Here is a 123,912-nt window from a genome sequence, read left to right on the forward strand (position 1 = left end):
TCGATGGTAGACATGTAGTATCTTGAAGTCTTAAGTCTCTTTTGTCGTTCTTAAGTCTCAACTTTTTAATAAACTTGCAAAGTTGTTTGTTTTAAGATTAATCATTAATAAAAATAATTATAAAAATATTGTTTTTCTAAACTCGATAGTAAGTCTTTTTTTTTCCTATACTTGAATTATCTTTCTACAAAAAAAAAAATCAACTTTGAATTATGTTCTAATTAATCTATTATTCACCAAAAGATTAAACCATAATCTAATTAATAGTTTTGTAAAAAAAATTCAGTTTCTCCTAAAATATATATGCAAAAAAAAACTCTCAACCTATAAATATAAAAGTACCGAAAAACAAATCTAAGCAAAATAAGCACATTTCTAATTCTAATACAAATCCAAAACAGAATAAAAATAACAACAACACAAATAGAAAAAAAAACATACAAATTGCCAGTATTTTTGTTTTTTTTAAGTATTTTTTATGATATTGTTGCCCCAAGCTATGGGCACATGCGAACAAGAACAACATCCATGTGACGCTATATGATATGAAAGTTCAGTATAAGGCAATTAGATATGGCAAATAAACTCGTTCCCGTGGATATTGCCCGAACTCGTCCCTGTTTTGATGGGGAATTCCTGCATTGACTGGGTATGGGTATGGATATAGGGAATCCTCGATTTTTCAATTGGGTATGGAGATGGGGATGGAGATATCCTGTCATAATACTTGTCCCCGTCATATCTCCATCCTCGTTTAAATTATTAAAATATTCACAATTAATTAAGTAATATATATATATATATATACTTTCTATTCTTTATTTCTTTTAATTATTTTGTTTGTTACGAAACCCATTCTCATATCCAATATATTTTTTATCTTATCATAACTTTTATGTAATTATGTTAAAATGATGTATGTTAATTAAAAAAAAATATTTCTAACATTTGAATATTTCTATTATTTTTTAATATTTTTATTTCATGTATATTTTCCTTTCACATGAGAATGTTTAATACTCTCAATTTAAGTGTTTAATAACATAAATATTTCATTTACTAGGTAATATAAAAAAACAATTTTTTACTTATTATTATTAATTTTTGTTTCATTTGAAGAACTCTTTTGTTTCGCTAAGACAATTTTTTTTATTTCTTAACCATTGAGTATATATGTTGATATTTAAAAAGTTTTCTTAGATCTCTAAAATATTTTTCATCTTATCATACCCTTAATTATACATTTGTTTTCCTTTGTATGATTTCTTTCAATACTCTCCAAATTGTTTATAAGACACACATTTGTTAATTTTTTAATATTTTTATTTTTTGTTTATTTTTATTGTGTAGAATACTATTTCGATATATTTTATCTATTTATTTTTTATTTTCTAACTCATCACAATCATACTTTAATTTTTTCACTATAATTGTTTAAATAATTTTTAGTTGCTACAATATAAAAATTTAATTAGTTGCCATGAATATTTTTTTATTACTATCCAACATATATTGGAGTTCAAAAGATACAAGATCTATGTTAAAATTTTATTATTATGTTTATTATTTGTTCTTTGCATCATTTTGATCAAATGATGTATTATAACTTTTCTTAGTGTATAAAAAAGAGATCTATTATAAATTAAAAAATTGAAGTAAACAAACATTTAAAATATATTTTAATTTGAATATTTTTTCCTTTTATATTTTTTTAAAAATATTTTTAAATTTTATCAACTAGGTTTCATTAATGTTTGCAAATTTAATAAATGTTTTGGTTCTCATGAAATTTTATTTAATATTCTAATCTAAAATGTAAACAATTATAATTTATTTCAAAGTATTTGATATTGAAGAAACAACCATCCTTCTAATATTGAATATTTGATAATATTATGGTTTACTTTACCGTAGTTTTTTATTATTTTATAAAAATTAATTAAAATTAATATTAAAGTAGTAAAAAAAAATGGGTACGAGTATGGGTATGAGATTATACCTGTTACCCGGTGGGGATGGGGATGGGGATGAGACAAAAGTTTGATACTCGTTAGGTTTAGGTATGAGGATGAGGATGAATTTTTTTTACGGGGATGAGTATGGGATAACGAAACCTGTCTCCGCCCTGCCCCGTTAGAGATGGCAAATAAACCCATGCCCGTGGGTATCACCCGAACTCGTCCCCGTTTTGACGGGGAATCCCTGCTTTGACTGGGTATGGATATGGGTATGGGTAATACCCGAAATTTTCAACTGGGATGGGGATGGGGATGGGGATATATATATACCCGCCCAAATACCCGTCCCCGCTTAAATTACTAAACTATTTATAATTTATTAAATAATCTAAAAAATATATATAAATAAATAATATATTTACACATAAAATATAATATAATATAATATAATATAATATAATATAATATAGTATAATATAATATAGTATATATACATATAAATAAAATATACTTTTATATATATATATATATATATATATATATATATATATATATATATATATATTTACACATATACATGTAATATAATATAATATAATATAATATAATATAATATACATATAATATATATACATAATAATATAATATAATATATATAATATATACGTATAAAACAAATTAATCATTTAACTAGTGAGATCTTTTATAAACAAATTTATAACATTACAAATTTATAAAAATTTAAAAGAAATATATATATATATATATATATATATATATATATATATATATATATAAAAACATAAAATATCTATGCATATACATATAATATATATACATAATAATATAATATATATTATTATATTTATATTATTATATAATATAATATAATATATACTTAAAATAAATATATATCTATAAAAAAAAAAAATATATATATATATATATATATATATATATATATAAACATAAGATATCCACACATATAATATATATACATAGTAATAATAATATAATATATAATATAATATAATATATATAAATAATTATATATATATATATAAACATAAGATATCCACACATATAATATATATATACATAGTAATATAATATATAATATAATATAATATAATATAATATATATATATATATATATATATATATATATATATGTATATATATATATATATATATAACATATTTCTCATTCTCTTTGTTTTTTGTTATATAACATATTGGCAATTGCTTCAGTTTTAGATCCAAGGTACAAGATGGACATGTTAGAATATTATTTTTATAAATTGTATGGTAATGATTTTGATCTGAAACTTAGTAGGATTCGTCAAATGTGCTATGATTTGGTTTTGGAATATCAATCAAAAAAGAATGAAACTTCTTCTTATAGAGCTACATCATTGGAGTTGGGAAAGGATGTTGATAATGATGCGAATGAATTTTTAGAGTTTATGGCAAAAAAGAAAAAATCTAGAACTACAGTTATGAAAACAGAGTTGGATTATTACTTGGAAGAAGATAATTTGCCGGTTACACAAGAATTTGATATCCTATCATGGTGGAAAACAAATGGGTTAAAGTTTCCAACCCTTCAAGCAATTGCAAGGGATGTTTTAGCTATTCCAATAACAACTGTAGCTTCTGAATCTGTTTTTAGTACTGGTGGTCAGATATTAACTTCTCACCGTAGTCGACTTCATCATATTACTATAGAGGCTTTGATGTGTACAAGAAGTTGGATATGGAACTCAAACCATCTAAGTAAGTTACTCAAATTTATTAATATTTTTTGTTAGTATTTTTTGTGAATTCTCATCTAATATTCTACATTTGGTGTTTGTAGGTGTTAAAAAATTAAAAGGAAAAGATGTTCTCATGAGTGAAAATGAATCTGATGAAGAAGGTACATTATATTCTAGTAATTAAAATTTTCAATTTCAATTATTATATCATATCTAATTTTTCATTTTTTTTCTATGTGTAGGTGGATCGAATGCAAATGAAACCACTGATCATTTGTAAAATTAATAAATATTTTGGTTATTATAAAATTTTAGTAATGTGTAATTTTTTAGCTTTTATATAATTATTTGAATTTTATTTAGTTGTTATTTGATACTTTAATTTGAGATTTATACTATTATAATATTTTTCTTAATATTTGACATCATGAAAATCAAAAAGAGTATGTTATTTTAATATTGAATATTTTGATAGTATCATGATTCCGTTGGTGTGATTTTTAAATTTTTTTTATAAAAAATATTTAATTGATATATGGAACAATAAAAAAATGGGTATGGGTATGGGTATAAGAAAATACCCGTTACCTGGTGGGGATGGGGATGTGTCAAAAGTTGTATACCCGTTGGGTTTGGGGATGGGGATGGGGATGAATTTTTATTATGGGGATGGGGATGGGATCATGATACCCGTACCCGCCCCGCCCCGTTACCATCCCTATGCCCCGTTGTCATCCCTGAAGGCAATGACAACTTTTTTTTTTCCTTTTTTTATCCTAAAATAGTCCATACTTCAACTGATGGAAAAAACAACAACACAAAAAGTATATTAGGAAATATAGCAAATATAATTTCCTTTAATTTGCAAGAATCTACGAGGAACAACTATCAAAGAACAACAATAATAAATCACAACAATCATAAATAAAGACACAAAAAGATTTTAATGTAAAAAACTCCTCAAATCAAGAGTAAAAATCATGAGTCGTCCAGACTAAAGAAATAACTCCATTATGATCCACAAGAGTACAAATGAGTCTTAATCAATTGCATAAATATGTGCTAACACCCAACCAAATAGTAAAGCAACAAAGCTTACAAATAGAGAAGAACAAAGAGAAGAAAAACTATAAAATCATTGTTGTAATGCAAAATTAATTTCTCTCAACTCAGACCTATTATCGACAATTTGATCAATCGGAATGGAGAACAATGTATTTCGAACCTGTTGTAAAATTTTCAGCACGATCCAACGGTTAACGAATCCTCAATACCTAATTTACGGTGAAAGCTTAGTAAAAAATATGAACAATTTTTTTCCTTTATCTCTCACTCTCAATGTGCTAGAGTTTTGAGTGAATTTTGACTCTTCTTTTTTGTCTCTCTTTTTATTTTCCAGTCCCCTCCACTAGGTTAAATCTCTCGTTTTATTTTCTAATCCCCCTCGACTGGGTTAAGTATCTCTTTTTATTTTCTAATCCCCTCCACTTAGTGAGCCCGATACCACCAACCAATCAAGACTATTGAATAAAAAGGGTTAAATTATGGAGCATTTTCTTGCACGAAAGTTAAAGTCTACCTGTTGAGGGTGAATTTCATCATTTAAGGAGAATAAGTGACGACTTTCAAGTGTTAAAACATAAAAAACGATGTGTCCACAATCGCACCCATTATATAATATACAACCACTTTATAGTCGTAGTATATTTTATTTTATTTTATTTTAAAAGACAATAGTTGATCTTAATTTAATATTATAGTATTGAAAAGAGATTATAGTTTAGTTATTTAGGAAAAAAAATATTTAAATATGATTTTTCTAGAATCACGGTTTTTGAAGAGTTAGTTATTCATTATAGGAAATATTTTTTTAAAATATATTAAATCTTAAACTTCAATATATTTTAATCCTCAAATTTTAAGAAATTAAAAATCATATTTTAATCACAATTCCAATATGTTTCAATTCACATTCTTAAAGTTGAGGTTAATAATTAAAGTATGGTACATAATAAAAAAATAACACATTTTGAAACGTACTTTTCTAATAGTATTGTTTAAAAAATGTTGATCTATTTTAATACATTTTTTTAAATCTTCCCACAGGTAAAAGTTCTTGTTATTTTAACCCTATTCGGTATATATATATATAACAATGATATGTTAAAAACCAAATTTTGACAACTTTTTCTTACAACTTGAGGTGTCATCTTTTAATTGGTTTAGAAATATTAAAAAATGAAAAAATGAAGAATGAAAGACCATTTAAAAGATGACACATCAAGTTGTAAGAGAAAGTTATAAAAATTTAATTGTTAAAATCATTTTCCTTTAATTGAACCAGCGTAAACACATGCACGATAGTGCCTGTGTATGCATTTTTTAAATATGCGTGATATCATAGTAGTATGTGATAATATTGTAATGTTATTAAGTAGTTAATATATAAACTAAAATGATATTTATTAAAAATAAAGTAAAATATATCAGAACAAATGAAAGAATAACCATTGATAAATAAAGAAGAAGAGAAGAAGCAGAGATAATCGATTTTATAAAAAACTTGTAAAAGTAACGATCAATTTTAAAAAATTTAAAAAATTATTATATTTAAAGGGTAAAATTGGTATTTTAAAATGTGGACACAAAGGAGAATCATCTTTATATTATTACTAGCTTAAACACAGGAACTATCATGCCTTTGTGTACGCATTTTTTGTATTATATTAATAATTAATGATATTATAATGTTATTAAGTTAATAAACAAAATAAAAGTATATTTATAAAAAATAAAGTGAAATGTATGGAGAAAATATGAAAAAAATAACTGTTGATGAATAGTAGAAGAAAAAAGAAGAAGAAGATAAGTAAATAGTTTTATAAAAACGTGTAAAATGTTTAAAAATTTAATAAATAATTAAATTGTAAAGGGTAAAATTGAAATTATAAAATATGGAAAAAAAGAGAGAATATATATATATATATATATATATATAGTTATATAGTTATAGATTATTTGATATCCAATTTCGTGAATAAGTTATTCCGGTTAGAATGGGTTATGTAAGGAAACATCCTCATCCACATGTCTCCTTATCATCAATTCTTTCAACTCACCCGTTCATCTGTTTTTATTATCATCAATTTGGATCAAGAAAAACATTTCTCCAGCAACGATAAGGCAATTGAATGCACTCAACCAGATGATTCTAAAAGTGATACTTTGAATTATAATTCTATTCAATTTCGTTTTGTCAGTTTCTGTATTCATGATCTGCCATGAAGCCGACGCCATAGCCCCATAATCAGACACACCAACGAAAAAATCTTCAACAACATGGACCACGAAAACCCTCTCTCGAACTACACAGTATCACTTACCTTCTCATTCTTCTGCCTTTTGTTATTTCTCTTCATCCTATCGTCCATTTCTAGAAACCTCAAAAACCATAGTGCAGCAACAAGAAAAGCACCGCCAGAAGCAAGTGGCGCATGGCCTTTGATTGGTCACCTCCACCTCTTAGGGGGATCGGAACCGCCACACGTTACGCTGGGCCACATGGCGGACAAATACGGCCCCATCTTCTCCTTGCGTCTGGGAGCTCACAAAACGCTGGTTGTTAGCGATTGGAAAATGGCCAAAGAGTGTTTTACCGTCAACGACAGAGCGTTCGCTAACCGTCCAAAATCCATGACCTTTGAAGTGTTGGGCTACAACTCCTCCCTCATTGCGTTCATCCCTTACGGTTCTTACTGGCGCCAGGTACGGAAAATCGCCACACTGGAGCTCCTCTCTTCTCGCCGCATAGAGACGCTGAAGCACGTGATGGAAGCCGAAGTGAAAGCATCTATGAGAGAGGCTTATAAATTGTGGTTGAAGGAGAAAAACGGCTGTTACGAAATGAAGACGTGGTTTGGGAACATAGCGTTGAACATTATGTTCCGAACGGTGGTAGGAAAACGTTTTGTTAGTGACGGCGATGTGAGTGAAGAGAACGAAAGGCTCCGAATGGCATTCAGGGAGTTTTTGGATCTCGGCGGTTCATTTGCTATCTCCGACTGTCTGCCTTATTTGAGATGGTTGGATTTGGACGGTAAAGAGAAGAAAATGAAGAGAACGGCGAAAGAGATAGATGGGTTTGTTCAGATTTGGCTTGAAGAACACAAACGCAACAGGGATTGTGGTTCAGGCGAACGGAAACATAGCCATGACCTGATGGACGTGCTTCTTGGACTTGTTGAAGAGGGTGAAGACTTTGATGGTCACGACTTAGACACCACAATCAAAGCTATGTGTCTGGTACGTGTCAACTTTGAGTTTGTTACTACCTCTCCTCTTTATTTGTCAAAAGAAAAATTATAATCAATCTTTGATTCTAACAGAATAGGATGTTTGTTTTGTTTTCCGTTATCCAACATAATACAACATATTTAGATTATTTAAAAATTAATAACAACTATGATAAAAAATAAAATAAAATATGTTCTTAAAATTTTAAATGATTTTTTTTTTATTAAAGTTATGAACACTTTCTTACGTTTTTCATTATTGATAGATAAATGTAAAAGGTTATTTCACTTTTGTATTTTGTAGGCTTTAATTTTGGCAGGTTCAGATACCACAACAGGAACATTGGCATGGGCTCTCTCTTTACTTCTCAATAATCGTGAAATTCTAAAAAAAGTCATTCATGAAATAGATACAGAAATTGGGAGTAAAAAAATGATAGATGTATCAGATTTGAAGAAATTGAAGTATCTTGAATCTATCATCAAGGAAACACTACGTTTATACCCAGCTGCACCGCTTAGTGTACCACACGAGTCCATGGAAGATTGCATAGTGGGTGGATACGATGTAGCATCTGGCACACGTCTTTTGACTAATCTTTCAAAAATTCATAGGGATCCATCTTTATATCCAAACCCCCTTGAATTTTGTCCGGAAAGATTCTTAACAAGTGAGAAGGAGGTGGATGTGAGGGGTCAACATTTTGAGTTGATTCCATTTGGAGCAGGTAGAAGAATGTGTCCTGGGACATCTTTCGGTCTCCAAGTGATGCAACTCACACTTGCTACCTTATTGTATGGGTTTGATATTGCAACCAATGACGGTGGAGCTGTTGATATGGTTGAACAGATTGGCTTTACCAATATCAGAGCATCTCCCCTACAAGTCATTCTTACTCCGCGTCTATCTTCTCATTTTTATGATCAACTCTAAACGCTAAATGATGTTCGAGAGTCATAGAATATAGCATGTCATGTATGAATAATTAGCTTCAGAAGCATATCGGGTTGTGAAAGGAGTTAATTTTAATCATACAAAATAAGTGTACACAATCTCTATTCATAAAAATTCATATGTAAAGTAGGTGTCCTAAAGTTCTTAATTGGGAGATGTACTCTTTTGTCATTAAAGCATTAGACTTACTCTAACTTACATAAATAATTAACATAATTTTCAATTCAAAACTTAATAGTGTGTTTGCTTTGAGAGATTTACCGTTTTAGAAGATGTATAAGGATTGATGAACCTTGTTTGCTACTAAGGATTATAGCTAATTTGTATAGATGAATTTGAGAGAAAATTAAATATTTTTATCCTTACTTGAATGAAAATATTAGAAGAGTAAGATAGTTTAATAAATACGCATTTATTTAAATACTCATTAGCTTCTTCTTTTTTTCATTCTAACTTAACAAATATGTTTTTACTTGATAAAAATAATAATAATAATAACATTGACAATATAATAATAATGATTAAGTCGTCAATTATACATACAACTTCATTTTTTTATATATAAAAAAATTACTTCTCTTATTAATTTAAATAACATGTCATTACTTATAGGATGACAATGCGGGCCAGTCTGGCCTGTTTAAGCCCGGTCCGCATAAGGTTTGCACATCGCGGGCTTGTCTACCCCGCCCGCACAAATTATGTAGGTTGCAATCACTACTTCATCCCGCACATCACTTGACCCGGAGGCCTGCGGACTAGTCTACTTTATATATATATATATATATATATATATATATATATATATATATATATATATATATATATATATATATATATATATATATATATATTTTAAATTCTTATGATAAAACTTTTAATGTTTAAAATTGGAAAACTTTAAGAAATTCACAAAATTAAGTAAAGACTTTGGGAAGTTAGATGATAAATTGATAATTCAACATTTTCATCATATTCATATTATGATATACCCAATGTATTCTTTAAATTTTAGCATATTTTAAAAACATAATACTTGTCTTTTCCAATTATACAAGAGTTTGGAACATTAATGTAAAAGTTCATAAAAAAAGTAACTAATATACACAAGTGCAATTTTTTTTATAGGGGTTTGTGAGCCGGCCGCACGAGTTGCAAGTTTATGTAAGTTGGACTACTTTGGACCTACAAATACATTATCCTAACCCGTCCCGTATAGACCAGCCCGACGAGCCAGACCTATATTATGATCCCTACTTAGTAAAGTCTTCATTGCCATGAATCATTTCTTTCCGTGTTTATCGAATTTGTATTCTAGTGATACAACTTTTTGTTTTTAAGTTGTACGAGACTGGTATGATTTGTCCATATCAATATTTTTTTTTAATTGTTTATTTTTTTTTATTAAAAATGTGTATTACACCATGTAAAAAAAAAAAAACTGATAATTTTTAATTAATAAATTTGTGAAATTAATTCAATAACTCATCACTCCACTTCCATAATTATATTTACCTTACTTATACCAAAACAAGAAAACAAGAACATCCTTTCCCATCATATCCCGGATAATCCACCATAGAAAAGAAGAACATCCTCCATCACCATGGACATGGAAAATCTATTCTCCCTGTCAACAGGGTTATTTACCATCTTCTTCGGCCTCCTCTCACTTCTGTTTCTTCGTTCATCCATGTTGAGAAGGCGCAGAACCGGCACAGGTGAAACTAGAGAAGCACCACCAGAAGTAAGTGGTGCCTGGCCATTGATTGGGCATCTTCACCTTCTAAGTGGGTCAAAAGCACCTCACATCACGTTGGGAAACATGGCAGACAAATATGGCCCCATCTTCACCTTGCGCCTTGGTGTTCACAGAAACCTTATTGTGAGCAATTGCGAAATGGCGAAACAGTGTTTTACCGTCAACGACAAAGCGTTTGCTAATCGTCCTAAAACTTTAGCCTTTGAAGTGTTGGGCTACAACTTTGCCATGGTGGGTTTCAGCCCCTACGGTTCTTATTGGCGTCACATACGTAAGATTCTCACGCAGGAGCTCCTCTCCACGCAAAGGGTCGACGAGCTGAAGCACGTGATGGAATCAGAGGTGAAGGTAACGATGAAAGAGAATTACGATATTTGGCAGAAGAGGAAAAGTAATGGTTCCGAAAAAGCAACAACTGAGATGAAGAAATGGTTTGCGGACATAGCGTTAAACATCGTGTTCAGAGCGATGTTAGGAAAACGTTTTGTTGGTGAAAATGATAGTGAGAACGAACGGATCCGAAAGATACTGAATGACTACATTCATCTGGCTGGGTCATTCACTGTGTCTGATGCACTGCCATATTTGAGATGGTTGGATTTGGATGGAGAAGAAAAGAAAATGAAGAAGACGATTAAAGAGTTAGATGGGTTGGCTCAAGTTTGGCTGGAACAACACAAACGCAACAGGAAAAGTGATTCCGGTAACGAGGATTTCATGGACGCGCTTCTTGGGCTTGTTGAGGACGGTGAAGAGTTTGAAGGTCGTGACGTCGACACCACAATCAAAGCGACAGTCCTGGTATGCATTATCAGCATTCATTTTTTTCCTATGTGGGCCTTCATTTTATCCTAGTACCCACATGCGTCAAAATCATTTTTCTGTCGTTTCGTGCTTTAGCTTTCCCTTCTTTTCTTTTTTTATTTTCAACATTATATATGTGCAGATGATTCTTTTTTAAACAAATATAGAAACATAAACATGATTATTTCTAACTTGAAATAGTTTTTAAAATTTAATAAAAAATGATAGACTAAAAAGATTATTTGGTTAATAAACTATATAGATAAGGGACGGTTGAAAAGAATTTTTTTGGAATAGTTGTTAATAATGAACTTGCACTTAAAATTTCTAAATATAATTTAAAAATAAAGTAAAATATCCAGTATATAAGATTAAAAGTATGTGTCTATAACTCAATGAAGATGAGATAACTCTTAAAACACTTTGTTTAAAAATAATTTTTAAGATATTTTATATCCAAGAAATTTGTAAACACTGAATTGATTTGAGTAACAACGAACTTGATCTTATCAAACAAGTCAGTTCGTATACTCAATAATAGTAATATAGTAAAAAACACACACGCGCACACACACACATATATATATATATATATATATATATATATGAAAAATCAATATTAACGTAGAAGAGAAATATGTGTGAAAGATAGTCATTCTTTCAATCGTCAATTAGCTGTGTTTAACCTTTTTATCACCTAGTTTAATAAGATTTAGTGTTTATTTGGTGATTTAGTGTTTATTGGTGATGCACCATCTAAAAATAATTATTTTTTATTTATCATGCATGTTCTTGAATAAAATATGAAAAATAAATTTTTGACAATTAAATTTTGACAATTTTTTCTCATAACATGACGTGGCATATTTTAAGTGGTTGTTCATCTTTGCATTTACTCATTTCTCTATATTTCAAAACCACTTAAAATATGACACTTCATGTTATAAGATAAAGTTGTCAAGATTTAGTAGTCAAAATATCATTCTTCATAAAATATATAGATACTATCAAGAGAAGTACACTATATATTAGCCACACTCAGTAGTTTGAAATTAGTGAAATAAACACAATTTTTATTGTAATAAGACATATTTTAGAAAATTGGAGCTAGCAAACAAATCATTTAATTTAATGCATCTGATGGTTATTTCACACTAGGTTATCCATGACCATTGCCTTTAACCTTGTTAAAAATAAAAAATCTCATCTAGTTTGGGAAGTGCAAGAATGTCCACATAAAAGAAATCGTAAGTAAAATAACCACTTACATTGTATATATTCATACAATTTAAATTCATGTACATCAATCTTTTTCACCGTCTCAATTATGAGAGAGAAGTATACAAATATGACAAGCATTGAATTAATGTATTTTGTAGGGTACACTATTAGCTGCGACAGACACTACCACGGGAACTTTGACTTGGGCTCTCGCGTTACTTGTCAACAACCCTGAAATCTTAAACAAGGCAATTGAAGAATTGGACAGAGAAATTGGAAAGGGAAAAATGGTAGATATATCAGATTTGAAGAAGTTAGATTACATGCGCTGTATCATAATGGAAACCCTACGCTTGTATCCACCTGCACCGCTTAATTTGATCCACGAGTCCACGGAAGACTGCATTGTGGGTGGATTTCACGTGCCAAAAGGGACACGTCTATTGACTAATATTTCAAAACTTCAACGTGATCCCTTCATATATCCTCAACCATTGGAGTTTCTTCCAGAGAGATTCTTAACAACACACAAGAACGTGGACGTGAAAGGGCAACATTTTGAACTCATTCCATTTGGTGCTGGTAGAAGAATGTGTTCTGGCTTATACTTTGGTTTTCAAGTAATGCAGTTAACACTTGCAACTCTGTTGCATGGATTTCACATCGCAACACCTGATGGAAAACCTGTCGACATGCTCGAACGAGTTGGACTAACCAACATCAAGGCTTCTCCTCTTCAAGTCATTCTTACACCACGTCTTTTGTCCAATATTTATCATCAAATTTAAATGTTATCGTTCAAAGTTCCACGCGTTAATCAGTGATACAATCAATTTAAAATATAAAAATTGATGTAAACATTATCTTATAAAGTTTTGTGCATTGAGTTATATTTAAAGTCGACTTTTTAGTATAATATCAGAGTCTCGAGTTAAAATAGACTGATGCTTTTATACTTTCATCCAGAAGAAGTAAGAGACCGATGAAAGAAAGATTGATCCAAAGAAATAAAAATAAAAAAATCAGTATTTATTTGAATTCATAGTTTCGGTGATATTAGATTAAGTTAGATTTAAAATCTATTTCTTAATATGATATCAGACTTAAGCTTTAAGTCTATCATAATGGAATTTGATGTTTGTTGAAACTATTTTGAAAAATATGTTTAAATGAGAAGAATCGAAGAAAGATTGACACAGAAAAAAACATAAAATCGTGGTTTGATCTGCGTTTATTTGAATTCAAAGTTTTAGTGGTGTGTGGTGGTGTTTTCTCCACCACACCATACGGTATTGGAAAACGGCATATGCAAACAAGAACAGCATCCATGTGATGCCAGATTGAAGGTTCAGCATAAGCCAATAACAGCTTTTGGTTTCTTCTTTTATCCTCAAATGGTCCATACTCCTACCAATCAAAAATGTTGAATATCTCTTTCGTCAAGATCGCCAAATCTACTTGTCTGAGAAAAGTCTATAAAATATTTAATTTTATTTTATCATAATCATTAGACAATGGGTCACTTACGATATTCACCACTTCCGTGTAGAAAAGTCCATTGGTGCGTTTGTACTGAGCTTTGAATCTTCTATAGAGAAAAAAAAACAAACTAGGTTAAATTATGGAGCATTTTCTTGAGCGGAAGTTAAAATCTACTTGTTGAGGTTACATGAAAACGATATCTTGACAATCATGCCCACTACATACGACCACTTTATATAGTGATAAATATATTTTAGGATTAAATATATTATTGGTTTTTTAACTTTGAGTGAAAATTAAAATTAGTTTTTCATCCAAACTTTGACACAATTTGATCCCTCAACTTTAAAACTGCGTGAATTTAGTTCTTTTAACAAACTTTTGTTAAGTTTATTTGACGTTTCAAACGCATTTCATGATAGTTTCTTAGCTAATGTTGAAGTCAAAATATGTTAAACTGTATAGACAACTCAAATGTTATCATGCGTATAAAATATTAAATAAACTTAACAAAATTTGTTTAAAATGACTAAATTCACACAATTCTAAAGTTAGAGAACTAAACTGGATCAAAGTTTTGAAGATAGACGAATTTTAATTCTCACCGAAAGTTGAGGGACTTAAAACATATTTATTCCTATATTTTATTTCATTATTAGAAAGATATTATAATTTAATTATTTAGAAAAAAAAATATGAAGTTATCATTTTTCTAAAAGCACTTGTAGAATATTTAGTTCTTCATGAAATAATTTTCTTAGTATATTCGAACTGCGAACAGGCCAATAAATAAGCCTGATGAGTGTGCACAACGTCCGAATACTGTCACAAGATGTTTTGTTTCTTTTGAAATTGGAAATACTTATAGGAAGATATTAAAAACCAAATTGTCAAACAAAGTTCGAAAGATGTTAGGATATACAACTCTGAACCACAAAATGCATACTCTCATTCATTTCTTTCTGACAAATATATAATTTTTCGGGTTTTTATTTTTATATGTCATTTTTCCCATGGAGTGATAAAAAATGATAGAATAAATAATTCTAATAAAATTAGGATATACAAGTCTGAACCAAAAAATACATACTCTAAATTTATTTCTTTTCTGACAAATATTTATTTTTTCGGGTTTTTAACTTATATGTCATTTTTTCCATGGAGTGATAGAAAATGATAGAATAAATAATTATAACAAAATAATAATAGTCATAATTGTTTTTATCTGGTAGTGTTTTTGAAATAAAAGAAAAAAAGGTTGTTCATTAGATAATACTAAAATACAATCATATGAAAATGAGTAAGAACAATAGTAAATATTGAAATGAATTTGTATTTTAAATCTTTTTTAATATTAAATATATTAAGATATTATTGTTAGAGATAATCATCATATTTAACATATTTAACGTATTATTTAAAAAATATCTGAAAAGGTAAAGAGAGAAAATTATAATAAAAATGCTAAGGGAACACAAATTTATATCCGACATTCCAAGTGTATATAAATTGTCTTATATTTTTACTTTTAAACATGAGATTTTATATATATATATATATATATATATATATATATATATATATATATATATATATAAAATATTAATCAAGTTTTAAGAGGGAATTTATGTTTGAAATGATAAATAATAATATTAATATTAATATTGTTTTTTAATAGATAAAAAGATAATAAAGAAAAGAAAAATTATGTTTTAACAAAGTTTGTTTGACAAACTTTTGACTATAAGAACACCTTAATAGAAGAGATAAAGGTTTGATGTAAATTTGAAATAGAAAAAAAAAATGTTTTGTATATTAAAAAGTAAACTTTGTAAAAAAGAATTTCAAAGTATCATAATTCTAAAAGAAACCTTCAATTCACATTTTTAAAAGTTAACTTAAATAATTAGAATATGGTTTTTATGAAAATAAAACCACATTGTGAAATGCACTTTTTTAACAGTGTTGTTTAAAAAAATTGACTAATTTTATTGGAAGTTTCATATTAAATAAAAATAAGACAATTTCATTATATATAAATAAAATAAGATAATTTCATTATATTATATATAACTAGAATACAAACTTTATTTTACAAAATAATTTTGTAAAAAATTAAGTTAGATTTTAAAAAATCTCATTCTTAACCTAATATAAGGACTAGATTTAGATAAAAAAAAAAAAAATCAAAAGTACTGTTACTTTTAATATGGTGCCATAAACTTAAATCGGTCTACAACAGAGTTTGTATTATATATTAGGTTTGCGAAGGATTATAACAAAAAAAATAGCTGCATATTTTGATAACTATTTTTTTATATAGTCCTCTTAAACTTATTTTATTATTTTTTTCTTGAATAATATAATTTATATTTTAATTAAGGTTTAAATACCTTTTTGGTCCTCATTTTCGTAGTGTTTGTTGCGGATGGTCCTTATTTTGACAGCCTCTTCTCAGCAACCTTCAATGACTTCTCCAAATCATTAATCTGCCTCATTTATGTCATGATGATGACATCCTTTTCATCAACACCACCATTTGAAAAAGTTGCAGCCACATTATTGGAACCACCACTCTGTAAATTAATAAACCAAAAATTAAAACCAATTTATTATTAACACGAAAATAAAAACAGATTGTACCCAAATTTCTACCAATATTCTTTGGAGTTCTTGCCATCCTCAAAGCTACCATCTCTTCACAGCTACAACTCGGGGTTAATCCATTTCTCGTTGAACCACCAACAGTGCATGAAGATTGGGACCGTAACATACCTATATAATGAGATTGCAGGAAAAAGAAAATTGCAGCAACACCAATTGGGAATGGAGGAACAAGATTGTCAAAACTCACCAACTGCCCAAACATTCCTTACCAAAACCCTAACTACCACACTTGTACAGTACACGTAACACACCCTAATACAAACCGTGTCACATGTACAATGTTCCGTTAATGATTTAAACGGCGTTACAAAAAAGAACCAAATAAAACACAAATTGCGAAAATAAGGACCATTTTAAACATTCAGTAAAAATGATGACCATTTTAAACATTCTGTCAGAATAAGGACCATCCGCAACAAACACTACAAAAAATGAGGACCAAAAAGATATTTAAGCCTTTAATTAAATATTCAAATTTCGTAATTAATGTATTTTGGAAAAAATGGGTTGTGTAAAGAAGCATCCTAATCCACATGTGTCGTTATCAACAATTGTTTCAACTATCTGTTTTTATCATCATCAATTTGGATCAAGAAAAATATTTCCACACATAAATAAGACAATTGAATGCACTCAACCAGATGATTATAAAAGTGATACTTTGAGTTGTAATTTTATTCAAGTTCCTCTTTTTAGTTTCAGTACATACACTGCCATGAAGCCAACACCATAACCCCATAATCAAACACCTACGAAAAACTCTTCAACAACATGTACCACGAAAACCCTCTCTCGAAGTACACAGTGCCACTTACCATCTCATTCTTCTGCCTGTTCTTATTTCTTTTCATTGTTTCGTCCATTTCCAGAAAGCTCAAAAACCACAGTGCAGCAACAAGAAAAGCACCGCCAGAAGCAAGTGGCGCATGGCCTTTGATTGGTCACCTCCACCTCTTAGGGGGCTCGGAACCGCCACACGTTACGTTGGGCCACATGGCGGACAGATACGGCCCCGTCTTCTCCTTGCGTCTGGGAGCTTACAAAACGCTGGTTGTGAGCGATTGGGAAATGGCCAAAGAGTGCTTTACCGTCAACGACAAAGCGTTCGCTAACCGTCCAAAATCCATGAGTTTTGAAGTGTTGGGCTACAACTGTTCCATGATGGGGTTCAGCCCCTACGGTTCTTACTGGCGCCAGATGCGCAAAATCGCCACACTGGAGCTCCTCTCTTCTCGCCGCATAGAGACACTGAAGCACGTGATGGTAGCCGAAGTGAAAGCATCTATGAGAGAGACTTGTAAATTGTGGCTGAAGGAGGAAAACAGTTGTTCCGAAATGAAGAAGTGGTTTGGGAACATAGCGTTGAACATTATGTTCCGAACGGTGGTAGGAATACGTTTTGTTAGTGACGGCGGCGCCAATGAAGAGAACGAACGGCTCCGAAAGGCATTCAGGGAGTTTATTGATCTGGGCGGTTCATTCGCGGTGTCTGACTCTCTGCCCTATTTGAGATGGTTGGATTTGGATGGTAAAGAGAAGAAAATGAAGAGAACGGCGAAAGAGTTAGATGGGTTTGTTCAGAGTACGCTTGAAGAACACAAACGCAACCGGGATTGTGGTTCAGGTGAACGGAAACATGGCCAGGACCTGATGGATGTGCTTCTTGGGCTTGTTGAAGAGGGTGAAGAGTTTGAAGGTCATGACCCTGACACCACGATCAAAGCTACGTGCCTGGTACGTGTCAACTTTTAGTTTGGTACTGCCTCTCTTCCTTATTCTATGGTTCTGTACTTTTCCGTTTTCTTTATCCAACATAATACGTACATATTCAGATTATTTAAAAACAAACAACGTATACAAGTACAATAAAAAAAAAATAGCATTATCCAACAATATTTTTTTCTTTTCTCATTATTAATTAGTAGTAGATAAAGGTAAGAGATTTTTCTGACTTTTGTATTTTGTAGGCTTTAATTTTGGCTGGTTCAGATACCACAACAGGAACATTGACATGGGCACTATCTTTACTTCTCAATAATCGTGAAATTCTAAAAAAAATCATCCATGAATTAGATTCAGAAGTTGGGAGCGAAAGGAAAGTAGAGATGTCAGATTTGAAGAAGCTAAAGTATCTTGATGCTATCATCAAAGAAACGCTACGTTTATACCCAGCTGCGCCACTTAATTTGCCACACGAGTCCATGGAAGATTGCACAGTGGGTGGATATGATGTAGCATCTGGAACACGTCTTTTGACTAATCTTTCAAAACTTCAAAGAGATCCATGTTTATATCGAAATCCACATGAATTTTATCCGGAAAGATTCTTAACAAGTGAGAAGGAGGTGGATGTGAGGGGTCAACATTTTGAGCTGATTCCATTTGGTGCAGGTAGAAGAATGTGTCCTGGGATATCTTTCGGTCTCCAAGTGATGCAACTCACACTTGCTACCTTATTGCATGGGTTTGATATTGCAACCAATGACGGTGGACCTGTCGATATGGTTGAACAGATTGGCTTTACCAATATCAGAGCTTCTCCCCTCCAAGTCATTCTTAGTCCGCGTTTGTCTTCTCATATTTATGATCAAATTTAAACGCTAAATGGCGTTAGAGATATGTAGAATATAGCATGTCATATAAGAATAAGCTTTACAACTATATCGGGCTGGTAAAAGTATGTAAAGAGTTAATTTTAATTGTACAATACATGTATAAATAATCTCAATTAATAATAACAAATTGATCATATGTAAAGTAAGTATGCTAAAGTTATTATCAGGTGATACTTCTTTTGTTATTAGAGCATTAGTCCTACTCTAACTTATATAAGAGAGTGATACCATTTCCAACCCAATATGATAAAGTTATATATCATATATTGGATAGTTAGATCCATCAATTGATGCATATTTTCTTAGGTTTGATTAACAAAATTATCCCAATAGTGTAGGCACGAGATTATTCATAACCATGACTAAATTAGGATTTCAACTAAAATAAATTTAATTAAGAATGGTGTACCTATATTTAAATAGGACTAATTAGTTAGATGGTTCCAGTTTGATGGAAATATGTTAATTTGGTCCCCTCTTTTAAAAACATTTTAATTGGGTCTCAAATTTTGAAAATATTTCAATTAGATCCTTTTTAAAAAAAATTACTAACGACATTAACGACGTGACACATTTCAATATGTGGTTTTTTTAGTTTTTTGTAGTGTGACTAGTGACATATGTATGGACTAAATTAAAACAAAAAGATATATATGGAGATTAAATTAAAATCAAGACAATAATATTTGATAGTAACACTAACATATAATTTTGTTTTGTCATGTGATAGTAATAAAATCACGTATCACCAAAAACCTAACATGTGACAATCTTTTTCAAAAAAACAAATTAGAAATAAAAAATAAAAAATCACATATCAACGGTAACCATTATTAACATCTTTAATAACTTTTTAAAAAAACTTAATTGGAACACTTTTTAAAAATTAGCACATAATTAAAATGTTTTTAAGGTCGGAAGCCAATTGACATATTCCAATAACTAGTTAAGCCAAATAATTTTCATCTTAAAATGAATTTCAAAATTGAAAAGAGAGTAATGAAATTTACTTTGACTTCAGGTCCAAAATATATTCTTAATCTATGTCAAAATTAACTTCAAGTCCAAAAAATAAACATAGAACAATTATGAAAAGTAATCTTTCTATTTTATAATGATATAAGAAATGAAACACCATTATGTTCTTGCTCACTTTTTTTTTTCTTTTTCATAAAAAATTGAATTAAAAAAAGAAAAATATGTGATCTTGTTAAATATAAAATAGACAATAAAATAAAATATAAAATTGTTAAAAAAGAAGTTAAATAAAATAAAATGCAGAAAGAAAAAAGTAAGGAAAATAGTTTATGTCGTAAATAAATTTTAAATTGGTAGGTAGGGATAATAACACTCACAAAAGTCTAAGAATTGTGTAAAGAAACTTTATTAATAACTACGTAGATTATTCTTGACGGATAAGACTCAGCCACTAGATACCTGAGAATAAATGAGAAAGTGTGTGGAATCTGATTCCTATGATGCGTGTATGTGTACAAAAACTTAGTACAGTGGAAAACACCGCAAGAAGGCCAAGAAAACCGACCAACCGCCATAGCACCAGCCACTGAATACAGAATATTACTAATGTCTGATTCTCCATCGTTGTCGGTGTCAACCACACCTCGAATATCGCACCCACCGTCTTTTTTCTGTGTCAGTAATAAAATCATAAATAAAGGAATGGTGTCTAAAACGAGATATTCTGTCATGCCATCACCTCTCATATTATATACTCCATTCCAACTCCACCACAACACTACACTCGGAAGCACTTTTCACCATCGTAACCATTTGATCAAAATATGTCTTCCACCTCCACGACGCAGAAACGGCAAAAGCCAATGTCAAACGGCAAGGAAATGGAAACTGTGAGCCACGAGAGGGGCACCGAGGAAGACGAGTTATTGGGAGAGTTGGAGAAGAAAGAGTCTTTGTCTGTGACGAGACAGTTGTGCATAAAACCGACTCACAACTCCGAGAAACTCGATAAGGAAGTGGTTCTGCGGCGGATTCGTCACCGGAAGCGGATGAATAAGATCAGAGCCGCGGTGGGAGGGTTCCTGTTCTCCACCACCACAAGCGATGCAGCTGCTCAGGGAAAGAAGTGGGTGGATGATGCTTTTGCTGCCTTGTAAATTAATCTTAATCTTGTCTTAATTTTCTTAAGTACCAAAATTTCTTAGTTTCACAGCAGGTTAATGTCCCATGGATTCACCAGTTCTTGTTTATTCTTGTGTATTTTACTGGGAAATTGTAACAGAATTAAGCAGCCCCTTCTTAGATTCTGCTACTGTATATATGTATGCACTCTCTTCAGAGTAAATTTGTTAGAAATTTTAGTGAGTATTTTCCATAACACTTTCTTTTCATTTTAGAAATTTGTTTTGGAAACTTTTTTTTTTTCATTTTCATATTAAAAAATATACTTTAAAAAATGTTAAGAGAATAACAATGTGATATTAAAGTATAATTTAGAATGTAAAAGCGAATTTTAAAATTTAGTTTCTTGTTTTAAAGAGAATAACAATGTGATATTTTAAAATTTTATAATACATTTTTTCTTGTTTTAACATTTCTAGAAAGTAACTCCTACGCAGTTTTATGTTTTCAGGGTCGAGTAGTAATATTTAGAACATGAAAAATGAAAAAGCTGTCCCAAAAAGTAATATAGGAAAAGAAGTTGTCTACCCTAAATACATTTTGAATTGTAACAGACTATTGTGGAAAAATACTTTCAAAGTCTTTTTTTTTTTTACATTTTTTAATGTATTTTCAAAAGCATAATTTTGTTTTCCTAGTACTTTGAATAATACTTTTCAAAAGCACGATGATGTTTCATACAGACTGATCATTAATAAACACAAAATTATGTTTGGAAACGTATTTATAAAGAAACGCCTATAAACAAAGATTTATGAAGAAATAAGATATGACTTTGCAAAAACGAAAATTAGGTAGTAATTGAAGAAGAGAAACAAACTTCATTTTAATTCATCTTTATACTAATATAAGCTTTGTCGCAAGAAGAAGGAAAACATAAATGGTAGCATGTGATATGCGCATGAGTTCGTGAAGAGTGTCTTGAAAAGAAAACGAAAACTAAGAATCAGTATGACATTGAGTACATTTATTAAAAAGAGAGTGTAAATAGCAGAAACCAAGAAAAGTAAATAAAAGAACTTGCACGACAGATAATAACGACCAAGATGTACATAAAACTCAAAGCAAAACTTTAGTGGGCTTCTATGATTTAAAGAATAGGTCATTGCTTCCTGCACCTCCATTTTTTTTTCTGCTCTTCTAAAAAATCTATAAACTTCATTTTACATTTTTCTTTTCATCAACAACAAGGGGGAAATTTGGAATAACCTGAAATCGCATGTTGCTGCCATTTCCGATGGCCTTCAGTCGGAGATACATTGTCACCAACGACTAAGTTTATGGAGGTCTCGCTTGCATTTCCGATCTAGTCTTGTTAAACGCCGAATAATAGGAGAGACTTTTTTTTTCGACAAAAGTTACACAATTTTTAGTTAATTTTACTTAATTTTTAACTAAATATTTATCTATTTTTTAAATTTTTAAGTTAATTATTTAACACATAAAAATTAATTAAAGTTATGCAATTTTTTTGGAAAAAAAAAATCACTAAATCCATCCTCATATAACGGCAAAAACCAATCACTTGCGAAAAATAAAATTAAGAAAGAAAGCTTTACTTATACTATTGTTGAGACTGGGAAAATTTTAAATAAAATTAGAAAAATCACATATACTTAGTTGAAATTTTTAACGAAAATAATAATTGTACATTCACAAAATTCATAAAATTATAATCAATAAAATAATATATGATTTGTATTAATAATTTGAAATCCCAATTGAATATCGGATTTGATTGTTCTCCAAAAGAAATTTTCATAACTTAGATTGAATAATATGATTTTTTATTTTTTGAAACTCTTAAAAATCTTAGCTTAATATCATAAAGAAAATAAACGATAAAATAAGCTTTTAAAGTCTGAACTAAATACATCCTTATAGAGTATATAGAGTATAACCTACATAAACCATATAAAATAATTAATAGGAAATTCAGTTGTAGAGTTAGTGTAAGAGGCAATGAACCAATTCTGTGGCGCAATTTATACTAAATCCGTCTTTGGTGTTATTATTTGATCCCTTGTCCCATCTCGAACGTTGACTTGACCACCCGTGAGGAAGCTGCACCAGCAGTTCAGCACCCACCCGTATTATTCAAAGCATGTTGTTGGAAACGGTTCGTTACAATATTTTTGTGTCATTATTGCGCTCCTTCTTTTTCCATCTCTCCCCATTATTTTACGCCTTTCAATAAACAAATATGGCACCTTAGGAATGTGAATAGAAGAAGACACTGCAACAGATACAGAGAAACATAGGCGTGGAAACAACAAACTCCTCTCCCATCCTCTTAAGTCAAGTCTCTTTACCCATTTCTTACCACTTTTTTCAATCAAAATACACCCACTCCTATCTACAAAATCTCATGTACTTTCCCTTCCTCATCATCCACAAAACTCACCACTCACCCATCAAACACAAAACCATGTCAATTTTCAATCTTTCTTCCACTTTTCCCAAATGAAAAATACCCTACCTTCATATCTATTTTGCTATGATCACTACACAAAAATACCCGCTTTTCTTGTTCACCTTAGTAGTGGGTGAATTAATATCTTTCATTCCATTAACCAGTGCCCAATTGCAGCATCACGAGTGCCGCCAAACATGCGGTTCCTCCGATCCGTTTCCTTACCCTTTCGGATTCTCCTCCGGATGCTTAATCCGTTTGAATTGCACCGCCGGCAGAGCCTCCGTCGGAGAATTCCCCATCCAAAAGGTCACCATATACAGCATCATCGTCACCATCGAAGCTCAGTGCAGTCGTCCGTTCGACACGTTTCGCCAACTCTTCAGCCACAAATACGCTCCCACTTCGCGAAACGTGATTCTGTTAGATAACTGTACCGGAACGCCCTTGCCCTGTTCCATTCCGGGGAATCTGATTCGGACCCACTTCGAATCCGTGGGATGCAGCGACCCAGCAGCGGACAATTTAACTTGCTACTTCGAGAACAAAACGAGCGGTTTCTTGAATCGCCGAGAATTGGATCCTACCGGGTGCAAGTACTTTACGTCATCTCTTTCATTCCCAGATGTTACAAGCGTCTCCGGTGAGCCTCTGTCTTTGGAAGTAAATACAATCGAACTTGGATGGTGGGTCCAGGGAGATCGATGTCCGTGTTCTGATCACGCCAATTGTACCACGCTTCAATCCCCGGTTGACGGAAAGCAAGGTTTCCGCTGTGCCTGCCGCGACGGCTTCGTCGGCGACGGGTTTTTGGCCGGAACAGGTTGCCGGAAAGGTTAGTTCCGTTTTCCTTATTTTTGTTTTACATCCATTATTCCCTTTTAGTTTGTTGGTTCAGCTTCTTCTGCTATAGATTAATCCGTTAGATTAGATATTCATGATTCAACCTTGCTCTGTACTCATCCTCTTCGTATAAGATGGCGTCATCATCAAATTCAAAACAAATATAGCGTGGCAATAACCAAATAATAACAACATTCTTTTTCGGACTAGAATAATATTCGTGATTCGTAAGTTAATGCTTCACCTCCAATAAAAAACCAATGCTAGGACAGAGGTTTAATTTAAGCTAACTTTTTCTTCTTGTCCTTTGAATTTTAACTCAAGCTTTAACAATTTAAATTCTTTTCCGCCCTTTACTCTTACGCTGACATAAAGCGATCACGGACTCTCGTTTCTGTTTGCTGGAAATAACTCCGTGATGAAAATGACTTGCTTTATGTATAAAATAAACATGTTTTCAAATAGATTGCTGGTAGTTTTATTGTGTGCTGTGTGTCTCGCTCTCTCTATATCTTACTAATACTTTATTATGAATACTTTAAATGAGGTTTAATAATAGCTTTTTTAAATAAGCACATTTATGGAATTTTATCGAGAATAAAAAATATAGCATCGTATCTTAAAATTACAATTTTTTCGGGGTAAACACATATTTGCAAATTTTGAAATACATATTCTATACTACTTTATTGTATAGAAATACTAAAATAAAACTATGATTGTCACGTTATTTTCTGAGTTGGTATAGTGTCACATGGGTGATAAGGGAAGAATTTGAAGTCCGGTTACGTACAAACACATAACAAACAATACGATTTTTCTTTTAGTAAATACAAAAAGAAAGTGCGAATAAGTATGAAAGGTGACATGAATTAAGACAATAACTGTAAATTGCTAATGACGAGATTACCCCTGGGAAAGATAGACATAAAGGAAGTAGGACCCAATTTTTGATAAAGAAAAAAGGGAAAGAAATAGTGGAGCTCAAACATGCGTGTCACTTAATTTATTGGAGCAGCTATGATTACGGGGCAATTTAAGTCAACTAGACTAATCAATGAGGCCATGGTCAAATTTTATAAGAGTTTTAATAATAAAATAACATTGTTTCATCTAGAAAATAATAAATAATATTATATTATATTAAAAAATATAGAGTTGTAAGTTATTTAGATTTTCTATATTTTTTTATTAAAAATTAATTTTTAATAATAACGTGACACGATAGAAATTATAAATTATATTTTTAATACATAATACAATTTTTGTAAATTACTTTTATTTTATGAGATTATCCTACTTTTTTACATTTCATTTTTGTCTTTATATGAAAATTGGAAGAGTCCTGTGGCGCAAGAAAAGGAAATTTCACCTAAAAATCTGTCTTTTCGGATAGATTATTTGTTCTTTTCAATTATTAGCTTAAATAGTAGTAGTGTATTTTAATAAAGGATAATAGTTTCTTTGAATGTTCTCCGTTCAATTAATATTATTCAATGCATTAAATTCATATGATCTAATGAATATTTTAAAATTATGAATATAGAATTTTATGCCACTATCTTATCGCGGACTAATATTCTTTCTTCTAGAATGAAAGAGGCTTAATTTTATAGTAAAACTAAATTTCCTGTATATTTTATACATAATGCATAAAAGGGTAAACATATTTAATTTATTGCATTAAATAGTAAAAGTATTTTATATTTTAATGTAATAAGTAAAGAAGTAAACAGAAAATATAGCAGGAAATGGAAAATATTGAGTGATTTCTTCGTAGACAAAAATTAATCATTTTTAAATATTTTGAAATCATCCTTAAATAATTATACCAACAAAACTAAAAATAAAAAAAAATATTAAACTATTCATAAATTTAAGATATTATACTTATTTTGCAATTCCTCCCTCGTTTATCTGACAATAAGTAATAAAAATGTATCTATAACAATAAGTTAAAAGTTAATAGGTATTTCTAAAGTTATTATACCTATTTTTAAATTTTATCATAATTTTAGTTAATATATATATATATATATATATATATATATATATATATATATATATATATATATATATATATATATATATATATATATATACCTTTCACTCCACGGCACCAATCGTTCCAACTATGATTGTTAAAATTTTCCGATAATCTCGCCGCGTGACCGTAGTCCGACAAGTCATGAACAAATGATAACAATAAAATATTGTTGTCAAAAAAAGTAATAAAATAAGCAGCAAGAAATGACTTGCAAACAATTAAACTTTTTTAACTTTTTATTACTCCAACGTTTCTTTTTTCAAAAATTATATAAATAGAAAATAAAGAGGAAGTTTGAAGTTTGAAGTTTGACATTAATACGCCAGACATAGACTTGTCCATTATTGAGCCGAAAATTCAGATATTACGCCATCAAGATCAATTTATGGATGCAGATCCTAATAATTCACACTTTCCTTTGCATTCTCTTTGAATGACATTTATTTTATTGTATTTTCTTATTAGATTGTTGGTTTGTTTTTTCTTTCTATCTCTTCTTTTATTGTATATATCCCCTTAATTGGTTTGAAGCCTCTCATTCAAGTATCCATTTTTTTTCTACTAGAAGATGTTCATCAATTTTTTTTTACTGCGATAAAACCTGTAGATACTTGTTCTAATATTTTTGTAATTAAAAAGTTAATGACATATTTCTTGTATACTGTACGACACATTCTTGACGGGGAAAAATCCCTTTATACTAGTTGGTGTTAAACGAAATTAACTAAAGAACAAAGGTTGAGCAGTTAGAGGATTTTGGGTGAATCCTTATCTGATCTTTCATTTGAATTTGGGTATTTAAACAGCCTCGTCATGCAACCCAGCGAAGTATTTATCTGGCCGATGTGGAGGAACAACCAGATTCATTGTCTTAATCGGAGGTAACCTCTCCTTATTCCATGTTTCCAAAATGCTTAGGATCAGGAACTGTGATCAACCACGCACGTATTAGCTTCAGACCAAATTAACTTATACTTAATCATCGACCGAAACATGCAGGATTTGTCGTAGGCGTTTCACTGATTATTACTGCGTGTTCACTGTGCTGTTTCTTCCGCCGGCGCACCAAATTGAGAGTCACAAAGAGCACAAAAAGACGATTAACCGAAGCCACCGGAAACAATGGTGTTCCTATCTATCCCTACAAAGACATTGAGAGAGCCACGAATAGTTTCTCAGAGAAACAACGGTTGGGAACTGGGGCGTACGGCACGGTTTATGCAGGGAAATTGTACAGCGACGAATGGGTTGCCATCAAAAGAATAAAACACAGAGACACTGACAGTATTGAACAGGTAATGAACGAGATCAAGCTCCTGTCCTCTGTGAGCCACACCAACTTGGTTCGCTTGTTGGGTTGCTCCATTGAATACGGAGAACAAATCCTTGTGTACGAGTTCATGCCCAACGGAACACTGAGTCAGCATTTGCAGAAGGAGAGAGGCCAAGGTCTTCCTTGGTCTGTTCGACTCACCATTGCCACTGAAACCGCACAAGCCATCGCACATCTTCATTCTGCCATTAATCCCCCCATTTACCACCGAGACATCAAATCCAGCAACATACTTTTGGACCACAATTTCAGGTACTAACTAGCACCTTCACATGAACGTTTGTTACATCCTAAGTAATCGATGCATACAATGATGTGGTGTTATTCATTTTCCTTCATAAATTAAAACGTTTGATTTCACTGATTTTTTTGTCTCAGGTCAAAAGTGGCAGACTTTGGTCTTTCTAGACTTGGAATGACCGAAATATCGCACATTTCAACTGCCCCACAGGGAACTCCTGGGTATGTGGATCCACAATACCATCAAGATTTTCACCTCTCTGACAAGAGCGATGTTTATAGTTTTGGTGTTGTTCTTGTTGAGATCATATCTGGGCTAAAAGTGGTAGACTTTTCACGTCCTCCTAATGAAGTGAACTTGGCTTCTCTTGCAGCAGATAGGATTGGAAAAGGGCTTTTGGATGAGATTATAGACCCATTCCTTGAACCCGAAGCAAGAAGTGACGCTCGAACCCTTTCCGCCATACACAAGGTGGCTGAGTTGGCATTTAGATGCCTAGCGTTCCATAGGGACATGAGACCTTCGATGACGGAAGTGGCTTGTGAGTTGGAGCAACTCAGGTTGAGTCAATGGACAACATTGGGAGACAACAATGGTGCAACCTCAACGGAGTTGTCCTCTTGCTCTTCCTCCTCCAATGAAAGTGAGAAACCACTGAGTACCACAGCGAAGAACGTTGGAGAAAAGGGTAAAGGGTACCTTAAGATTCAAACTAGGCCTATTACTTTAAAATCATTACAAAGGCCTAATAGTAATTCACCAGTCTCAGTGCAAGACCAAGAGTTATGGCTTAGTGAACAGAGTTCTCCTTCATCAAATAGTTTTCCAAGCAAGTCATTTGATTGAGACAAGATATATAGTTCTTTATTTCATCCAATAGTTTGCTTGTATATCATTTTAGAATTACCTCAAAGGAGGGAAACAAAGTTAAACAATCATGAATTCGTGTCTCACTAAAGTGGGAAGGACATGTTTTTTTCACAGGGATAAAATCCTTTGGGTTATGAAACGATGTTTTAGGATAAGTGGAGTTTATGCAAGAAATTAGCCAAATCCTATTTTTTATGCCTCCAATCTCTACTTGATTCCCTACTTGGAAGTAGCACAACCTATAACCCAAAATCTAGCCTAGTCGAATTTAGATTTCTATCTAGACCTCAATATCATTGATCAGTCTTCGGCAGGAGATACAGGCCTTCTCTTTAGAAAGCATTTGGTGGTGACCCTTTAATTGTGAGTGATCAACTGTTTTTTTTTAAATAAAAAATCGAATAAAATAAAATAAAAAAAGTTATGGAAACTATACAATTGGAGAGTGATGCAAAAGAGGATAGCTTTAAAGAATAATTTGTATCATGGAATGATAGATGTAAGAAGTATGACTTGTTATATGTGAAATAAGTGAGAAAATATAGTTCATAGAATGTAAATTAAATGGGTTGAAATTTGTATTGTATAAAACTTTAATTTGGATTACAACAACCGAAAAACAAAGAAAATATAATGTGTACATGTGTTTCGGTAGTTATGGTTTGAAATAGATGGAGAAAAAAAAATCATTTTCAGGTCAAACGAGATAAATAAAGAGAGATTTTTTGTTTCGCTCAATTAAATATTTAAACATGAATAACAAATAAAATTTCCGAAGCAAAATTAGTATATTATATTATGATGGTGTTTTTAAATCCAATCCAAAAAAGTCGTATATTAATCTAGAGATGAGAACTTTTGTTTGTGGTTAATATATACAAGTATAGTCAGGACAAAAGCTAGAAAAAAAAAGATAGAACCTTGTAAGCCATACTAAATGATTTAAGAACAAATAATAACTCTCATGATGTCTTTAGAAATCAAAGATCATGTTTTGTAAGACATCTTTCAATAACAATTGAAATTGGAAGACACTAAAACTAAAACTGAATAGATCTATGTTTGTAAGATTATAGAGACAATTACCCTTTTCTATTTATGTCTTATATGTATTAAGCAACCTCTATGTTTTTATTTTGAATTATTGTTTTGTTTGTAAAAAAGTTGGAATACTCTATGTACTCCTTTTAATCAATCAATTATTTATTGAATAAATAAAAAAATTATCTTTTCATAGTTTGTAAAAAAGGCCTTATTGGCAAGAAACTCAAGCTAACAAGTAAAAATTAATTTTTAGTTTCTTACTGCAAAATTTAAATTTTTAAGAATAGGAAATAACTTATTTCAAATTGTTAGTTTAACTTGCATACTATCTTGAAGAATGGGAAGCAACATAAAATAAGGTTAGGAATGATCAAAATCTCTCTATTCTGTAGTTAAAAGGTAGTTGAAAATTAAATTCAGAATAGAAACTTCAAAAATAAATTAAAACTGGTTGATAATTTTCAGTTAGTTTTAAATTCCTTCTAGTTAAGTCAAAAGTTGTTGGTAAACAAGTTTTAAAAATTTAAATTTATTTAAAACTCATGGCCTCACGGAAGACAGGAATATATTCGTGGAAATAAAAAAAAAAATAGCATGTAAAATGGATTTAATCAACAGAATTTTTTAATGTGTAATGAAATACATAAAAGTGCTAAATACATTAAAAAAAGTAGTATTATATAGTATTGAATAAAAGTATTCATAAATTTATTATTTTAAAATTTTAGTTTTAAATTTATATTATAATTATTTAAATAAAGTTATTTATATTTATTATGCGAGGGTATAAAAATATTTAGCTATAAAGTGGTAACAGATATGTTTTGTAAGTTGCGTAACCTGAACTAATTATTGTCGAAAAAATAAAGTTTTTGACGAGGTCCAACCAGATATATCCCAAGAATATTATCTGTTGTAGAATAAGAATATTTTGTCAAATAACATTTTTTTTTTCTTGAAGAGATATTGATGCATGAATTAGTTTTGTTAGTGAGTTTAATATAAAAGTTTTACAAAATTAATAGTCAGGTCATCATAAGTATCAATATCCGTTTTTTAATCTCAGTTTTTTCTCATGAAGCTATTTTTACCCTTCTTGAATATCCTTTAATAATGAGACAAATATTTTATTTTGATGAAGCGACATATATAGGGAGAGATAAATACAAGATTGAATGAAATATGAGTGATGGGAATTGAAGGTGAATATAATAGAAAAGATATCGTTACTTGGTGGAAGAATGAAAATTTTATTTCCAATTACTTGCAAAATGGATAATAAAATAAATAAATTATATAAAATTAAATAAATTTTACTTTGACATTCCTAAATATATATAAAGGAAAATCATATAACAATGATTATAGTAAATCTTAAAAAAAAAGTCAATAGTACTGTGTTCTTTTTTGAGAATTTACTGAATGGGAAGAGAGATTAAAAAAAACCGTTTAAACAAAAAACATAGATATTTATAATATTGAAAAATAACAATGATAGTTTATAAAAGAAAAATATTATTAAAAGAAATAAATAAGTAACATGCAAATAGTTTTGTTTAAAAAATATATTCCACGATAAAATCACATTATATAAATACTATATTTTTGTAAAAATGTAAAAAAGGTTATTATTTAAAAATAAACGATACTATATAAGCTAATTGCAAGCTATTTTGATGTTAACTGATTTCATGCTAATGAATTGAAAATTTTAACCTCTAAACTTTCAGCAAATTAGCTTTTTTATTCATTCTTTCGTTTAACTTTTTATTTTATTTTTAATTACGTAATAAAATCATAACATTAATATATTTAATTAAAAAAATGCTGTGAAAATATTTTCATAAACATACCATTACCAGTCAGATAATTATAATCACCTCCAATAGTGAAATAAATTAAAAAAAGAAATTGAATAAAGATAACCTGTGATGGAGAGAAATTTTTATATTATTAAATATAAAATTAATTTGCTAAAAAATTATTTAATGATTTCTATATTATTTAATATGAATACTGTATTAGTCATTTTCATTATAAATAATATTGTATAGAGTTCTAAATTTAATTTGAATCTTATTGCATTATATTCTTTTAAATCGAAATAGTGATATAATATTCATATTTTTAATATAATTTAAAATAACTACATTAATATTATTTTATTATTTAATTATGTTTATGTATGCGCTAACATTACCTTTAACTTTCTTTATAAAAATATGATTTTGGTTATATACACTTTTAAAGTATTAAGTAAAATTTAAAATAATTTAAGATCGAAAAAATTGTATATGTTTTGTTTATATACACTTTTAAAAATATTTTTTTTATCTTTATTTTGTCAATATCGTTAAAAAAAATGGTGACAAATAATATGTTACATGTTATTTAATTTTATATAAAATAAAATAATTACATCGACCAAAATCCACATTATTCTTAATTAATTAAGAAATAATAATAAAATAAAAGATCTAACATATGGAGGTGTGTACAGTAAATATGTATATGTATGAAATAAATGGTTTCATTCCAAAAAAACAATATAATAAAATAAGACTGTATTAATAATAATTAAGTTAAAATTTCATTTAATATTATATTTAAGTATGAACTTTATATTTATATTTATTAATTATATCTTAAACCACTTTCTTAAAGACAGTGATTAACATTTTTCTTTAACTTTTTGCATATTATCAACGGGTTATTCTCGATGAATTTGATATCGATGAATTTTCTTATTATCGACTTATAGTAACCATCAGGTAATATGCAAAAGATACAAAGAATTTCTCCATTATTTAGTTTGAGATATTTTGTTTTGTGGCAAATAATGAGATAAGATATTATACACTAAGGCCCACTTTCCTCAACATTTTGAACTGCCGACACCTTCTACAACTCTTTTCCTTACAATCTAGACTTTCAAACCTCAGCATTACAATGTACTAAAGATATATAAAAAGAACTTTCAACCATAAACTTTCTCTAATCAAATAAGATAATTTGTGAAAGAAAGAAAGTACCTGTATAAATGGTATTCGTAAATATTTTATTATTATTGAAGTTTATAAGATCGGTACATAAACATTACTAGTAATTTCTAGTAACTATATTATCAGTATTTTATTAATATATGTTGATAATTTTTAATATTATAACAAAATAATGAATTAAAGTAAAAACATTAAAAATTAAATAAATTGGTTGGTATTTTATTTGTATTCACTTTTACATTATAGAAATAAATAATTGAAATAAAAATATTTGATAGAATCAAATAATTTAATATTTTATTAATAGTAACGCTTTATACGATGATAAGAAAAACAATTAAAATAAAAGAAAATGAAATAATAAATCAAACTAATTAATTTAATTTTTTTATATTTTGTTAGTTAATTTATTTTAACTTTTTATTTTGAAATATAGGTTTTTTATTTGTTATATTTTAGAATATTTATTTTATTTTAACTTATAATTCATTTTAAATTTAATTAATATTTTAAAAACCATATTCATATCAAATTATTTTTACAAATTTATTTTAAAAAATATTTTTATATGTATTAATATATAAAATATTATTTGTCTACTTCAATCAAGTACAAAGTTTTCATTAGGTGTTTTTTTTTTTTCATTAATCTCTCTACCTGAAATAAAATAATTATATTTTTCAACTTCTTTATCTTTTTTGTCCTTTTCCATTTTCCATTGTTTCCTCAATCTAAGATAAACGAGTTTTAGATTATTTCTAGATTAAAAAAATCTTCTTGCCAGCAATATCGGGTTTATTAATTTTAGGATTAAATATGTTTTTGTCCTTTAACCTTCAGTTAATTTTAAAATTAGTACATTTCAAAATTTTGAACCAATTTAATCCTTCATTTTTCAAAATATATGGATTTAATCTTTTTAATCAAATTTTATTAAGTTTATTTGACATTTCAAGCACTTTTCATAATAATATTTGACTTAACATTAAAGTAAAAATGTGTCAAACAATATAAACAACTCAAATACAATCCTAAAATGCGTGCGAAACCTCAAATAAACATAACAAAATTTGATTAAAATGACTAAATCCAAGTTTTTCGAAAGATTAAGGACTAAATTGATCCAAAGTTTTGAAATAGACTAATTCCAAAATTCACCGAAAGTTAAGGGACAAAAAACATATTTAATCCTTAATTTTATAACTATAACATATTTCCAATGCTGATATTTGAATCTTGTTTTTAAAAGCTTTTAAATTACGTTAGAATGTCCTTATTTTTCTTTTTTATTTCCAACCAAAATAAATGGGTGTTAATATTTTAACATAAAAAACATTGTTATTATATTAAAATAATAATATTTTAATTTTGAATTTAAAACTTTAATACTTATAATATTATTAGTTTAGGTTGTTGGTTTTGTCTCGTAGCATCGAATTCGGTGGCGGATTTTCATATCAAATTTAGGAGTCAAAATAAAATGTTAAATATATTTTTAGTTTATGAATTTTGAAATAAAATTAAAATATATTATTGTTTAAAATTTTGATATATTTTAATTTAAACTCTAAAAATGAATGGATATAATCCTTTTACTTAATTATGTTAATTTTTTTTTATGTGTCAAACATATTTTTTTATCATATATTAAAATTTGTAAGATAGTATAAACAACTTAAATATATACTTTAAAATAATTGGATTTAAAAAACTATATTCATTTATTTTTAACATTTAGAGACCAAACTATATTAACATTTCAAATACAGACGAATTTTAATTCCACCTCAAACTTAAAAATTAAAAATTTATTAACACAAAAAATATATTAAAACTTTTAAAAATATTAAATACTTTATATATATATATATATATATATATATATATATATATATATATATATATATATATATTACATGCATTAAAAAAAAGGAAAATGATATTTTAACTCATTTTTTTTTTCACTACTTCAATTATTATTAGATATTTTTTTAGTGATGTAATATAATGATCTAATGATGATTGAAAAAATGAATTAAAAATGAATAAAAAAGTGAGTTAAAATATGATTGTGAAAAAAAAATTAGGATGGACCATGGTCCCTAAACCTATACTGAGATTCGCCTCGGTCGAATAAATAGTTAAGTACACTTGTGCTTCTTTTACGTAGCGAAATATCAGTGCCCCGTGAATAAATAGTGGCACGGCTTGTTACTTGAGATTCTCTCTACTCTACCCCACTTTTTATGGTTTAAAACGTTATCTAAACCTTATGAAAACTTAACTTTCAGACACGTGTCACCAGCTTATGGACCCCTCCTCCTCCTTCCCTGCATTTTCATTGGTGTCTAACCCTTCTTATAGATATTTTGACAATATTTAAAAAAATATTTAATCATTTCAATAATACTTTCTCGATCATTCAATAATAAAGAAATATTATTTTTATACCCCACTATCAAACTTTAAAATCCTACTTACATGTCAAATCTTCACACCTCGTATCAATAACGGCCTCCAAACATCATCCGTATAACGAAATATTCAAAGATAATAAAATAGATTCATATTCAGTAACATTCTACATTATTTAAAAAAATTACTCTAGAATATAATTTTGATATTTTTTAGCTTTATTTCCTAAGAAATAAATTCATATACTTACAAGTATCGAAGTACTTAACTCTTCTTGGAACTGTAGGTTTCTCTCGTTTAAAATTATATATATTGTATCAAAGTTAAATCCAAGTGAGGATTATCTTAAAAAATAGGGAAATCATTATAATTATTCCGATAACCACACATTTGATGACAAAATTATGTAAATAAACTTAATTTATATAACAAAATTTGATTAAAATGACTAAATTCACGTAGTTCGAAAAATGAAGGACTAAATTTGTCTAAAATTTCGAAATGACCTAATTTCAAATTTCACTAATGATTAAGGGACAAAAAGATATTTAACTTTAAATTTTATAATGATATTTTTATTAAACATTTTAATAATATTAAGTTTGTTTAAATTTATATTTTATATTGAATTTTGCTTATATTTTGTTTTAAAATTTTAAAATATTTATTTTAACTTGTTACAAAATTGTTTTAAATAATTTATGTACAAATTTTAGAGTTGGTTTAAAAATAATAATTTTATAAATTTAAATACAAAATTTTAAAATAATTTTGTAAAAAGTTAAAATAAAAATATTTAAAATTTTAAAATAAATTAAAAGAGTTTAATGTAAAATTTAAATTTAAATAAACTTAATATTATTAAAAATATGTCATAAAAAAATTACTTATAATAAAAATACCATTATGATATTTATATAATAGAAGGATGAAATTGAAAATTAAAAACAAAGGATTGAAATGTAATCAAAATAACAAATATATGGACCAAATTGAAATTCAGATAATGACTTGACACATGTCACCTTACTGACTTGACACGTGACACAATATTGACGTGACATGTGACATGAATTATTAAAAATAAAATAAAATTAAAAAAAAATAAGGAGTTGACATGTGATATATCCTTAACATTGTTAGCACCATACTAACACAATAGACTTAATTGTTATACATTTTAAAAAAATATAAACCTAATTGAGACTAAAAAAATCTTAAAACTTATTTAAAATTAAAAAAAACGTAGAACAATAAAATATTTTAACTAATAAAAAAAAATGAGATTCATAATATTTTGTCCTATGTTTTGGAAATGAGAAAGATAGGTGGACAACTTTCCTATCCAGCTCGAGAGACATGATACCTACCAGGCTAGACAACCTTCTAATCTGAACAAAAACACTGACAAATTGGGCAAAACCGTCTCTATCAGTTGGTAACGTGTAATATCCAATTATAGTTTAACAAAAAATAATAATAAATTTTGACAAATTAACTATTTAGGTGCAAAAATACTAATTGATTATTTTATTTTGATTAAAAAATAAAAAATTAATTTATCTTAATTTTATTTATAAAAAAATTGTCAAATTTATTAAATTTCTTTTTCTCTAAGCATAGTTTTCCAACGAATATGAAAAATCAGGTTCAAAAGGAATTTATTCATTCTCAACTACAATAAAGAAGAGATAAAACCTCGCGTGTGCAGAGAGCGAATAAAAATAAAAGTAAGGATAATAATACTTTCATGCCATAATATTTTTTTTCTTTTTACATTTACTTGAGAGTATCTTTTACTATCCTTAAGTTTTTCTTTAGAAATACTTGAAGATTCTGAAAGTGTGAAATAAGTTTTTTTTTTTCTTGAAAAATATCCAAAGTTACTGTTTTCAGAGAGCTGGAAGTAACCAAAGATAGACAGAAAAATGAAAGCATAATTTGTTAAAACCTGTTACAGTGAGATAGATTAAACGAGAGAGATAACGAAATGAAGAGGAGGAATAGTGTGTATAATGAAGAGCCCTAAGAGGTTGCTTTCTTGAGGGAGGTTATGTTAACGGAAACACCCAACGGCGAGGATCCAATCTCAACTTCAAAAGAATCATAACGAAGAAATAGCTCCACAACCAGAAGCCGAGAAAACAGCACCACAAAATCCTTCCCTGCACACTGTTTGTTCCCAAGGCTCGTGCTCTCCGTCTCAGGACCATTCGACCAAACCACGTATTTCAGCAGCTTCTCTCCCTCCCCCACGAACCTATCACCCACATACTCCTCTGCATTCTCAAATATCTTCGGATCCTTAGTCGCAAACGGCTGAAACCCAAACAGCATCTCCCCTCTCTTCACCGAAAACGAATTCTCGTGACTCTCGATCACCAAGTCCTTCTTCGCCCTACCGTACTGCAGCGGCACCGGCGGTTCAATGCGCAACGCCTCGTACACCGCCGACTTCACCAGCGGCATCGCTTCCAACGCCGCCATCGTCACCTTCCCGCCGTTAGCCTTGACGGCGGCCCTCACCTCCTCCGCCAGCTGAGCTTGAAATTTCAAGCCCGCTCCTGCAATCCACTTCAGTATGGCGGGGAACAGAATTTTCATTCCGCCAAAGGAGTTAAAGCAGGTGGCGAATATGAGGTTGTGGCAGGCTTCTTCTTTGGAGATACCGAGACGCGACGCTTCGTCAAACACATCCCCAGCAGCGGACTCGTAGAAGAAATCGTAGAGCTTCTGGTAGTCGCTCTTTATCAAAAAAGGAGGGAGGGGGATGGTGTGGAGAGTGGGATCTTCAATGAATTTGGGAAGGCCCAATGACAAAAGCGGGCCAAGCTGGAAGAAAACCCATTTTTGTATTATAGAAGGTCCGTCGCTTCCGAGTTTTGTGTCGGGGGGGTTGATGCCAAAAAGCGCGCGAGCCAGGAAGTTAAACGCTGCTTGGTCATTGGGGTCTCCAAAAGCAGCTTTTCCCTTGTCCGCCAGCTCTTTCTCGAGGGTTTCGAACATGGCTGTGTAGGTTGAATGGAACTCGGGAATGACGTGGCTGCTTCGGTGTTTGAGAAGGAAGAAGATGAAGCGTTTCAGTGTTTCGTGTTTGGGTTCGGAGGGGTCGATGTAGGAGAGGATTCGGTAACCGCCGGTTAGTTCGAGGGAAGGCATGTAGGTGCCGGTGAAGAGGTCACGTTTTTCTACTTTTGTCATGTCGAAGAGGACGGGGAAGCTTTTGGCATCGAGCAAAACGATGACTCTTGGGTCGGAGCTGTTGAAGGGGCCGGGTGGCATGTTGACGCGGAAGACGGTGGAGTTGTACTTCTGGGCGCGGGATCGGAAGAAGACGTCGCGGCCTTGGTTGTAGAAATAGTCGAGCCGGTCGCTGATGGGTCCTACGAAAGGGAGACCGTAGTCTCCCGGAATTTCGCGCAGCGGGAGCTTGGCCGTCTCCGACGCCGGCAACGACGTCGTTTCAGAGACTGAAGCTTTGGTTGTAAAAGCACGCATGGAGGAGGAGCTCTTCCACTTGCAGGCTCTTATCTTTGACGAGGATTGCAGGTGCACCAATAGAGAAGATACAGTTAAACTTGATGCCATTTTACACTTCAAAATCACCCTTCTAATGCAGAACAGAAAGCTTGTTAAGAAGGGTTTTAATATGAGAATTGTAGTGCTGGGGATGACTACTATCAACTTTTTGGCCTCCTATTTATGGACTTAAATGATACGTGAGGGACTTGTCTCTTAATATTTCAGACACTTTTTTTCTTTTCTTGGAATCCTTTAAAAACTCGTGTGAAAACGGGTTATTGTCTAATTATATACACTATTATATTATATATGCATTAATTATAATTTAAATAATCCGAAAATGATTTTAATTCTAAAACATTATGATTAAATAATTAATGAATTTTACATCGATAAGTGGCAAAACATGTTTATACAATTATGCAACTATATTAAACGAAATTGAATATATTTTGTATTTAAAGATAAATTGAAGTGTATTTATCCACAGCCGACTGACCTGTGTACAAAACATAAAGGCATGCAAAACGTGGGAAAAAAAGTTTGTGGAGATAAATGATGATTAAAAGAAAAGAGGAAGGTGTGTGTACAAAGAGAGTTATTGTTTGTTATTTATAAAGCTTATTTTCCCATAAAAATGGAGAGATATGCTGGATTTTGAGGACAATGACGGTTTCATAGGCATACTTGTGAAAGCTAGTGATAAAAATCAATAATACTTCTTGTCTAAAATGATTTATTTTGTTAATATATATATATATATATATATATATATGATTTTAAAAAAATTATGAAAAATAAATCTTTAAAATATGAATTTATATAATAAACTCGATTTTAAAGTATAATTTATATCATTTCAATTTTAGATGTCTAAATAAAAAAAGTAAGAATATATGAAATTAATTTACAAAAAATTAATTTATCAATAACCTCATTTTAATAATTTATTTTAAAAAAAATATTCAAATAAAATTTATTAATAATTATTAATCAATATCCATAAATACTCGTATCTTTTTTCACCAGTAAACAAATAATTAAATACTATACTTACTATATTTATTTAATATCTACCACATATTTTACCTACAAAATATAGTAGAATTTTTTTTCACTAGTTAAAGCTTACGCGTAAGGAACAATAATTTTGGTATTCATATGAATATAAGCATATTTATTCGTGTTGCTGGTGCCACAATTCTTGGTGAATAACAATAATGTTGTTGTGTATAATTACAATTTGGAAGGATATGGAAGGGAAGAACAAAAGGATGAGAGAAAAACGTGCTGGAAATTAAAAGTCGTTGGAGTTGGAAAAACGAGTAGAAGTTAAAAGAGAAATGAATAAGAACAATTGACGTGTTATTCTATAAATTAATACATTTAAAAACTAATTAAATTCACATTTTATGTAATGAAATATTTAGAAATATTTAAATATATTCATTATAGTTAATTAATCTCTTTAGTTACAACTCAAATACTTATTATAAAATAATGATTGATTATTTAATATAGGTTCAATTTTTTTTTTTAAATTGTTAGAAGCATAAATTAAAGTTCTTGAATATATTATAAATTAAATTGAAAAAAGAATCACAAAATTTAAAATAAGTTTTTATTTGAATTACGTTTCATTTTTTAAATTATTTATTTATCAATAGAAAACATCAATCAAGAGCAATAAGTCTATTCACCTAAAAAGGACAGTGGGTGGTAAGCACACAATAATAATAAAAGTGACATTTTATTAAAAATTAAATATAACTGAATATTATAAAAGATTTAAATATATATAGCCGGTTTCAATTTTCATAAAGTCATTTTCTTATTAATTAGACACCTAGGTATTAAATGATCATAAATTAAATGATACATGGTACAGTACTTAATAATTGAAAAACAGTATTTTACAAAATTATTAAATTGTAAATTGAAGTTGAACTAATTCGATATAATTTGCAAGAGAAATGGATTGTAGGTTGTCAAAGCACCAAAAATTTTTGGTTTCAATTTTTAATATTATTCTTTTTTTATTGGTTTTAGTCATGATTTCTGTTTTCGTTACAAATATTAAGTTAGTTTTCAGTTTGTTAGTCTCAATCTTGGTCGTAATTTTTTAAAAGTTAATATAATATAATTTTTTTAATTTTTAATTATAAATTAAATATTTTTTATTAAAACTAATATTAAAATTATGTTAATTACGTTAATAAAACAAATTATTTTTATTTAGTATTTTAATTTTGATGAAAAAATATTAATTTGTTTCAAAAAAATTCACTGAAAAAATCAAATTATTTTAATTTTCTATAAATTAGAATAAAGACAAAACAAAGTGAAGGAATAAATTTTGAACAAAAATAGAGTAGTTAATTTTTTTTTTATTAGATATTAAATGTTCCAAAATGTGAATGCGACTGGTGTCTTATTCCAAAATCCTGGTGCCTCAGTCGTAGTCTCATTCATGGAATGCAATCAAGTAAATTTCTTACAATTTCCTTATTTACCGATAGATGTCAAAACCCTAATGCCATGGTTGTTTCTAGATGTGGAAATCATGCAAGCAGATAAATGTAATGAAAGTTAAAAATAGAGACAATAAATTAAGAAAAGGACAAAAAAATTTCATTCAATTTTCCCGTATGTGTGTGAAAAGAAAAGTGTGTTTTTCTCAACTATTATAATAATTTATACTTAAAAATTAATTTCATAATTGATTAAGCAAATAAATCTAATTGATGAAATCGAAATAAAATATAATAAATCAAATAAAAATAATTTAATATCCATAATAATAATAAAATCATTATTATTACTACTATATAAATAATAAATAAATAAATTATTATTATTTTTCTCTTAATTCAAACAATTTTACTTTTATCTTTTTTCCTTAAATCCGTTCATTTTTCACTCATTTAAATTCATTATCTAGTTAAAACAGAAGCTCAATGCAAAAAATAAGAGTTATTTTCCTAGTAAAGGAAATAAAAATAGTTAAGAAAATAGTGAAAGAAAAAAGCAAAAGAAATAATTAAATAATGGAGGTAGTGGTCCCACCTTTAAATAATGCAGGCAATGGTCCAGCCTTGTCAGTTCAATTTTAAATGTTAGTCCAAATTTCAACCTATCGTGGCTTTTATCGTTTTGCTCTGGTTTGGTTGGTATTATAAAAGTAGAGAACAAAAAAATTAAAGAAAAGAAAAATTAAATTAAAATAAATTATGTAATATTAAATCAAATTTCAAAATATATTTATTATTATATAAAAGATATAAGTACTGGTAAATTTTGTATAATGTAATATAAGTATACATAAATATTAATTAAATATTTGTTATATAATCAATTATATAACGTAATACAGTAAAGTATATTTATATATTTTCGATACAGTGTTACCTTTTACATAAAAAAGAAAATTGTAAAAATGTTACTTTTTCTTTTGAATGTAATGTAAAAGTGATACCTTTTACTTTTTTATTTGCATGCTTCTTTCTTTTATTGAATAGCGTTTCTGAAGAGTTTTCATTAATCGAAATGAGATTAGAGATAAGTTATATGGAGGGAATAGTATAATTAGGTGGATTTAAATGCAGTTTTATGAAATAAGATAGAAGAGTTGAAAAGGGTGGAAAGGGGATTTTGAAAAACGAATATATGTATTAATATGGTGGTGTCCGTGAAGTGAAAGAAATTTATGCATAGTTAACTCAAAGTCCTTTGGAACATGTTGGGCCCCGCTAAACAAAGATATTTGTAGAGCACCTGTCGGCATTTCTTTTAACTAGCAAAAAACACATATGCATAGTTTCATAGAAATTTAAATTAAAATTAATAATATTTATTTTAAAAATATATATAAAAAATTTTAAAATAATTTTTAAATAAAATAACGGTTAAAAAAAGAGGTTTTTAGAATTACGTTTAAAATAAAAGAAATCTAGAAAAAACGGTTAAAGATATATTAATTATAAAATAATTAATTTTTTAAATTAATAATTAAGAGTAAAATTGAAAAATGAAAAGTGGACACAAAAGAATAAATCATCTTTATATATTGTTATAGATTAAAGGTGACAGTCCAACAGTTTGGTCCGACCCGCCCATAGTAGATCATTTTCTTTTTATAATTTGTTTTATTTTTTTTTACTTTTAAAATTTATTTATATATAAAAAATAAATATTAAAAATATATCTAATTGTATAAATGTTTTATAAAATTTTAATTAATTAATTAATATTTTTAATTAAATAAATTAAAATAATTATTATATTTTCACGTTAAATTATTTTATTATAATTAGTTAAATTATTTTATTATAATTAGTTAAATTATTCTATTATAATTAATAAAAATAATTTCATTTATAAGTATTAAAGATTTAAATTATATTACTACATTATATTTATACATTTAAAAAATAATAATATAACAACTTTAATCTTTTAAATTACTTTTACTTTTATTTTTAATTTAAATTTAACAAAATAAAACAAAATTGGATTAGTGAAACATGATAAATGACTAGTCTTTGATCTGTCAATTTAACTAACCAAACGACCCGACTTGTTTTTGACCCATCAATTTGTCAGGCTAGGTAGATCGGGCCAAGATGGGCTTGAAGGTTAACTCATGAACCACAGTCCATCTTGACACCCCTAATTTTAATCATGTTTATTTGTGGTTTTGTATTTTCTTTTAATAAACTTGAAAAGATATATATTTTAAAGAATAGTTGAAGATCGGATAAAAGTAAAAGAAAGGTGAAAGAGTATAAGAATATAAGTATTACATAAAAGTTTTATATTAAATAAAAATAAAAAATTTGAATAATATATGAGAAAAATAAAATTTATAAATATAAAGTTTTATGTCAGAAATGATATCATGTTTGTATTTTAAAGGTGATCAATCACTTTAATCTATTTTAGTAAAAAAAATCTCATATTTATCTTTGTGTTCAACTTATACGAAAATAAATATATCTTATAGTAATAAGATTTAATTGTAGTTAGGATAAGCGAAAGTGTATTAAGATAAATAGATGGAATAAATAAATCTTATTATAGTAAAAACTAATAATAAAACCTAAATCATACTTATAGAAGAGATTGTATTATGATAAAAAATCCAAAGTAAAATCAACTCATATTGATAAATATTTATGAGCAGAGGGTTATAGAAATCTAAATATTTTGAAAGTTACACATAAAATAAAAATGAATATATATATATATATATATATATATATATATATATATATATATATATATATATATATATATATAAAGTGAAACCCAAATGACAAATATCTATAATAAACAACTTATATATCAAAGATGATAAATTTCTACAATATTATTTTCACAGAGAAAAATTTTATGCTGAAAGCATGCAAGGAAGTTGAATATGAAAGAAAGGAGATAATTGGTGATGGTGGGACGAATTGCCATAGATAGAGAGGCACCACAACAAATTGGAAGAGGGACAAAGAGACATTATTAGCTGTCTTCAGAAAAAAAAAAAATTATCTGTGTGATAGTAACCAGATTTTTTTTTCTTCTTGAGTCATATCAGAACAGATTTTTGCATGTGATAGTACCACTCAGATTTTTGAGTCATGTATATCAGTTTCATAATGTATATATAATATGATATTAGTTATTTCTATTTATATTGTTAACAAAAATAGTAGGCATCACTCTTCCAATGTCGAAAACATGTGCTTGAAAATTAAATTGTGTTTGACTGGGAAACTAAATTTTGAAATTGAGCTTTCGAAAACATTTCGTGCGAACAAGCATTCAAGTAGTTGAAAATCCATAATTGTTAGACCGTGCAAACTTTTAACCAAAAAAAAAAAAATGTTCAAGACAACTGGCTTTTTAGGCATATATATCCTTACATGAAAGCTTTATTACAAAATAATCCCTCAATAATTAATTTTAGCTATTACATTTGTATTTAGTTTTTTTTCCTTCTAATTTAAATTTTATTTTTTTAATAAATGTGATTAAACAAATATTCGCATAATATCAGATATAACCGAACATCTCTCAAATTTATATAGGAGATTCTCCATCTTAAATAAAGTATGCACTTAAATCAACAATTAAATAAACTATATACTAATTAAATATTAAAATTATCATAAATTATCAAAGATTTAAATATACTCTTATCAAATAAATGTTTTAATTTTGGTTAACCGATTCTTAACTTTAATTCAATAATATTTTGAGTTTTGATTTGTTTTATTGAAGATTTTCAATTAAGATTGTTTGTATATTTATTTTTATCTTTATTCTATTTGTTATTTTAAAAAAACTATCTGGGTTTTTTTATGGGACACGTGTCTAAAGGTCAGATTATGTTATTCAGACACTTCTTAGGATCGTGTCTGCTCTGGCGTATCTGTGGATAGGGTCGTATCAGTCTTAATGAAAGGTGTTAAACACTACGTATGCACTCTGACTACATGCTTGTATATGTACCGAGTCAAAGCGGAGAAATATGGTCACATCATCATGTAGGAGCTTCCTAGCTCCTCATCGATGTTCTCCTCCTTCATTGTTATTGTCAATGTAATCGTTACCTCCTCTTTCTCCCATTTTCTCCCTCTTCTCCTTTTTGTTCTCTTCTTCTTCTTTTGTTTTTATCACCTATTTCCTTTTAATTTATAACAAATATTTAATTAAATTTGACGAAAAAAAATTATGTTCATTTTACCAATAAATTTATTATTGATTTTTTACAAACTTTATTAGCGACGAATTTACCAATAAATTTAGAAATAAGAAGTTATCGACAAATTTTAAGACATGGTAAAAGTTGAAATGGAAACTTTGAAGCCCTTTTACTAACTAAGTTTCTCAATAAAAATATTTGTTAATAAAAAAAATTTTGAATTAAATTTCTATCAAAATATTTTGTTGGTAAAATTACGCTAAATTTTATACTTTGAGCTTTGACCATTTCATAATAAAACCTATTGGTAACCAATTTTTTGAAATACATCGGTGATCTATACTTTTTGATTACTGACATATATTTCAGTCACTAAATATGTCAATAAAATAGGCACCAAAATTTCTACCAAATTTGGCGGAATATAATGATAAATTAATCAATGGTCTGTGAGAAAAGGGAAAGAAGGAAAAGGGGGATAAGGAGAAGGATGCGAGTCGAAGGCAATAAATGACGGAGTAATGATAGTGGTGTGGTGGCGACAACGACAATGGTAGAGGGAGTGGTCAAAACAAAGGATAAAAAGGAAGAATGGGAGGATGAGAAAAATAAAAAGGAGGAGGATTTGACGACAGATTGCAAGAATTGAGCTTGAGGAGGAGGAGAGGAGGAAGAAGAAAAAGAGGAAAAGTTAGACATGGAAGAATAACCAAACCATAATATTTTTGGATGAAAAAAGTTTATTGATAATTATTGACAAATATTTATCGTCAAATTTTTATTTTCAGTAATTACCAACGAATTATTACCGATAGATTTGTGGTTGTCGTTAATTATTGACAAAACTTTTTATCTTTCGAAAAAAATTATCAACGATTTTTTACCATCGATAGGTTGTCAATAATATTGATTTATTAACAAATTTTAGGCATTAGTGACAAATTTTGACCATATCAATTTTTCTAGTAGTGCTTGTAGAACTTAAAAAAAATAAATTATGAGAATTTCAAAACTAACCATAGAATTGTTGAGCCTAAGCTTTAATTACTAAAAGATTAAATATGTTTGTTGATTTTAAGTTTTAATTCGTCTATATGTCAAAATTTGATATATTTTAATTTTAACCTTTAAAATTTAATGAATATACTTTCTTTAACCAAATAATGTTCTTTTTGTTACATGTTGACAAACATTTCAAGTTAACATTTTAGTTTAAATGTGTCAAGGATATAAATAAATTAAGCGACATATGAAATAATGTTTAACATGTCATAAAAATTTAACTCAATAGAATTGTGAGGACTATACTATTCATTTTAAAATTTGGAACAAATAAAATTTTCAATTTCACATAAAAATTTAAGTACTACTAGTATATTTAATCCAATACTAAATGATATAATATTATATATGATCATTCCACAATTTTTATCCCAGGAATAAACAGAAGATATAAAAAAAAAACTTAGAAAAAGCTTCGATTTATCTTGATTATATTTAATCAAGATTGATGAATAGAAGAAAATTACTTTTTTTTTCTCATTGAAAGTTCAAAGACAAAATCTAAATTTTTTAACGAATAATGAGAAAAGAATTCTCATTCAACAAAAATATTTACAACTCGAAATGATTGATTTTGGTGAATTCAAATTTAAAGTTCATTTAACCAATCCATTAAAGCTTAAAGCCTCTGATTACAAAAATTATACAAAAAAATACGATGTCCAATCCAATGAGTTAAAAGAAAAATTATAAAGTCCAATAAAGATTCAAAATAAAAAATTGTAATTTGAAAATAAAATAAAATGGTTTTAATTTAGTTTCTAAAATTAAAATGTGAGTTCTGTTTGGTATATGCAAAAATAATCTGAAGCTGAGGGAATATAATAATAACGGGTTTTTGAAACAAAGGATAGCATGGTTAGGCCACTGCTCTAAAACCCTAAAAATGGAACTTCAAACCCTTTGTTGCGCTCTTCCCTCTCAACCCATTCACTCCAATCATCGAACTCTATCAGTGAGTAAACCTTAACCTATTCATCCCAATCAATTTCTATGTTACCATTCTAACTCTTCTATATGTTACTCGCAGTCACCACCGTTCGCAACCCACGCTTCATTCTCTAATCAAAGGCAAACATTTCGGTTTGGAAACAGTTCAAAATGTACGTTTTTTCTGCCCCCAATCACTGTGTGTGCACTGCGTTCGTGGTTGCGGAATAACACTGAAAATTAGAAAAAAAAAGAGATTGATTTTGGTGGTTGAAGTATATTGGGTCTGTTTTGACACCAAAACAATTCAACACTTCCAAATTTTTATTTCAGGTTTGAAATGGGTGATTAGGGAACCTGCAGCATTGGGATTGAACAAATTCCAGAGACTTCTTGTTCATGCTTCTGATTCCAGTTTAAATGGAGGTTTGGAAGTTCATCCAAACAAAAGTTCCAATGTGCCCGTTAGTACGTTTAACGGGGTAGAACCGTTTCATGGTAAATCAGGTTCTGTCTCTTTTTGTGGGTTGACACACCAATCGGTAGAAGAAGGGAAATTGGAATCTGCCCCCTTTGAAGAAAAGGGTGGCTCTTACTTATGGGTCTTAGCTCCTACGGCGTTCATAGCATCTTTGATTCTGCCACAGTTCTTCGTTGACAATGTGGTCGAGGCTTTTCTTAATGATACGATATTAATAGGTATTGGTAGAACTTTGTGCTTTCTCTCACTGTCTTTGAATTTTGACCTTTTACGGCTTGATTTTTGAAATTGGATGCCATTATGTTGCATTGCTATGGTTTCTTGCTGCATTATGTCCAAACATAAAAATCTCATTAACTTTGTTAAGACCAATGTAAACCTTTTCTTTCAAAAGGTCAACAATCTCAGTTCTAATGCTGTCCTCTGATTCTGCTCAAACATTATTGCCAATGTATCTAGCATTACTCTTCTTATGTATTGGGAAAATGAATTATATTGGTATATAATGGATAACGTGAACCTCATCGACTATCCAACCGATCCCAAACCAAACATGTGGGGGAGAACAATGTCAATGTGAGAAGAAATTCTTAGAGAAAAGCATAAGAGATGTGTTAGGTTTTTAAGGAGGAGTATTACTGGAGAGAACAAATATCAATGAGATCTGAATCCAACCACATAAGGCATTGTATTTATTCTTATATAGTGCTCTACTTTTTTATTTTTAGCCAATGTAGAACTTAGACTCACACTTGGATTTCTAACAATCTCCCTTGAGTCTTTTCAACCACATTGGTACACTCCCCTCCAGCGGAAGCATTTTCAACCACAAGTACTCCTTTTCGGCCCTTTTCTATACCGCCATTCTTCTTAACGGGACACGCTTATCTGGAACCTTTGCCAAGAAGACTTTCGATATTAGGACCATACTGCACTCGTCTGAGCCGGTTTTAACCATCGTCGACTTTGATACCACTTGTTAGGTTTTTAAGGAGGGGTATCAGTGGGGAGAACAAACACCAATGAGATCTGAGCCCAACCACATAAGGCATTGACACCACTTTCAATCCAAAACCTTAAGGCAATGAGTTTATAGGTCTTTATTCTTATATAGTGTTCTATTTTTTCATTTCTAGCTAATGTGAGACTTAGACTCACATCTAGATTTTTAACAAGATGTTAGTTGTTTAGTGTTCACATTGTTATATCTGGAATAATAAACAAATCACAACAACTGTACTGATTTTGAAAATGTCTCATCCTATTTCATTCCCCTTGCATTTTTCTGTATTTCTGCAATTTGTTGGTGGTGGATGACCGTAAAAGTTAATAGTCACTCACCAGTCAATAGAGTTCTCACTAACATCAGAGAAAAATTGAATTCTCTGTTTCTTTTATATAACTTTTAGATGTTTTGGCAAAATCTTCTGTTTCCAGTGTGTTCTTTGGACAGTGTACTGCTGAGCACTATTCTGTACTTCTCATAATATTGTTTGTAAGAACCTTGTAAACGTAGGGGAGATACATCTCTTATCAACATTTCTATAATAAAATGCAGATGCAGTGAGTTTGTTCACTCATGATGCCCTGTTCTACGTTGGACTAGCGACATTCTTGTATGTGACTGATCGTGTCCAGAGGCCTTATTTGCAGTACAGCTCCAAAAGATGGGGTCTTATCACCGGCCTCAGAGGATACTTATTCTCCGCATTTTTAACAATGGGTTTGAAGATTGTTGTTCCTGTTATTCTTTTGTTTGCAACCTGGTCATCATCACTTGGCATGGCAGGAATTGTTGCTGTAACTCCTTTTTTACTTGGCTGTGCTGTACAATTTGCATTTGAGAAAGTTTTGGACAATCGTGGGTCAGCTTGCTGGCCACTAGTCCCTGCTATATTTGAGGTTTGTCTTCTTTCTTTCAGATTATTTAAGAGGATGGTTTGTAACTGAAATATTGCTTTACTTGTAATTAGTTTTATTACATTCTGAATGGTTTTGGCAGGTATACAGACTCCATCAGCTTACAAAAGCTGCTAATTTTGCTGAGAAGTTGTTATTAGCTTTGAAGGATCTTCCTCCGAGCCCAGAATTGGTAGAACGAACTGGAGGATTGTTCGCATTGATGATCTCTTTTCAATTACTGGGGCTTGTGTGCCTTTGGTCATTGATGACGTTTCTTTTGAGGCTATTCCCTTCTAGACCTGTAGCAGATCATTACTGAGTTTGGCGTGGATCATGGAAGAGTGTTGTATATATTTGCCTAATGTATTTGAAAGACGCGGCTACATTATTGTTTGATTAACTTTTAGTGCAGGCTCTTCATTGAGAAAATCTTGTCGTTGGTTTTCACAGGTATTTCATTTTTTATTTTACAGGTTTTCTTATAAATAAGAACTCGAAAATTACCTAATCAATTTTAGCACCTTGTAGCCAAAAAGCCTGAATTGAAAACGCTGAAGAAAGAGTACGAATAAGGATATGAAAAAGAGAAGAGAAAAGATTTTTTTTTTAATATATTAATAAGATAAAAAGTCTAAAGATACAAATATATTTTGCTTTTCTTGTGACAATGTCTTTTAGCCAAAACCGTGGCACGTGAAATAAAATAAGCTTCTCAATGAACTAAAATGGATTTTTATACAATGTAGAAATGATTTCATGTAACTTCATTAAAAATAATTCTTAATTTTATATATAAACAAATTTTATTGTAACTATTTTTTTTTCTGAAATTGTCTATAGAGAAATTTATTTAAATATAAATTTCAAACAAAACGTTTTAACAAAATGTAATAAATGCTATTTTCAACAACTGACCATATAATGAAATTAGATCACTTTTAATATACTATTATGGGTTTTGCTAATCTGTGGGGTCTTGTTTACAAGTATTCGAAAGCCAGAGATGAAAAAAAAAAAACTCAATTTGCACGAGTTGAAATAAAATTGAACGACTCGTAAAATCTAAATTAGTAGAAGAGCATTACAGTGCACCACTGAACTATTTAAACTCAAGAAGACAATGCTATTGTTGGCATCAAAAGGTGGTTTTGGATTTTCATGGCGCCGAATTGATGTGGCAACTTGGAACACATTAATTAAGAAGTACATGTATATTAATTAGCAACTAAATATACATTCTATTAATGCAAAACCAGTCTAATTCATTGAAAAGTTCCACACGCTATATCTTTTATTCAAGCATCTTAACAAATAATAAAATATTGTATTTTTATGCATAAACTATCCTTTTAAATTTCTTAAACAGTGTTTCTAGGTCATTTGTTTACACACTGTCAATTCTCTAAAAGTAATCTTAAACAGTATAATTTTGAAAATGGTTACTGTAAAAGCTTATTATAAACATTTTTAAATTATTCAGTTCACGAGATACCAAACAGTAATAAAAATATTAGAATTAAACATGAGCTAAATATTGACAGCATTCCTTTTAGGATGCATTTATGTTCAAGTAAATCCAATTACGTTGTGGTAAAAGTGATTACAGGCCAAACAAAAAAAAAAAATTGGAAAAATGATAGAATGTGTATAAATAAAGGTTTACATGGAAGCTAAAAGGTCTCGCAACTCCGCCACAGAAGGGACTGACTCAGCAGGGTATATCTTGGCAACAAGTTGGACAAAAGTTTCGTACTTATCAAGAAAATCTTTCTGTAATAGTTTTGGGGGGAAAAACAATAATCAGAATTTGTCCTACGCATTTGCGTTACTACTTCCACCTCCCTTCCACAATAGTTTCGACTCCAAAAAAATAATAATGCAACATACTGTAAATACGAAAAAGTTTGAGTACAGCGTACCTTGCATTTATCCCATAAGGAAGGTAAGAGTTCCTCAGAAGTCAAGTTTTTCTGCAACTTCTTATACATGGCAGCAATGGACTTGTCCACCTATAAACCCAACATATTTCACGACGTTAAGTATGTCGTTTACGAAAAAGTATTCAAAGGAAAAAGAGGCACACCCCCTTACCCCGGATAAACTGGACTTTAACGTCTTCCGTAGATCCGCTTTTGACAGCCCAACTTGGAAAGGAATCTGATAAGAAGATACATTTTTATGACATAAGATTCCAGGAAAAGAATTTTAGACTAGATCTACAGTGTTTAGTTCAACCAATGTTGGAGATATGTTGCAATCAATAGTTCACTAAGTTCAGTAAAATAAATCGAATTATACGAATTTCTGATCGATCAGCAAGAGTGTATGGAGATTAACAAACTTAATTATACCGAAACAGACCTCTTCAGGTGCGACATTATTCAATATCAAGTCTTCGATCTTTCGAGCAAACTGGAAAAGGCGTTCAAATTGCTGTCCAAGGAAGAAAAGCATAATGAGTTAACATCTTATAGGCTATAAATTCAAGTGCGGTTGACAGTAAGACATAAATAGAGAATAAAATACTTACATAGTAGATAATCACACTGATATGGCGTGTACAAGCTTGCTCGTAGGCTTCACTAGCCTGATGATAAAACTTCGCTAAAGTTGGCACAACATTTGCAAGGTCATACAAACTGAGAGAAAAGAACAAAATCATGAGCCGAAATATGCTTTTGTCTCTGTATACAGAATTACCTACCAAAAAATGGACGATTGAAACAGCCTCTATTTAGCCAGGTGATGCATAAATGTTACCTATTCTGAAATGCCGCATAGTTTTCTATAAGAAAAATATCTGCATACTTTGGATCTGCTTGTGCATTTTTTTCTAAAGTTACAAACATTATGCTGACCTGTCAAGCAACAATTCCCCAGTAAACAACATACCAATATTGGTCACATGTTTAAAAAAAGAAAAGAAAAATGAAATACAAAAAAATTATGATTTAATACTACTTGGATAGCAAACAAAAAGGTCTAAAGCAGTATCCATCAATAAAATACTATATGAATTATTTATCAAGAAGCAATGCCTATCCTATTCCTAACTTTCTGGGAAACTTGTTGTGTATGATCGTTTAAATCAGATCATGTGTGAACTCTGTGACTTATGGAGAATCTGGATCAAGACCAGAAAGTTCCACATTGAGAGTTAATTCTACCATAAGTGAAACGAAATGGGAGTGTCTGGGTCATGACCACAAAGTTCCACCTTTAAGAGTTAATCCTACTCGAACTCAAATGAAGCAACATGAAGAAGAGACATTTGAAGGAGAAAGTTGTTACTTGCTACACTCAGCCTTGACAAATGATGTTTTTACAAGTATAATGAATTTGGAGACAGCCAACCAAATATGGGATGAGACATCACAAAACAAAACAGTTCTGAAAAAGAACCACTTACAAATTTTGTGTATGCTTGGTCAACCAAATCCCTCGACTGTCCTGCAACAAACTGCTCCATCCGCGTTGCAAGGGCTGCAAATCTATATGCAAACAAGCGACACATTACTAAACACTAGACATGAAGATAGACACGATATTTTAAACACATTCACCAAATAGAATCGGAGTCACCTTAAAAATTTCAAAAATATTCTTTTGAAATATCATGCAATTTAGAGAACCTTGTTAGAATCTTGAAGACATGTTAGAATTCTATGTATATAGCAGCTTATGATATCAGGATCAATTAGATTGATTCTCCAATTATGTTATTAGTCTAAAATAGGGTAACTGAATATTCTACAATTTTGTTTTCTCCCCTGTATGAATTGAATAGCTACGTTGTGGTCTAAACACACGGAATTCGTCATGTCTTCTCGATTTTTCTCTTTTGAACATGGTATGAAGAGTCTACGAGAAGAAGGAACCCCAATCCATGCTTTTCCGGGTGGACCCACTGCTAATAGGTGTTAATTTTTCAGAAACAGCACTTTTTTCAGTTTATGTTTCTTTTCTCGTCGTCATGTTCACCTCCGATAATACTCTTCATTGTCGATGACTTCTAATGAGCTTTCCAGCAAATCCTTTTTGCAACAAGACTCGCCCTGTTGGTTTGGTTTTGGATTTTTGGTCCTTCTTCCATTCTGACACTGTTTGGCTGGTTGATTTCTGTTTAACTGTTTTCCACACTGTTTGACTGTTTTTCTCTTCGTGGCTAACCCATGACGACCCCTAATAAAGCTGATGTGCCTGCTTTCAGCAACTTTGTCATTGGGCCGCCATATACAGATAAGTTGGACAAAACTACGTAAGATTTTGGACAGTTTCTTCCTGCACCTCCATATGTTACTTCTTGAACTCCTATATAAAAAACTTTTCATTTTGTAAATTTTTGGATTGGGCATTTTAAAAGTAAAAAAAAAATTGAATTATACAAATTCCAAAAATTAGCGAGAATTAAGAAAAAAATAATAACAATTTAATTTTTTTTTATTTTCAAATTGTACGATCCAAAAGTCGTTTTCCAAATAAAATAATGACTACGAAATACACCATTCAAAAGCCATTTTTAACTTTTGGATTACATAATATAAAAAAGGTAAAACGGATTTTTTTTCTTATAAAAAGAAATTTATGGAGTTTATCTTGACCATCTCATTACTGAAGAAAAAATTGCTGGTTGAAAGTAACACCTAAATGGTGTAAAATTGTTCTCAACTTTGTGCAGGCATCAAGTCCTGTTCACCCCTTTGTTAGATAAATTTTTCGGTAACACGACATGTGTGAATGAGGTTGGGCACATGCCAAATCTACTTACACTGATGACATTCATAATCCATATCGAGTATGTAAACACTTCCAGACGTGATTGCAACACAGATACTTGATGGAACCATGCCGACCTATTTGGGTTGTATAAGTGGTCTTTGGACCTCTCTTTTGTTGGCCTCTCTCACTCGAACCCTTGAACCTCGACTTTGTGAACACCGATCATATAGTTCAGTCATTTTTTTTTCTACTTTTGACTATATTTTCACCGTGACAAATAATTCAAAAAAACACAACTTGGTATTGTTCATTATCTTTCTTTTCTTTCTATTCATAAGGTTCTTGTGTCCCTGAAGCTCGTATTAATTAATCTATTGTGCTGCAAAGTCTCTTGATTGTGTAATTTTTTTGTGTGTTTCCTTACAGGATTGGAGGACGAGACAAACAATTGAATGCAGGGGATTCTCCATCCCTTCTCTACCCATCTCCTCCTCCCTTGAAAATTTATCAGCATTCTACTTGTCTTGTACTGCCGCTACCTAGTACCAACAAAACCATACCACAAACTCACCTCCGACACCAACTCCTTCGCCTCATCCTCCAATACTGCCTCTTGACTATGAAATTCCCATTGATCTTCGAATAGGTATACCTTCTATTCGTCATCTTTCTCATCATTATACCTTTTTGAGTTATAGTACTTCTCCTTACTACTATTATCGTTTTTCTTCCCTGTCTTTTACTTTTTCTACTAAGAATGTAGGTGAAGCCTTTAGCCATCAAGGATGGAAACAGCTATGATGGACGAGATGTGTGTATTACGGAGCAGTTAGACTTAGGACCTTGTTCCTCTACCACTAAGGAGGTCCATATGATCAAGGTTGTTTCATAAGGCAAGGTTGACTGGCTTCAATCTCGTCTCATCACGAGAGGCTATGCTCAAATCTTCACATTAAATTATGGGAATATTTTTCTTCAATTGCCCAAATGTCTTTTGTCCGACTATTCATGTCCATTGTTGTCGTTAGTCATTGGTCTCTCTATGTTGGTTGTTGAGGGGTATAAAGTATTAAGGTTGGTCCATACAACAAAGTTGATATGCATAAAGCTCGTATAGTTGCAAAAAGGTTATACTTGATCTTTAAGTTGAATTATGGAGATACTATTTTTTCGATGGCCAAAAGTGTCTTCTGTCTGACTATTTCTGTTCATTGTTGTCATTTGTAATTGAACTCTTTCAGTTGGACATAAAGAATGTCTTCCTACTTATGTGACCTCAAGCAATCACCAAGAACAAGGTTCAATAGGTTTAGTACAATGATGTAACAGTTTTACATGACTCAAGGTAAGGCTGACCACTTTATCTCCTATCATCAGTCATTTACTTGTTACATCTATTGGGTTATTTACGTGCATGACATTGGAGCACTTCTTCAGGAATTTTCAAATGAAAATTTTTGGCAAACAAGAATATTTCTACGGCATACAGGTAGCGACCATAAAAAAATTGGATCATCATATCCCAAAATATTTTGAAAGAAATGTGTTCAATTCCAAGACACTCGACACCTTAATGGATCCCAATGTCCTCCTTGCCAAACTAGGAGAGTCTTTTTCAAATCCTGAAAGCTACAAACAAATGGTAGAGAAGTTGAACTATCTTACTCTTGTTTGAATATCTCATTTCTAGTAGGTGTACTAAGGCAATTTCTTAACTCCATATATAAGGAACATTAGGAAGCAACAACTTTCATTGTTTGATATATCAAAAGAGCTCTGGAAAAGGACCTTTTGTTTGAAGACAAAGGACACACTCGAGCTCCCTTCTATTGTATATTTGTCAAAGATAATCTTGTTACTTGGAAAAGTAATTGTAGTCAGGCCCAATGCAGAACAAGTGAGGAAAAAAAAGTGATAAAGGACCGACTATATATAGGCTTTATTCTAGAAAATGAAAAATCCCAATTGTCTTAAGAGATGAGGGAAAAAGTTAACACCAAAGGTCTCTCACCTAGGAATGTATGGTAGGACACCTGTTTGGCGAGCATTGCGCTCATTTCTTTCAATTTGATGGGAAGCATCGTCCACAAACTGAAAAAAAAAATTCCAGTCGAATGAATAGGGTTAGCATCTCAATCATCTCAATGCAGTGGCAATTCTTTATAAAACTAGTCACATACTCGACCGAACTGAAAGGATATGCGAGCCTCCAAGTCATCAAGCAAAACGCGTACATATCCTGCTGCGTCACCTTTCTGACCTGAGAGATAGCGCTCTGTAGTTCCATGCATTGATATGCAGCACAAAGGATCAATCTTGTATGCCCAATCCACAACAGAACCGAAGTCTTCCTAAAATCAGAGAAATTATAAAGCATCTTTAGAGCAGCAAAATCCATCAATTAATATACCAAAAAAACATCTGGAAACTCTTTACAAATTGTTCAATTATATGGAACCATATATTTATCAGTTATAGACCATAACATGATATATGCTATGTTCAGCTTATAAGAGATAAAATATCAAAGACTGCAACTGAGTAATTGTTTTGGTCCCTGAAAAATTAGCCATCAACCATTTTTGTCCTGAAAGAAATTGCTCCTGAAGTTTAGTTTTCAATCCATGGATTATTTTAGTCCCCATATTAATTGATGTCTCACAAGATGCAGACGCAGCTTCTTTTAGGTCCTTGAAAGATAGTCCTCTTCTTCTATCATCCATTCTCATCCATGCATCTTATGTAGTATTTCTTGTGCCACAATCAACATTTCGATTAGAGCTAACTCATGTCGCTTGACATAAGGACGATTGAATATTCAATAACCTTGAGAACAATTTCTTTCTTTCTTTCAAGACTAAAATGACTAACCCTTGATTAGCATAGGGACTAAAATGTCTACCACTTCATAAAAGCTGCACCCCTTTCTCTTGAATTTGGATCCTCTGACATGAGTTAACAGTTATACTAAGGGAGAAACAAGATACAAAACAAGACAACTAAATTTTCATTACAAATAACAAAGAAAGAATTTCTTTCTATTACATACGTACTTGAAGTCCATCAAGCAAATCCTGAAGTGCTTCATTTAAAGATGCAAGATCCACAGCCATTCTACCTGTAAGGCAGAAGAAATGTCCAAATTATGGAGCAATTGATCACCTCAGTAAAATAAATCATAGTAGTTTAAGGAAAAAAGAAAGGACACTTCTTGAAGGTGAGATATGTACCAGATGCAACACCATCATCATCCTCATTGTTGTGTGTAGTTTTATTACCATTAACAGTTGAAGGAACTTCAAAGCACAGGAAGTGTGCAAAAAACACGCTCTAAAACACAGGCCATGAATATTTATACATCTGAAACATGAAATATTAACAAGTTTGGTGGAAGGGAGAATCCTAAGAACTTTCACCTCATCCACCAAGAGTGGGATAAAAATCGTGAGCATCTTTGCATATGCATCAGAAACTGTTGCAGTGTCAGCAGCATTTACATTTTGACCAGAACCCGTGAAGACATCAAGCCAAACAGAGGGGGTTTTAGAAGTTTTCACACCAGCACGAAGTTCATTAGCAAATTCCCGGGCCTATAGAGGAATCTTAAAACTTCAGACTCCATATGCCCAATATTTTACCAAAGCATAACAAACCAGGATATATAAACCAAAAATCAAATAATAAGTATAACAAAAATTTGTCAATTGTAGCAGGTCATAAACATCCAAAAGAGTCATGATAAAGATGAAGCCAGTTAAAGTTCAAGGATATCCTATTCAAATCATAATTATAACAATTTTATTTGTCAATTGTAGCAAATCATAAACTTCCTTTAAGTGAAGGCCAAAAGAGTCACAACAAAGATGAAGCAACATCAAAATTAAAGATGTTCTGTTCAATTTTTGCAGAATAATTCCAAGACATAACATCTCTGCATTAGGTTAAGTAATGATAAAGGTAAAACCACCATGTCCTCTGCATATGTTTTTGAGACAGTTGCTGAGATGGACCCAAAAAATATAACCATTAATACCTCCAATTGAAGCAATAAAAGTCTTACAATTTTGTGTTAGGACTTTTATTTCAACCTGAAAAACCATTAATAAGTGTTTTATTTCATTAATTTACAGATTTGAATAGTTGTAACATATTAAATGAATATTCATGTATTAGACAGTTTCCTTGTATAGCTATAGGGAAAGCTTCCTAATATTACGTATTAAATGGGTTTCTCTGGATGATGTGAAATATTCAGTCAGATTTGATAGATTTTATTCTCAAGTTTAGGAATAATATGTGATATATTATTTTATGAAATACATCAGATTTATATGTGCAGAACCTGTTGACAATTTTAGAAAATAGGTAAAACTTATTCTACGGGACAAATTCCATTGATTATGTGATTGTTTCTACGTATACAATCCTTGTATTAATATCAAGATAGTGTAAGCATACAGAGCAAAAATATAGCAAGGTTAATATAAAACTTCGTAAAATGCATATCGAACAAGGAGAATGGAATTGAGCCATGAAAGAAAATATGAGGGTACTGCAAAACAACATATAACTTAAAGAGGAAACAGACAAGCCAATTGATAAAACCAGACGCATAAAGATAGACCACTACTTTATCGAGGAGAAACTAAACAATGGTCCTATAACTACAGCCTACAAGGTTCCCTTCTGAATTCAATTGGCTGAAGTATTCATCAAGGAGCTTCCCACATAGTGGTTTTCAGATCTTGAAAAAACAAGACTGATATTCTTTGAGTAAATATACAACCAGCAATATTCCAAAATATAACAATATTTGCAAGGATCCCTTCAATTGTTGAGATACACTTATTTCCAGTATTTTAAAATCAAGATTTTATTAGGCTTAGCCTATATAATGACAGCAGCACTTATATATTTTTATCAAGAAATATATTTTAGTTTTCCCCTTATTTCAACTATAATGACTGTTTCTCAATTCATAAAAACCAGGTCACGGCAAGAATTTTACCACCAAATGACCAAAAAAATAAAATAACACCAATACAGTGTGAATAGGTTGTTATCTCAGACCTCCTTGCGAAGAAGCAAGTTTAGAGAACTGCAATAGGCTTTTCTCAGTGGACCCAAACAATTCTTATCAAGAATCTGCAGGTTTACAGGAAACTAATTAAGGAAGAAACAAAGAAATTAACTTGGTGAATATATACACACAAAACAGAACTTTAAGCAGAAAGTGTAAATCATCCATAATAAAACCTTTAAATGTTTAAGAAGGCGTGCATATGTCCTGCACTTGAACCTCAAGTCAGCATGATCTGGCCTTTTCAACTGCCCTCGCTGATTAGAGTAAGCAAACAAAGTGACAAATGAATGATTCTAATTTCTAATACTTCAAAAGTTTATCATGAATTTACCAGAAAATACCTGAGAGAAGTAATTTTTATCATTCAACATAAAGTCCACAAAAGTAGCGAAGTAATTTCTCATGTACTCAGAAGCTTTCCCAACAAAAGTAGACTTTATTATTTGAAGTTCTCCTCGCTTCTCTTTAACCTGTACAAATAGCAGAAAGAAACAATTCATTAAAACAAATGAGTTTTAGATCCTATACATGTTTTCCAAACAGGCCATGGCAAATATCTATTTGCCACTGAGGCACAAAATTTATATCATTGAAAATAAACAGTTTCCATACCCATAAAAACGGAAGCAACTAATGAATGCAAATAAAAATTGTCACCTTCAATCTATTTTCTTATTTAACATTAACAAAACAATATGCAGACATGGGCCTTGAACTTCCTATTTCTAAATAATTAAAACTTGCTTTAATATTATTAAAAGTAAGGCAAGGAACATACTCCTCTCATTTTTACATAAGTAGGATCTATGTGCTTTTCTAGACCACGCATGGCAGTTGTCAACCACTCACATGCTTCTATGTTTTGCTGCATTTCTGCTTCATCAAATGAATCTCCTGTCAAACATGCTGAATACTACATCCAATGAAACATCATTGATTACCAAGCCATTAAAAGTTCATCAAACTCAAAATATGGGAATTCACCACTGTCAGCCATACCTCTGCAGGGATACTCAATTGCTCAAGAAGCTTATCAAGCTCTTCAATAAGAGATTTGTTATTTACATTTTGCATTTCCAATTTGTTATTGCGGGTTTCAATCTGGGATACCACAAAAGGATTGAGACAAATAAAAAAAGCTCATTGAAATTCTTTAAGTCAAAATGGAGATGCTACTAAAGGTTAGGTGTATAAGAGATCCTTCATACAAACAGAAATATCAATGAAGCAAAGCTGCCCAGTCTCAGCCTATTTCTAAGAGAAACCCTAAAAAAACACAAGGTTTACACCAAATAGAAGCCAAATGCCAAGTCTCTATCCCAAATAAGTTTCACATTCAAAGACATCTTTATAAAGAAGTGAGAATTATGCTCCAACCATATGCACCAATGGCTGGACTTCATTGACTTGAACAGAGAACTGAAATTGTATATTATTTTCTATTTTCTATTAATTTACGCCAGCAGATACAATACGCATCAGAGAGATGAAAAATAAATGCTACCAAAGAGATTTTAGGCTACAAATTTGTACATAATAATAGTAAGAAAGTAATCCTAGTCACACTAATAATTTATAAGCATTAAGCTGGCAAATGATGTATCATGTCCCACTTGCTCGAAATATATTGAAAGCATTATGTGGGAAGTCCCTTTGGTTAGTACATCGCCTACTAGGATTTTGAAGGGGCACGTAGAGTAGTTTTGAGACCACTCTCCAACTTTTCCTCAATAAAGTGGCACTTTTTGTGTGTTTTGTCCTGTCATTGTTGGCAATGCCTTAAGGGCTGTCACAAGTAGCTTCACAGAATCTTCATAATTAATTATGGGGTTGTCAAAGTATTATTTTCATTCATAATATTTCAGTAACTCCTTGAGCTGTGGTATAGCTTGGCTAATATCCTTATTTCTATACACATGCTTAGAAAATATTTGAATTGTTCACCGACATTTTTCTCATTGTACCTTTCATGACCTAACCACAGGGAAGATGTTACGTGCCTCCTCAAAGGTTAAAGAACAACATAGAGAAAAATGTAGACGATGATTCATTTTAGTATTAGGTGACAATAGGTTTAGATTATTATATTTGATTGGCTTTGTTTATAGATGATTTTGAGTATATAAATATTGGTTGTTAAATTAAATAATTCATAATGATCTAATCTATAGATTTGTGTCCCTATGTCCTATGTTTTGAAAACTGCATATGTCAAAGTGTTTGTGTTCATGTCGTGTTGTGTCGGTGTCGGTATTTGTGCTACATAGATTGATAAACATGGGTTCCAGTAAATACACTGACATAAATACCACAAAGTAAATTGCAAAGCAAATGATTCTCCCAGCTTGAACAAGCACTTACTGATTCAATATCTTCCCTCATGTGACGAAGTTTTACGTTGAACATGCCTAACCATTCATTCATGTCTTCCAGACAATTTGTTGCTGACTCAAGCCCGTGCAACACCTGCAAAGCATAGATTATCAGTGCGAACCATTTCATAAAAAATATTAAAATAATTTTTACTTCATAATGATGAGCAACATGAAGATTTGTAAAACTAAGCAGATGTTTCCTTGTATCGCAACAACTATAATGGTTGAAGTGACAATACATGAGCTTAAAATATCAAAACGAGGTTTTTAAAGTTCGAAGAGGGCGATAAAATTAAGCAAATTAGTTTACTCGATAAACAAGACCACAAAAGTGTATGGGTGCTCAAATAATTGTAATCATAGCTCGATGTAATTTGTTTAGTCTATAATTTAAAGGTTATACCAGCAAAAGAAAGAAAATAAACTTAAAGAACAGTTATACCTCATCTATCAAAGGTTCACTTTCTAAAATGGCATGCACATTTGCTGCTTCCAGAGCCATGAGCTCTCTTTTTAACCTTTCAGAAAATGCCTCTGCTTCACCAACACCCATGATATAACTGCACATTCAGAAAACTTTGGATGGTGAAGACAAGATAAACATCTCATATTTTACTCGAAAAAAGAAGTTTGATAGATTAACATGATGGGGGTAATGTGACTGATGAGGCTAAAATAGAAATTTAACACTGGTAATATTAAAAGAATGGAATAAGTAGGGGCATGTGCTCCCCATTTTGATACAGGTAGGTTTGTCCTCTCCAACTTTTTCAAAATTTCATATATATGTCTGAGGATATATTTTGTGAGAATCCTTTTTATTTGAGAATGAAACCTTAAAAGTTATAAGACTTTTTCGAAAAACTAATGTGACCTTTGTTTTTTAATATTGACCATTTATGATACGGCCAAATGGTCGATATGTATTTTTATCACTTTAATTTGATTTTTTTTTCCCTTCTCCTTTCTTGGCTTCCCGCACAACAAGGGATCTCTCGTGCAAAGTAATGTGGTGCAATCTGCTTAATAATGAAAATTGTATTTGTGTTAGTTTTCTTTTATCTCTCTAAATTTTGGCATTTTATGCACTACAAATATCATATCTTACCTTTTTTGTACAACTTTACTACAAGCCCCTTTTTAACTCTTTATATTTTGGTATGATGAGAGTTACATAGTTGGTAGAAAATTATTGCAAGGTGACTCATTTTAAGAAATTTTCTTTTCTTTTCTTTTTTTACAAAAACTGGTAATAAAAAAGTCAACGATTTTAGATTAAATTATGAAATAAGAAATAGCTTATGAATAATTTTTTCAAATTTTATTTTGGTTCCCCAGTTTTTTTCATTCAAGATCTGCCACGGCACCTTCTGCAACAATTTAATTCTCATACATGTATTGTAAAAGAAAATATCACCCAACAAAAGCACTTCTCCTAAAAGAATAACCTAAGTATCTTTGTATCCACTAACACATAAATAAATACTTTCATTTGAACTTTTTAACATGTAACAATCATGTTAATACTTGGTACTTTTTTGGGGGCCAAACATCATCACAAGTATTGTCCTAAACTTTTATGAAAACTAATCCCGCCTGGGTGTTAGATTTGATCTAGTCAAAAGGTGCTTCTAGTGGGTTTTGAAACCCTGAACTCCAGGTAAAGTGAGATACATAGAGCTAAAATTTTCCAACTAAGTCACATCTTGCTGTTACTACAACATGAATTCCCTGTATCAATATTAATCACAAAATATGGACAGAACTTTGCAAGGGAAGAGAGAGAGTTTCTATGACATTGCAACAGCCCTTTGCAGAGAGAAGACATGAACTATATCCTTATTCATCACAGATATTAAACCTCAGATACAAATTAAGACAGAAAATGATAGCACCTACGTTCCCAGAAGAGCCTCTATGTCCTCTTCCTCTGCCTGGGAGACAAGTTCCTTTTCAACATAGACTTTCAATTCTGATTCATTCACAGAAGATGCAATAGAAGCACCACCGTGTTCGTTACTTTGAGCGGAAACTGCAGGTGTATTTTCCTATTTCACATTTTTAAAATAAATAAACGGATAAATCAATAGTGTGTTTAACAGCAATCAGTCACCCAGTAACTATTTTTCGAAGTTAACGCCATCAGCTTAAAATCAAGGACTTCTAGATCACTGATGAGACAGGGCGCACTCTATCCATAAAGATAAATAAATACAGAGTAATTATATTAGTCAAAAAAGCAAAGCAATTATCTAATACAAAATAAAGTAACGTAATTATCTAATACAAATAAAGTAAAGTAATTATCTAATACAAAATAATGATTGCAGCGTGACAGTAAAGGCAGTAAATCAACTTTGAACTTAAGTGAATAGAAGACCATTATTCACCTTAGCCCAAAGAGCCATCTCCACAACATCGATACCAACAACCTTCGGTAAGCGACCCAGGACATCTTTGCAGATATTTAAGATACAAAGCAGGAGGCGATTTCTATAAGACGAGTAACAGATGTAGTGAGACAAAAATCACTCTCCTGACAGAAAATGATAAAGGATCAAACCCTACATTTCAAAATTATACATTTAACGGTATAACCTGTCATCCGTATTGCGCATTGTCCACTGTGAAGGAGCCACGCTCTGGTTTCTAAGGTTATCAAACCCCTATAAGATATATATGCATTAGCAAATAAAAAGAGACATAACAGAGAGATACAAAAGGCATTTAGAAAGAAGCTTCATAATAGAAACTGGCTGCATCTCGATTTGGTTATGTTCCACAGCCTGGGAACATTGTATTCAGAACCAGTAAGATACGACAACAAGAAAGAATGGGATATTACCAGTGTAAATGTACATCCACTGGGGTCATTTGTTACAACTTCCATTTTTGAGAGGTGCTTCAGCTTGTATAACTTAGCAGGCTGCAGCACACAAGAAGTTTCGTAGTAAATAGAAATATGCTTAAACCTCCAGTTAAGACAAATTCAAGGTGGAAGAAAGAGACTATGCTAACATTAACTGTGCAGTTAGTCGGCTTCAGTTTATCTATTTTTTTATACTAAGGTTGTGCAATTATTTGACACATAAAGCAAGGGATAACTAACCGATGCAGCAAGGGTGAATGAAACTAAACAAGGGTAAGATTTATACATTACAGTTGAAAGTAACAGAAAAGGCAAAAGATGGAAAAATCATTTCAGTTAGGTCATAAAAAATTAAAATTTTGGCCAAAACAAAAAAATGTCTGCCACACGCAGGACTTTTCACTTTATTGAGCTACCAGTGAAGGAGAGAATTGGGGAGAGAAGGACATTACCTCAAGCACCCCTCCACTTGAATACTTTAAAACTCGAAGAAAAGCTTTTGTCCGCTGACCTTTCGCTTTTGCTACAAAAAATAACATTCTGTCACCAACAGTGCAACAAATACAGAATTCAACAAATTATCACCACAGTAACACACGATGAAGTGACGACATTCAATCACCTATCCATAACATCACCAGTTACGAATAGACTACGAGTTAAAGTATTCAAAATGCTAACTCCTCCCACTTATACCACTATTAAAGTGAAAAAAACGGCAATCACATGCTAAAATAAGGGATGCATAGTTTTAGTTTCTAATCACATACACACCTGATGTCAACATGAAACTGAAACCGCCAAACTAACTGGATTAAAAACAAGCTAAGTCCTATGAAGTAAATTGTGCCGTACTCCATAAGTTAAAACAATTAGGTGAAAAGGTTTCTACAAAAATTAAGTCTATAAATGGATTTTAGCCTTCAAATTCAACTTGTTTTAACCTTTTTCCTTTTTCTTATAGTTACTTGTAAAAATGTAAATTCAATAGTCTGTAATACAACAGCCAATAAGACATAAGAACCGAAAAAAAAACATCTAGAGACGTATCATCAACGAGACGAAACGAGCACGTAATGCACAGCTACTAGTACTACATTTTAAATGTTTTGAGCGACAGCCACGGAATGCAAAACTGCTACATTTGAAACATAAACAGACCACGCTTGGCAACACAAGTCATGATTCAACGATTCACATATTTGTTGCGAGGAAGGTTCTAGAAGTGTGAAAAGTTATTCCGGCGTTGATCGAAAAATGTGGAAAGAGAGTGAATAGGGAGAGAGTGCGAGAGAAATGGCGCGTACTGCATAGAGCGAGAACCCTAGGCTTAGCCATTTGACGAATCTTAGTAGATTTTCCCCACGTGCCGTGGGTCTTGACGGTCCGAATGCATAGAATGACCTTTTGCTTGGTGCCCTCAACCGCGAGCTGGCATGCTCGCCGAAGCTCGGCATCGTCGGCGCTCGATTTCGCCATTTCTTCTCCGATCTGAAACCAGGAGCGTGTGAGAAGTTTGTGCGAAGAGGGAGTGTGTCTGTTATTATTTTTAGCCGTGAGTCTAACCAAATGTCATAAACGGTTTTCCGTTGGCGCTTTCTCCTTGCGTCCGTGGTGACTCGTGTCGCTTCACTTTTTAATCGCTACGAACGATTCGTGGCGATGCGATGCGACTCGTGGTGGTCCAGGCCCTAAAAGCTATTCTCCACGTTCTCAATTACACCCCCCTCATTTCGTGGCATCACCTTATACAATTCACAAGTAATTTCTCACTATTCACTTCGAAGATTATTTAGGAGAGGGTAATATTTCAAGGATAAAATTGAGGCTTAGAAAATAAATAGATAAACTTAACTATAATATTAATAAATATGTTAATCAAGTTAAACAACCTATTATTTAAAATTAGCGGTACTAATTATGAATGAATTATTATTATGGGTTCTCATGATAGAATTAGAATTTAAAAATTATTATAAATTTTGTACTTAATCAGCGATTCCAAATAATATAAATTATTAGAATAAAATATATTAATAAAAAATATTAAATTAATTTTTAAATATATAAAAATAAAATATTTATTTATTTATTTTATTCTTATATGACTCTTTTGTATTAAAAAATATCGGTGGGATAGGATGGACCAAGGCTCCCTAGAGCTTCAAGAAGCTCGGCCACTGGATATATAATCCATAAATAATTTAAAATATAGTTCTTTTATACCGATAATGTATGAAAATTAAAACCTTATATAAATAAAATCCTGATTTCTCAATAACACTGTCAAGAAAATCAAACTACTAAAATGTGTGTTGAAATAAATGAATGAACCGATAATGACAAAGACATTTGCTGATGTAATACTTCATAATTTTTCAATTGCTTTAACCATGACCTTAGCCTGCCCTGCCCCTACTTTCTTCCTATTTAAAAAATGATAAAATTCAAACACCAACATGTTTAGTTTGTTTTATGTATGCTTATTAATTCTATATTTTATTTTTAGTTATAAATATAATAATGTTTAACCATGTTCCCTTTAATATTTTGAAATTAGTTATGGAAACATTTATTTATTTTAAAATCCTTTGTAGAAGGTTGAAAACAAAAAATAAAGTAAAGTAATATGGTATTTTTAATTATAATTATAATAGTTAATCATAGTAAGCGCTAATTGAAAATAGTATGACAAAACAAATCAAATACGTCCACTAAATGCAGGTCATGATCTAAATTGTCTAATATCAACTTTGGTTTGGTGTCTGTACACATTTATATTGCCTAATAAGAAAACAGATATACCATAGAAAAAATAATAATAATTGCGAAAGTGTGGTTGTAATAATTAATACATATTAGAGTAGAGGTAAAAATTTTCTGATGATGCATAAAGAAGTTAAAACAAGTAAATTGGAAAAACATATATTACGTAAAAGTTAAATCATGTTCTCTTTATTTATTGTTAAACATACATGTATAGAAATAAAAATGATTTTTTATTTGTTTTTTACTCAAAACAATGTATTGTTATTACTAACGTAAAATTGAGTGTGCTGAGAAAAGTGTAACAGAAATATATTTGTTCAAAATAATTATTCTATTTATTACATATAAACAGGTTAATTAATGGGTAGGGATTACGAAAATTACTTGAGACACGTAATTTATATCCACTAATTTAAATATTTAAATATTTAAATAAAATCGTCAAGTATAGTTATGTATCCTAATTCTCAATATGTAATTGTGAGAGAAACATAAAAAATGTTAATCGTGATATTTAGAATTAAAAATTACTCATTTTACAAATACTTTTCAGTAAAAATAACTATGAATAAATTATATTACGAATCTAAATATGTAAACCGGTGACAATTTAAATTTATAAAAAAAAAATATTAAATTATAGATTTAAAAAATAATTTGACAATAAATTATATCGGTTACTTCAATTCAATACGAAATTATAAACTTATAAATTCACGAGTCAAACGGTTAATAAGTGTCTAAGCAAAACATTTTTGCATAAAATTTAAAATATTTTTTTTCAACAAACTAAGTATCTAACGACGTTTTGTTCTGCTAATTTGTATCCTTCAAGACACTACTAATTAGCAAAGTATATGGGCTTAGCTAATTTTATTAAAAGTTATAAATTAATTATAAGTATATCATATTTAATTTGGGAGGAAATAAAATTCTCACCGTTGGAGTAACGTAACAACCAAAATGACACAGGAAACTGCGTTTCTTTCTTTATCTTCCGTCAAGAAAGCATTCACTCTCATTTTACACATTGTTTGGAGAGAGAGAAAGGGAGAGAGAGAAACCAAAGTAAACAAAGCTAAGAAAGAATCAAGTTGGGGACATCATCTGCTGAAATTCGTGAAAATCAAGGAAGCCATTGCCGTCAAGATCGAAGGGTCGAATCATGGCCACACACTCATCATGCGATTTCACATCTCCGAGTTGCCGCAACATTTGTTGCAACCCCTTTGGAGTTATGCAGCCACACCCTTTCTCAACCTCGAACATCTCGAACGCGCTTCGTAGAACATCCTCCACATCCTTACTCTCATCTTGCTTCATCAGTTTCTCAAAGTCCCCGAAATCCAGCAACTCGTCACCGTCCGAGTCAAACTCGTTTATCACTCTCTCCGCCACTTTATGACTCACCGACTCACCAACCGACGCAAAGTAGTCCGTTAGTTCACTGCTCGAGATCTTCCCGTCTTTGTCAACGTCCAAGTGATCGAAAACGTCTTTCAGCCCGTTTTCGACTTTTGGGCCGGGAGGCCCAATAAGAGGTGCCGGTGCCGGTAATGGTAATGGTTTGGGCCTGGGAGTAGTTAGACATGGAAAGGTTATCATCTTGAACAAGTTTTTGTACGAGAATAGAGATGCCATGATTGTTGGAGCTTCTTGATTCTTGTTATTGCAATTACGATTACAAGGGGTTTTGTTTTGTTGGGTGTGTGGTGTGTTTAATTGATTATATACTAAGAAAATTGGGTGATGCAACTAGTGTGAAATTGGAAAAGGAGTTTGAAGTTTGAAGTGTATGAAGAAATGAACAATGGGGATGTAATTGCAAGGAAATTGCCTGAGAGACCGACTTAAGACCTCACCTTTGGCAAAGCAAATTCTTTAATTAATTTCAAGAGCGCACAAAAATCTCCAACTTCTTTGCATTTTCCGACTGAACCCAAGAAAGGGTTAAAGAAAGTGGGAACGAAAGTCTATTCACTGAAATGTCAAACTGCTCAATGTAACTATTAACTACCCTCCATATCTCTTCTTTTTTAATTCACCGTCTCTTACTTTTGGAAGATTATAATTTTTATTTAATTATATTTTATCATTTATACTTTTACTTTTTACCTAATGTAAAAAAAAAATTATAAATATTTTGCTAAAGTAAATAAAAATATTATACTTCTTGATTTTTTTAAATGTCGGAAGTTTCACGTAGCATAGTTTCCGCAAAAGTCACCTTTAGTTGTTACTCTCTCATCAATTCCAACTTTCTTAAAATAACTCAAAATGTCATCACAAATTTATTTTTTGTAAAGTTCGTAGGGTAAATAAAAACAAATGATTCAATTTAGGTAGACGAAATAAATAAATAAACCTATATACGATATAATCTATTTCTTTTACTAATTTTTTTAGATCTTGAAAATATTATGTTTAGTCAACTATTGAAAAATGAAATACATAATTTAATATTCAAGTAAAATAAAACAGTTACATTCCAAAAAAGTATATGCTTTTAATAAAATAATACTATTCTTAGATTGTTTTAAAAATTGAATTTATTTTTGAATCAGACAAATTGGTTTTAAAAACCTACCAGTCCAGTGTAAATTCATTTGTAACACAAGTTAAATAGATTGGAAAAAAATGTTCCAGTGCAAACCTGAGGTGATCGTTGGTTCAGTACAATTGGAGAAAGGTTTGGAACTAAGAGAGGCCCATGCTTTAGAGGGCTACTACTTCTTACACCTCCATTTTTCTAAGTGTACCTCAATTCGGTATACGAAATGGATGTAGATAAAATCTGGAGGAGTGCAGGAAGTAACTACTAACCTAGAAAAAAAAAAAAGTGTAAGAGTTATGGTCAAGTCTCATATGTTACATTTTTATTCAAACTTAATTTAGAAAAAGTTTAGCTGGACGTTTAAACGACTAAATCAATGCCAATAGTCTCAGTTACAAATTGACGTCACAATTTTTTTTAAGTTAAAATTCTCCCCTAAATAATTTTTTAATCCCTTATTGCCCTTTCTGATATTTTAACATTGTTTTTGAAAAATAAAGAAAATACAATAATTTGTATTGATCCCAGTAAAAATTTATAAAATATTGTCAAAATAAATAAACCAATATATAAATTAATAAAATGTCAGGTAAAAAGTAAAATTATAAATGATAAAAAACAATTTATGTTATCTTAAAATTTGAAAATGAAGATTAAAAAAAAAAGAGAAAGTATTTTGTTTATTTAAATAGATTGGCATTGCTACAAAATTGCAATGCGTTGTATCAGTGTTTCGTGTGATGAGAAACCAGTAGATATCGGTGAAGTGAGTAAAAAAAAAAGAAAATGAATTTAATTAAAAGACATTTATCAAGGTGAATTAAAAATAGATAATGAATGCATTAATTTGAAAAAGCTACGACTTTGTTGGGTAAAGCCAATTAATTTGTCAAAAGGACAAATGCATGAAAATAATTAAATATTGTTGGGTCTTTCATCACTGAAATTCTTCCATGTGAGACAGCCCAACCAATTCGGCTAGTATCTATCACTAAGACCAAATTTTAGTTAGGTAGAATAATAGTTTAATCAGTCAGAAAATAGATTATGAACCAATCTCATCTCATGTCATTATAGGTTATAAGTTTGGTAGTCTTCATAATAATTATTTTAAAATATATTAATATTGATTTTTAATTAAGTAGCAAAGTAAAAGTTTCACACTAACTATTAAATATGCAATACCATGTCAACAAACACTTCATACATTAATAACTACAGTAAAATGTTATCCGAGAGAACTTAAACCTAAAAGGAAGTAGTTTAATCTAAAGTATTAATCCGTTAATTAAAATAGCCTTTAAAAATAATAATAAAACAATTTATTTCAATACAAAACTCTAAACATAAGATCACGAATGTGAAATCTTTGTTATAAACTTGTGAGTATAAGGACATGAGTTAGAATATTTAAATGTTTTTATCTTTTGTATCATATGATTTTTTTTATTTTTATATTCATGTAAACTAGATTAAATTGTTTAGTCATAGTAGTTATGCTTGTAGGAAAATGTACATTAAGATTAGATTAGGCAAAGGTAAAAACTGGGTTTAGTAAGGTTTTTTTCACGAATGTTATAAATTTTGCATACAACTATAAACTGTTGTGGGTGACATCAATTGTTTCATGATGGAGGCCGGGTGGACTGAGTCACAATCGAATCATAGCATTTGGACACATACCTTAAGTAGAAAGAATTACACCCTGACTAACAGTTATAACTTTTGACCAAATGGTAAGCATTCAATCAAACAATTGGTAAACGCTAGATCTAACATATACTATCATTTCTTTCACTTTTATGTATCAATTCTTTTAATCTTATCATCAAAATTATATTTCTTTCTTAATGGTTCAATGAAAGAGCTTTTACAATGGTTCAAAGATTACAATAATTGAAAAATATAACTTTTATAATGGTTTAGAGAGAATGTATCATAAATAATGTATTACAAGTTTTTGGAATGCTTCTCCATGAAAACGCTATGTTTAAGAAGACACAAAATGTATACACACAACAATTATAAAAAAAAATAAAAATCTTTTTATCATATTTTATTAACCAGCAGAAAAAAATTGAAAATTAAATTCATCAATTTTTCATCACCTAGTGTCAGAATAACTACTGCGCCTATTTATTATGGTCATAAGACTTTCTCGTAGAAAGGAACATCATGAAATGTTTCTAAGTATCCCACAATAGAAGTTAAAATGTTATAGAAAAAAACAATGGACACCCTAAGTAAAAAATATTACAATTGTTTATATCCATTAATATTCCGAGATCAAAAGTAGACCTTATTTTTAAAATGTCCTTTTATAAATGATATTTATTTTCTTAATTAAATGTGTTAGAAATCCAAGTGTGATTCTAAGTCCCACATTGATTAGAAATGAGAAAGTGGAGCACTATATAAGAATAAAGACCAATAAATTTATTACCTTAAGGTTTTGGGTTGAGAGTGATGTAAGTGTTCTAACAAAATAATTTTAAGATTTTGAGATAAATATATGAAATCTCATTATTATTTATTTACTTTTCTCATTTATATGTTAGTTAAATAAAAAACATACAAAATTAGACAAAAATTGGAAATTCACTTATTACCATCGCACTTGTATATTAACATAACAACAATAACACATGTAATTATCTTTACCCTATACACATATTTCAAAATTATTTTTTTGTACAGATACAAATAATATAAGTTACATGAGTTTAGAAATTTTATATTATATAATTTTAAATATTCCGATCAACTTGCTCTAAATCTTATTGTTGTAGTCTATTTAGAATATCTATCGAGACATTTGCAGTAACTGCAAGTATTAATTGGAAGGAAGAAGATGTATCAAAGGAGACATATTTGTGTGAAAAGACAACAGTTCATAAATAGCTATATTATATTTCGAAATTTTATTCTATTTTCCTTCCAAATAAACACTAAAAAGATATTTTCTTTAATTTTGAGATATACAAAATAAAAGATAAAAGTAACTACATATAATATTACAATTAATATCAATTTTTAATATGAAGATATTAATCACATACTGACATACACCATCTTCAACCACTTATTGACAACCACGCGTTACTATGGAAAGCTTCATTCATCTTTACAGATATCTTGACGTTCTCGCACGTTTCTTTCCTTCGTCTACCGACACAGCTTTTTCTTTTTTCCTTTTTCAATTAAATATTAAGGCTAAATGGATCAATGATAATTGTTTTATGTTTATGGTTCAAATGGGTTTTTTCGTCACCACCAACGGGATTATTGAATGAGAAACGCTGAAACGGAAATTAAGAATATTAACAAAATTTCTCGCAGGTTAATAACCAGTAAATTAATAATAGTATTATTAACTAGTCATTGACCTACTATCCTTTTCATGCAGAGAAAACAATTTATAAATTCAAAAGAATGATTTTTTCAAAGAAACTTGTCATTATTTGTTCAATTTTTTTATACAAGACTTGTTTCTATGTGATGGTTGGCAAGTATTTATATCATACATTCATTGCAAATTTGACTTTGACCTTCTGTCGATTTCCATCACTGTGGTTAGCTTTTTTTTTTTTTCTTTTTCAAATTGATGTTATAGTACTTTATTTTTAAGTTAAACTAGTACACGAGTAAACAAAATACTTTGCTTTCCGTTGCGAAATAAAGAAAATAAACATAGATCAATTAACGTTAACATACGAACATGATTCTATGCAAAAAAATTAAGCTAAAGCTGCTATAAGTTGTGAACTAGAAGAATAAGTAAAATATATATTACGACCCTCAGATATTTTTTATTGTTTACCGTGTTAGATTTAAACATTGAAAAAAGTGTAAAGAAAATGATTTTTTTTTTTGTCATGTAAAATAAAATGCTTTCTAAACTCCAATATAGTCAAAAGGTTAATTAATTAGTGTCAAAGAACAAAAGAATCAGTGGTGTCTTTTATTCAGGCAACAAATTAATATAGTTAAACAATTTTTTCTTGTATAATTAATAATCCATATTTATTGCTATTTCAGTCTTTCGATAAATTATAATAACTATTCAATGAAAATAAATGTGTATATTTAATTAATGATTTTTTTGTTATTATTTACCTTAAAAGCATTTGATTTTATGGTTAGATCTGCATAGTAATGTTATTCTCAGGGCCATGTTCAGTAAGGAATCCAATACGGTGGTATCAAATCATATCAAACCAGTGTTCTAGATTAAACTAAAGTAAACATCCACGTGCATGAGATCAAAACCAAACTAACCTCGAATTATTACAGTGGGGCAGAAAAAGAAGAGGATTCGAACGCAAAATATATACACAGAAATTTATTATCAAGTTGAAATAAAAATTTGAGGAATTCACGCACCCAAAATACGGAAACTCTTTCTATGCACAGTTATTCGATAGTTGATACAGTAACAAAAGCACAATTACAACAACAACAACTGCTTGTCACTTCAAAATTCACCACCCTTTCCTCTTCCTAGTTTGAATCAGCGTCGCCTTATTTATGTTCGCTTCAAATCTGTACCATTCTACAACAAAAATCTTGTCACCCTTGCATTGAACCAATCGGAAATTAAGCTCAAAATGTATTGTATATATCTCTATAACTATATATATACTCTACCATTATATATGTATGTATAGTTGTGTGTATATATATATGATGGATCGTTGGATGGATCCTATATATGTATGATGGAATGAATGTGAAGAATGGTGTTCAAGAATCCAAAGAAAAGGGAGTGTTCAATAGATCGTAGGGTGCCCAAAGCGCGTCCAAAGGGCAGGGTCTGTTAGCGTCCAATCGAACCCAGGGTTTACCTTTGCCACTCCAATGCAAGAGACTAACAGGGCCAGGGTGGAGATCTCTGCAGAGTCCACGGAAGTTATCGCCGCCGAGACCGTGCTGGTTCCACCTGTGATCGACGGAGGCGATGTTGCCGGCGAAGACAAGCAAGAAGGGAGGGAGAGAACCCAGGTCGTAGATTCTGATCCTCTTCTGAAGCTCCATCCATTCCTCGATTTTGGTGGTGTAATCCCCCTCTCGCCACCGCTCCAAATCGATCACCATCACCCCCGTGTTGAAGTAGCAGGGCTTCCTGTCGGCGAAGGTGAGGGAGAGCGAGGGGTTGGACCAGAACGTTGGGGTGAAATACGCGGTGAAGTTGGCGTTGCAGTATTCAGGGGCGGCGAGGACCGCCTTGTCCCCCAACGGGGTATCCGCCAGCTTGGCAATGTCGTCGACGAGGATAAGGTCGGAGTCCAAGTACACCACGCGCCGCACGCACAGCGGAAGGAGGTTGGGCAAGTAGGAGCGTGCGTAATTCAAGGGGCAATCGAGCGCCGAGCGAATGGAGGTGGAGATGAGCCCCGAGACTTGGGAGTCGTCGAAGGTGTAGAGGTGGAAGTTGAGGTAGGGGAAGGAGTTGGATATGGCGGCGCGTAGGAGGGACGCGCCGGAGGAGCAGACGAAGTGGAAGAAAATGTTTTGCGGGCAGGAGGAGTGTTGGAGGACCGAAAGGATCGCCGCCATGGATCCCCGGATGTATGTTGTGTCGAGTGTCATTGCCACGTGGACCGCTTCCTCGGAACATATGTAGGTGTCGGCGTTTTGGTGGTTGTTAAGGTTGTCTTGGGTGTCGGTGATGGAGGCGCAGTCTGGGGAGTTGTAGAATTCGGGGGCTTCTTTGAATTGATGGGTGAGGGTGGTGGTGGCGGTTGATTTGGCCTCATTGGATAGTGAGAAAAGTGAGAGAATGAGAAAGAATAAGAGTGGTGGTTGCTTTGATTTTGGTCTTCTGGGTTTTAATTTCATAGTTGTGTTTGGAGAAAGTTGTGATGAATATTGATGGAGAACGAATGAAGAATATAAGGAGGGGAATTTGGTATAGTGGGTGAGTTCACATACGTCGTGGATGGTTTTGTAGCATTTTCATGCTTAGGATATTGGGTCCCTCTTTCTTAAAGTTTGAACTTCCTTCGTGTCTCAATTACTTCTCTTCTTCCACGCATTTTATTTATTTATTATCACCTCTCAACCCATTCATTCATTAAAACTTCAAATTAGTAATTCAGGAACCCAACCATTTAGGGCGGGCTCCACTTACTTTTCCAGTAATAAATCAATAAATACCTTCTTTCTCATGTTAGCTTTTTCATAATTTTTTTATTTTATTTTAAATTTAGAACTAGTTCCCCGCGTTACCACGTACAATGTTTGTCATAAAGTTTTATTCTTCCTATACTTTTCTTATTTCATTATTCTCTATATACTTTTTTCATGAAATTTTATTCTTTACACTTCAACAACAGAGCTTCATGTTCTTAAACAAACTAATTAACTACTCTACATATGCGTTAACTTTGTTTCGATTACATGATGATAGGAACGTGGTGTTCATTAAAAAATAACTAAACCTCGTGTGCCTTCTTATTAAAATTCATGATTTACTCTATTTACTAAACATCTCTGTGTAAGTAATAGTATCCTTCCTTTTCTTTTAAAACGGTCATATTTGAATGTTTACCATTAACAATAACTTTTGACAGAAAAGTAGGATCAGTTTGTTTCGAAATATAAGAATTATAAAATTTGTTTTACTTCTTTTACAAAGCTTTTTTCACGTACAATTACCATTTACTTTTTTCTTGTAATTTTAACATTTAAACCAGTTTATTAAGTATGAAACCAAAACTATACACTTTCTTTCCCTAGTATTATATTCAAGTGATTACTAATTCATCTTATCCAAATTAATTATTTTTGCTAGTCTGTCATAAAACAGGCCATCCACGTTGAATTTTAGGGCTTCACGACAAAATTCTCTATGGCCTGACCCTAAATAATTATCACGACATGATATGATTCCACATGCCTCTTCCGCATTAAAGTATATAAATAATTATTCACATTTTACTCATTAAGTTAGGGATTTTTGCTTGCTCTTCCGTAGATAAAGTTTTACATTTGGTTTATTTGGAATGGAATAAGATTGTTTCTAATAACAGCAATTTGATATTGGAAAAGGGAAAACTCAAATTTGTGACTAAATATATATTATATTAGAAACTAATATATATCCCTGAAAGTTGGATGAGAAATTGAAAATGGTGGAGAGGACTTGATGGTAAAGTGACAAAGACATAGGACTTGTAAAGAGTGTGTGGTGTTTCTTCGTATTCGCTGTGTTTCTTGGTTGCAGCAAACGTTGTTCTTACGACTTTCTATGTATTCATCTAATTAAGCAACACATACTGAATTAATGTTGTTGATGTTTGTGGTCAAGCAAGCCATTTTTGTTCCTTTTTGTTTTCTTCTTGCAGTACATATGTTGAACTATCACGCCTTCATTGGAAAACTATATCTCAGCAACCGAATCTTCCATAGGCATTTTCATTCTCATAAAAGGATTGTTAATTAAGTAATTAAGAGAAATTGTGTGAAGAATGATTGAATTAAGGGTTTAGGTGAGTGTGCAGTGTTAATGGGTCCACTTAGAAACTGGTTAGAGTCATGCTGCAAAATGTCAGACGTACGAATGTCCCACTTATTGCTTCATAATCAGTTTCATATTCACATCTCTCATCTTATTTTTACGTATTATTCATCAAATTCTTATCACATTTTACACGTGGAATGGTCGTGAATTAAATAACAGTTTTTAACTCTCATCATAACACAAACCATCATCTGATTTATAATAATTACCATTACAAAGTCCATTAATAATGATATATGATTTAAAGTATATAATGGAATATAAATTTTATTTTAGAAATTAGTTTTATAAGATCTGAGTTAGAACTAAAATTTATTTCTTAAAATGGTATTAAACTCATATAAAACCTACTCTAATAAGATTTGAAACTTGTTAAATTTATCGTATTACTTATGATTAGATTATTATTGAATCATTATTAATTTTCGATCACACGTTCAAAATATATATATATATATATATATATATATATATATATATATATATATATATATATATATATATATATATAAAAGAAGTTCAAGCTATATATAGAAGAAGAAGGGAATGAAAACAAATCACTTGCTATTAATTATACTATTGTAAAATATTCATAATTGTTGGATTTTTTGAGAGAATATCATTAGAGAAATATAACACTAATAAGACACAATTAAGAATGTCAACTGTGGATAAATATTTATCACATACCCGTCTCCATATCTATACATATCTATACGGGTATATATTATGTGGATACTCATAGGTATTTATAAAAATAATTAAAATATTTAATAATATATTTTAATCATAAATTCAAATAAAATACAATATATAATATTCATGAATTCCAAACGAAGTTCAAATAACTCATCTAAATATTATTAATGATAGTTTAATAAATTTTTTTAAAACTATTTGATAAAAAATAACTCATACATAACATCCCTAGACCTAACTCACACATAAAGGATTGACATCACTTTTAATCCAACACCTTAAGATAATAGGTTAATGGATCTTAATCCGTATATAATACTCAAATTTCTCATTTTTATTCAACACGAGGCTTGAACTCATACTTTAATTCCCAACAATAACTAACTTTTGTCTTTATATGTATTAAGTGATCAAATTTTAATTTTAAGAATATAAAACACTCTTTTAATCGGCATATGTGAATTTATAATATTTTGTTTAGATTTAATTACGTCTTTGGTTATATTTTCGTACGAAAATATCAATTTGGTGGCACATCTTTAGAATTGTTAGGAAAGTACTAACACAGAAATTATCAAATGATATCCATTCAAAAAAAAAGTAGTAACATAATTAAGACAAGAAAATTTTTGGATACCACATACATAACTAAATATTTTTTAATACTTACCGTTGAAACTTATAAAAATATAATTAAGAAATATAAAAAATAATCACATTAATCTTAAATCTCCAAAATTGAACTCACAATATTTCTCATCTTCCTTTTAAACTTTATCACTAAATGATTCTTATATCCCAACAAATGATATTAAACATAGCGTTTCTAAGTAAAACTTTGTGTTACAACCTTAAAAATGAACTTTATTAAAGGTGATGATTTATCGAATAGAAAATATGATTACCATTGGTAAATAAATCTGATTTATATAGAAAAAAAAAGAGTTGTTTTGTGAAGAAGTTTGAAATTTTAGAGAATAAAGAACAATAGAATATTAGTTAAAGAATTAATATATTTTATGCAATAATATTATACAGAAAAATTTATATTTGTTTTCTTTTTTATTTTTTAATCTAAAATATATTTTCTTCCTTTAAAAACGTCACTATATGTATAGACACACAGGAGTCTACTTTATAACAAACTTTAATTGATGATAAATTTTAAATATTATGATCTATCCTTATAGTGACAACGACAAAACTTTAATTTAATATTCATATACACTATTAAAATGTCTCATCTTAAACCACTTTAACGAATTATTCATTATCTGCTTTGTGTGTGAAGACGAAATAAATATTTCATCGAAAAATTAAAGTCAGTAATACAGGTATTTATAATTTCATCATATACTAAAATATTAAATAAACAATAACACGATATTATAAATTAATCGATGATGGCACTGGAAGCGAGATATATATATATATATATATATATATATATATATATATATATATATATATATATATATATATATATATATATATATATATATATATATATATATGTTCATTTTTAGACGATGATTGTGTTTATTTTAAAACAAGAAGAGGAGAATATTATTTAAGCATATCTAAAATGTCAATATAACTTGCTTCAATAATAAATATACGCACGCCAAAATTTTCATTTATTCAACATATTTTTTGGCGTAAAACGAATATTAAAATGATATATTTTATTTAAAAGAGATATTTTAATTATTCCATGGCTTATATTTTTGGTATACACTATGTGCGTCCCTTATCGCATTGCGAATTTTAATGCAGGGATGGAAGTGAGCAAAGTTATTTCTGAACTATTTAAAGTTTGATTTGCTATTTTTTTAAAATTTATTTGTTCTAGTTAAATAAACAAACTCAAATTTTTTACTGGATTTGATTATTTAAATGAATTCTGTCTAAATGTAAAATTTTTTATATTAAGAGTTCATAAATAACTTTTACATGTATACATATATTACATGCAATTAGATTTATATATTATATTATATTATATTATATTATATTCAGGATAAAATGATTTAGCGGTTAAAATAAAATAAAATAAAAGTTATAGATTTTTCCTGCTAACACCTAACAATGCTAACACCTAACAATTGTCGATGAAAGAAAAATAAGTTGGTATGTTCACAATTTTAAAAAATAATTTAAGAAAATTTTAGAAAAAATAATAATTAAGTTATAAATGAACTAAACAAGTTTTATTTTATTTTTTACCAAACTAAAGTTTTTAACGGGATTCCATTAAATAAATAATTGAAGTTAAAATGATTATTATTATTATTATTATTTTTAATTGAAGTCCAAATTTGAAGAAGTTGACTTTGAGAAAGGCATTTACACCCTAATGATAGTATCAAAGACTGTTTGTATTGATTAGGCATAGAGAGAAAACATGGACATGTGCTACAAAACACAAAAAGATGGCTCTGTCCCTCACATGCTCTACTCCAAACAATACTTGTTCACATACACCTCTACAATACTTATCATCACTCACTTACAATTCTTCCACCAAAACATAAAGTAAATTTAGACCAAAGCATAGGATTTGGATCTAGAAATTTTAGATAATAAAGAAGAAAGATACTATATTTATGTTTTTATGTATCTAATACTTCTATACTGTTTATAAGTCAAAACTAAAAATAATTTAAATATATTTTTTCTATGAATGTTTTATAAGAATAAAATTATAAAAAAGTTTAAAATTTTCAAATAAAGAATGCTTTAAATATAATAATTGAATGTAATAATATTATTTTAACGGATCAAAACATTTTTTTTATCACTGCTGTCAAATTTTATAATATAGTTACAAGAATACATTTTAATTAGAATGTAGTACTACTACAACATCACTGAAAAAGCATGTATTAATTCGTTTTGTATTATTGTTCCTTAAACAATTTTCTCACGTGTAACATGCAGTTCTATAAAAAGTGAAAAGACATACCACATTTCTGACCTCATAGTTAGTTGTTCGTTGGGATTTAATTAAGGCGTGCTGGGTAGAAGTGAAAAAAGAAGCAATTTTAATAAACAAAAATTGACTTTGATAAATGTATTTAATTTATCAAAGATTCACTTGACTTTGATTTTTTTTTTTAAATATTTTCATTTTTGAATTTCTTCATTTCTTATTGATTTATTATAGTTATAAAAAAGGACTGCTTCTATTTCTTTTGAATGACTTCTTTGATGTCGTAAATTTTGTAATAACCAAATTAATATAAATTGTTTTAAAGTACCAAATAAATGTTTTAGTAGTTGTAAAAAATTAGCAATTGGTTTAATAAACCATAAACGAAGAAATCCATTTCATATTATCATTAGTAAATTGTGAATGAGTAATAATATGAAATATTTTATATTTTATACACTTGTACATTACACGTATCCAAAATCTAGTATCATTTTATTTATTGTTGTTATTATTATAACAATAGCATCAACAGAAAATTTAAGATGGTTCTCACAAAAAAACACTAATTTTAGCAATGAAGAGACCAAATATATGAATCCAAGTACATAAAAAAAAGATACGGAAGAGTTGATGATGGTAAGAGTTGGAAGAAGAAACATACTATAAATGGTGGGTAATAGTAAGGAAACAAAAACTTTTGTATAAACAAAACTAGGAGGCAAGGGAATGCAAAAAATGTTCTGCTTAAAGATAAGATGGAATGGGATGAATGGGTTGGACTAGAACATAGCTAGATAAAACTTTCTTTACATTGTTAGCATATATTATTACTACGAAATCCTTTACTAAGAAAATATGAACTGCAATATATCATTTCGATAGAATAGGATCTATGACTTATGAAAAATATAACTTTCTTTGTTAGCAAGATAAAAGGCGCAATTGCATAGAAACATACAACATACGCAATTGCACAGAATAGCAGGGTTAAAATATCTAACGGTACCATTCAACTCAACAAGAGGAGGAAAAAAATTAACAGCACACCTCACTTTTTCCCACATTCATACCACAAATCGGATTTAATCATCATAAGAATTTCCTTTCAATCCCTTTGACCAGAACTTGACAAAGGAACAAAATCAATTCGATGTTAAAAACTAGATCTATGAATTCTTGTAACTCAATAATACATAGATTGTGATCTACACATCTTAGGGGAATATGCATATCACACCCAAATCATCCTCTTTAGTAGCAGAAAACCAGAAAATGCTTGTAACTTCATAATGTGTGTAGGAGAAAATGTAATCAAAAGAATGTTGTTGTTTGCATATACCACTTCACGAAAGTCGTCACTAAATATCAAACTCCTTTGCTACGTGGTTTGTATATGGCAACAACACTTAAAACATAAAAAATGTTGCCCAATTAATCTGAATTTAATGGATTACTAGGAAGTCAACAGATTCTACACTATCAATCAATGAGAAATTAACATTGGTGTGATATTTGGTGGATATACTTTGTTCCTCACCAAATTTTCCTAAATTCAAGGAGTGCTCACGTTGTGTAGGACATACAAGGTGCAAATTACAGTTGAAGGGAAGTGTTGAAGAGTGTGATAAAAATAGTGTATTAAAGAGTGTACTGCTAGCATTCTCATTCAAGAATTGTCAAACCTCAGGTTATGCACTAAAGTCTCTTAGTTCCCACTAAAAGATAAAAAAATAAAAAATCAAGTGACAGAAGGAAAAAATGGCCGTAAATCATATAGAACTAAAGGACGGGGGAAATTACCTTGGGTGGTGCGGTGATTTGCATTGTGAACATTGAAACTATGAAGGAACTCTGCATGTTGTGGGGCTGCTGCATTTTGGGTCATGAGGGATATTGAACAAGAGGAAATAAGGAAAAGAGAGAAAAGTAATTTAATATTATAAAATATCTTTCTTCCCTCTCATTCCTCCCAATTTGGAAGGGAAGAAAAATGAGACAAAACAATGGTATATGTTCCATACCAGTGCACCTTGTTCCATCATCTTCTTACATATCCAAACAATGGAATTTAATCCCATCCCATTTCATTCAACCTCCTTCCACCAATCCAATCAAAGACTTAGATTTCTATATACTTGTCCAAATAATGTAAAAACCATCCCTGGTCATACAGCAAACAAAATAGAGCACAAAAACAAGATGAGTGTAAACATCACAGAATGTGCACAGACCCACGTCTAAGACTTTTGATATTAATAATAAGTATAACCCTTAAATCAAGAATGTTAAAAGTACAAAAAGTACTATGCATCAACATATTTTAGATATAACACCAGATAGTATTGTCAACATGTACTAGAAAAAACGAGAACACAGGAAAACAAAGAGCACAAACTCACTATTTCATGTGTCTTGTAGTCTCAAACACTTAATGACCATGAAATTAATATCTATGCGTGATACAACTGGTATCTTTATTACTAAGAATGGGTGTTCTGCTTTAAAACATGGATACCATGCAAGTTGGGTGACAGAAAGAACAGGACAACAAGAGTAATAAGACAGTATTATTCTATGAACATTATCCTTACTCCTCAGTTACAAAACAAAGCGCACCAGAAGACCTATCATAGCAGAAGTCTTGTTCTGCTAGCAACCTGAGATGGTATCCAATCTATTGCCAAATAAAAGCAAGAAGAACACAGAAAACAACAACTAGAAGCAGCTTCTTCAAATAATAATCTTGTTGACCTTGATGTGTGCGAAGAGGATATCCATGAGCATGGATACCATGAAATGTATTAGAAAACCCATGAGGAAAACCAGACGCTCCTCCATACAAGGCCCCATCGTGAAACCCATGCAACTGAAAGTTGAAAAAGGACGGTATAAAGCCACCAAAAGCTGCAGGCAATCCGAAATTCCCAAATCTTGTTGATGCCATTGGCGGTGGCGCAAATCCTCCCAGGCCACCCATAAATCCAAACCCATGATGAGGGAAATTATTTGTTTCCGGTGGAGGAGCAGTTTCAGGTCTCTGACCGGCCGGACGATGTGGGATATTCATGCCCGGAATAGACTTGGATCTCGGGTCAGTGGAGGTCTTTCCTCTCCCATACAGGGGAACCAGCTTCTCCTCCTCCACGAGGGCCTTGCAAACCGGGCATTCTCGTGACTGTGAGTGAAAGTGAAGCCATTTGTAAAGACAAGGCCAGCAGAAAAGATGACCACACAAAGTAATAATGGGGTCTTGAGCCAATTCAAAGCAAATGTTGCACTCAAAATTGCCAGCATCATTGCTATTATTGTTGTTGAAGTACGAAGGGCTTGGGGGTGACCTCCCAGTTGATTCCCCAAACCCACTTGCCATCTACAAAATCAAAACATTCAGATTCCAACACAACTTAACAGTTCTCCCTAACACACATAACAACGGCCACACACAAGACAATCCTCGCAGACCACACTCTGTGATAAAAATAATCAGTATTTTACATGTGATATCTGTGAACCGAAAAGGGTTTCTTAACAAACAAACACGCTTTCAAACGCAGACCAACGTAAAACGACAAAGCCCTATTGTTGAACGGAACTGAAAGAAAATAGGTCACATGCAAAAACAAAGAAAAACTGAAGAAAGTGAAAAAGATGTGGTAATCAGAGGAAATCAAACAAACAGGAATGCATGAAGGTCACAAAATAGCCAGAAATCGTTTGAGGAAGAAAAAAAACTAGTCAATTTTGAAGTCTTTTTTACATGCAAAATTGAGAAGTGCTGCAAAGAAGATTATAAGGGTTTACAGATTGGGGGGAAATTGACAGCGGGAAGAAGAAGAGGAAGAAATCGAAACTATAAAGGAAAAAAGAGCGCAATAGAAAATGACAAACCTGGAGAAAGGGAAAAAAATTGAGAGAAGAATCGATGAAATGAGTAAGTCAATGGTGAAAAGAGAAGAAAGGGGACAGTATCATATTCATATCATGTGCTTCTTTGCTTCCAATTTTGGTTTATCTGCAGACTACAGATCCAAACCAATCACCAACCTTCTTTCCTTTTACTGTTCCTGCAAATCAACGATTCAACGATTCAACCCAATGTTAATCACCTTATTACTATTGTTTACAATCTCTTTTCTAATTCTCCACTTTTTCTTCCTTTTTTTTTTACAAGTTTTCAACCATTTTTTTCTTCATAATAATATTTTTGTTTTCATTCATACTCTTATGTAGTACATGATTTTTCTAATGAATATATAATTTAGAGATAATAATAATAATAATAAAAGAGGGGTACTTTTAAGATGATTGAGATTCTTTCCCTATCATTCATCTCATACGTATCTTAATATTGAAAGTTTAAACATTCAACTAATTTATTACATAATGAAATCTAAAGTAAACTCCTATTGATAAAGAGAGAAATAATGAATTCTTATTTGTAATGAAAAATAAATATACTGTTGTAGTAAAATATTTATACGAAAATTTAACAACTAAATTTTGCCTTATGTTATTCTACCGTTCATATTTATTAAGATGACTGGTTGTTAAATGTACGAAAAAGGTATTTTAGAATAGAAACATGTACAAGTTAAATTCATAACGTCGAAATTGAAAATATTTCGTTTATATAAATATAGCAGACAATTAGTACTTTATATTCAAAAGAATGTTAAACATTTAATGTTTTTCAACTAACATCATAAATTAAAATAAAGGATTAAATATGCAACCTTCTTATACTATTTTAAGTAACTAAATTATTTATTTAATTTACCTTTATTTTAACTGTGAAAGTATATAATACAATTTGATATCTATCATTAAACTCAAATTACAAAATTTGAGTTTAATATATGGATAATAATCAATTAACTGATATGTCATTAAAAACGATATAATAAGACAAAGTGAAAATAATATTTAAACAATTTAAAAATGATTTTTAAATTGTAAATACATTTTAAATAATTTATAATAATAAAAAAACTAATTGACATTTTTTAAGGTGGTTGGTAAAAAAACTAACTTATTACACACGTTGAAGTAAGAACTTTGAAGAACACGTTTTCGTCAAGTCTGGCGGCATCCTATGATGTTCTTTCAATTATCTCCATCAATTACCATTATTTTTAATTATAAATTCTTAACTATTTCATAATAAATATGTTCTCACACCTTATAGATTATAAATCATTATTTAATATTTTTAAAATAAATATTTACATTAAAAATAAAATTCAATTTTGTATTTGACCTTCATATTGCGAAAGGCTATTTTTAGTTCATAGGGGTTATACCACAAAGTTCACATGCATGCTTTAATCTATTTTTTTAACTGAACTTTCTATAGCCCAATCATAAAGCCCAAAGAACTTTACAAAAATGTTGACACCAATGCTATTATCCCTGGAATTTTTCTTTCTGCACCTTTATTATTATTAACTGCATCTACATATTAAGATTAGGAGACTAAAATACCTTCTGACTGCCCTATATCACCGTTGTTGCATCATCACCATTGTACTTCTGTTCTTCAACACAGAGTAAGAAGAAGGAAAAAAAAAAAAAAGAGAAAGAGAACTTATTTTGATAAAAGAAAAAAAAAACCTCATTGTAGAAAATTCTTTCTAAAACGCATTACATGTTTTTTGAATTTTTTTTTGCATGTAACATGTTATGTGTGTTTTTGGAAAGTTTGTTCCAAAATTATTTGATAAAAAAATCATTCCGGAAAGTAGTATACATGTTCTGAAAATCTTATTATGAAAATTATGTTTCAAAACACTTGTTTCGGAACGCATTTCATGTGTTCCAAAAACCATATTTTGAAAATTTTATTCTGAATATTTTTTTTTTCAAAATAAATGAATAGAAGGTAAAATCATTTTGAAAATTAATAGGGTGCTATTAAACATCATGGGGTGTAGGAAAGAAAAGCCTATAAAATATTTAGGTCAACTTTATAAAGCTCAATTCTAAAGCCCAAACAACATTTCAAGTATTCGTACAAATCGTATACCTTACACAAAAATTCAAGTTAATAAGTTTCAACACATAATAAAATTTAATTATTAGTTTTAAATCTTCCACAAACTTATATGGATAAAAAGATGTAAACACACAGCATGCAATATTTTTCCAAGTTTTATAATGTTGTGATGGATGGATCACTTGCCACAGGATTTTAAAACTACATTTGAAGAATTTATTCAATTTGATATATTTCAACTGTGAATTTATAAAACCGGTTAACAAGTCTACAAAATTTTACGATGATAAATTAAAATGATTATATTTATTCATTTTTAAAATTTAAAGATTAATATATATATATATATATATATATCAAAGTTTGAGTATTTAAATTTAAATACGGAAAACATATTTAACTTTCCTTTAAATTTAATTATTTTTAAATTAAAAAAGATTTTATCATTTTTTTAAATTATAATTTATTTAAATTCAGTATTTAAAATTAAATTAATTATCTACAATAAAAAAATGACACGCATAACGTCAATGTATTGAGACCTGGAAAAGAATTTGTAAATATACATATAACAACAATCCTTCTAGATGACGACAATACCACAAACTCAACACAATTAGTCAAGGTCAAGGCTGAATACCACAGAAAAGAATAAACATAAACACAAAAGTCTCAATAAACAAATCCTAAGATGGATTCAACTTTGGTGTTCTAAATTCTATCCTAAATTCCACTCCCTTCTTATATTAATTCATTGTCGCAACTAAAAGAATTGTTCATCATGGTTCGCATTGCAAGAAATTCACAATTACTTAACTCACAAACAAACACATAGTTCAAATGGTATCTTATTGTTACCTGATGGAGAAAATCAAATATTGGCTGATACAACACCCTTCTGTTGTCTCCTTCCGCTGGACCCCAACCCAATTATACGGCGCCACCTGGTCCTTCCTCGTCTCCGCCATTTCTTTATACATCGCCGCCGCACTCATCCTCCACCTCCTCCTCAAACTCTCCCGTCGCCGTCGTTCGTTTCCGTTAGGACCTATCCCCGCCCTCCACAGCCTCATCATGTCGTTAATCTCCGTCGCGATATTCACCGGCACACTCTTCTCCGCCGAAGCCGAAGCCCGCGACACGCGGTGGCTGTGGCGGCGCAGCAGAACCACCTCTTTCGAGTGGCTACTCTGTTTCCCCCTAGGTACTCGTCCGTCCGGTCGAGTTTTCTTCTGGTCGTACGTTTTCTACCTGTCACGCTTTCTTCACCTGCTGCGCACCTTCTTCGTCGTTTTACGTGAGCGACGGTTGTCGTTTTTGCGACTGTTTAACAACTCCGTGCTCCTCGTGATGTCGTTTCTGTGGCTGGAGTTTTCGCAGTCGCTTCAGGTGCTGGCCATTCTGTTTTACACGTCGGTTTATTCCGTCGTTTGCGCGTTCCGGTTCTGGACGGAACTCGGATTGCCCAGCAAAACGCCGTTGTGGTTCACCGCGAATTGCCAGCTGGCACTGTTGGGTTGTAATTTGGCGTGCCACGTTGGCGTGCTCTCGCTGCATTACTTGAGAGGAGGGTGTAACGGAATCGGGGCTTGGCTTTTCAACTCTCTCTTAAACGCTGCTTTTCTCGTTCAGTTCTTGAAATCCTACGTCAAAACGCATTCACAAAGGAAAAGTGCTTCCTCTTCTTCTACGTAATATAGCTTAATCTAACGCTACGGTTATTGAAGTTTTTTTGTGATTAGAGGACAAATGTTCATTTTTTCTTTATTAGGTTTTTTCATCAAATGTAATGACTCCCTATGGATATGGATCTAGAGCTCCTAAAGCTTTCATTCACCACTTTAGAATTTAAATTGTATAGTAAAAAAAAATGGAAAGAAATACAAGTGACACAACTGGATGATCTTCTCATTCATTTTATACGTAAAAATTATAATATTTATAATCTAAAATCTTAAAATAATAAATTTGACTGTTAATATATGCTGTTTAACTTTAATGTAAACATAAAATTGTACTCAAATTTTTAAAAAAATGGAAGCAAGTAAAAAAAGCTAAGAAAAAATGTTTTTTTTTAATAATCATGGAGAATCCACACAAAAAAAAAAAGATTGTGCATATTTTAATGATTTTATTTTTATGAAATATGAAAACAATAAATGAATACATAGACCAGTCTTGACACCCTTACTACAAGGTACTAAGAAAATACCAAAAATCTAAATAAAAATAAATTAAGCAATATTTGATGTTCGTATAGAGTGAAGAGTGATACAGTATTAGAGTTTTTGAGTTATAATTAATAGAAAAAAAAAGGATTATGATGGAAATAAAAAACAGATGATGATTTTATTTATATACCATACCAATTGCTATTATCATATTATGTCATGTTCCAAGTTAAATATAATTAACAAGTGATTCATGAGTGAATACTACGCAAAACCTTAAAAATAAATTACATACCAGTGGTGTGGATAGAAATGTCGGTTATCTATCAGATATATAAAACTCAAATATTGTTTCGTAAATATATTTAAACATTAGATTTATTTGACTTATTTGGATTTGAGGATTCCAGAGTCTATGGTTATAGAAACAGTTCGTGGGGTTAATAAATTAAGAAAAAATATTTTTTTACAAATTTTTATTAACAAAATTTTGACAACGTGAAAAATACCTTAATGGACGAAAAAGATGTTTAATGTAATTTGGAAAAAGGAAAAAAATTTGGTATGTGTTAAAAAACAAATTTTATTAAAATAAATTTGTCAAAATATCATACTACATAAAATAATAAAATAATTGAGGGGCTGCTAACCCTAACCATTTTTATACATTCATGAAATGGTCAACATGCCAAGTTCTAACCTTATTTTTCGTGAATTAAGTGTGCTTATGTACTTACGCACTACATGAATCTACTAAAGGTAACATAAATCTTGTGCAAACTTGTATAGAAATAATTTATGAATTTGATAGACACAACACATCAATACTGGCATCAAGCTTCCAGAACGAGATGCTTCCACTGACTCGTCAAAAATACCAAACATTCTCACTTTTCTTTGTTTTCCTCAACATTTTTCTTGTGTTTTGCTTTTGCTTTGAAATTCCTGCTACTGCGAATAGACATGTGAAAAGTATTACGTTCTGGATATATTAATTTTATGGTCAGGTGAGTGCTAACATCAGAATGGACCCAACCTCATACATTTATTAAAAATTGGATAAAAGTTAGATGTATTGGTGTTGGTGTTGTTGTCAACCAAATTTTGAATTTTATTACAATAATATCATTAATATCTGATAAGAAATCAATTAATAAATTATTAAAACAAAACTCTAAAGTTGACCTTCAAGGGGAAATTACATCTAAGTACTTTCCTTAAAAAATTCATTCTGCAGATTTCTACGTTGAACTTACAAGGAAGGATATGACATTTAATTTGAATGCAATATTAAAATTCATCTTTGTCTTAAATTTTAACCTAGTTCTTTCGTATTATTGAATTAAAAAGAATATATTCACTATTTTGTAAGAGAAGACTTGTCAGAAGAAAGAGTGGTTGATTTTGTTTGTGAGAACTGAGAAGGTGAGAAACTGGGAGAAAAACAAAACCAGTCCGGTTGGTTCAACCCCTCAATCAATAGGGAAATATTGCACTAATTTCAACGCCCTACACCCCCATTAAATTTCTCATCCAATCCATCAAGCCGGATTTTTTTTTCCCGTAATCGAAGGGGAAGATTTCTTTCCAGAAAAAAAAATCCGAAATTATTTATTATCTTCCGAAAAATAATTTCACGAGAAGTAATAAGGTGTAGGAAGAAATATGATGGGGGTGCAGGGACTAATAGCCCTAGATGTACCACCGGCAGGCATACTCATTCTTATAGATCATAAAATGTAAAAGGTGGTTGCACGCAGCATTTACAGTAATCCTTGGAGAAGATTTATCTCCAATCAGGAGCATATGATTAGAGATAATCCGCATAAATGATTTTTTCGATTTTCTTAATATATGTGAACAGACGGTGCGAAACAAGAAATGCGCAAAATTGAAAATCAGAATGTAATAAAATAAATGTCAAAGAGAAAGTAACACTCTCAGTGAACAAGTGATATATGTACAAATACAGACATGAATGAGCAGAATTTTCTTCTTTTTTTCATTTCAAGGCCTTCGGCCCAACCTCTGACAAACATTTCAATTACCATTTCGTTTTTTATCCTTTACCCTCTACATTATCTATTCCTAAATTCCCAATTTTCTCTACAAAAGGCTCTCATCTTTGAAAGCCAAAGCTGCAACCTCATCCAATTTTTCCTAAACAATTTTGGATGAGTAAGCAACCCCTAATTCTGAGGATTAAAAAATTACAACCCAAAATCCCAAAAAGATTAAAAAAGGAAGAAAAAAGAGTTAAAGCTGTCTATATCTTACAGATATTCCTTTCAAGGAACTATTTCTCAAAGAAAATGTGCTTCGTAGACGATTAAACCATGACATTTTCATCTCACCAGAGCCAGTGCATTGACCCTCCCCTTCCCCGTCACGGCTGAAAAGGGTCTGATCAGAGCAGTCAAGCGAAGCTCCACATGCCAGATTATAAGATTCGCATGCAGAATGACATACCCGAAGCCTGTTATCTCCATCCTTCTCACACTTCTGGATCGAGATCTGAAAATTAAATGCCAACCATTTCAGACAGATAAGTAACACAACCAACCATGCATGCTCTAATATCCAAAATAATTCGTACTTCATGTTTTATACAATTTTATGCTTTTCAAAAGCCCACCCTCAAACCACAACAAAATGGAAGACACAAACTGAGAAAAAGAAATTGTCACCACTCATAAATCTTGATCTCTAGTACAATTGGATAACCACTAGAGTCACACGTTTCCACCGTTCTAAAAAAAGTACATCACTCGTGTTCGAATTCGGATATTGAAACTTGGACAATCATTAAACAGAACAACTCACATTCAACTTATACCACGGTTTTGTCAGAATGAATGTCACATGCGGCAACTTAAATTATATATGAACTGACTAGGAAAGGAAACGGAGGAATGAAAACAACAGAAATCAGCTTGCGAAACAAAAATTTAGGAATAACTAAAAACCCAACCATATTTCAATTCTGAAACAGGAAAAGCTGAAGAATAATTTTAGTATGAAATGACGACATACCCAGCAGGCAAGACGTTTAGCAGTCTCATCACAGTAGGTGCTGCCAAATATATTAAATAGTTTCCTAGCACCTCCAGGGAATAATCGATGGTAGTTGGGTAAGACAACTACTTCTTCAAGCTGTTGAAGTATGCTAGGCTCACTGGGAGCACAATGCTGTCCTGATACATCATTTCCCAGAACATTTTTGCACACAGAAAGACTAGAGAGGAGCATGGAGCTGTTCTGGCATGTATAACCCGCATAGTCAGAACAGCGGAATTCACAAACCCCATTATCACAAACCCCGCCGTGAAGGCTGCATTGCTCGTCACACACAGCTGCACAAAGTATGAAGAAAAGGTTAATAAGCAAATTATGTTTCTTTAAGATCTATATATATGTTTTTCACACTTGCACAATTGTTTGAAAAGATTGACTGAATCTTGTTTTCCCCTTTTCCAGGTTTCCTAGAGTATCTTGGGAACCTTTTAGGAATCGATTGGTACAATTAACCTTCAGTTTGTCCAACGAAGTATGTCTTGAGGGCTCAAACCTTCATTTGTCTTCCAGTATCACAGTTCACTTATCAGTACACTCAACCCCTATACCAGTGTCTATATCTGTTTTAATTATTTTGATTTTGATTCAAATAACTTGGGAACAAAACAAATGCTAGAAAGCCTCAATTATATATAAGGGAGTGAGCTTAATTATCCAAAAGGATCCATGGAAATAACCAATAATCGCTACTTCATCTTCTATACAATAGTACACTTTTCAAAAGCTCACCCCTAGGACATCTTATTGCCTTGGAGTTTGTTTGGGAGTAAAGCTTTCATTAATCGAACATGAGGTTGGTGATATTCAAGAGTGTATTTTACAGTGTATGAAACAAAAATAGTATAGCCTTTTAGACAGGATGGTGAGAACTTAGTCCCCAAAATAAGCGAGGGATAATGTTGTCCACCCTCAACTAATAAAATAAAAGGAAATACACAAGCTGCGAAAAAGAAATTGCCACTGCTCATAAATGTAGATTTCTAATACAAAGAAGTACTCTTGTAGCAAATATCTAATCTAAAAAATTGGTACGTACCAGTGGAGCAATCAATGCCAGTATGGCCAGGTTTACATTCACAAATCCCATCGGAAAGGCACACTCCATTGCCATTGCATTTGCTGGGGCAGGAACCTGGAAGACGTTAAGAGTAAGCACAATGAGAAAAATCCACTGCTGCTAAGCTGAAGGCAACTTAGAGTCGAAGCACGAGTTAACAGACATTGACAACAGTATAAGCACAAAGATTGCACAAATCATCACATAAAAATAAGAGTGAAAAATGAGAGCTCACGTCTACTGCAATCATTTCCGTGAAATCCAAGAAAGCATTGGCATTTTCCATCAACACAATCTCCATTGAAATTACATGAATTAGGGCATTGACCAGACACAGCTACTGGGTCAGTGTTACACAGCTCATGGTAGGCAGGGCAGATTAATTCACCTATAGAAAAATGTAATAAAGAGTAAATTGTCTTTGCAATAAATGACAAATTAACACCCCTGCGTAAACAACTAAACATAGACAAATAAAAAAGAAAACAGCAGTAATATCAACCATTAAAGCCAGGGAACTGAATGGGTCCACCAGCTTGAGGACACACCTTCCAGATACCATCCACTGCAACCTGTACAAAAGTGGAAAGAAAAGAGAACTTCATTCAGTGAATTTGGTAACAAAGGAAAAGGAAAGGAGGGCTGAACATACAATGTATATACCCAGACCTAAGAAAAAAGTAGGAATTGCTACCCAAACCTATACAAAGAAATTGCACATCTCAAACACTATATGATTGCTCAATCAGATTTATAATTATTTCTTCAAAATGTAAGTTATCTATCAACATAAATGAAGATATGGGATCAATAACAATGCCCTGTTCACCCTATTACAAGAAAAAAAAAATTATATCATTCCAACAAATGCATGTCAAAAAGACAAAAAATTTAGGACACCTTTCGAAAAAACTTTCCTTCCAGTTCCAGGATTCAGTGCGATGTATGTATGTACATTGATTAATTCTAGGGACTGAAAAATGTATTGCATTAATTCCAGGAGGAAACAAATGATGCAATGCAGTGGACTAGAATGAAATGACATTTTAATGATAAAATCCCTAATTCCCAACTAGTATCAGTACGTTAGTAGCAGAGGGGCAAGAGAACAAAATCAACAAGAATGACTGATTGAAGTCCAAAAACTCGAGAACCTGGAACTGATTCAACCTTGCCATTTTCGGCCTCTGTGCAAACAGATTAACTATCTATTTTAACAGATTATAAGGCTTTTCTCTCAACTTAACCTAACACAATGTATGTAAACAGTGCTAACAGGATCAAAGGATAAAACTTAGATCAAGTTCCTTTCATTCTTTTCTAGACATCACTTTTCCAACTAAATGATAACACAGACTTATTATTTAAAATACTGTAACAAATATTAAATGGAAGTTATTTATTATTGGAAAGAGCATCCATGCCATCATTACAACGAAGAACTTTATGGCAACTATAAGAAAGAAGAACACAACTAAGATATAAGTTCCTTACTTTCTTACACACTTTCCCGGCAATCAAATTCTCCAATTGAATGATAACAAATGGATACATTATTCAAACTATGTGACAAATACTTAGGACAAATAAAAAGATACGATATTATTTAGAGAGCTCAATTGTCCTCTCTTAGGTTCTCATATTTATACCAACAGTGGTTGTTCTCACACAGAATGAGGAGGGAAGAGTTAAAAACAAGAAAAGTCATATCTGGAGTCCTAGGCATAGAGATAGGTACAGCACAAACAGCTTTTCAATAAAGCTATTTCATACCTATTCTAAAACAAATATTTAATGAAGTTATTTATTATAGGAAAGAGCATCCATTTGTCATCATTAGAATGAAGAATTTGATGGCAAAAGTACAAGGAACTAGAAATAAGTTTTGTCCATCTGAAATCACTTAAAATATTTTAGAATGATGATATTTTGACCCCCTTTATTTTGGATATAACTACTTGACAATTTGTTATAATAATTTAACAATATGAATGTTTGAATTAACAAGGTAGCATTTAAATGTTATATTATTAATTAATACTATTATAATAAGGTTGTCGAGTAGTTGTATCCAAAACAAAGGGTGCCAAATATCATTTTTCATTTTTTCATTAAAAAGTCTAGAGAATCAAGCAGTACCAGCATTCCAGGTCAAAATCTAAAAAACTAAACCATAACCACTATAAGAAGGGTAATCATTTCACCTCTACTGATACTCAAAACCATACCTCCAAAGAATTGTTCATACATCTGTGCTGATAACAACCATTTCCCTGGGTCATAGAACCTCGTACAAAGCCAGTCCGTACTAGTGATGAAGCCATACACCTGTACCAGAAAGGTAAAAATAGTCAGCAACTCCACAAGTCTGTGTAATAAAAATATAAATCTAAAGAAGATTCAGGGCATAAATATTAAGTCCCAAATCTTACCTTGAGTTACTTCCTCTGACTTCACCTAGCATTCTATCAGGTGCTCGAGCACTGTTAGTGTCTGTACATGATCCATCAGAGTAAGCAACAAAATAAGTGCAATAATCAGCCAATGAGGATTGTCCGCCTGCAACAACCAGTGAACAGCCAAATATTCAGAGTTCAAAATATTTACAAGTAAGTCACCCATGAATAGTGCCAAGAAAATCTATCATGTGTAACAGAAACAGAAAAATAAAAGCAGAAACTACATATCAATCAGGATGCAATAGCATTAAAGGTTTAACAATATCTTGACAATCCAGAATAATACCAAAGAATCTGGCAAAAAACAAAATTAGGAGAGGCATGAACACATATTAAATATCTTTGCATCGACATGCATGTTAAAAATGAAGGGATGATTCTAAATACCCTTATTAGCTTGCGGAAAATATCGAGCCCACTGAGGGAGATCTCCACTATAAGTTAGGATAGGGCAGTATCCCTCTGCCTCCCTGTTATATGTACAGCCAGAAAACTGTGTTGTGTTGCAACGATAGGCTCCCTTCCAAAGATTGCAAGGGGATGTAACAAACTCAGTACCTTGGTTGAGACCCCAATCAAGACGGTCTGCCATACTATAGTTGGCTTTGTACCATCCACTATCTTCTAATAGAGCTAATGTCATTTTCGAAACAACAGATCTTGTATCCACAGAACCAGTCATAATTTCATTCATCAGAAGCCTTTTTTCCCAGTGAGATCCTGCAAGTCATTCACAAATCTTGGATTAATAGTATATCTCATTAATCTTACCCGGAGGAAAGAGGATCAAATTAATTTAATTTAGGTGAATTTTAATGCTCAATCAGGCGATACAGACCTGATGTGCCACGTCCTCCACCATCTTCCAGCTCCAAACCAGAAAAATTTCCCGAGAACGCCTGCAAACAAGTCACTTCAGTCATATGCTGGATCCTTTTACAACTGAAAACAGTAAAAAAGAAAATGGAAGTATTCTGGATAGGTTGCTCCCAAGAAAATACCGCATAATGATATCGAGAATGCATGACAACACGAGGAAGCACCACACGTGTTACCATTCGTCCAAGCTTTTCATCCATAACTTGTTCGGTAACCTTAAAAAATCAAAGTGTATTGATTAGATTATAAAATGTGTCATTAAAATACCTGGAATTGAAATTAATGATGAAACTGAAATTTTTCAATACACCTATTGAGGAAAAAAATATATGCCCAAAAATTAAATCAGAAAAACAAATATGCTGCTCAATTAAGGGATAAAAAAGCTCAACATCGTTAATTCATTATTTTTTTCCCCTAAAATGTTTTCAAATTCAATACAATTATAAAATTTAGTTTAAAGACAAATCATAGAAATTGCATAGAATCACCATTTGCAGGAATGTTTTGTCTCTATCAATACAAGCAGACATTTTACTCAGCTTTCATCTATCAAGCCTCATTATAAGAAATGACCAATAAACAATCATGACTCGAACATACTTGGTGAGACGTGGTACAACATTATAAAAGTAAACCAGAGTTGACCATGCAGCAACAAAAGGCAGTTTATACCTGATTACGCCGTCTTTTCCTTTCATCTCGAAAATGAGCAAAGGCATGCGGATCAAAACCAAGAACATGCATAACCTGAAAAAAAGAATCAAGTGGATGAACAATGTCACACATAAAACTTCTCATGCATCCACACACAGATAATACAACAAACCTCATGTATAAGAGTAGCGGAAAGTAAAGTCTCTGCCTCAGCAGTCAAATGGCGAGGCGCAACATTAACATGTCCTGCAGAGGAACAGAAGTACTTTCAGTTCTGAGGCATTCTAAATGTGAGATGACAAAAAAACCACTGAAACCAACATGTTTATGGGATAATATACCAGCTATGGCACGACCCCATTGATCTCGCTCGCATGCCACTGCCCAAGCAAGTGTATTTCCAGTTGTGGGTCTTGTAGTCACCAAAAGAACCAAGTCAGCATCAGAGACACCCTCTGGAGAAGTTGAACAAAAAGGTAATATCTTAAATTCAAAAGTACAAATCTGATCTCACATCTAATTTTTACAAGAAATGCAATTATATAAATTTACCCTCAATATATCCGCGAGGAAGCTGCACGCCTCCATCTTGTCCACATGCAGAATACCCACTTAAACGCAAGTTCCCCTTGACAGGTTCAACCGCCAATGCTCTCCTAAACCAGTCAGCAGTCTGACCTAATGCCTGAAATTGGTTATGAAGGATTAATATCTGTATCCATTTATGATAGTTCCTCAAAACAACACTTCTCAAAGAGGCATAACAACATAACTGACACATCACCAAGTAATTTTCTCAAGCAAAAAATATTACCCCCCAGATGAATTAAAGCAAACTAAAAAGGATAAAATAAATGACCTTACGAAGGCGACGTTTTTTGTCCTCTCCTGAGATATCTTCAGAAGTGCAGTTATACCAACAATCACCAAATATTGGAGGATTGCCATGGGGATCACAAGAAGGAAAACCGGGAGGATAAGTCATGGGAGGCTCCCCGAGCTGTTAATATGAAATTTAAGATTTAATTTCAATAAAATACATGAAATATAATACCAAAGTTGTAGGTAGAAAAAATCCATCCTAAATATTTCTTTTGCATTCTTATTGAGCACTCACTTTAACAATATCGCCAATTGCTCGACAATCCCTGTCAGGGGAGTGGCCAACAGCATCATAATTTAGATATATCCTAATAGGCTCCTTTGCATCCTCTTGAGAACCTGAAGAAGTTGACACATCAAGTAATGCCCTACCTTTGTGCTTAAGATGTTTTAAGCGACTGGGCTCATAAACCTGTGGGGTAACCAAATACACCTTGCGCCCAGGCCGCTTCCTCTGTTCAAGAATCTGATCATGTATGCAAGAGTGGCTCGCAATGTTCTCAGTATTCCTCTCCAAGCGTCCCTGAAGTTGGTGTTCGTGGAGATTTGCGTTGTGGGCCTCCACCCACGCCAATATCAATATAATCTGCAACACGAAGAAGAATCTTATGAAATCTTCCATCACTTACAAGAGCCAAATCTCAGATCAGAAGAATTTCAAAACTAATAATGTGAAACCACAGACAAAGAATCACCGAAAAAGACCAATAAATAACCTGTAAGAAATCAGCCGCCAAAGAGGCTAGTTGAACAGCTTCACTTAAATTTTAATTCAGAAAAATATAGTTTAGAAAAAAAATTCTAGGAAAATAACTAATCCAGCACCTCTAGATGAATCATTGCTCTGACAACAAAACCCTAGCCTCCACAGTTCAGTTTCAGGACAAAAATAAGAAAAATACGAAAAACACATCAACTTCAAATATTCACTTTCTCACTGCTTACAGCGACCAATTAGAGCCCAATCACAGTTGAACATTTATTCCACAAAGTCATACATCTTACACGACAGAGCAAATTTGAACTAAAAGAAATGTAACAATAAAAACAAAAACTCCAGAACTAGCAGAGTTTTACCACGAAAACAACCACCGCAAATCTAAGCTTGCAATGAAATCTGGACAGCGCGCATGAGGTGCACCGAGCCATCAGCTCTATGATAAGGCGAGCACTGAAACAAATTCCTTTCCGATTCCATCAAATCGGCCGCAAATTTTCGATCGGCTTCGGAACGCGCGAGAATCTCCGTCTCATGTGCATTTTGGACATTCAACTGCGTGAAGAGAGGAAATACGAACAGCGACTCCGATTTGAGAGGAATGAAGGAACAATGTTGGAAGTGAATAAGGATAACTAAGAGAGTGGAATTGGCACGTGGTAGTGGCGCGTGGAGATATTGAGAGAGACAGATAGAAAAAGAAAGAGGAGCTTCGGAGTGGCGTTGATAGGTTCCTCTTTCTGATCTCTGCAAATGGGCGAAGAGAGAACAGACACTGACAGTGAACCCAAGAAGAAGAAGAAGAAGAAATCAAATAGATTGGGTGGAGAAGTGAGTGGAGAACATCTTCCTTTTTTTAACCATTTTTGGCTTTTCCAATAATTAAAATACTGATAAATGGAAAATTAAATTAAATTAAATTAAAACGAAAAAAAAAAAAAAAAGTAATGCGACATCTTATCTTGATTTAAACGGTTTTCACATCGAACGCTTACTGGTTATATTCACACGGTTCTATTTAAGAAATAATACATGTATAAATATAATTTTTTTTAATTACCTCAATTAATTGTTTTTCATGTATGTTTTTATTTTTAATTATATCTTAACTTATTAATTACTTATTTTCTGATAGTTATGATGAAACAAGTGTTTAATTAATTTAGCTTTTATTCTAACCATTTTGGGGTTTTCGGATAAAATTCAACTAAATGGAAAAGAAAAAGGAAGAAGTGTGTGTTGTGTTAATGTTTTTTCTATTCTTCTTATTTGTCCCATAAAAGTGTATGCGGAGCTGATAAACAATAAAATAATGAAAGTATAAAATCCACAACTTGCATGCTTATTATAAAATAATCTGACACAAAGTAACGATATTTTTGTAATGGGAACTGCTACTCATGAATCCTATGCTGCTTCATCCAAGAAAAAATACAATATAAAAAGGTGTGATTCCTTCGTCCTAGCAAAATGGCCTACCAGATTAGATTAAATTAGAAAACTACATGCCACCTCAAAGGGGGAAAAATAAGTAACAAAGGTCACAACTGAGGTAACAATTATGTGCAAGAATTATGTCAGTATAATACAATTAATTAAAATTTCAAATATTTATAAGATACCACAACAGTTTAGGCCAGTCATTTTTTCTCTTCAAAGATACATCGAATTTTAAGACTTAAATTAAAAAAATATACAAAATATTTTCACACTAATTAATTCATATGTTAAATATAAGATATTTTAATATTTGTAATTGTTGAGGATTGTATCCGTACAACCTACTCATTATTAAATACAGTGGTAATATAGTGAGAGCATTGAGTGCAGAGATACTCTTTTATAGTAATAGTTTATTGTGCATTAGAAAATATCCAAAATTCAGGCTATTAATTACATAATATGTGATTTCCATAAGTTAAAATTATATGTCACTCAGTTTATCAATTTCGAAGTAATTATTATAAATTTGAAAAAAAAATGTTGTTTTACGTGAAAGATCACCAATCTTTTAACATCTCGAAAAAAAAACATGTCTATATATATATATATATATATATATATATATATATATTAAAAATATTTATTTATCTTACAATATAAAGAACAAACAATATATACATACACTAAAACATAAAATACATAAGATATAAAAGTAGGTTAATAATTTAAAATTTTAAGTAACACATAATAAATAACATCTGTTGATAGATTTAAATTCACACAAATCTTAGTTCAATACCACATTCACGTACTGTAAAAATAACACATATATTAACTAAAGTGTGTAATTAGTGCTAAATACACAGATATACAAATATCATTAGGTGTATCTTAAATAAATAAATAAATGATGAGGTAGTGGAATTTGGTAATGTGAAGTAGGGTTATTGCTCCTTTGTTTCGGTGTGATAATAATATAATCAAATATGACCCACTCACCTAAATCCAGCTACTCACAACAAATTTTAATCCTGCTTTTACAATTTTCTTACAAAAACTCTTTTCAAAGGGTAAAAACGATGGTATACTTAAATATTACTGATCTTTGAATGATACAAATATAGGTGTTTATTACAGTCAAATAAGTGATTTCTTTTTTCTCTTTAACCGCGTTTGATATCACCGTTTGAGGTTAGGTATTTTGGTAACGGCAGAGTTTAATCACCGTTGACTCTGGAGTGTAGTACAACTCACCCATTCCAATGTAATTAAATCAAAATTAGACTCCAATTCTTTATCATAATTTCAATGGTTCTAAATCAAAATTCCTAACATTTTCATGTTTTAGTTATTCACTCTTTTTATACAATTTCAGTTAAAATTATAGGTTAAACTTTTTGAGAAAAATGAGTTATAACTGTTTATCTGATAAAAGTAGTGTTTGACCAATGCATCTATAATATTTTCTATCGGAATTGTGTAATTTTCATTGCATACATGACGTATGGGATGATGGTAGTTGGTCAAACCCTCACTCACTTCTCAACTATTGTTCGTTAAGTTATTTTTCATTAACAACTCAAAATCAATAAACACTTATACTATATGAAATAAGATGGTTAAAATTGAGATTATGATTAGAATAATTTCACACAGTAGTAAATTATAAAATCATAATGTTATATATATATATATATAAAATTAAAAGTCATTCAATTAAAAGAATGAAAGATGCAACAAAAAAATATTTATAATTTTTAATTAGGTATGAAGTTTTAGTGGAATATTTAGGAAGATGGTAAACACAATTATTATGACATGTTTAGAGAGGAGAAAAAGTTAGGCCAAAACTTGTTCCTATCACAATCAATACTTCATTTGTTATGTCAATTATTATAGCATGGAAGGTGGACCTCAAGGTATAGCATAGGAGTCTTTCCATGAAATCAAAGAGATACAATTTTTTTTTTATCTTTTATTCGTTTGTTGGTGTGCACCAGATTTTTTCTTTTTTTAAGGTTGCAACTAATCCTTGATAAATAAGTAGTGCTTCTTTGGTAGCAACAAATCCTCATAATAATGGTGTAAAAGAATCTGAACTTTTTTTATATATAAAAGTATTTGGTGATTGACCTGCAGAGTTAATAAACAATTAGGTTGCCTACCACTCATGGGGTTTGTGTGTTTTCAACTGCAACACTGTTTGTGTTTATGTCAGTAACAACTTTGTTCTAGGTAGCTTCATATACGCCACTTATCATAAACCTTTCATTTCTTTCACCACAAATCTTAGTAGATATTTTTAGCATCAATGGCTTATTACTAGAGTTACTGTTAAGTCAAAATTTATGGTATGTACAACTTTTTTATTTAACAAAAAATATAATATAAGTTTAAGTGTCATGATTGTAATTCGGTTCAGTTGATATTTATCACAGGACAATTAATTATAATAATTTTTTTCTGGACAATTATCCTACAAAAGATTAATACTAGACTGTGACTTGTCTCACTTAATTTTTTTACAAAACAATTTTGCAACCTGCATCATATATATCAGAATATTGATAGTTATGTTGGGTATATAAAAAAAATTGGTTTCTTTTTCATTAATATCAGAAAAAGACGAACTGGTACGAGACATGGCTTGGTGAAACTCAATGCTCTCGCACATGAAGAATGTTTAATGCGTGGTGCAGTGGTGCCTACTGTGGAATGCATAATCATAACTTTAAACCCAAAAAAATTTCCACTTATAACTTTTATGCATATTTTCTTGCAACTTACAAACAAAGGCACGTGCCTTAACGATTTTGATCGACCATTCAATCAATTTAATTTAAAATTTAAAAATAATGAATTTATAATTTTTCTTCCTGTATATATAATATAAGATTTAACTGTGTATAGTTTTACTTTTTTATATAAGCGAAATATTTAACATCAATGCTTAAAAGAGTAGAAGATGAGATGAAGTATTGAGTTACGTTATATTGTGTATTCAGTGTTATATTTTAAAATAATAATACTTATTATGAGTAAATTGCTGATATTTTATTGAGTCAAACACTACAAGTTTTCAATTTTTATTTTATTTTAGACCTTCGAAATATCTAACAGACTGTATATGCAGTCATCTAACCTCAAAATTTAATTAGAAATATAACATTTATACCGTCTAATACACAATTATAACTAAGTTTGAATTATAATCTTTGAAATGTTTCGAATTAAATTACAATTAATATTATAGTGGATTTCTTAATTCAAGTACGTTTTTTTTCTCTGTTAATAATAGATTGTTATAACCTCATTTAATTACAAATGTCTGTTTATGACCAAAACTACTGTTTTTACATTAATAGTCTCAAAAGTCGTTGATAATGGATTTAATTGATTCGTAGTGTAGTTTTTGTCTACTATCGTATAAAAAATAATTTTTTTTCAAAGAAAAATATATAATATCTTTTAGTAAGTATCTATGTGCTTGATTTATACACATATATATAAATAAACACGTTAATGAATAGATATACCAAATATTTTTAGTAGTTAGGGTACTTGTTGCCTTCTATAGGTATAACGTATGATCAAGTAACGTCTGGGAAATGCAATAGTGAAGCTTTTTGGAGTATTTGTATGGTCTAATTTCAGATTCACACTTCAGAAGACATTAATGTTAGGATCGATAATTTATATTCCCGTTGGATTATCAGATTATGTATATTAGTGTTAGAAACAAAAGTAAATAATATTTTTTAAATAAATTTTCGTTTTTTATTATATATATATATATATATATATATATATATATATATTATTTTGTGTTTTGTAAACATCAACGTAATTTGTATTTACAATAAACTAAAACTTTTTTAAAGATTAAAAACACATTTGTTTTGAAATGGAATTAGTTGTTTAAAGGCTTAAATACCTTTTTTGTCCTTATTTTCGTAATGTTTGTTGGGGATGATCCTCATTTTGACAGGATGTTTAAAATGATCCTCATTTTGACCGAATGTTTAAAATGGTCATCATTCTCGCAATTCATGTTTTATTTGGTCATTTTCTGTAACGCGTTTAAATCATTAACGGAGCATTATACAGGTGGCACGGTTTGTATTAGGGTGTGTTACGTGTACTGTACATATTGCTAATTAACGTTAGTTTTTTAATTTAGGGAAAATTTTGCAATTAGGGAAATTTCTTCATCTTTAATTATTAACTTCACTATTTTCCAAACTGCTCGGTGTGTGCTCCTAACAGTCTTCGTATATTTAAGTCTTCACACGAGTATCTCCGTATGATGACCATTTTAAACATTCGGTCAAAATGATGACCATTTTAAACATCCTATCAAAATGAGGATCATCTGCAACAAATCTTACGAAAATGAGAACCAAAAGGTATTTAAGCTTGTTTAAACATGAGAAGTGGTTGTATTTAAATTGGCCAACCTTCCATTTTCCGTCCTATGTCATTAAAGTGTGAGAAAATCGTTTAATTTTATATTTTTTTTGTCATAAAAGCGTCACGAATGTGAAATTGAGGGATTATAATATTATTATGGTGCATTTCGATAATAGTTTGACAGAATTCAATAAATTAAAATATATTAAATTTTAATTTGTTTCCTGTTCAAATAGTTTACTCTATCTGGATAAAAAAATTATTAAGTTTTATTTTTCAAGTTAAAATAATTGCTAAATACAAAAATGAGTTATTTTTCAAGCAAAGGCTGATAAAAAAACTATTTGACCTTAACATGATTTTTTTAAAGCTCAGTTAGTTTTGATTAATATTTGTTATTATAGTTTTGGTTGAAATCACGTAAAATTATTTTTTCAATATTGGTTGAAACAACACTATTAAATAACATAATAAATAAATAATTATTGTATTGGTGAAAAAATAATTATAAATATTGTTGAAAAATAACAATAATCAAGTTTAGTATGGAATATTTTTTGTCAGACTAAAATTAAAGAAAAATCAAGTGTTGAAAAACTTACATAAAATTCCAATTAACCCAACTAAAATATATCTATCAAATGTTAAAGATATTCCACTAAGCCATACACCTTAAACTACTCAGCTGAAATAAAGGGAAAAAGTAAATGTAACAAATAAAGAGAAATTTAAAACTTTCCTTTTTTAACTGAAATTTAAAAATTTAAAATTTCTATAAAAACAAATTATCTTATACATTTTTTTTTCTCATCAAAATGTATTATCAAATTAGTCCTTGTTATTAAGAATGACAAATGAACCCATCTTTCTAAATATGTTTTAAATAAATATGTGTTTTAACATAAATCTCCATATTTACTGGAGATATATATATATATATATATATATATATATATATATATATATATATATATATATATATATATATATATATATTTGATCTCGTATCATTTGTATATCTCGCAGATAGGGATGAAATAAAAGTTATATATATATCTTCTCTTAAATATGAGATGAGAAAATGGGTAAGTCCTTAATGATCCGTGGGAAGTGAACTTTGGTGGTGTGTAATGGTTTTTTTATGTAGTTGTTGAGTTCTGTCAACTAATCATTTAATTAATCTTAATGAATTTTTACTTCGTAAATGGATACAGGATAATAAAATCCTTGTCATTCATACCCCCAATGAAAGAAAAAGAATGTGAATGTGAACAAAATTTAATGCTGCATGTGTTGCATACCCCCCAATAATCGAAATTTCATACCCCCCAATAATCGAAATTTCTCAAAACAACCCAATTACAAGTGTTGCATCAAAGGGCACTGTTTTACATAACACCTGTGTGGACCTTTTGGTGCCAGGGAACGCGCTGGTGGACCTCAAGCCAGACACTAATGTCCACACCACTTCTATTTAAACAAACTCATTTCAAACAAAACGTATAAAAAATAATATAAATAAATAAATAAGACTAATTATTAATAATATATATATATTATTTTATAATAAATTAATTGATTAAAAAAATATTTTGGACTTATAAAAAAAAATTATTACATCTTCTCTTTTAAAAATAGTTATCACATATTAGTGCCTCAATTATACGGTAGAGCTGCATGGGTTTCTGAACTCTCACCATTTTAATCTGTTTGTTTAATTACAGACTAAGCTACGCTGCTGTCATTTTCAATGCACATGACAACATGAATAATGCATGATATATTCATACAGATAAAGATATAAACCTATAAAAAATGGTGGGTCATGGCTTAGCTACAAGTTGATCAATTTTTTTGTTCTCTATACACGTGTTCGTATGTATACTAGAAATTGACTACTGTGCCAGTAGCTACCAACTACTACAATGACTCTTGCAATTTATACCACAAAAACAAAAACAAACAACGTAAGGATATTTCGGACTATAATCCAGAGTTCTGAAACTTCTCCCTTTCAAACATATTTATTTTTTTCAACGAGATACGACATTTCTAAAGGTGAAGAGTTATAATTGAGCTTAACTAGTAAAAAATCTTAACTAATTGGATATGTACCTTATGATCACTGTGTTTTGAAATGTTAAACAAAAGTGATAAATGAAATGTGGTGGTGGTGGTGGAGAAAGGGTTTGAATGATGAATGTGGTTTTAAGGCGAAAAAGGTTGGGATTTGGCAGGAACATAACATGCTTTACAAAGGTAGTTGTACCTTTGAATGTCAAGATTGTAAATCTTCATAAGACGCTGTTGTTTTGTCTTAAACCTGCTTTGGAAATAGTCCTGGAAGGTGGGTTGTGTTGATGTCCTTAGGAAGAACATGTATGCTAAAGAGAAATACGGAGACATCAGATAAAAACATATGGGCTCCATCACATTCCAGCCTATTTCCCAGAAAGTAAGTCTCATCAGCCCAATTGTTTGAACGGTTAAGAAGCCCAGCCCACAGTAAAGCTCGCATCGCACCTGGGCCTTGGCCTTTTCATCAATCATTGACTTTTGCTTTTCCATCATCTCCAACTCCTTCCTTCTAGGGTCCTTTGGATTTGGTATTGATTCAGATATCAACCTCCCAATTGTTTTAGCTACCTGTAAATTCAAACAGCATTACATTTTATTCATTCATCACACTGATATTTTCACAAATCCCTCACCAATAAGCAACATTTAAAACTTTTTTTAATTAACTTTGCAGCAGTTAAAAATTATTATTTTTCAAAATTGTGTTCATACAGCCATTACTCTCTTTAATTGAAAGGAAGCTTTAGATATGAATGAAATCGTGGATCAAATGTGATTTCGAAATGAAATAATCGTCTTCCAAAAAATCTATTCACCCGTCTTGTTAAAAACTTTAACTCACAATTGGGATAAAATATTTAGGAAGAATTTTTTCGTCGGGACACAGTTCATATATTACCAATTAATGTTAAAGATGCATTCCATTCCTATCACTTTTTATGTATATAAAATAAAAAGTAGCTTTCATTTTCGAAAACAAATTAATCAAAGTCGACTAAAATCGTTGAAACTTTAAGCATAAACATCTTCTGGCAAGATATGTATAAAATAGTTGTTTAACTTAAATGTAAAGTAACCAACCTTAATATATTAAACAATAGTTTATTTTCTTGAAAGTAGTTTTTCATGTTTGAAATCCAAGTATAGTAAATTAATTGTATTTTAGAATTCAATTTTTTTTGGTATATGTATATTTTACGTTTTGCTTTAGTTAATTAAGCATATCTTATATGTACTTTAAATAATTTTAAATTTTTATTTTTCACGTGTTCTATTCACTTGCAATTTAAAATTATTTCAAATTGTAGTAAGATATAGGATTTAAGGTTTAGGGTTTAGGGTTTAGGGTTTATCAATTTTGTTTGATAACTTTTTACGGGTTTTTAATTATATCATTTTAACAGATAATTTGAAAAAAAAATATTTACAAAAAAGCATATAAACTTTAAACTTAATCGCTCGTTTATGAACATATTTTATTTTATTTAATGATATGTTTAAAATATAAATAATTTTAAATGTAACTACTTGGAATGTAACATTCTCTTTGAAATCTTTACTAAAAATATTAGTCTTGTTATGATTTATTTAGTATACACTCTCTCTACACTGCTTCAAACTACCCTCAGAATTAGGAGATCATTAGAACCTTCGTCTCGTTTCGAAGTAAGTGATGAGATTTAAATATAACTCAATTTTTTAAAATTCAATTTATAAATGAACATAATTAAGATAGGCTCACTCAAATACTATGTTAACAAGTAGATTCTCACCTAGCAAAATCAGTTACACCATAAAAAAATGAAATCTACTAAATTTTACATCCTAAATCTTGTTCTTACTTTCATTAATTTTATTCTACAATAAAAAATAATTGTTTACTTTTGAAGAGACCAACCTGTTCTGGGCGTAGAAAAACGACGTCACCGGAAACGATGACATTTCCAGAGTGATCCAATGTCTCGGCGAACTCCGTGGCTTGACGTTGATTGTAATCACAGTGCTGAAGACAGATTCCAAAGTAGTGAGAGTAAGAAATTGAGGTGTGAGGAATGTCTCTCAGCTTCGCTTTCACTTTTTCCATCTGCAAAGTCCTAAGAGTCTTCCTCGCATCATTGATGAAAATTCTGCTGGCATCCGGAGCCGTTGGATGATTAACATTAAGATCAACGGTCCCGATGCCTTTGAATTTGTCCCTGAGTTTGTCTCTCGCCGGAAGTGAGGGAATGTCGGAGTGGCCATACACACTTCTAACCTCAAGAAAGCGGCGGAAGAAGCTTTTGTCGGAGGATTCCGGCGAGGTTAGGACAGTACGCAACGACATTTTAACAGCATCGAAAAGACGTTTTGGGAAAACTTTCCCAGGTGCCATTGACGTGTTATGTGTGTGTCTTGTGTTTGCTTTCAGTGGATGCATGAAGAATTGAACTTCAATTTAAAGGCTTTCAAAACCCTCTTATTGGGCCCTCTCTCTCATTCAAACTAAGGCCCAATGTCAAGAATATTCTTGCTTTCACAGTCATCACAACCATCATATTCTCCTTCCCATACTTCTTCTTACACGCTATTATTCTATTTTAAGCTAAATTTTAGTTTGGGAAACAAACATTTTCTGATTTATGTAAAAAAAAAAAACATTTTATTTATTTATATACTTATGTTAACTTTTTAATGTTTTAAATTTTACTGTTCTGGTACCCAAGTTTTAAGATAAGGCTTAATATTGTGATTTTTTTTATCAGCAACTTAATACAGTGAATTATAGTGTTGTTTTTCAACTATATTTTAAGTTTTTCAACTATTTTCCTTTTCAAAATAACATACTCTGTATTATTTATTCAAAGAACAACATTGTTTATGTCTTATGTTCAGAATTTCATTCGGATAACCAAGATATATTACACCATTGAAATCTTAATTAATACAACACATACTTTTTAAATAACTTATAAAAGTAATTGACACGTAAAAATGTTATCAATTTCATGCATCTTTGATAATGCAAGTAATATAGTATTTTCTTTTTCTTATAGATGATATCTATATAAATTTTATAACTTGTATTAAAACACTTTAAAGTTCAGGAAATGACCAGGATTTAAAATTTACGAAAAAAAAATCCAGAGACAAAGTTAAGCATCTACTTACAAATTAGTTTTCAACTAATTTTAAAAATAGCTCGTTAAAACTTTAATCTAGCAAAACTAATCTTTAATTCTTCAAAGTTACAAATATTTACAATTGATAAACACAATGAGTTTCTCCCTCTGTTATATTTGTCCTTCGGCCAATTCTTCAAATTTGGGTCGTCCCTTGAAGACTTGAAGGGTGAGTTATAAATATGTTGAAGGGGATAAATAAGAACTTAGAAATCTTCTGCATGAAACTAAATAAAGTTCTGAATGATTGCGGAATAAAAAATTAAATGTGCGTGCAAAATATCATAATATATAAGATAAGTCGAAGTCTAAATGCATTTCAAGAATATGCAACTTAAGGTACCCATCAAAATGTATTAGAAAAAGTAGTGGCATAGAACTTAAGGTACCAAAGAACTTATAATTATTAGTCAGGATGTAATTTTTTCTATTTAAGAAACGTATGAGTCCAAACACCATGATTCGATTGTGACTTAACCCATCCGATTACCTCCGTCACAAAACAACATTACTACTCATCTAAAATTTGTATTACAACAATTTTTGTCTCATAAATATGTATAGAGAAAAGGATTAAAATAAATTTATATTAAAATTAAAATTAAAATGTAGACAAATTATATAAGAAAACTTCTTCCCGTTCACTTATACATATGAAACGTTTTTAACTTATAGATAAATTACTTTAAATTTATTTTTAAATATATACTAATACTTTTGTTCAACCATGTCCATAATTTGAGCATTGTAAATTAAGAAACAGTATTCATTTCGTTAAAAATCATGTTGGAGGTATATAAATGATAGTCCATGTGATCAAATTTCATTTTTCTTTACAAATATACAAATATAAATTGTAGAGTTAAATTTTTGTTATTATAGATTTAATTAAGTTTTAAAATTTCATAAATTTGAGTATTTTTAAATAAGTTTTATTTATTTTTATCAATTTTTCATATTTTAAACTTAAGTTCATATGTCAATATAACTGTTTAACTCCTCAAATAAACACCACAAACTAAAACATTAACAAAAATAAATTATAAAATTGTAATTATTTTTATAAAAAGTTATGTTATTTCATTTAATAAATTAAATAATAAAATTAAAATAGAATCAATTATATGAAAAAACAAACAAATAATAATATTCCATAAAAATTAGATTAAATCATTCCATTTGACTTTATTTTCATAAAAAACTCTTGAATATTTTCTTTTTTTTTATATGTCTCAATTCTGATTATATTTTGAAAAATTCAATATAATTAAGTTATTTGTATTAATAATATTAAATAAGTGTTATATAATAATTTTTTATTTTGTTTTAAATAAAAAATTAGTCACCTATCAAACTAATGTTATGTTATGTAACATCTCATGGCCTTGGTTTTTAATTTAAAATAATATATCTAATAAGTTTATTTACATATATATCATGTTTCTATAAATGTAGAACACCAGAAAAATGGCAAGTGTATGAAAGTATGATACCTAATTATGTCGCATGGAAGACCACAATAAATGTGTATGTTTAATATTCAATGAAATTGACATAGTGATGAATACTTTGGTACACACAGATTTCAAATTTGAACTTTAGTGTCTCCATTTTTTATAACAACAAAAACTACAAATTAAATTTGGACAGACACGAGGAACCTTTTAATTAGAAATATTCACCATTAATGCACACCATTTAACATTTTCTTAGATTACAATAGTTAATTTTCACTCATCTTCTCATTTTGCATCACTACAAATAATATAAACATAATATTCTGATATATTTAAAAATAGCTATTACCATAAATAAAATTACATAACATATAGTATTTATTTTTTTTAAATGTTATTAAAATGTTCTTAACAAAATATATTGTTTTTTTTATAAATCTCACTTTAGTTATTTTATAAAATACTTTATCATAAATTTCAGTTAAAAAATTAAAAAAAAAATTAATAGAAAAATAGTAATTGTTTGCTATTTTTTATGATTTTTTTATAAAAAGATATTGATAATTTTTTATATCAATGGAAAACACACCATCTAAAAGTTTCTTAGTAAATTTTATAAATAAACTTGAAACCATGCTATTTAAATTTACAAGAGCTCCTTGTTTTTATATTTGTAAATAATTTTAATATTTCCAATTAAATAGGACAAACAAAATTAAAGTAGGGAAGGGTTTCGGAGGAATTATAATGAGAATCTAATTGAAGGGCTTGAACAATTTAAAACATTTTCCGACACATTTTTAGAGAAAATATTTAAGTTAAAATTTTATTTCATGGTGTTTACCACTCTTTTTTTTTTTTTCCTATTCTTACTATGTAGACATATAATCTACCAGTAATTCCGTCTCGTCGTATTTACTTTTTGTATTTTTTTAGATCAGCTCATAATTTTCTTTTGATGATAAGAGAAAGAGAAAAAAGAAATTAGGAGGGATAAAATAAAATGAATTGTGAACATTTTACTCTAAACTTAAATAAAAAATAGATCTATAAAAAATTTGAAAGATATTTTATCTTTTATTAATTTTGGCATAAAATAGTTATTTTTTATTTACTCATTTTGGAAAAGTTATATTTACCTACCCTAATATTTCATCTTTATTTCTCTATATTCTATATTTTCGCGGAAATAAATAGTGAGTATGGTATAGTTGTGTGTATGTTAATATCTTACAAATTTCTAATGTATTAATTAATGTTTTTCGGGAGCCAGCTAAAAAGCTTGTGAAATAAGTTTAAAATATGCCAAAATTATGTTTTGTAACTTACAAATTATCTCTCAAATTTACTACTTTCATGATATTTTATAAAGAAAAATCATATAATATTTAACAAAAAAAATTTCAGAAGGTATCATTAGTTAAAGTTGTATTTGACATACACAACTTTTTTTTTTTACATTAAATTTGTGTAAGTAAGCATGACTTTACTTTAAAATCATGAATTTTAAAAAAAAAAATTTACTTGAAAAATACAACATTAATAAAATACAAATTCTATTCATATAAAGAATTAACATTATTTTTAACCAAAATCTTAAGACACACACCTCCTATAATATGATAAACTGCAACAAGACACTCTTGTTTGAAAGATTTGTTAGAAAGTCTTTCAATATAAGAAATCTTCATTCATCATATTATATTCGTATCAATAAAATACAAATATAACTCATAAATAATTGACATATCCAACAAGAAAACCCTCAAAATAATATACTCATGAGTTTTTATTTTTTACATTATTTAATTTTTTCATTTGAACTTAAATTCTTCACAATTTTTTTTTTTTCTTAAAGTCTTATAAGCTTGTAACTAATTTTTCACACTCAAAAAATTCAAAATTTTTATCGTAAATTCAGAGTTAAATTACACCATTCTAAAGTATATAACTATGTTTAATAACCATGTAAGATGGCCAACATTTTCATCACAAATCAACAAGTTCAGGTACTTCCACATTAACAACAACACCAAAGGAGTAATGTGTTCTTCAAGAACAGAAGAAGACAAAGGAGACGAGAGTGCAAGATAATTAACTCAAGCCACTATTACAACAAGAACCAATTTTTCTTTTCTTTTTTCACATATGCTCGATGAAGCACAAGTGATATCTGATGTCAAATCAAAGTACCCGAAGCCTTGGTGGGGCCACGTGTTTTGGGTCCTGCCCCACATGCCTGTGACTTCGATGAAAATAAGGAGGGCTAGGAGGTGGTGGAGAAAAGAAATAAAACGCCGCCGGTGGCGGTGGCGACAACCACAACGGTGGCGGTGGAGGAGTTTTACGGTGCCTATGCTTCGGAGGTGTGGGGTGGTAGCAATCAGGTTTGTGTGCAGCATGGTGAGAGTGGACAAGAACACATGAATTGGAGAGTGACAGAGCCAAAAGAAACACAATCCACACTCGAAAGTTACTCATGTTTTTTTCTTTTCTGTTTGTTACTAAGACCACTGATAAAAAAGTGTTATAGAATGAGTTATAATGAATAATAGAGACAAATGGTGTACTTATAGGGGCAAAGGGTCAAAGAGGAGAGAGTTAAGATGAGTTAGTTAAAAATGCAGTGTGTGGATTTTGGTTTTGAAGAGTTTTGAAGAATGGATTTAATAATATAATGTGTGATAATGAATGTCAAAGAAAGCACCAACCGACCAACAAACTTTATTGGCGTGTCTGATATGTTTGGTGTTAAGTGAAGGCAGATATTGAAATTCAATTTTCTCCAAAGCTCTCTGACCCACACCCACTATCACATTTCCCTTTCTCACTCAATTTCTTACCTACTTCGCATTATTTACATTTATTTTTTACCTTTTTTATGAATTCTATCTCTACATGCGCCTAAATTTTATTTTTTATTTATTACCAAATAGTACATTAGGTTTGAATGAATAATTTTAAAATTTAGAATTCAACAAGTCAATTTAAATTTTTCAAAATTTTAACCGAGTTTCTTTTGGTTAAATATATCTTTATTTCTTTATTTTGATGCAATTTAGATTTAAAAATGTTTGAAGTTATTCCTTTTAGACAATTTTTCTTAAGTTTATTTAAAGTTTCAAACGCATTTCATGATAGTATTTAAATTATTTACATATTTTGACACATTTTTGTTTCAATGTTAGCTGAGAGTCACATTTGAAACATCAAATAAACTTAACAAAAAATTGGTTAAAATACTAAATTCAAGCATTTTTAAAGTTGAAGAACTAAATTGGACCATAGTTTTGAGTAAGAACTAATTCCAATTTTCAATTAAAATGAAGGGATCAAAAATATATTTAACCCTTTATTTCAAAAGATCAGCATGAGATTCAATAATTATAAGATATGGATTAAACTCCTATAAAATATTAAAGATATTTTTAATTTAAAGTCTTGAAATAATAATAAGCTTTTACATTTTTATATAAATAATATTTATTTATTTAATATATTTTCAAAATAAAAAGTTTTTTATGTTAAATTTTGTGGAAAAAAATTATTGATTTAAAATGAATTAATACTAAATAATTTTAAAGGAAAATATTAATATTTTATATTAAGTTGTTAGTATAAAGTAGACAGGGAAGAGTGAAAATAAAGAAAAGAGGAGAGAAAAAATAAAAAATAAAAAGTAAAGGGTGTAACCGAATTGTGATTAATTATTAAGTCCACTCAACCCAAAACACACTAATTATACTTTTGTTGGTAGGTTTCCACTTCATTTTGTGCATCAAATTATGACTACATTGAGTTTAGACTTCTAAACCTCGTAAAATTATTTCAACTCAATTTAGTGGAATAGTAGAAACACATGTGTTTGCAACTTAATGTCTCATACTTTTAGGATAATAAAATTCAATGAATATAATTACTTTATATATGACTATTATAATTAACAATTAGTAAAATATAAAAAAGTAAAATTGTGATTAAATATGTAGAAAAATAATTAATTGAAACTTTCTTGTTTGAGTTGTTTTTATTTTTAAATAAATATGCACAGATAGTACTAATTAAAATAAGAATTTAATTTTCATGGTTACGTCCAAAAATAGTAAAATTATTGCCAATAACTATTATTGTTGTTTATAATCCATTTGAATAAGTAAAAAAAATATTATCACAAATTTAAATATAAAATAGTAAGAAAATGTATAACAAAACAGTCATTACCACTTATCATTTTTATTAAAAGTATTAATTATTTACTAATTTCAATATATAAAGAAAACAATATTATGATTCATATAATATGAATATTGTTGTATGAGTATTGTGATTAAAAAATACTCACAATCAATATTATTTACATCATCTATTTGAATAACATTTAAATTGTTAATTTTGAAAATATTTCTGTTAAGAGTGAAGGTGTAAAGTGTTCTTTAATTATTCAAATTGATGATTCAACTCAATTATAGTAGGGTAGCCACACAGTAAATGTCAAACTTAAAATGGAATCTAGATGGAAGTCTACTCAGTCTAAATCACCAGTAACCCTAAGAAAATGAGTCTAAAATAAGAGAAGAGAGAGAAGTGAGAAAAAGGAGAGAGGGAACGGAGAAAGAAAACATTGGCATCTGTGATGTTTAATTTTGCGTCGGCGTTACATGAACTTGTGTATTTGACGTGCAAATTGAAGCCAATAATAAGGGAGCATTTTTGATTTGAAGTGAAAAACAATCTGTGTGCAGTATCTTTAAGATGGTGGCAGCAATCCACAGGTGGAGGGAGTGATGTAAAACGAATGAAAGAAAGTTGAGAGAAAGTGAAAGAATATATACATTAAGGTGTCTGAAAAGCACTTCCCAGGTCAGCAATACATTGAATGAAGTTGAAAAGAAAGCCGTGGAGACTTCCCTACGTTCCAGTTGCAATGTCATACATATCTACACAACTGGGTGGCTACAAAAGAGTAAGAACCTCTATATAATCTCAAACTACTAACCTACTACTATATCAGAATATTCAAAATTACCGATAAATATGTTACATAATACCAAGGGAAGTGGATATTACATACATTATCTTTGTTAGCATACACAGTTTAACTTATCAAACATCATTCCATCTCATTTGCATACAGTCTTCAGCCTCTTTGCAGCCTGGACAAATCCCACAATCACCTGCAACTCGTCAATTTGCTTCACAAAAAACAAACACAACTTCAGACTACCACCTAAATTTCTCCTTCTTCATCAATCTTACCAAAACACTTCACATACATTTAAACCCAATTCTTCTTTCCTTTCGTACAATTAATGTCAAGCTTGCCCCGGTCACATTCATAACTACCTGGGAACTACATTTTCGTGAAATATGAAAAGCTATGTTTTTTTTTCATGTGCCCTTCACGTGGGATGTGTTCCTTTACTGATATAATAATACTTATTTACAAAGCTATAACATGTTCTGTTTACATTACTCAAAATACTGCACCATCAAAGAATAGAGTATAATAATTAACTGCTTATTCATAACAAGAATACTCCTTTCTTACAAATTTTGATTCTCAAAGATTAGAAAGTATGTTTTTTTTTATCATGTGATAACAGAGCTCTCGGAAAAATTGCAATCAGACATGAAATTCAACAATTAAAATCTTAATTTATGCAGCATATAATATTTAGATACCTGCGACATGAAATGCCTCTGAACAATGTCCACTAGCTGCTCTTTTGATGGGTTTGGGACGGCGTCCACCTACAGATCCATCTCAAGAAGTAAGTAAAAAGGAGAGACTTCTCTGCAACAAAGTAACAAGGCGGATAGTTCAAAGTATTTACAAGATTAAAATGTCGCCAATATCTCCACAATGCAGCCATTTCAAGTTTGCTCAAGTCCACCTTCTACAGAAAAGATTCAATATAATAATGTTAATAGAGAATACTAACTAATAACTAAATCATTGACTATGTCAGTGGATAAAAAAGAAATTAAGAAAAGAAAAGAAAAATGATGTTTATATACCGTGGACCCATGAGGCATAGAAACAGACCCCTTCGAGTGTGAATCGCCAGAGAAGGACCTACTCATGGTCTTGTGAGATGATCCCAATGTTCTATGCATTCTGTGTCTCGATTTGTGGGACTTTTGTGTGTCGTCGGATGCTGAGAATTCAAAAAAATATCACAACCGAAAAAGGAAAATTATAAAGTGGTGGGGTCATGGGAGAGTAAAGCAGAACACTAGAACTTCAGAGATAACAAAAGCAAAACCAGAAGACAATGGATCCAATGTTACCAACCTTTTTCCACTTTGGAAACCCACGAATATGGAAGCCAAAACAACAATCAATTAATAAAAATACCACAGCATTCCAAAATGGGTCTACTTTCAGTGTCGGATGCACACATAATATTCACAATATCAGCAGGCAAAACAATTACAAACTGTAAAGTACTCACCCATATCAGATCCATTCCACTGCATATTTTCAAATTCAAGGTCATCATCTTCCTCATTACCCGTGGGTGCTTCAATGACGCTAAGAGCATTCCTCTGTAGTTTCACTTCAATACCATTTGTAAGAACCTGCGTTTGTGCCAATTAAGAACAATGTAAAATATTCATCTCACAGAAAATGACACCTAAGGATCAAAATTCTATCTGGAACCTACAGGAACTGTAAAATATCTGCAACAGGGGGAATTTACTAAAAAATTCAGGGACAATCAGTGCGAGTGTGGGTGTTATAGGACTCATCTCACTCTATACTCACATCAATTTAATATAATTACTTACTTAAAAATTATCACACACATATATATTTCAAGAGTTTAATGATCAGGCACAAACTTACCAGTATAAATTTTTTTAAACTGTCATATAATCACAAGTCTCCCCTCATAAGACTTTTAAAAGTCAACAAACTTAACATAGATGGTACTCTGATTGAGATAACTGTAAAACTATTTATTCTTTTATTTAAATACAGTTGTTTTTATGTGTGATTAAGATAAGTTTAATTTGATTCAATTCAATTTTTTTTTCATTTATTAAGTTTTTGTGAATAATACATTTTTCACAGTGCAAATAAATATTCATAATTCAACGAAGCAAATCATTATATCTATGCAAACAATCATGATCTCAAAGATAATATTTTTAGACATTGAATATTAAAATTAAAGCTATACTTTTAAATTTGTACGCATATAAAAAAAAATATATCATATATATTGTATGAAAACTTCCCTCATATAAACAAAAAAAATATGAATAATTTAAATTCTTAAAAATGAATTAAAAAAATCTAAAATATACTGTTTACAACAAGATAAATTTGATACCAGGAAGAGGATAAGGTATGATAAAAAAAATATTATCACTATTAAAATCAGAACTTAAATTTAATCAGATCTAGGGAATATCAACATAAATATCTTTTATATGCTTAAGATGTATTATATCCAATATGCTTACTTTTAATCCTATAATGAAGACAAGTTTAAATCATTTTTCTACATTAATTAAGATCAACTTTTTTCTTCTCCAGTAATGTTAAAGACACATCTATATACCTATTAAAGAGGAAAAAAATGAACATTTATTGTTAACTTTTGGAAAGTGATAGAACACGGTGTCAAAGTCTACAAAAACAGTTGTTGTAGAAGTTTATTGTTAGATTTATGTTTGGATAGTTCAAAGTTATGCTTACAAAGTTCTGCAGTTATTCTATCCGATGTTTGGATGATTTAGGACCATGTTTGAATGAATTAAGAATTATAAATTTAGTCATAGTAACTTTTATAGTTGAAGTTTCTTGTTTCTTTCAATTCATTTATTGCATGGATATTAGGTTGGGATATTTCAATATAGGAAAATGGACATTAAAGCTTTTAGCCATTAAGATGGAGGATTTAAAATCTCCCATATAGCAGTTTGATTCCAATGTAAATTGATCATGTAATATAATCAGTCATTTCATAGACACCCATAAAACTATCAGAAAGGCTAAATTGGAAGAAGAAACAATGGTACGATTGAAAGCTTCAAGAAATAGTTCTGATTCTAATGGGAGTTTAGATTCAACTGTCTTATTAATAGCATAACCTTACTCCAAGCACAATTCAGATTCAACTATCTTATTAATAGCATAAACTTAATCCAAACACAATTCAGAACTAAGATGTGGAATTAGCAACAAAAAACCCAGAGCAAGGATCATATAATTTACTTCCGTCAATAAAACGAGCAAACAGAAGACCCAATTAACTACTGATCCTCAAAGAGCTCTTCATAAAACAGCAGATCCAGCAAAGAAGAAAGACATGCAATGGATACCCACAATTAGTAATTGTGAATTATATCTCAAATCATGCACAGTCAAATAAAACCTAATCAAGTTGTAACACGAAGAACTCGGCATTAGAAATTTTGGATTAAAATAATTGAGTGTAATTCAGATAACAATCACTCAGTAGTAAAATTCAAGAAACAGGGACTCCAGTGTAATTAAATTAGAGCAGAATTAGCCGCGTGAAGTAATAAAACAGAAGCTACCAAAATTGACCGACAGGGGTCATCCGTTAGACGAAAGACACGGTTTCACAACAATGCAAACAAACGACATTAGCAACTGAAATTAGAACAAAGAAATTAAAAAATCCGCAGTGTCGTGTTTTGATGAGAATGAGAAAATTACCAGCCAATGCCATCCTCCAAGACCAACGGCTTTCTTAACAACACCTTGGAGACCAACGAGCACCGATTTGGTACGGTTATTTCCGGTTACCACCACTTTGGTATGACGTGGCAGCACCGATAACTCTTCTTCACTGCTGTCTCCGCAGCTCTGCAAATGGGAGAACCCACCATTGACTGAGCTTTCCATTGCCTCTAGCATTTCCAATTCGACGGTGAAAAGGGCAAAGTAGGAAATCAAATATCAAAATTGCATTCGTACGGAAGATCGTGCATTGCTGGGTTCGAATGTGGGAGTTTGAGGAGCAGAAGAGATAGGGTAGTGGAGAAATTGGGGGAATTTTGCAGAGAGAAAAACACAGATGGAGAGAGAGAGAGAGAGAGAGAGAGAGAGAGAGAAAGAAAGAGAGAGAAAAAGGAGCGAGAGTGACTGGTTTTGTTTATTGGTGTGTTGGGATGAATCCCGACGAGAGGAAACGGACCAATGAAATTGCGCCACGTCATGGAGAGAGGTTGGACTCTTCAATCATGCGCTTGGAGAGAGGGAGGTTACGGCATGAACATGATGTGGGTTTGGTTTTCAGGACTCACTCTGTTTCCTTCTCATTTCAATTTCTTCTGGGAATACCTAATTGCTAATTACTACTTTTTTTATTTATCAAATCAAATAAAAATAACTATCTAATTACTCACAGGTTTCTAAACTTAAATAGTTAATTTTGCAGTGTGGTGCTTAAGTCCAATGGCAACTATGGGTGAAAAAGGAGCAGTAATTGCAGAGGCCTTCCCTTAAATTATTGAATTTATTAAGAATCTATGATGTGGAACAATCTCCTGCTACCAGAATCAGGTTAACGATTTATGTTTCATAAACCCCACTCCCAACTTATACATTTTAAGTTGCTTAATTAAAACAAATATTGCAATTTAACATTAATTATTTCTTGGAATACTGTTTTAATAAGTTTACCTGTTCTTTTAGGTTGGGTGTCAATATGAGTTTTGTTCTAGTCTGAGGTTGTCGTTAATAAATTTATTGAAATCACTTTTATAGAAAAAAAATTATATATAATACAGTATTCAGTTTGACTTAGAGATGGCAAATAAACCCGTGCCCGTGGGTATCATCCGAACCCGTCTCCGTTTTGACGGGGAATCCCCGCTTTGACTGGGTATGAGTATGGGTATGGGTAATACCCGAAATTTTTAACTGAGAATGGGGATGGGGATATATATATACCCGCCCAAATACCCGTCCCCCTTAAATTACTAAACTATTTATAATTTATTAAATAATCTAAAAAATATATATAAATAAATAATATATTTACACATAAAATATAATATAATATAATATAATATAATATAGTATATATACATATAAATAAAATATACTTATATATATATATATATATATTTACACATATACATGTAATATAATATAATATAATATAATATACATATAATATATATACATAATAATATAATATAATATATATAATATATACGTAGTGAGATCTTTTACATAATATAATATATATACATAATAATATAATATAATATATATAATATAATATAATATATATAATATAATATACATAAAACAAATTAATCATTTAACTAGTGAGATCTTTTATAAACAAATTTATAACATTACAAATTTATAAAAATTTAAAAGAAATATATATATATATATATATATATATATATATAAGCATAAATTATCTACGCATATACATATAATATATATACATAATAATATAATATATATTATTATATTTATATTATTATATAATATAATATAATATATACTTAAAATAAATATATATCTATAAAATATATATATATATATATATATATATATATATATATATATATATAAACATAAGATATCCACACATATAATATATATACATAGTAATAATAATATAATATATAATATAATATAATATATATAAATAATTATATATATATATATATATATATAAACATAAGATATCCACACATATAATATATATATACATAGTAATATAATATATATATATATATATATATATATATATATATAACATATTTCTCATTCTCTTTATTTTTTGTTATACACTTTGTTTACTCTCTCAATTGTCTGGTTTGTTTTTCAAGATTTAATTTTGAAGGTAATTTTTCTTCTTCTTATTACATAATTTTTACTCTCTGTACATGGTTATGTTCAAATAGGTGTTCCTCAATTTCATTCTATGAAATAATTTTTAGGTTACACATTTGATTATCTTTATTTATTTATTTATTTTCATGAAAATGTTTGACTCTTATTTTGTAGCTCTTCTTTTTGTTACTTTGGTTATACACTTTTTTACTCTCTTTTAATTGTTTGGCTTGTTCTTTAAGGTTTAAGCAAATCTTCAAGGTACTTTTCCTTTTATCATAATCTTAATTATACATTTTTTTTTCCGTTATGTTATTTTCAAATGGATATTCTCAAATTTGGGTCACATATTTAATTATCTTTACTCCTTTATGATAATGAATCTGATGAAGAAGGTACATTATATTCTAGTAATTAAAATTTTCAATTTCAATTATTATATCATATCTAATTTTTCATTTTTTTTCTATGTGTAGGTGGATCGAATGCAAATGAAACCACTGATCATTTGTAAAATTAATAAATATTTTGGTTATTATAAAATTTTAGTAATGTGTAATTTTTTAGCTTTTATATAATTATTTGAATTTTATTTAGTTGTTATTTGATACTTTAATTTGAGATTTATACTATTA

At 30.3% G+C, this 123,912-nt stretch overlaps 13 protein-coding genes, 1 long non-coding RNA gene and 1 pseudogene across 21 annotated transcripts; 7 read left to right on the plus strand and 8 right to left on the minus strand.

Annotated features, from left to right (window-relative positions):
* The first annotated feature begins 6,911 nt into the window (after positions 1-6,911).
* On the plus strand, positions 6,912-9,138 carry LOC114162567 (cytochrome P450 CYP82D47-like). The gene is made up of 2 exons (XM_085666148.1): positions 6,912-8,017; positions 8,312-9,138. Exons 1-2 carry the CDS (start codon positions 7,055-7,057, stop codon positions 8,939-8,941), a joined length of 1,593 nt encoding a protein of 530 aa, XP_085522274.1. The 5' UTR covers positions 6,912-7,054; the 3' UTR covers positions 8,942-9,138.
* A 1,341-nt stretch (positions 9,139-10,479) lies between these two features.
* LOC114162604 (strychnine-10-hydroxylase-like) lies at positions 10,480-13,686 on the plus strand. The gene is made up of 2 exons (XM_085666168.1): positions 10,480-11,525; positions 12,908-13,686. Exons 1-2 carry the CDS (start codon positions 10,569-10,571, stop codon positions 13,535-13,537), a joined length of 1,587 nt encoding a protein of 528 aa, XP_085522294.1. The 5' UTR covers positions 10,480-10,568; the 3' UTR covers positions 13,538-13,686.
* Positions 13,687-17,539: 3,853 nt separating this feature from the next.
* Positions 17,540-19,699, plus strand: LOC114162664 (cytochrome P450 CYP82D47-like). The gene is made up of 2 exons (XM_085666182.1): positions 17,540-18,632; positions 18,866-19,699. Exons 1-2 carry the CDS (start codon positions 17,670-17,672, stop codon positions 19,493-19,495), a joined length of 1,593 nt encoding a protein of 530 aa, XP_085522308.1. The 5' UTR covers positions 17,540-17,669; the 3' UTR covers positions 19,496-19,699.
* Positions 19,700-23,767: 4,068 nt separating this feature from the next.
* On the plus strand, positions 23,768-29,575 carry LOC114163147 (wall-associated receptor kinase-like 14). The gene is made up of 4 exons (XM_028047272.2): positions 23,768-24,921; positions 27,783-27,857; positions 27,976-28,561; positions 28,688-29,575. Exons 1-4 carry the CDS (start codon positions 24,171-24,173, stop codon positions 29,394-29,396), a joined length of 2,121 nt encoding a protein of 706 aa, XP_027903073.1. The 5' UTR covers positions 23,768-24,170; the 3' UTR covers positions 29,397-29,575.
* An 8,223-nt stretch (positions 29,576-37,798) lies between these two features.
* LOC114162110 (allene oxide synthase CYP74A2-like) lies at positions 37,799-39,567 on the minus strand. The gene has a single exon (XM_028045887.2). It carries the CDS (start codon positions 39,467-39,469, stop codon positions 37,907-37,909), a length of 1,563 nt encoding a protein of 520 aa, XP_027901688.1. The 5' UTR covers positions 39,470-39,567; the 3' UTR covers positions 37,799-37,906.
* Positions 39,568-47,977: 8,410 nt separating this feature from the next.
* Positions 47,978-50,904, plus strand: LOC114162279 (tRNA-processing ribonuclease BN). The gene is made up of 5 exons (XM_028046107.2): positions 47,978-48,117; positions 48,193-48,265; positions 48,426-48,791; positions 50,132-50,475; positions 50,576-50,904. The coding sequence occupies exons 1-5, from the start codon at positions 48,049-48,051 to the stop codon at positions 50,792-50,794; spliced, it is 1,071 nt and encodes a 356-aa protein (XP_027901908.1). The 5' UTR covers positions 47,978-48,048; the 3' UTR covers positions 50,795-50,904.
* A 1,060-nt stretch (positions 50,905-51,964) lies between these two features.
* LOC114162185 (exocyst complex component SEC3A-like) lies at positions 51,965-67,241 on the minus strand. 6 transcript variants are annotated; one of them, XM_028045987.2, is made up of 27 exons: positions 67,088-67,241; positions 66,829-67,012; positions 65,974-66,044; positions 65,498-65,578; positions 65,251-65,318; positions 65,043-65,145; positions 64,552-64,700; positions 63,095-63,212; positions 62,639-62,743; positions 61,277-61,378; positions 61,056-61,190; positions 60,619-60,747; positions 60,451-60,531; positions 60,265-60,339; positions 58,611-58,784; positions 58,425-58,524; positions 58,248-58,312; positions 57,375-57,545; positions 57,206-57,285; positions 54,457-54,786; positions 53,885-53,966; positions 53,236-53,333; positions 53,006-53,114; positions 52,837-52,908; positions 52,567-52,632; positions 52,395-52,484; positions 51,965-52,245 (listed from the first exon to the last, which is right to left on the minus strand). In XM_028045987.2, exons 2-27 carry the CDS (start codon positions 66,998-67,000, stop codon positions 52,135-52,137), a joined length of 2,937 nt encoding a protein of 978 aa, XP_027901788.2. In that variant the 5' UTR covers positions 67,001-67,012; positions 67,088-67,241; the 3' UTR covers positions 51,965-52,134. The 6 variants fall into 6 exon arrangements, with proteins under 6 accessions (XP_027901788.2, XP_027901789.2, XP_085522987.1 ...); XM_028045988.2 differs by lacking the exons at positions 54,457-54,786; positions 67,088-67,241 and having other exon boundaries at positions 66,829-67,081; XM_085666861.1 differs by lacking the exons at positions 64,552-64,700; positions 65,974-66,044; positions 66,829-67,012; positions 67,088-67,241 and having other exon boundaries at positions 65,498-65,572.
* LOC146883990 (uncharacterized) lies at positions 54,799-56,463 on the plus strand. Its single transcript, XR_014984637.1, has 2 exons — positions 54,799-55,494; positions 55,621-56,463. It is a non-coding gene; the product is annotated as an uncharacterized LOC146883990 (long non-coding RNA).
* Positions 67,242-69,254: 2,013 nt separating the features above from the next.
* LOC114164277 (putative calcium-binding protein CML41 pseudogene) lies at positions 69,255-70,321 on the minus strand (annotated as a pseudogene).
* A 4,837-nt stretch (positions 70,322-75,158) lies between these two features.
* On the minus strand, positions 75,159-76,812 carry LOC114196262 (putative galacturonosyltransferase-like 1). Its single transcript, XM_028086850.2, has one exon. The coding sequence runs from the start codon at positions 76,680-76,682 to the stop codon at positions 75,588-75,590; it is 1,095 nt and encodes a 364-aa protein (XP_027942651.1). The 5' UTR covers positions 76,683-76,812; the 3' UTR covers positions 75,159-75,587.
* Positions 76,813-84,377: 7,565 nt separating this feature from the next.
* On the minus strand, positions 84,378-86,159 carry LOC114163933 (RING/U-box superfamily protein). The gene is made up of 2 exons (XM_028048327.2): positions 85,889-86,159; positions 84,378-85,370 (listed from the first exon to the last, which is right to left on the minus strand). The coding sequence occupies exon 2, from the start codon at positions 85,368-85,370 to the stop codon at positions 84,675-84,677; it is 696 nt and encodes a 231-aa protein (XP_027904128.1). The 5' UTR covers positions 85,889-86,159; the 3' UTR covers positions 84,378-84,674.
* Positions 86,160-88,491: 2,332 nt separating this feature from the next.
* On the plus strand, positions 88,492-89,903 carry LOC114163932 (GNS1/SUR4 membrane protein family). Its single transcript, XM_028048326.2, has one exon. The coding sequence runs from the start codon at positions 88,833-88,835 to the stop codon at positions 89,685-89,687; it is 855 nt and encodes a 284-aa protein (XP_027904127.1). The 5' UTR covers positions 88,492-88,832; the 3' UTR covers positions 89,688-89,903.
* Positions 89,904-92,054: 2,151 nt separating this feature from the next.
* LOC114163267 (uncharacterized) lies at positions 92,055-100,720 on the minus strand. 2 transcript variants are annotated; one of them, XM_028047471.2, is made up of 17 exons: positions 100,250-100,720; positions 99,408-99,758; positions 99,150-99,290; positions 98,843-98,975; positions 98,632-98,745; positions 98,463-98,536; positions 98,309-98,383; positions 97,756-97,848; positions 97,593-97,653; positions 97,142-97,474; positions 96,728-96,854; positions 96,524-96,623; positions 94,798-94,867; positions 94,531-94,683; positions 94,275-94,370; positions 93,197-93,516; positions 92,055-92,677 (listed from the first exon to the last, which is right to left on the minus strand). In XM_028047471.2, the coding sequence occupies exons 1-17, from the start codon at positions 100,319-100,321 to the stop codon at positions 92,420-92,422; spliced, it is 2,571 nt and encodes an 856-aa protein (XP_027903272.1). In that variant the 5' UTR covers positions 100,322-100,720; the 3' UTR covers positions 92,055-92,419. The 2 variants fall into 2 exon arrangements, with proteins under 2 accessions (XP_027903272.1, XP_085523005.1); XM_085666879.1 differs by lacking the exon at positions 100,250-100,720 and having other exon boundaries at positions 99,408-99,511; positions 99,585-99,758.
* Positions 100,721-107,551: 6,831 nt separating this feature from the next.
* Positions 107,552-110,213, minus strand: LOC114195849 (calcium uniporter protein 5, mitochondrial-like). The gene is made up of 2 exons (XM_028086265.2): positions 109,720-110,213; positions 107,552-108,389 (listed from the first exon to the last, which is right to left on the minus strand). Exons 1-2 carry the CDS (start codon positions 110,191-110,193, stop codon positions 107,952-107,954), a joined length of 912 nt encoding a protein of 303 aa, XP_027942066.1. The 5' UTR covers positions 110,194-110,213; the 3' UTR covers positions 107,552-107,951.
* Positions 110,214-117,243: 7,030 nt separating this feature from the next.
* Positions 117,244-121,546, minus strand: LOC114164864 (uncharacterized). Of its 2 annotated transcripts, none has more exons than XM_028049637.2 (6): positions 121,133-121,546; positions 118,893-119,019; positions 118,456-118,595; positions 118,272-118,334; positions 118,120-118,188; positions 117,244-117,590 (listed from the first exon to the last, which is right to left on the minus strand). In XM_028049637.2, the coding sequence occupies exons 1-6, from the start codon at positions 121,331-121,333 to the stop codon at positions 117,558-117,560; spliced, it is 633 nt and encodes a 210-aa protein (XP_027905438.1). In that variant the 5' UTR covers positions 121,334-121,546; the 3' UTR covers positions 117,244-117,557. The 2 variants fall into 2 exon arrangements, with proteins under 2 accessions (XP_027905438.1, XP_027905437.1); XM_028049636.2 differs by having other exon boundaries at positions 117,244-117,629; positions 121,133-121,543.
* Between the last annotated feature and the right edge of the window lie 2,366 nt (positions 121,547-123,912).

The sequence above is a fragment of the Vigna unguiculata genome, chromosome 9 (genome assembly GCF_037176805.1).
Source record: "Vigna unguiculata cultivar grain cowpea cultivar isolate G323 ecotype 2 chromosome 9, ASM3717680v1, whole genome shotgun sequence".
NCBI lineage: Eukaryota > Viridiplantae > Streptophyta > Magnoliopsida > Fabales > Fabaceae > Vigna > Vigna unguiculata.

What these genes read in the sequence shown, in the direction of transcription:
- LOC114162567 (XM_085666148.1), top strand. Translation starts at nt 7,055, where the DNA reads ATGGACCACGAAAACCCTCTCTCGAACTACACAGTATCACTTACCTTC. An exon ending in CAATCAAAGCTATGTGTCTG is followed by an intron (nt 8,018 to 8,311) that starts GTACGTGTCAAC and finishes TGTATTTTGTAG; the next exon opens with GCTTTAATTTTGGCAGGTTC.
- LOC114162604 (XM_085666168.1), top strand. Translation starts at nt 10,569, where the DNA reads ATGGACATGGAAAATCTATTCTCCCTGTCAACAGGGTTATTTACCATC. An exon ending in CAATCAAAGCGACAGTCCTG is followed by an intron (nt 11,526 to 12,907) that starts GTATGCATTATC and finishes TGTATTTTGTAG; the next exon opens with GGTACACTATTAGCTGCGAC.
- LOC114162664 (XM_085666182.1), top strand. Translation starts at nt 17,670, where the DNA reads ATGTACCACGAAAACCCTCTCTCGAAGTACACAGTGCCACTTACCATC. An exon ending in CGATCAAAGCTACGTGCCTG is followed by an intron (nt 18,633 to 18,865) that starts GTACGTGTCAAC and finishes TGTATTTTGTAG; the next exon opens with GCTTTAATTTTGGCTGGTTC.
- LOC114163147 (XM_028047272.2), top strand. Translation starts at nt 24,171, where the DNA reads ATGATCACTACACAAAAATACCCGCTTTTCTTGTTCACCTTAGTAGTG. An exon ending in ATTCATTGTCTTAATCGGAG is followed by an intron (nt 27,858 to 27,975) that starts GTAACCTCTCCT and finishes CGAAACATGCAG; the next exon opens with GATTTGTCGTAGGCGTTTCA. An exon ending in CTTTTGGACCACAATTTCAG is followed by an intron (nt 28,562 to 28,687) that starts GTACTAACTAGC and finishes TTTTTGTCTCAG; the next exon opens with GTCAAAAGTGGCAGACTTTG.
- LOC114162110 (XM_028045887.2), bottom strand. Translation starts at nt 39,469, where the DNA reads ATGGCATCAAGTTTAACTGTATCTTCTCTATTGGTGCACCTGCAATCC.
- LOC114162279 (XM_028046107.2), top strand. Translation starts at nt 48,049, where the DNA reads ATGGAACTTCAAACCCTTTGTTGCGCTCTTCCCTCTCAACCCATTCAC. An exon ending in CCAATCATCGAACTCTATCA is followed by an intron (nt 48,118 to 48,192) that starts GTGAGTAAACCT and finishes TGTTACTCGCAG; the next exon opens with TCACCACCGTTCGCAACCCA. An exon ending in TAGTCCCTGCTATATTTGAG is followed by an intron (nt 50,476 to 50,575) that starts GTTTGTCTTCTT and finishes TGGTTTTGGCAG; the next exon opens with GTATACAGACTCCATCAGCT.
- LOC114162185 (XM_028045987.2), bottom strand. Translation starts at nt 67,000, where the DNA reads ATGGCGAAATCGAGCGCCGACGATGCCGAGCTTCGGCGAGCATGCCAG. An exon ending in ATGCGCAATACGGATGACAG is followed by an intron (nt 65,146 to 65,250) that starts GTTATACCGTTA and finishes CTCGTCTTATAG; the next exon opens with AAATCGCCTCCTGCTTTGTA. An exon ending in CCTTATGGGATAAATGCAAG is followed by an intron (nt 52,246 to 52,394) that starts GTACGCTGTACT and finishes AAACTATTACAG; the next exon opens with AAAGATTTTCTTGATAAGTA.
- LOC114196262 (XM_028086850.2), bottom strand. Translation starts at nt 76,682, where the DNA reads ATGAAATTAAAACCCAGAAGACCAAAATCAAAGCAACCACCACTCTTA.
- LOC114163933 (XM_028048327.2), bottom strand. Translation starts at nt 85,370, where the DNA reads ATGGCAAGTGGGTTTGGGGAATCAACTGGGAGGTCACCCCCAAGCCCT.
- LOC114163932 (XM_028048326.2), top strand. Translation starts at nt 88,833, where the DNA reads ATGGTATCTTATTGTTACCTGATGGAGAAAATCAAATATTGGCTGATA.
- LOC114163267 (XM_028047471.2), bottom strand. Translation starts at nt 100,321, where the DNA reads ATGGCTCGGTGCACCTCATGCGCGCTGTCCAGATTTCATTGCAAGCTT. An exon ending in TGGAGGACGTGGCACATCAG is followed by an intron (nt 97,475 to 97,592) that starts GTCTGTATCGCC and finishes AATGACTTGCAG; the next exon opens with GATCTCACTGGGAAAAAAGG. An exon ending in CTAAACGTCTTGCCTGCTGG is followed by an intron (nt 92,678 to 93,196) that starts GTATGTCGTCAT and finishes TTTAATTTTCAG; the next exon opens with ATCTCGATCCAGAAGTGTGA.
- LOC114195849 (XM_028086265.2), bottom strand. Translation starts at nt 110,193, where the DNA reads ATGGCACCTGGGAAAGTTTTCCCAAAACGTCTTTTCGATGCTGTTAAA. An exon ending in TTTTTCTACGCCCAGAACAG is followed by an intron (nt 108,390 to 109,719) that starts GTTGGTCTCTTC and finishes TTGAATTTACAG; the next exon opens with GTAGCTAAAACAATTGGGAG.
- LOC114164864 (XM_028049636.2), bottom strand. Translation starts at nt 121,333, where the DNA reads ATGCTAGAGGCAATGGAAAGCTCAGTCAATGGTGGGTTCTCCCATTTG. An exon ending in TTGGAGGATGGCATTGGCTG is followed by an intron (nt 119,020 to 121,132) that starts GTAATTTTCTCA and finishes GCACAAACGCAG; the next exon opens with GTTCTTACAAATGGTATTGA. An exon ending in AGAGGCATTTCATGTCGCAG is followed by an intron (nt 117,630 to 118,119) that starts GTATCTAAATAT and finishes TTTTTTGTGAAG; the next exon opens with CAAATTGACGAGTTGCAGGT.